Genomic DNA, 144,179 nt, shown 5'->3' on the forward strand with positions numbered 1-144,179 from the left:
TCTGACTTCCCAATTTCCCACTAACATACCACATAAACACTACCTCAGAGATGTTGCAGTGTAAGGAAAGAATAAAAAGGAAGAAGACAGTTGCAATACAAAGATCTAACAAAAGTGTAGCAGAAAGTATAAAGAACAACCAACTTGGACCCTTGGAAAGATAGTTATTGAATCTGGGATATGGCCAATGGACAGCAGTGTCCCAGGCTTACAATGCAGGACAGAAGAATAGCATTCTAGGAAGAAGGAACGAAATAGATCCAGAGATGGCCTCTTTGGAAAAGAAATGTTAAATATGGCTGGCATATAGTATATGGGAGAAAAGATAGATTTAAAACTAGAAAGGTAAAACCAGAAAAACTAAACCTGTTTCTGTGGAGTTGATTCTGTCTCACGGCTACTCCATGTGTTACGGAGTAGAACTGCTCCATCAGGTTTTTTTGGCTGTAATTTTTACGGAAGCAGATTGCCATGAATTTCTTTCGTAGTGCCACTGGGTGGGTTTAAACCACATTACCTTTAGATTCTAGTCAGTTGGCAAAGAAGGTGTTTTCCATATTTCTTGGCATAGATAAGTGAGCACTTCCAGCACTACATCTGTTTGTTGAAACATCTCAATTGATATTCCATCAATTCCTGGAGCCTTGTTTTTCGCCAATGCCTTCAGGGCAGCTTGGAATTTTTCCTTCAGTATCATCGGTCCCTGGTCATATGCTACTTCTTGAAATGGTTGAAAATTAATTCTTTTTGGTCTAATGACTCTGTGTATTCCTTCTATCTTCTTTTGATGCTTCCTGCATCATTTAATATTTTCCCCATGGAATCCTTCACTATTGCAATTTGAGGTTTGAATTTTTCCTCAGTTCTTTCAGCTTGAGAAATGCTGAGCATGTTCTTCCCTTTTGGTGTTCTATCTCCACATCTTTGCACATGTCATTATAATACTTTTTCTTCTGGAGCCGCACTTTGAATATTCTGTTCAGATCTTTTACGTCATCATTTCTTCCCTTTGTTTTAGCTGTTCAACATTCTAGAGCAAGTTTCAGAGTCTTTTCTGACATCTATCTTGTCTTTCCTTCTATCCTGTCTTTTCAATGACCTCTTCCTTTCTTCACGTATGATGCCCTCGATGTCACTCCACAACGCGTCTGGCCTTTGGTCATTAGTGTTCAATGCGTCAAATTCATTCTTGAAGTGATCTCTAAATTCAGGTGGGATATACTCAAGGTTGTATTTTGCCTCTTGTGGGCTTGCTCTGATTTTCTTCAGTTTCAGCTTGAACTTGCATATGAGCAATTGATAGTCTCTTTCACAGTTGGCCCCTGGCCTTGTTCTGACTGATGATATTGAGCTTTTCCATCGCATAGATGTAGTCAATTTGATTTCTTTGTGTTCCATCTGGTGAGGTCCATGTATCTCACCATTTATGTTGGTGAAAAAAGATATTTGCAATGAAAACGTCATTGGTTTTGCAAAATTCTGTCATTCACTCTCAGGCATCGTTTCTATCACCAAGGCCATATTTTCCAACTATCTACCCTTTGTTTCCAATCTTCTCATTCCAATTACCAGTAATTATCAGTGCGTCCTGATTGCATGTTCCATCAATTTCAGACTGCAAAAGGTGATAAAAATTGTCTATTTCTTCATCTTTGGCCTTAATGGTTGGGGCATAAATTTGAATATACGTAAATTTGTAGGCATATGGATATTATCCTATCTTTTGATTTCTTGATGAGTTGCATTGAGCAAATCTGCTATAAAGCACCGCTTTAAAGTGTTGAAAAGCAAAAGTCACGTTGAAGACTAAGGTGCCCCTGACCCAAGCCGTGGCATTTTCAGTTGCATTATATGCATGTGAAAGCTGGACAATGAATAAGAAAGACCGAAGAAGAATTGATGGCTCTGAATTGTGGTGTTGGCGAAGAATATTGAATATTCCATGGACTGCCAAAATAACGAACAAATCTGTCTTGGAAGAAGTACAACCAGAATGCTCCTTAGAAGCAAGGATGGTGAGAATGCGTCTTACATACTTTGGACATGTTGTCAGGAGGGATCAGTCCCTGGAGAAGGACATCATGCTTGGTAAAGTACAGGGTCAGCAGTAAAGAGGAAGACCCTCAATGAGGTAGATTGCACAGTGGCTGCAACAATGGGCTCAAGCATAACAATGACTGTAAAGATGGTGTAGTGTTTCGTTCTGTTGTGCATAGAGTTGCTATGAGTTGGAACCAACTTGAGGGCACATAACAACAACAACCTTTAGATTAGCAGCCGAGCACAAAACATTTGCATCATCCAGGGAACTTATAAATAAATAAGTGACAGATACCATGGTTCTTACAAAAAACCAAACCAAACCCATTGCTGCTGAGTCAATTCCAACTCATAGTGACCCTAAAAGACAGAGCAGAATTGCCCCATATGGTTTCCAATGATAGCCTGGTGGATCTGAATTGCTGACCTTTTGGTTAACAGCCGTAGCTCTTAACCACTATGCCACCATGGTTCTTATAAGCTATATTATAATCACGGATTTTATCATTAGGGTAATGTTGAGTTTTGAGCAACAGAAACTTAATTATATTTATGCTTTGCCTAAATATACCTATGGATGGGGATACAGAAAGTAGAGCCTGCATAGTAATCCACAGAGATTTGATAATATCATAAATTATATAAGATAATTACAGTATATTATAGTAAAATAAAGCATTATAAAAACTAAGGATGCTGCCATTAATTTTTAAGAATTATATCAAATAGTATGGTTAATTTAGTTTTTAAGACAAACTTAAAGCAGTGAGAAACATGACTTCAAGTAGAGGACACGAGTAGAGAAAGCAGTTAGTAAATTAATACAAGTAGATCACTTTGATCTGAATAGTGTTAACACTAAAATCTATCTGATGGAAGTTATATTAATTTTATTTTATGTAGTGTATTTGTGATAATCAGAAGTTTACTTATGTAAGTAGTAGCCATATTCTTATTTTCTTATACTTAGTGAAATAATCAGCTAAATAAAAAGTGGAACAGGGATGCTCATTTGAGTATCTATTAAGAAAGAATATTATAGAGAAGTTATTTGAGGTAATCGATGCTCTCTGTGTACCTCAAAGGAATTAATAAGTGAATCAAATAAATAGTATACTATACGGTTGCTATGAGTCAGAATTGACTCGGTAGCAACAGGTTCGGCTTTTTTAATGTGTGTTGAACAAATGCATTTATACACAGAAGAATATATTAAGAACATGAATATATTAAGAACAAGTATGTATACGTGCTTATACATACATATATATTTAGAGATTCATTATTGTTTCATATTCGCGATATTTTCTCTATTCCTTTATTTTGAATTCTATTTTAAACCTCTCACAAAATGATTTTGTCATGCAATTTATAACCAAGTGCACCTAATTCGCTGGATTTAGGAAAAAATTTTTCTTTCTTACCACTAACCTTCTATCTCTATTCCCTTGATATGTTAACTTTTACCAGCTTCCTAAAGTAGGACATTTGTTTCCCCTAGAGCTTACAAAACAATATAAAATAAATGGAAGGTTAGCATAAAAGAACACCTGTGTAGTAATGAGATAAAAGCAGATAAGCTGAATGAATAAAAAAATAGAACACCTTTCCCACCTGCTTCCTTATATTTTCAGTGAAAATAATATATTAACTGGTGTGGCAAATAACAGTCCTCATAAAAAAAATCCTTTCATTTTTCTCATTCTTTGAGTCTTGTTCTGAAAGGGATTTTGACAGTAGAGGGATAAATAAGATTTTATAGTAGACAGAATGTCTTTCAACCTCTGTTGTAAGTTGTAAATAGCAATTTGCTAAATAAAGGCTATTAAAACCAAAACCAAACCAGTTGCGGCTGAGTCAATTCTGATGCATAACGACCCTATAGGATAGAGTAGAACTGCCTCACAGAGTTTCCAAGGAGCACCTGGCGGATTCAGACTGCCAACCTTTTGGTTAGCAGCTGAGCTCTTAACCACTGTGCCACCAGGGCTCCAAAAGCTATTTAAAAAAAAAAAAAATCCTTTGCCCTGGAGTTGATTGGATTCATAGTGACCCTATAGGACAGAGTAGAACTGCCCATAGAGGTTCCAAGAAGCACCTGGTGGATTCAAACTGCCAACCTTTGGGTTAGCAGCCATAGCAGTTAACCACTATGCCACCAGGGTTTCCCCAGAGGCTATTAGTGACATTAAAATACATTATCAATGTTCTAGTTGAACACTTGGAATTGCACCTAACATTTGTTTTTATACTTTCTTTCTCTAGGTTATATTCTTTTCAATGATGTATTTTGTAAAGAGAGTAAACTTGAGTATCACTAATACTGGACCCAGAAACTCTGGTGGCATCGGGGTTAAGAGCTACAGCTGCTAACCAAAAGGTTGGCAGTTTGAATCCACCAGATGCTCCTTGGAAACTCTATGGGGCAGTTCTACTCTGTCCTATAGGGTCCCTATGAGTCGAAATCAACTCCACAGCAATGAGTAACACTAGACCTTGTTTCTAGAAACTGACATCCGTAATGTTTTGAATCCGTTAAGGTACTTGTTGACGGTCATAGATTTAATGGATTTGACACTCTTTGGAATGAACCAGAGCATAATAAATGCTACTATATTAGACTGGTAAGTTTTGTTGTCCATACAAATTCTTCATTTTTTCATAGTTAAGTAACCTGATTTTGCACACTATGCAATCCAGTCTGAAAGACCCACACTGAGGACATTTGCTCATGGAACTCTGATTCTTTTAACTCAGGTATCCAGTAAGTCTTATTTTTAATGTGATCTACCCATTATAGAAAAAAAAAGAGATGGATTAGATCTTTATAGTTTAAACAAAGTTCTCTATGGAGGGAAAGAAAGAAATATATTCTATCAGACTTATTTTAATTTCAGTGATCTTACATATTTTTCAGCACAGGAAAGTATCTACATGGTATCCCAGAGAGGCTGTCTACAAAGCAATCTATTCATTGCTCTGTACAGAATGGGAAGGAGACTATCGTTGCTATTACGTGTGAATTAAAAAAAAAAAAAAAAGTTCATTGTCTATTGAAACAAAAATTTCTCTAGTGGTATTACCTGATGCAGAGAACTCCTCCCCAAATTTGTGATGTATGAACTACCATTTGCCCCTTATTTGAGCTCAAAGGATTTATTAATCCATGGCCCAGTAAACCCCGATAAGATATTAGGAGCTTCCTCAGCATCACATTGTCACAGTCATTATCAATAAGCTTTAATACTCAACATGAAATCTGTTTTCTGTTATAGAGCTAAACTGAACATCCTGTAAGGAAAGCTTCAGGGTATGCTGGGCCAAGCCACGCTGAACCTAATAAAACACCTTCATTTCTGGACCAAGAAATAGCTATCGGAGCCACTTATTCAGACATAAAACATTGGCAGAGTTAACATCCAGCTGTTTGTGTCTGAATTACACATGAAAATGTCATTATTTAAAACTAAAAACAAGAACAAAAAAATGAGCACAATAAAGAATTTGGAAGTCAGATATCTATAATGTCATTAACTTTTGGTTAATTCATTAAAATCAGTTTATGTTTATAAATTAAGATTATTTTTCTGGGACTTTATCATTGTCCCTGTCATACACATGTAAGCTAGATGGAATAAGCTTGCCCTGTCCTGATATGTAAATAATCTAAAGTGAAGCTTTTTTTTTATCTTTTTATATTTTTGTCAAAATAAAACTAGGTAAAAGTGTTCATTAGAACTGAGAGCATCAAAACAAATTCAAAGGAATAGGAGTTAAGTGCAAAAATGATTTGATTTGGCAAATGCAATCATATATTAAGGGATGTAAGATATCACATATAATACAAGTATCTTATGAGTCACAAAATTCCTTGCATTAAAGAATTTGAAAATGATAGGAAGCTCTTTGAAATTGAAATGGCTTGCAAAAAACATAAAAGGAGCTTTAAATATGAAAGAGACACAAATTAAATCCATAATTAACTGTGCTTATCTACACTGGTGGCTCACTTAAAGAAAAGAATATTCCATTTGATTTTCACATTAAAAGGACAAAACGACCCTAAAGCTGACCCCTCCATGAAAATGTAGCAAACTTACTTGCCAATTTAATGATCTGTAAATGAAGCCAAAAAGTTATAATCTCTCATTAAATGTCGCCTATTGATTTCTTGCCATCGTGATGACAATAAGAGAGCTGAGAGAGGTTAAAGGGCAAAAGTTCTGGTGTAAAGAAAATGAACCTTCAGAAATATCATCCAATATAAGATCCTGAGGAATAAAATCAACACCGAGCAAGTCAATTAATGCTAGGTTTTATTTTCTCCTGTAAAATTAGAAGAATGGATACGTTGATCTGTTCATTGTGCGTTTCGTCTCTAGTCCAGGAAAGCCCATACTTTCCTATTTCTAATATGTTTTACTATATTTTATACTTCCAACATGAGTTAAATTAATATATTCTCTTCGAAGACAACATTCAAAATTCAGGCAATAGTCTCATATGCCTTTTTTTAATTAACTCTTAAGAGATACTCATAATCATTTTCTTAAAAAATCTGCTTGAAGTTCAAATAGTTTTATAACTGAAGAATAATATTTCTCTCATAGCATGCTAAGTTCCTCTAATAATGTGCTATGAATTAAATTGTGCCCCCCCAAAGCTCCGTGGGAAAAAGATGTGGCAGTCTGCTTCCATGAAGATTACAGCCTTGGAAATCCTATGGGGCAGTTCTACTCTGTTTGATAGAGTTGCTGGGTCAGAATAGACTTGATGACAATGGGTTCCACACCTGTGGTTATAATGTCTTTTGGGAGTGGATATTCTTTGTTAAAAGAGCTAAACAGAAGATTTCAAAGGGTGACTTGAGAAGACAAAGTAAAGTATTATGATGACTTGTGCAGAGACCTGGAGATATAAAACCAAAAGGGAAGAACACTCTTAGCATTTTATAAGCTGAAAGAACTGAAGAAAAAATTGAGGCCTCGAGTTGTAATACAGAAGGATCCTATGGGGAAAATACTAAATGACACAGGAAGCATCAAAAGAAGATGGAAGGAATACGCAGAGTCACTATACCAAAAAATAATTGTCAACATTCAGCCATTTCAGGAGATAACATATGATCAGGAACCAATGGTACAGAAGGAAGAATCCAAGCTGCACTGAAGGCATTGGTGAAAAACAAGGCTCCAGGAATAGGCAGAATACCAACTGGGATGTTTCAACAAATAGATGCAGTGCTGGAAATGCTCACTCATATATGCCAAGAAATTTGGAAGAGAGCTACCTGGCAAAGCGACTGGAAGTGGTCCATATTTATGCTTATTCCAAGAAAGATGATCTAACCAAATGCGGAAATTATTGAACAATATCATCAATATCGCATGTAAGCAAAATTTGGCTGAAGATTATTCAAAAGTGGTTGCAGCAGTATATAGACAGGGAACTGCCAGAAATTCAAGGTGGATTTAGAGGAGGACGTGTAACCAGGGATATCATCACTGATGTCAGATGGATCCTGGCTGAAAGCAGAGAATGTCTGAAAGATGTTTACCTGTGTTTTATTGTCAGTGCTAAGGGATTTGACTGTGTAGATCATAACAAATTATGGATAACATTATGGAGAGTGGGAATTCCAGAACACTTAATTGTGTTCATGAGAAAACTGTACATGGATCAAGAGTCAGTCTTTTGAACAGAACAAGGGGTTACTGCGTGGTTTAAAGTCAGGAAAGGTGTGCATCGGGGTTGTATCCTTTCACCATACTTTTTCAATCTGTATGCTGAACAAATAATCCAAGAAACTGGACTACATGAAGAAAAATGGGCCAACAGGATTGGAGGAAGACTTATTAACAACCTGCATTATGTAGATGACACAACCTTGCTTGGTGAAAGTGAAGAGGACTTGAAGCACTTACTGATGAAAATCAAAGACCACAGCCTTCAGTATGGATTACACCTCAACATAAAGAAAACAAAAATTCTCACAATTGGACCAATAAGCAACATCATGATACATGGAGAGGAGATTGAGGTTGTCAAGGATTTTATTTTACTTGTATCCATAAGCAACACCCATGGAAGCAGCAGTCGAGAAATTAAAAGATGCATTGCATCAGGCAAATCTGTTGCAAAAGACCTCTTTAAAGTGTTGAAAAGCAAGGCTGTCACTTTGAGGACTAAGGTGCATCTGACCCAAGCCATGGTATTTTCAATCGCCTCATATGCATGCAAGAGCTGGACAATAAATAAGGAAGGACGTAAAAGAATTGATACTTTTGAATTATGGTGTTGGTGAAGGATATTGAATATACCATGGACTGCCAGAAGAATGAATAAATCTGTCTTGGAAGAAGTACAGGTAGAATTGCTTAGAAGCAAGGGTGGCAAGACTTCGTCTCACATACTTTGGACATGTTTTCAGGAGGGACTAGTCCCTAGAGAAGGACATCATGCTGGTAAAGTAGATGGTCTGTGAAAAAGAGGAAGACCCTCAAAGAGATGGATTGACACAGTCGCTGTAAAAATGAGTTAAAACATAGCAACAATTACGAGGATGGTGCAGCCCTGGGCATTGTTTCCTTCTGTTGTGCATAAGGCCGCTATGAACCCTAATGGACTGGATGGCACCTAACAACAACAATTCTTTGTTATGTTAATGAGGCTCTATCAGTGGAGGTTGTGCCTTAAATCAATCTTTTGAGATATAAAGGAATAGATTAAGCAAGCAAGCAAGCACAAAGGGAGCGGAAGATATAAGCCACTTGATCACAGAGGAGCCCAGGTATAGAAGAAACTGGAAGGAGACAAGGACTTCCCTCAGAAAGGACACAGAGAGAGAGAGAAGACACAGACAGAGAGCCTTCCGCCAGAACCAGCACCCTGAATTTGGACTTCTAGCCTACTAAACTGTAAGAAAGCAGACCTAGTGGCGCATTGGTTAAACGTTCGGCCACTAACTGAAATGTCAGAAATGTGAACCAAACGGTGGCTCTGTGGAAGAAAAGGCCTGGAGATTGCTTCCTTAAAGATTATAGCCAAGGAAACCCTATGAGGTAGTTATACTTTGTTCTGTGGGATTTCTATGAGTCGGAATCAACTCAATGGCACACAACAACAACAATAAACTGTAAGGAAATAAAGCCAACCACTTGTGATATTTCTGCTATAGCAGCAGTAGATGACTAAGGCAACATGATAACAACATCCGAGGTACTATCCTCTAAACGTAAAGTTATCCCACTTTGTTTTGTTTTGTAAGAAAAATAGAGTTTGATTATAGGGTTAGGAAATGCTCCTGGAAATTTTTGAGGCAGGCCACGCTCTATAGTTAATGCATGAGTGCTTGACCAAGCCTCGCCAGCAAAGCAACAAAATTAGCAAAACTTCCTAAGTCAGTTAAACTAGAGAATAACTGTTTCAGTGTTATGCTTAGGAGGCAGCATGAACAATTTTTAAGAGCGTGTGCTTTGGTACATGACACAAATACCTTTTATTAGAGACTAAAACAACTGACTAGCTGTGTGACCTTTGACTATTAGCCACTCTTAACCCGCTTCTTAAAGCAGAAAATTAAGATAAAATATTTTAGTATTAAATGAGTTAATGTAGGTAAAGCATGTACCATGGTGCTTCACACATGGAAGGTGCTGAGTAATGTCAATAGTTACAGTAATTATTATCTGAGCAATACTTTGGTGTGAAATTCAGACTTTGTAAAAATGTAAAGAAAAACTAAATGCACCGCCCTTGCGTGTCAAAGCGTGGATTATGTTTACCATCATCATAACTATCAACAAAATTATTTCCAGAGTGAAGCTGTAAGTTGGGTGGAATAACTTTATGTGGCTTGAGGTGTAACTAAAGACTCCTTTTCATACATATGCAAATCCTGCTTTAGGCCCATTTTTTTTTTTTTTATACTTCCCATATTGAATTGCCTTTGCAAATGTTTTACAAGTTAATTGAGTAGAAGCACCTCCGGGATGTCGCTGGCCCTTAAAACCACCCACTTGTGGTATTTCTGTAGTACCACCACTGTAAAACTAAGACACAAGGCCACCTTTTCTAGGTCTCTAGCCAAAAATCTGGGCTTCTTTCATAGTTTTAGTTGGCTGCAATACACAACTAGGATTCACCCTTGGCACAGGGTCAGGAGGAAAAAAAAATTAAAGGAGAAAATATGTTGGAAAGTCTCCCACAATCTCCAGCTCATAGGACCTCTGTTTTTCTGGTACTCTGTAGCAGAGTTTCTACCAGAAATTGTGCTACTTTTATGGCCTGTAACCACTTTACTAAGGACTTAGCCTTGGTCAATGCTAGAAGGGAAAATAGGGCAGATTCCTCAAGTCACTGATTTTTATATTTTGTTTGAGAGTTTTTATTCAGATAATTAAGCCACAGTGGACTTACTTCATCTGGACCAAGACCAGAATTCCCCTCCATTTATTTTAAATATTTTATTGAACCATTCATGTGTGAATTCATTACTTAAAAACAGTACAAAAAATAATAAATGAGCTAAAGTCTGATGAAAATATTAGAGTTGTTGTTACACACAGTTTATTGGGGGAAGCTACACATTTAAATAAATTATTACACAAAGTGTTCACTTCAAAGACAGGTACAACTATAGGATACTAAGGCAATGCATAAGTGGTTATTATTTATCTTAGTTTATAGTTTTGCTTGGATTTTTTTTCAGAGACTCAGTTTTAGTTTATTCAGTTAATATATTATTTAGATCATTCTTATTTTGATCAATAAATCACTACTCTTAAGTAAAGTAGATTTAATGTTTTTGACTTTTAAAATATGTTTCTTCTGAAAAGGATGATAGATGATGAAGAGGTAGATAGGGAGAGAAGGAGAGAGGCTTTTTTGGTATAGATGGTGCTTGATATTGATATACTTAGGAACACATGAATTTATGGGCTAAATGGCTTAATATCCTATATAATTTTCTAATATTATAAAATATCCACATGGTTATAATATACTCATTTGAAGCAATGTTCATTTTCAGTGAATATAAAACATTATATAAATATAATGAGCTGATTGAATTCTAAATATATTCAAGATAGTTAAGGGCTTCTCGTGTTGTGTTTTATGTAAAACTGATGTCCTTTATCTGGAAAAAATATTATTTTTAACAGTAACTTTTTATAAGTAACTTATATAATGCCATATTATATAATTTCAAACCAATGGGTCCCATCAGTTCCTTTCATCTATTCATTATTCCCTTATACAAAATATTTTGGGGGTACCCATTATGTTTTTAGGAAACCCTGGTGGCATAGTGGTTAAGTGCTACGGCTGCTAACCTAAAGGTCGGCAGTTTAAATCCACCAGGTGGTCCTTGGAAATTCTATGGGACAGTTTTACTCTGTCCTATAGGGTCGCTATGAGTCGGAATTGACTCAACGGGCTTTTTTTTTTTTTATTATGTTTTTAACACTCTTCTATATGCTGTGTGTGAGAAGTTAACACAATATATGATATTAGTCCTGTTTTCAGATGATTATGATCTTGATTAGGAATGCAAGGGAATAAATTAAAATGTTGAATGAGTTTTATAAACAACTATTCAGATTCAATTAACATGTGAATGTGTGATTCCACTAGTTTTTGCTAGATAGGTGACTTAGTAAAGATGTGAAAGAATAAGTAAACAATTTTATGTGTGCATGGGGTGCAGCAGAAAATTTATTGGGGAGCTAGTAACTAAATAGATTTAGAGATGGGATCTACATAAACATATACGACTACCATTGAGATATTGTATAAGTAGATATTTTTGGGATCCCAAATCCATAAGTCTTTTTTTAGCTAAGCATCTTGAATGATACCTATATGCAATGGGGAACTGTCAGTTAATATGAATAGTGTCTTAAAAATATAATGTTTATTTTAACAAAACAAAAATCAGAGTTAATTTAACATTCATTTATTTTTCAATGCATTCAACACTGCCCTAGGATTTTGAGGAAAACAGGTTATTAAATGTTCACTATAAGCCTGGAAGGTAGAAGCTACATTTCATTTCTGGATACAAATAAGAAATCTGATTCTCAGAGAACAGCATGCCACAAAGGTTGAGAGTATGACTTGGATCCAGACGTCTGTGCTAAACAACCAGCCCTGACAATATGTGTGTGCTCTACAGGTTCTGCATTTACCCTGGTGATTGGGGCCTTCGGGAATGGAACAACTAAACCTAAGGTAAACCCAGAGACAGTGTGAGTCCCTGTAGGCTGTGTACCTGCCAGGGTTTTCAGACTTAAGATCATAATAATCACTTGGGACATTTATATAAAGTTTAGATTAGAAGGTCTTTTTCCTGTGACTCTGATAGAGGTGATCTGGATAGAGGCTTAGAAATGTATTTTCAAACAACTTCACCAGTGAGTCTCTAATCAGAAAAATTTAGGCAACTCAGCAGCAGGTCATGGCAAATGTCCTACTCTAAATCTCAAACAGAAACGGTTCCTAATTTACAGGTGCAAATCATGTATTTAGTGTATTTTTTTTCTTATCAGAGATAATGTGGCAAGGGCCATGGAACTGCAGATTCTTTTGAACTGAATATTGTCAGATATTTACTAAGATGAGAAAACATAGTGATGGTCTATGTTCAGAACAAAACATGTGTACTCATCTTTTTGGGGAGAGAGGTTCCTGGAACATTACGCAGTCCAGTGGGTAGTTGCCCACAGTTTCTCAGTCATTACCTATCAGGAAATGAATATGCTTATGAGCACTATTGTTTGAAAGAAAATCAATACCCTCACAGTTAGCCTAAGAGCTATTCCTGATGCAGAAGTTGAAATAAACACACCAGAAAACACTTGCATCACTTTTTGTGATCAGTTTATCAAGTAACTATGGCACTGAACATTGGACACTAAGCCTTGATAATGGTGAACACTGGCTGACCTAACGCAGGGCAGTACCTTGTTGTTAAATAATATGTTTGGTCTGTGCTGCCTTTGTGCCATGTCAGTGAGCATCTATGCTATATTCCTGAGTTAAATGTATCAGTTGTGCACATAATTATAGTAGAAATGAATTAAGTTACTCCTCTTCTGGCAAAACAATGTGTATAAGAAGTACTAGCTTCTTCCTACCAGAGAGTAAATCCTTGAAGGGGCCAGAATAAATATATAATTCTTTAATGATCTGTAACTATAGAACAGTCATTTCAGGGCTTTTATTTTATATATAGGGTGAAATTATATTTTGTTCCTACCATGTAATGTGGTACATTGATACTTTAACCAATGCAGAATTTTTACATTTAAAATCTTTGCTAGGTAATGAGATAGAATGTAGACACATTTCTACAGGTTCTACAAATTCTAAAATTAAAATTAAAATAAAAAACTCTTCACCATCTCAATTCCATATTTGAAACTGTCAATTTTTCCTGGATCTGTTGAGTCTTAAACAACATAAATGAGAATTAATTAAGACGATTTTGTTTGCGTAATCAGAAGATGTATGTGGAGCTTACCTTAGTCTAGTGCTGCTATAACAGAAATACCACAAGTGGATGGCTTTAACAAAGAAAAATTAATTCTCTCACAGTCAAGTAGTCTAGAAGTCTAAATTCAAGGCACCAGCTCCAGGGTAACACTTTCTTTTCTCTGTCGACAATGGAGGAGGGTCCTTGTAATCATTCTTCCTGTGGTCTAGAAGCTTCTCCACACAGGAGCTCTGGGTCCAAAGGATTCACTCTGCTCCTGGAGCTGCTTTCTTGGTCGTATGAGGTCCCCACATCTCTCTGCTAGCTTATCTCTTTTATATCTCAAAAGAGATTGGCATAAGACACTATCTAATCTTGTAGATCGCATCAATATAAGTGCCACTAGCCCATCTTATTAAATCATAGTGATAGGATTTACGACACATAGGAAAATCTCATCAAAAGACAAAATAGTGGACAATCACACAATACTGGGAATCATGTCCTAATCAAGCTGACACATATTCTGGGTAGGACAAAATTCAATCCATGACAGAGCTGTTCTCAGATAAATGACTATTCAGGGAATAATTAATGGGTTATTGACAATTTAACAACTATTTTTACTTTACAACTCATGTACATGCCAGCTTTCAATACTCATAGCTAATAATCATAGGCACTGATTTTTTCTGTGCTAAAAAGGATATTATAATGAGTACTTTTAAGACATTCATAATTGTAAAAAATTGTGTTATAATGCTATAGAATATACTTTAAATGTGTTGGAAGAAGCAAGAACACTTCTCTTATTGGGGTGAAATGATATTTTGCTCCTACCGCGTAACGTAGTGCATCAATGCATTAACCAATGTAGACTTTTTACATTTAAAGTCGTTGGTAGGTAATGAAATGGGATATGGACACATTTCTACAGGTTTGGAGTCTTTTTTTTTTCCCATTCAGAACCAAGCCAAAATCATGCATGAGCATTTTCTGTCACTGTATCACATTCATAATAAATGAAATCATGCAACGATAGGTAAAAATCCCTCTTGAGAGCTTCCTCTCTCAGCCCATTAAGAGATTATTTATGGGAGAAATCTAACACAAGCTGAAGGACAGTTGAGGGACTAAAAGACACAACTTAAGTGGAAAGGAAAGCTGTCCCAATTTACTCTTGACAAACTGGTGAGCAACTGAGGATATGCCAAAATGAGTTGCCTTTTTTTTTTTTTTTCCAAAAAGTAAATCACTCTCCTGGAATTAAAAAAATCTAATATTTATAAAATAATAAATAACATTTTCATAGGAAAACTTAATAATAAAGACATATGACAAGAGAATGCTGATCAGGTTCAGATTTTTCATAATAATCATATTTTAGTAAGTTAATTGAAGCCTAAACATTTCAATACGTGGTTAGAAGATGAAAATATACAGACATGAGGAAATTGGAGTTTTTATGATGAAAAGCATAAATAGAAAGGAGACTGCCAATGCAGCAGTAGTTTTTTTACAAAGTAATAAACTCTAGAGTGGTGATTTTAAGACTTTTGAAACTGACTGACATGTAAATGTTCTAAAATTCATCCTCTTTCCTGTTGAAATAATAGAGCTTTGGGTTATATTCATTTCCTTACAATCATGACAGAGTATAAACTTGTAAAAATCCCACAATAGACTAAAATATATACTGTAAATCAATCATTGATGTTAATGCCTGAAAACATACAACTAAGTTGACCTCTGAATTATGTTTGTCTCTAAAGAAAAATATATTTACATGTGAAGATGAAATTTATTTCTGAAATTGGAAACAATGGAAAAGATGCTTTGAATGGTGTGTAAAATGCTAAAAAGAACAAAGTTGGTCTTAAGAGGGACTCGTACTTGGAGAATGCATGTGCCTGGTCGCTGTTTTTTTTAAGCAAATATTATTCCATTACCCATACAGGAATAAGGCAATACAAATTTAGCAGTTATTTGGTCTAAAGGGTTTGGGGAGTCTCAAATTAAATGACTTTACTTTGATTGATTGGTATCTAAGATTAAAGAAGCTGATTTAAGCATATTGGACATCCACCTAAGAAATCACATGGGGAAAAAAGTACATGAATATTTAAAAAACATCGGAGTGGGAAAATGCAGCTAAAATAGTATTTATTTTCCTGAAGTGTTAAAACAAAAACAAACAAAAAAAAACGAGGGAAAAAAAAAAAAAACCGTTGCTTTCGAGTGGTTTACAACTGATAGCAACCCTATAGGACAGAGTAAAACTGCCCCATATGGTTTCCGAAGAGCTGTTGGTGGAATCAAACTGCTGACCCTTTCGTTAGCAGCCGAGGCCTTAACCAGGGCACCACCAGGACTCAAAAGTGTTAAAAGTGTAAGTTACTGTGATTTGTTCCCAGGTTATTCATATTCAACAAGCAAAAATAGTGTCAAATTCAAAGGTGACCCTTCTGTCAAATTGTCACACAATAATAATGTTGTAGGTATTTCTAACCATTGTTGTTGTTGCTGTTAGGTGCCGTGGAGTCGGTTCATACTCCTAGCGCCTCTACGTACAAGGGAAGGAAACACTTCCCGGTCCCGCGCCATCCTTACAATCACTGCTGGGTTTGAGCCCATTGTGGTAGCCATCACGTTGAGCAACTTCCTTTTTTTCGCTGACACTTTACTTTACCAAGTCCAGGGATTGGTCCATCCTGGTAACATGTCCAAAGTAAGGGAGAAGAAGTCCTGCCATCCTTACTTTTAAGGAGCTTTCTGGCTCTACTTCTTCCAAGACAGATTTGTTCCTTCTTTTGGCAGTCCATCGTATATTCAATACTCTTCTCTTGTAATCATTAGATGACAATACTAGTAGATGGACTGGTTAAAGATGACCAGAGTTATTGAATGAAGAGCTCTTTGTTACAGCAGCACTGATATGTTAAAGGAATGTGCCTGCTTTGCAACTGACATAGTTAAGGAGTCTCAGATTGAATGAGCAACCCTTAAATCTTACAGCTTCAAAAATGTTTGTTGTGTGCATAGTGAAGTTCAGAGCATAGCAGTATCCTTCTAGAGGAAATGTATTCTTTGTGGTATCTGAGCCTTTGAAATAGTATGGTTTATAGATTATGTTTCTCTTAGTAGAAAAGGTAAGGGTCCCTTGTAATCAAAAGTTGTCAAGAGTTAAAGACAAACAGAATCCTTTCAGGAACCATTACACAAATCTCAGCAGCAAGCACTTCCTTTCTAATTTCTGCCTAGTTAGTAAGGGTCAAGATTGGATTTCAGTGTTTCACCTAATCACCCTCTTCCCAACCATGCTGGTTGGTTTCTTGCTGAGTTTTCCAAAAGCAAAAGCAACCATCTCAGTCACAAAGCACTTAAAGAAGTGAATATCCCTTAATCCAGAGACTAAACCTTACAACAGCCATTTCACGTTCATACATCAATGATTACTAGTGGTTTCTTGGTAAAATACCTGTATCTTCTAAACCAACTGTACTATTATTAGGATAAAGAATCCTTGGTGATCTGGTATCTGATACTGGAACAGTCAAGAAAGAGGAGTGAGAGGAGGTATTCTGAGCTGCTGTCCTGGTAGGAGAACATATAAATTGATACTTCTACGTAGGTTTATTCCAACCTGGTTATTATTATTTTTTTTTTTAATGGTGTTCTTTTGCATACCAGTTTTATACTGTCTCTGGTATTAGAAAGTGGCCGTTAAAAACAGCACTTGGCCAATTATCTGTTGGTCTGTCCATGTGAAGTAATTGCTTCTAGCAATTGCTAGGAGGTTAGGAAAGAGCTATGAAGCTTCTTCTTGCTGATCTAGGCTTCCTGCCTCAGAGAACTATTAATGTCATCCAACTTCGATTGATACTGTGCTGGAGGGAGCCAGAAAGGTAGTGCACATCCTAACCACAAGTATCATCCAGTGAGCAAGGGGTTCAAGGATACAATCTCTCTGTCTTTCTGTCTTGTTTTTTAAATATTTTCCTGAGTCAATGCCCTATTATCTTTTTATTGTGTGTGTGTGGTTTTGAAGAATTTTACTCTTTTTAAGGGATAAAAGAAAAGGTTCCATTTTCTGGACCACTACCATCACTCCCCTATTGGCCAATATTACATTCTCCCTTCCCCAAGGATAATCTCCATTGTCAGTTAACCCTTTTAGGTATTTTTCTTTCTACATTTTTTATTATCTATTTATTTATTTATCTATCTATCTCAAATATATACTGTATTTTTATGCAAATAGCATGTGCCTGCTGTGTTTGTTTGCCAATGGCTCCCTTCCCTGAAATGTATTTTCTTAAGTGTGCTATGTTATTTTTTTTTAGAGCAACACATAGAAAAATTATGAAAATATGTCTTGGGGAAGGGAGCAGTTGGCAAACAAACATAGAATGTAGATGTTATTTGTGTAAAACTACAGTAATTTTATATATTTGTATTATTTTTCATAAATAAGATGAAGAAGTATATATTATTCTGAGCATTTCTTATCATGTAACAATATGTCATGGAGTTCATCCCACGTTAGTACATATAATCCTTTCTGATTACTGTATAATATCCCATAAAATGGATATAGCACATTGAGTAACTGTTCCATTGGTGATCGTTAGATTATTTCCAGTTATTTAATGATACACATAACGTTTTAATAAACATTTTCCTATGTCGTCATTGTGTTCCTTCGCACATGCCTCTCTAGAAAGACGATACATAAATAGATTTGCTGAGTTAAAGGATAAATACAATGGATACTACCACAATATCTTTTAAAGAGACTCTACACATTTTTTGCTTCTACCAGATGTAGTACCCTTTCTTCACATTCTCACCAAACCAGAATATGATAGTGAAAACTACTTTTGTCGGTTTAATTTTCCAGATTACTAGCGACATTCAAAACATTTTTATCTGCTTGCTAGACATTTGTAGTTCCTTCTGTTTGAAATGTCTGCTGATAATCTTTGTTTTTTCTTATTAATTAGAACAATTGATTGCATTACTGCAAATATGACTACATTTCCTTTGTGGCTCACATGTATTTGGATAGAAAGAATGTTTTCTGCTTATGATAAGTAGGTCTATCTACATCTGTAATAAACATGTTTTTCTAAATGAACTTTATAGCCTCATTATATCTATTTTTTCATTAAGTTTCAGTGAAGGTAATCTGTAAGAGAACTGTTGATATTAACGCCATAGGGGAGTAGTGAACATTTAGAACACTTGCTGTGGGTAATGATAAAAAAAACACTGGGGGTCTTTATGTGGTTTAAAGCCATGATTTAATAGCCTGATATACCCATACAACTGTGTAATGTTTTCTGTGAATATGTAAAGAATGTGTTTAAAAGAATATGTGTATGTATGTTTTGCTGTGCATATTCTCAACAACAAAAAATGAACAAAATAAAAATAGTAAAAAAAATATAAGCATAGGCATGGGGGAATTCAGCAATATTAGAAATGATTAACATATAGAATGGTAAGAACCCAAACACTGAAAAACTGCAACCCAATGGTTATGATTGGATGGACAGCAAGAGTCACCTCAATGCTGAAACAGTCTGTTCCGAGATAGGGAATTCTCATATACTTCTAGAAAGAGTCAGAGGAAGTGGTGGTTTATTGCAGATTTGAATACTAAGCCTGATATCTTTTTATAATCAGAGAAAAGGATCCGGCAGGTAGAAACTGTCAGGAAAAAGAGGTCTATATGATTAAATAAGCTTATCTATAAAGAGCTTTGAGGTTTTTTTTTTTCTTGTGCATCTTCCTTGAAAAAGGACTGAAATGTTCAAAAGGGACTGTCTCTGAGCAAATGTGAATTTCATAACTCCAGAATAATCAGAATTGCACCCATGCTTCCAGTGAGTGAACACAACTGTGGCTTTATTTAAACGATAATAATATTTTTTTTCTGCAATAAGAAGTTTTGTTCTGTTACGTAAACCACTAAGTAATATACTCTCCTGAGTTTATGACTACGGTCTGCTTGAATTTTCTGAGCATGCTGTGGTAAGAGAGTGAGAAATTTAAACATCTGTATTTATTGCAAATTTAGTACCTTTTTTTTTTTTAATCTAAGGTATTTCTATGGGTTAGATAGAAATACAAGGTGGAGAATGACTGACAAAGCTGGAAAATAAGCCTCAGAAAATGTGGAATAAACATGTTAAAATATTCATGGTAAAATCCAGCGAGTAATTATATTAAAATGTTCATCAAAAGTCAAATTGTTTATTTTATGCGTCAGAGCTCTTTTTTTTCAGGAGTTAAATTTCTGAGTATATTTTTTTCAATGAATCCTTTAAATATTTAAACCTCTGCCAATGAAGAGTGAAAAGTGGCTCTAGTAGTTAATGAATTCTCACAAGAGGCAACAAAGCATCCTTTTACATAAGATTGCATTTGTATCTTTTAAATCTTGGGCTAAATTATAGCTACCATTTCTCTTAAACCTTGTCTTAAAGTAGGATTAAATGGCCTCAGATCTTTTTATCATAAGTACAAAATACACATTTGTGTTTCTCCGAATCTTGCAGAAGATTAGAGGTCAGCTGGAAAAGAAGAAGCACGGATTCAAAGACATTTGAGTAAAATCGCTTATATCGGTCCCTACTTATGGTGCATTGGAATTGAATAAATTTCACCGTTTTGAAAATGTAAATCCCTAGGTAATTATGCAAATAAGTTGTCATGTTCCGGAATGCTATCTTTTCCATTTTTTTTTTTTTTTTTTGAGAATTGTGTTCATCGGTAAAGAGAAAGAATAAATAGTGGGGATTGTTGTCTTCTCTGTCCAAATGTGTGTCTTAAGAGGAGTAAGCAGCTGATATAACCAATTCAGTGTTGGGAACAGCTGTAGTATGCCTTTATGGAACACCATAAATTCAAATTAATTAATCCAAAATGAATTACAAATTATTTTTGTAAACTACATATTGATCCTTAAGGGTTATTTAAACAGCTGAACTTGATGTCATTTGCCCCATCTGCCACAACAGATGCTTTATTTCAACATGAATAGTAAACGAATTTTGAAAGCAATTTCCATAATTGTAAGAAACATTTATAATATGAAGAAAAGATGAGAATCTTCCTGATGATTGGAAATATTTTTTATATTTTATGGTGGAAATGTACTATGAATATAAAGCATGACACCAATCTAAGTTTAACTGCGGAACACAAGGACATAAAGCGCACCTAATAATTTTCCATGTTGCCACTTTCCCGTAGATTACTCGATCACTTAACACTACATATTTGCTGTTCCTTGTAATCTTTCGATTGACTTTACTACCGTCTTAAATGACTCATTCCAAGGTTATTAACCATATGTTACTTTTGGACTCATGTCTGTTGTTGTTTTAAGTTTGACAAGACTGTTGGGAAAAAATCAGATGTAGCAAAGAGCTACTCTATGTTTATTTTCTGTGACAAAATTCTCAAAGTCTAATATAACCCTGGAGGCTTCCATTTATTAATTATAAACCGAGACAATTAAAATATTGTGTGATCAAAAGCTCTAGAATAAAGGGTACAAGTTGCATGCATTAAAGAAATACACATGAAGAATGTCTATGTGAAAACAGATTCCTAAGGACCAAGGAGCAGTGGTAGAACAGGTGCACAGGAGATAAATGTAACGATGTTAACTGTAGCACTGTTTGTGGTGGTCATGTTCTAGGGGGGGTGCTGGTTTTCCAACAATGAAATAACTCTAGATATAATGTGGTTGAGCACTGGAAGTATTATGCAACAGTTAAAAGCAACAAATAGATTCAAAGTAGCAACAGGGATGAATCATCAAAATACAGTGCTTAGTGACAAAAGTAGAAACCAGAATGTCAGTTTCAACTAATTTTTATCCTCAAAATGGGTCATGGGTCATATGTTACTGCTTCTATGTATTCCTGGTGTTTTTGATTGAATACCAGATATTTTTGACTTTTATATTTTTTTAAGGGGTGCACTTTTTTTTTTTATTATTTTGAAACAGTTCTGTCCTTTTTGGTCCTGCCTTTAAGACTCATTAGGCAGGACCAAAGACATGTTAAATCTAGGGCTAATTATTCCCTGTGACTGAAGCAAGATCTGTGTGAGTTTCTTGTGAGTTCTGAGGTTTTCCAGTCTTGCAGGTGGGAAGAGGCATTATTTGAAGCTCCGTGTGAGTGCCAGAGTACTATTACCTTTCATCTTTTCGTTTTTTTTTTGTTTGTTTGTTTGTTTCAAACCTTGCATAGCCCCCTCATGTTAATTTCCTGTCCAGTACTCACTTGAATACTCAAGGGAGGACCCTCTGTAGATCTTTGGGGTTCTTTATTTGTGAAAACTTTACTCTCCCAAATTCTGGCTTGTGAACCATATATAACCATTCTGTTCTGCCTGGATTATCACCTCCATCTCCTCAACTCAGGGAATCAGCAGGTATCCACCTGGGTTCCCCCTCTCTGTGCCACAGCCTGGAAACCCTTTTAAGGCAATAATCTTGGACAATCACTTGATTTTTCTCCCCATCTCTCTGAGATCACTGTGCTTTGTTGCCTGATATTTAGTGTTTGGAAAATTGTTTCAAATATTCTTTTTTTTTTAATTTTTATTTTAATTTTTTAATTGAACTTTAGAGGAAGATTTACAGAACAAACTGGTTTCTCCCCAAACTGTTAGTACATGCATAGTTGTATGACATTGGTTAACAACCTCAAAACATGTCAGCACTCTCCCTTCACAACCCTGGGTATCCTATTATCAGTTTTCCTGTTTCCTCTTGCCTTCCAGTCCCTGCCCCTGGGCTGGTGCACCCCTTTAGTCTTGTTTTGTTCCATGGGCCTGTTCAATCTTTGGCTGAAGGGTGAACCTTAGGAGTGAGCTCATTACTGAGCTGAAAGTGTGTCAGGGGCCATACTCTCAGGTTTTCTCCAGTCTCTGTCAGGCCAGCAAGTCTGGTCTTTCTTTTTGAGTTAGAATTTTGTTGTACATTTTTCTCCAGCTCTGTCCAGGACCCTCTATTGTAATCCCTGTCAGCAGTCAGTGGTGGTAGCCGGGCACCATCTAGTTGTAATGGACTCAGTCTGGTGAAGGCTGTGGTAGATGTCATCCATTAGTCCATCTATTTTTTATGGTTGTTTTAGGTGGGAGATAAATCCAGTCCCTGTTACTAGATATTGGCCGAAAAAACCAAACCCAGTGCTGTCAAGTCGATTCTGACTCATAGCGACCCTGTAGGACAGAGTGGAACTGTCCCATAAAGTTTCCAGGGAGCACCTAGTGAATTCAAACTGCCGACCCCTTTGGTTAGCAGCCATGGCATTTAACCACTATGCCACCAGGGTTTCCAGATATTGGCCAGAAGTGAAAATTCCCTAGCAATGAAGTATACAGCTGTGTACTGTGTCAGACAGTTTGCAGGGCTTCAACAATTTGATAATCTGTTCTCTTACTCCCTCTTCATCATCTAGGCCTAAAGTATTTGTTGAACTTGTAACCCTGTTGAAAAGAACTTCTAAGCAGAATGACTGATTGCTGTTCAGTAATTTAAACTTCATAAATGGGACCAAAGAAAGAAAACACGACTGCTTTTTGAGGCTGTTGAATCTGTTTCATGACAATTTTTAAGATCACCTTTCTTAGGAATCCTTTCGTTTGATCCATACCATAGCTCATTTCAAAGTCACCATTTAACTGAATAAAATTCAATAAGTGCATCAAATTACACATATTTAAAACTACCCAATGCCATATAGTTGATTCTGATTCAAGCCCCCCAACCCTGTAGGACAGAGTAGAACTCCCCATAGGGTTTCCAAGGCTGTAATCTTACAGAAGCAGACTGCCACATCTTTATCCCAAAGAGTGGCTGGTGGGTTTGAACTGCTGACCTTTCTGTTAGCAGCCAAGCACTTTAACCATTGAACCACCAGGACTTCTGTTTTAAACTAGATTATAAAATTTAGAGAAGTTAGAGCCCATGAAAACCTGGCAAATCTTAAACATTAATCTAAACGTTGTGGAGTCCCTGGGTGGCACAAATTGTTAAGAGCTCAGCTACTAGCCAAAAGGCTGGCAGCTTAAACCCACCCAGAGGCGACTTAGAAGACAGTACCTGGAAATTACTTTCTAAAGATCAGAACCTTAAAAATTCCATAGAGTAGTTTTACTGTACACACAGGGGGACACCATGAGTTGGAATTGTCTCAGTAGCAACTAACAACAAGTTGATAAACAAAAATAAACAAAAGCAACGATAAAACAGAAACACCTTTTATTGTAAAAAAAAAAAAAACGATAACACAGGAACACCTTTTATTGTAGCCGTATGTTTATACTGGAAACGTTTTTCAGCATAAAAGATCTTACAGACCACTAGAACACTTAAAAAAATGTGGAGTGATTCTGATATTCTCTCATCTAAATGTATTTTAACCCAGTGTTTTCAATATGTAAACAATTCTCTTTGAGACCTTGACTTGAGTGTACAAACATAAAATTCACTGAAATAGCTTCTTGTAACTCAGTTCTTCTCTGGAAAAGAAATTCAATTGACTTCTTGGCTATTATCAAGATTAATGGTTCAGCTTTGAGCTGCTCTCCCCTGTTTAGATTTTGGTAAATGTAAGGCCGTTCATTTTTTGAACATTTAACTCTAGCAAGTTAAAGGCTGTGCTATTCAGATTAAAGATACATATTACCTGAAAAGTGAAATGTCATGTAGCAATTAGAGGGAAAAGAAACCTTTTGTGTATTGGCAATCTATTTATATTACTGCTTTAGCTATCTGATTTTTCTAAGAAACTGCGAAGAGCAAGATAGAGCATACTTATGCAAAGTGCATATTAATGTTGTACCATGAGTGTTGTAAAATATGTTTAAAGTATGTTCAAATTTATAAATAAGTTCTGTATACATGACATGTTTATAATGTAGATTGAGATTGTGCACAGTTTATTCAATAGACTTTAACCCTTTTTGCCATGATTTTGCTAGAAAACAGTGAATTGAAAGGTAACTAGATATTCAAGTGAGACTTTGACTCCGCAACATCAAGAGAAATTTGAAAAATCAGCATTGAAAAACCCTAATAATATGCTGCATCAAATTATTGACAGAGAAAGCAACAAATATATGTGGAAGTTTTTGAAAGCCTATCCTATGAGGAGCTCAGTGCTGTATCTTTATATCATCTCCTTTAATCCTCACACACTTTAGGTAAGTATTCCAGCCCAAATTTATATATGAGGAACCTGAAGAACTACCTACCACACCCAGTTTCCTTCCCAGAGGTCTATGACACATGAAAGGATAGCTAAGATAATATTCAGTTCTCTGTGTTTTTTCACTGCACAAAACAACCTGCATTCCATGGAGCCTTATAGAGTGCTGACAAGAAATCTTCCATTTCTGTAGTCCTCTGTGGCCAATTTTTTCTCTATTTCTGGGCTTCTTATCCTTTCCGTTCTTTCAGTAAATATGTTTCATGAACTGTATTTCTTTTTTCAGACCTTTATATTCTGATTCTTTTGGTCCTTCTACAACATTCCTCATCCTTTTGTCAGGAAGAAATTTTTGACGTTAATGATTCTCAGTTTGGACAGGAAAAAAAAAAAAAACCTTTTAAAGTTTGTTCCTGCCGTTCTACCATTACTCAATATCAGTGTTCTTTTCTAGTTCACAATGTCATTTTAACATTATGAAGTCTATTATGTTATCATAGACATTATTATTAGTCGATTCCAACTCCTGGTGACCCTATGTGTGTCAGAGTGCAACTGCTCCATAGGGCTTCCAAGGCTGTGACCTTTTGGGAGTAGATTGCCAAACCTGTCTTCTGAGTTATCTTTGGGTAGATTTGAACTACCAACCTTTCTGCTAGTAGTGAGGGCTTAACTACTTACTCTACCCAGGGACTTGTTAAACATATAAATATATATATATATATATGTATATTTTTCTTTTCTGATTATAATATTAATATAATATTTGGAAAATCTATTCTTGTCGGTCAGTTTGTTGTACTGGGGTGGCCTGTGTGTTGCTGTGATGCTGTAAGCTATGCCCCCGTGTTTCAAATACTAGAAGGGTCACCCATTGTGGGCAGGTTATCAGTGGAGCTTCCAGACTAAGACTAGGAAGTCTATTTCTGAAAAAAATTACCCAGTGAAAAACTATGGATAACAGCACAGCACTGTCTGATAAAGTGCTAGAAGATGAGCCCCTGAGGTTGGAAGGCTTTCAAAATACAGCTGAGGAAGAGTGGGTTCCTCAAAGTAAGCCAACCTTAATGATGTAGGTGGAGTCAAACATTTGGAAACTTCATTTGCTGATGTGGCAAAAATCCAAATGAAAAGAAACAGCTGTAAACATCCATTAGTAATTGGAATGTGGAATGTAAAAAGTATGAATCAAGAAAAACTGGAAGTTGTCAAAAAATAAAATGGAATGCTTGAGGATCAATATCCTAGGTGTTAATGAGCTGAAATGGACTGGTATTGGCCATTTTGAATCAGATGATCGTATAGTCTACTATGCTGGGAATGACAAATTGAAGAGGAATGGTGTCACATTCATCATCAAAAAGAACATTTCAAAATCTATCCTGATGTACAACGCTGTCAGTGATAGCATAATATCCGTACTCCTACAAGAAAGACCAATTAATATGATTATTATTCAAATTCACACACCAACTACGAATGCTAGAGATGAAGAAATTAAAGATTTTTACCAGCTTCTGCAGTCTGAAATTGATCAAACATCCAATCAAGATGCTCACTTGTCTGTGCCAAGAAATTTGTAAGACAGCTACCTGGCCAACTAAATGGAAGACATGCACATTTTTGCCAATTCCACAGAAAGGTGATACCACAAAATACGGAAATTATTGAACAACATCACTGATATCAATGCAAGCAAAATGTCCCTGAAGGTAATAAAAAATGGTTGCAGCAGTACATCAACAGGGAACAGCCAGAAATCCAAAATGGATTCAGAAGAGGACAAGAAAAGAGGGATATCATGGCTGATTTCAGATGCATCTTGACTGAAAGTAGAGAATGCCAGAAAGATGGTCACCTGGTTTTAATGACTATGCAATGGCATTTGTGTGGATCATAACAAATTATGGATAACATTGTGAAGAATGAGACTTCCAGAACACTAAATTGTGCTCATGAAGAACATGTACGTAAATCAAGAGGTAGTCATTATAACAGAACAATGGGATACTGTGTGGCTTAAAAGTGGAAAAGGTGTTAGTCAGGGTTGTATCATTTCATCACATGTATTCAATCTGCACGCTGTGCATATAATCTGAGAAGCTGGACTGTATAAAGAAGAACATGGCATCATGATTGGAGGAAGGCTTATTAACAATCTGCAATATGCAGATGCAACAACCCTGTTTGCTCAAAGTGAAGAGGACTTGAATGAAGCACTTACTGCTGAACATCAAAGACCACAGCCTTTGGTATGGATTACACCTCAACATAAAAAAAAATGCAAATCCTCACAACTAGACCAATTAAGGAACATCATGATAAACAAAGAAAATACTGAAGTTGTCAAAAATTTCATTTTACTTGGTTACCCAATCAATGCCCATGGAAGCGGTAGTCAAGAAATCAAATGACATATTGCATTGGGCAAATCTGCTGCAAAAGACCACTTTAAAGTTTTAAAAAGCAAAGGTGTCACATTGAGGACTAAGGTGCACCTGACCAAAGCCATGGTATTTTCAATCATTTCATATGCATATGAAATCTGGACAATTAATAAGGAAGACCAAAGAAAATAATGTGTGAGATTTATGGTATTGATGAAGACTATTGAAAATAGCATGGACTGCCAGAAGAACGAATAAATTTGTCTTGGAAGAAGTACAACCAGAATGCTTTTTAGCAAGGATAGCAAGACTTTGTCTCATTTCCTTTGGACATGTTATCAGGAGAGACCAGTTCCTGGAGAAGGGCATGTGCTTGGTGTGGTAGAGAGTCAGCGAAAAAGAGGAAGACCCTGTAAAAGATGGGTTGACACAGTGGCTGCAATTGTGAGGATGGTGCAGGACAGAGCCATGTTTCATTCTGTAGTATGTAGGGTCGCTCTGAATTGGAACCGACTGGCCGGCGCTTAACAACAATTTGGAAAATAAAATATCTAATGATTTCAATCATTTTTCTTAGCCTTATGTATTTACCAAAATAAAGATCCTACATTTTATGAATTTTTAATCTAATTTTTCTCACTTAACGGTGTGCCTACTCTTCTACATCACTAATTATTGTTTAAATCAGTGTTTTAATAACTGAATAAAATTCCAGCCTTGGGGGTACCATATTTATATAACTATTTTGTCTTGGGCATTCTTTTAGTATGCTTATTTTTTCATTAATTTAAATTTCATTTTTGAAATGGAGATGTTTATACTGATTTTCATAGGTCAAATTCATAGAATAAGAATTATTAGTAGTGAAGATTATTAAAACTCTTTATATATATGGCCAGAGTTTTTTCTAGAAAAATTACAGCTATTAAATTCTCATTGCTTCATATGATTGACTGTTTAACCATACTCTTGCTAGTATTAATTCAAATTTGAACCTTTACAGAGAAATAACTGAATCTACTCTTTTTTAAAGAAACAAATCATATTTTCTTAAGACTTTAGCAATTAAGTAGAATAAATTCTTGCTCATGCTCATATCCTTTTTGTTTGATTGTTTTTGCTTTTTTCAATGGTTCTTAAGTGCAGAAGAATTAATTCATTTAATCATATACCTCAGATGATGACACTGTCATAATTGTTTCAATCACAATATCTTTTATTATTTTATTTTTTCATTCTTTTTAATACTACTCCTTACTGTTATTCCAATTTTCCTTTTTAATCACCATTAGACTGTTTTGGATACATTTTACTTGATGATATCTTCAGAAGTCATAAGTTACCGTTTCTGCATGTACATTTAATTTGCATAAAATGGCATCAAGCTATGCACTTCATTCTTTTTGTTTTTATAGTCTTTATTTTTTAGAGCAGCTTTATATTTACAGAACAATTGCACAGCGAGTTCAGAGAGTGCCCCGTACTCTTTCTACCCCCTGCATGCAGTTTCTCCTATTAATAACTTCCTGCCTTAGTATGGGTGCAGTTGTTACAACTGATGAACCAATACTGACATATTATTATTACCTGAAGTCTATAGTTTACGTTAGTGTTCATTCTTTGCGTTTACGGTTCTATGGCTTTTGACAAATGCATAATGCAATGCATCCACCATTACGGAATCACACAGAATAGGTTTATGGCCTTTAAAATATGTTGTGCCTCACCTATTCCTACCATTTCTTTCCTCATCCCCTGAACCCTTTGTAACCACTGGTATTTTTTTTTATAGTGTTGCCTTTTTTCAGGGTGTCATATGGTCGGAATTATGCAGTATGTAGCTTTTTCATGCTGTCTTCTTTTACTTAGCAAAATGCATTTAAGATTCCTCCATGTCCTTTTGTAACTTGATAGATCATTTCTTATTATTGCTGGCTAATATTCTTTTGTATGGATGTACCACAGTTTGTTTAGCCATTGAGCTATTGAAGATGGTTGCTTTCAAATTTTGAAATTATGAATAAAGGTGCTATAAATATTAATGTGCAGTTTTTTTTTAATAGATATGTTTTCAATTCATTTGGATTATTATCTGGTATTGTGATTGCTGGATCATATGGTAAACCTATGTTTAGCTTTGTAAGACATTGCCAGAGACTGTCTTCCAAAGTGGCTGTACCATTTTTCATTCCCACAAGCAAGGACTAAGGATTCTTGTTGCTCTACATCCCTGCCGGCTTTTGGTGTTATCAGCATTTTTTATTTTAGCCATTTTGATTGATGTGCAGTGGTATCTCATTGTTTGAATTTGCAATTCCCTAATAACATATGATGTTGAATGTATTTTTATATGCTTGTTTGCCCCCTGTGTATCTTCTTTGGTGAGTTGTCTGTTCAGGCCTTTTTCCCACTTTTTAATTGGGTTGTTTGTTTTCTTATCATTGAGTTTAAAGTTTTTTGCAATTTCTTTGTATAGGTCACATATTAGTCCTTTATTCAATACATGTTTTGCAAATATTCTATACCAGTCTGTGATTTGTCTTTTCATTCTCTAAACAGTGTTGCTTGTAGAACAGAAGATTCTAATTTTGTATTGTGCTTTTGGTCTTTTATCTAAAAACTCATCATCAAACCCAAAGTTACCTGGATTTTCTCCTATGTCATCTTACAGAAGTCATATATTTTTGTGTTCAATATTTAGGCCTGTGATCCATTTTCCGTTAATTTTTGTAAAAGGAATTAAGCCTGTATCTGGATTCTTTTTTTTTTTTTTTTTGCATGTTCAAATATTCTGGCACTATTTGTTGAAAAGTCTACCCATTCCTCATTGAATTACCTTTGCTCTTTCACCAAAGATTAGTTGACTATTTTTGTGCACTGTAGTTTTTTTTCTACTTTTATCCTCGTAACACTGTGTCTGTATGTATATTTGTCATTTATTCTCTTGGGCATTTATCTTTTTCTACGTATGTCTATAGCTTTTTTTTTTTTTAAGATATTGACTATTTTAGATGTGATATTAATTAGAAATACTTTATCTAGTTTTTGCTTTTATTATCCTGTAATATTTGGATAAGATAACTGTTGATGACTGATCAGGGCATCAAGAGCATGACTGTTTTCTTAATTAGGATTTATGCTTAACCAGGAGTCATGAATCACACTTCCCTCTTCAGGTCCATGCCCAGTCTCAAGATCTCAGGGACCATATCAAAATTTACTAGGAAATGTTTTCAAATTTGATCACTTCCCCTCAGGATTCAGATATGTGAGGCTATTTTACTGCTTATACATCATAGATGTCGATTTTGTAGAAAAGATTAGGGTCACTGGCCTAAATAGACTTTTCTGACAAAAATGAATAAGAATTAAACAATATTTTCTTCTTTTGGGGGTTTCAATTGTTTCTTTAGCTTGGCCCTTTAAAATGTATGAGCTGAGAACAGCTTGCAGCAGAGACACCTGAGGTGCTCTGGAAAAATTAAACATTATTAGACCATACCAACCCCAGACACAAACTGAATCAGTAGCACTTTGTTAAGATGAAAATATATGTTGATGACAAGTTTTGTACAATCTTCTTATGCATTATAGGCATGTTAAAATTTTATGCTTTAATATTCAAACTGTCAAAAATAAGTAAATGGAAAGAAATCAAACTTTACATAGCTTGAGTTGTTTTTTTCCTCTAAGTAGGTAATAGTCCTAGTAAAATGTATCCCAGACTTATATATTTGCTTCTGTTTTCTCATAATCTGAAAGCAAATATTTTTCCTATTAATTCCTAACATTTCAGAAGTACTAATCAGAAGTACTTGTGAAGGAATAGCAAATGTTTTAAATATCAATTTTTTTATGGTTAGTAATATCATTCCCTTTTATTTGGAAACCATGGTGGTGTAGTGGTTAAGAACTATGGCTGCTAATCAAAAAGTTGGCAGTTTGAATTTACCAGGTGCTCCTCGGAAACTCTATGGGGCAATCCTACTCTGTCCTGTAGGGTCACTATGAGTCAGAATTGACTTGATGGCAACGGGTTTGGTTTCTTCGGTTTTAAATTGTGCTTATAGCATAATATTCAGAAGGGAAATCAAAAAGGCAATTTTTTGAAAACAGAAGGATAGATACAGAGAAAACACTGAATATAATGGATAAAAATTAGTAAAATAAAATCTTAGGTGAACACATACAACACAGAATTATTATTTATAAATAAAGGACAGAGTAGATTTATCTACTGCACATTTTCCTAAAACGAACTTGGAATAATGCTATATAACTTAAGTTGCCAAAGAGCTCCTTTTTCCTAAATTATAATTTTTGATTTATTTTATTTTTCACTGTGTCAATTTTCTGGAGAGTATAAAATTTTGCTCATAAACCAGGTAGCATGAAAAAGATGCAGGCTCTTTATACTGTCTTTTAGTTCAATAGCTTTGCTCTACTTTTGATGGTGTAGCCTGTATGAGCTACAGATTTTGGTTCACATTCTAAACCCATTTTTCTTGTAAATAATGGAAATTCCTTCCAGATGGAGTGCACTGACTGTCAGTCAAAGTTTGGAATGTTGTACTTTTTTATCTTTTGGTAGTTTGTTTGGTATATGGTTTCTTGTCAATTTTTTTGTGGGAAATTGGAAGAAGTTGTACCAGGAAATGAAAGTCAGATGACATTGTATGCTAGAATATCAGTGTCATTCAATATTTGTTTCTTCTATATCCTCAAATGCTCAAAAAACCTTCATGTGAACCCTGCAGTCTTCTAAATAAGGATTATCAAATCGGATGCAGGTCTTTCAGATTATCAGTAAAGTGAGTACTACCAAGAGAATTCAGCAATTGATGTATCTTTTACCCACTAATTTATGTATGTGATAGAAATTCTTTACAAAACTATAATAATAATTGTTTTATAAGTTTATTTAAAATTAACATAGCTAATTAGTTTTTGTAATTAGTGAAAAAGAAATACTGTGTTGGTTAGATGTGTACTTAATTGCATCAAAATTCATATTAATTTTAGCTTATATAAAGTAGAGATTTTCATTTTCTCACATATCAAGACATTTGGGAGTAGGCAGTCCGGGGTTAACATGGCAATTCTGCTATGCCATTAGGTACTCCACCTCCTACATCATTGTTACAGTTCTAGGAAGGGAGAATGGGAAAGTGTGGTGGGTTGATAACTGCCTGTAGGGAGTGAGGTGGGGGGGTAGCTCCTGATTTGTAGCATTCGCTGATTTTTGTGGTGCAAGCCCCTCTAGCATGGCTTCGTTTACACGACCAACTGAACACACAGGTGGGAAGACATAGGCAAAATCTAAGGAGTTTTCTTAGCCTCACCAAGCAACTTCTATTTACATATGATTTTTTGGTACTGCGTTACATAACCATGTCTAGCTACAGAGGAGGCTAGAAAATGCTACTGCTCCAAAATCAGAGAGAATGGCTGAGAAAATGGTATATCTGCTATACTTGTCCATGGCAGTCATATTAGAAATATTTCAGCAAAACAGAAAAATCAGAAAACAAATCATATTATGCAAAGTAGTAGAATCAGGCAACTTTGAAAGAGGGCAACTAGTACATGCCTAAGTCAATGATGAAATTTTTCAAAAGAGAATAATTAAATCTGAGATGTAAATATGTTAAGAATGAAAGAGAAATTGCTATAAAATGCTTGGATCAAAGAGAGTATTCTCAGTGCATGTAGTTTCTTTATGACAAAAGATTGTTTCTAAGAAAGTATTTATAATCTTTGATATAAATTTATTAATATTTAATAATCTTAAAATGTAAATAAGTTAGTTGCAATGCTAGTGAGTAGAATTTGTCAGTGAAAAATGGAAATAATTTTGTTCTCAAAAAAACAATTAGGGAAGAAAATTTATATACATTTCAAGTACAGAAAATTCTGTTTATCCTTTTTCATTAGAATTCTAAGCAACAAGTACATGATAGATATATATTTACTCTGCGAGAGAGTCAGGGGAACTCATAAATACTGTTTTGTCTGGAGCATTTTTTTCATCCTTTCTAAATACACGCATAGTATTATTCATTCATTTACTAAAATCTACTGTGTGTTAGGCACTGTGTCAAGACATCTTATAATCTATTTGGGAAGACAGTCAATACAAAAATCATTTCAAGTTACCAACTAAATGCAAGGTGCTAAGGAGGCTATTGCCCATAAACCTAAACTCAACAGGACATCATTAAAGGCTGAAATCTGACATTATCATTAAATATCTATCTACATTAAAATAGTTTTTCTCCCCAAATATAAAATAATAGAATCAAACAAAGTATGTGTTTCTAACCATATCATTCCTCTCAGAATAAGTGATGACACTCTTTGTATGTTGATAGCCATATCTATCTGTAATGGCTAAAGTTGTAAATGATTCCTCTTCTATGAATTTACCACACTTCCTCAAATTCCCTTAACAATTCTAGTTGTTTTCCATTACTTAAGTTAGATATCATGTCTTTTAATTGTATGGTCCCAATATCTATGACATTTCTGAGATTATAGTAGATGGTTGAAAAATGAATGTTCAATGAATGAATGAAAGACTGTAGAATTGATTGGTGAAGGGTGTGGGTGTTCTGGATTGATAAAGGCAAGTAGCTGACAGCCCAGGAAAAAGCTTTTTAATAACTAATAAAAAGAAAAGACAGTGACTCTAGTATGGTTTTGGACTCATGCCATCCATATTTCTCCTTATACATCCAGTGAACGCTCAATTATTTATGCTAATGGACTTTGTGGGTAATTTAAAATAATTTATTACTAAAGCCATGAAATACATTTTTGTACTTACAAAAGAATACGAAGGACCCGTGTGCTAGGAATTCACAATTCATCAAAATATTGAGATACACTTGACAACCTTACTCCAGAGAAGCTTCAAATATATATATATTTATAACTTCTCTTTCCCCCAGTTGTATAGATAGATTTTTTCTCTTTGTATCCTTTAACTTCAGAGGACATATATTTCTGTGACTGAGTAATAAACAATGTTAAATTGAGCTGTCCTAAATCTTTCAGGATATTTTCAGTCTGAATGTTTTAGGAATGAGTTCCTTAGAGCTACTGGCCCTTTCCTTGTGAATAATGGTGCCATTTAATAGTCTACTGGCATCTCTGTGTGGTGCAAATGGTTAAGCGTTTGACTACTAATCAAAATGTTGGTGTTTTGAACCTACCCAGAAAAGCCTCAGAAGAAAGACCTGGTAATCTGCTTCTGAAAGGTCACAGCCATGAAAACCTTATGAAGTACAATTCTCCTCTGAAACACATGAGGTTGCCATGAGTTGGAATTGACTGGATGGCAACATTTTTTTTTGTCAACAGTCTACTATGTGTTAGGAACTATGTTAGGTACTAGATATTAATGTCCAGAGGATCCTATACTTGCTTTTTTAAAGAGTTCAGGGACTCTAAAAAAGAGACACCTTTACAAACATGCGAGGGCTGTGGAGATTCAGAAGAGCCACCGTGGAGGTATGTAGACAAGCAGAAGAAGAGCCCATGCATTTTAGACTGTGCACCTTCGCTTGGGCTGGGAGATTAAGATGTGGTGAAAGAAAGTAGCATTTTATTTGGCTTTTAAAAATGACAATTTCACCAAACAGATTAATTTTTCAAGAATAGTGTCTTAGATTGAATTGCCTAGAAAGAGGCTCTGAGGAAGAGAGTTGCATGCAGACTGTTTTTTGGAGAATGCTCCTGAAATATATTCTTATAACGAAGTGAGGTATGCAAGATTGGGAAGCTGGAGAAGCTCACTCTTAGTGCTGTTGCAACTTAGGCTCCAACCAGTCTTATGATGAGTGCTGGAGCTTGGATGGCCCTTTACACTTGTCTCTAATTGTATTTTTGCACTAGCTGTTGGACACAGACCTCTCTCTAGTATAGGGTATGATTTTTGTGAGACAGATCCATGTGACTGTGGGCAACTCCTAGTGAGGGAAGTAGTAATATTAATAGCAGAATGGAGATGGGTGTGTTAGCCATGAAGAGGGAATCTAGGTAGAGTGTCATAGTGTCCACTATAGTCTACCTCTTGCACCACTCAGATCCACATACTCTTGTTACAACCTTGTCTCATTAAGCCACCACTTATCTAGGATTCTGAATAGACAGATTCCCCGGAAAATTTTAAAAGAGAAAGACTAGGTTATAACTAATAACTCATAATTATTCTCAAATTCTGCTGTTCTAGTGAAGTGATTAATGCTAATTCCTCCAATTTCCCAAACACATCCATTCTATTTTTTGGTGACATATCACCATATAATATATATGATAAAATTAACTTTTTTGTGGTCATTGTCATTTGCCTTGATTTGGCCCCCAGCTCAAAGCAATTCCATGCACAATGGAACAAAACGCTGCCCGATCATTCCCTTGATTGGTTTCAAATCATATTATTGTGATCCACAGGGTTTTCATTGCCTGATATTTGGAAGTAGATTGCCAGACCTTTCTTCCCAGTTCATCTGAGTCTGGAAGCTCCACTGAAACCTGTTCAGCATCATCGCAAAACATAAGCCTCCATGGACAGACAAGTGGTGGCTATACATAAGGTGCACTGGCTGGGTCTCAAACCTAAGTTTCCCACATGGAAGGCAAGAATTCTAACACTGAATTACCACTGCTCCAAGAATTGATTTAGGATATATGAATTGGGATAGTGAGAAACAGGAAACATTTACTATCTTACCCAAAGCTGGGTAAATTCTCCCTTATTTGAGTATTTATATGCTGTATGTATTTGGACCATTCTGCAGAACATACCACATCTTTGAGTATGACACCTAATTCTTAAAAGGTATCATTCCTAAGCTGGTGCCTCTGCTGTGTTTTCAAAAAGTTGTTCCATCATCTATGAAATTGGCAACTTTTAGATGGACCAATATGTGATAGTAACTGAATTCCATGGTATGTGTTCACTGTCACACTTCCTTTTCTGATACATAGGTCCCTTGGTCATAGGAGCTATTATGCAAGGTTCTGTATTGAGAGACCAAATGCTAAGTAAGCACTTGAATAGTGGTGCTGGTCAGGGCAGTGAAGGCAGGAAAGGCAATCTCATACCTAGGAAGTGTGTCAATTTTAGTTAACATGAATTGCTGTCACTTCCAAGGTAAGACGGATTCATTCCAATAAACTTGCCACCAAGTAGCTGGTAGTATCCTTGAGGAATGGTGCCATACAGGCCACTGAGCACTGGTTTCTGTTGCTGAAAGGGTGGACATTCATCAACAGCAGTAGCTAGATCAGACTCGGTGAGTAGGGGTTTATATTTTGGCTTCATGTATAGCTTTTTACCATTATCACTCCATCATATTCACAAGTACAGAGGTTAGAGCTTCCACATTCCTTTTGGGGGGACACGATTCAACCCAAACAATCAAATTCATGGCACTGCGGTTAGGTCTTCAACATATCTGTAACAAATGCATTCATCATAAGCCTCATTATCTGTCTTCCTCCTTGTTGATGCCCTGACTTTAGTGTAGGAAACCTAGAGGCACTGAGCAAATTCAACCTTCTCTAAAGGTCTGTTACTTTTACTGTCACTTCTGAGCCTGGCTGTTCATTCTGCATGGGCTATGACTACAGCAGATTGAAAAAAAGCGGCCAAGGAATCCCTCTGGCTTTAACACTTTGCCTTGAATTTGTGACTAATTACCCTCAGTCTGTCATTATCCCTTGTTAATGAATTAAGGACACTCAGCAATAGTCACCCAATTCCGTTGCCCTTAGACTTTCCATTCCCTTAATAAATACTGAACATCAAATATGCTGCATCAGCAGGTGTTTTGCTTCCACCAATGAAAGCTTTAACAATTGTACTGCTGCAGTTTGACAAGGGCTATCTGTTGTCTCTCTACAACCAGTGAGGGGCCCTATTGCCACTCAGCAAGTGGGTAGCTCCAAAATCCTTATTAGAAGTCAGCTTCATAGGATAACTTTTGGAATCAATTGTTCATTGAGTTCCGTGGAAATGGATTTCAGTGCCAGAGGGTTGCATGCAAAAGATTTATTTGGAAGTGCTTTTGGGAGAGACACTTGCAAAAAAGTGACAAAAGTAGATTGGGTAGAGGAGAAAGTTAATTGACTCACAGTGTTGTTTCAAGATACGCCTCAGCAGTTCTTATTGAAAGCTCTGGAGCTGAAATGACCCTTCAGAATTGTTCACAACTGAGGCAAAGAGGCTGGCACTTTTTAATCTCTCATTACCCAGTCATTGACTGCAAGCCACCCCTCGAGATGCGGCAACACCTTGGGTGAGGCAGTCTCCTGCAGATGAGAACAATGCCCATTGGAGGCTTGGCCTTGACCAATCACAAGCTGTTCTTCCCAGAAGCTGACAGATGGGTGCCTTACTCAATGACCCACAGGGGATCTGGGTAGAGCACCACTTTATCCAAAACACATAGGAAATGCATTCCGGTTCCCATGTGGTCAGAAGGAGTTAATTAGCAAGAAGAAGAAACATGAATATAATCTCAACAAAGCTAGCCAGTAAAAACACACAAGTAATTTTACATCACCACTGTTGCTAATTACTATTAAATGAATAAAATAGGCAGCATTAGGAACCAATTGAAACATGTATTCCTAGTTTGCTATGCATATCTCTTGTATAGCTCTTGGAAAGCTGTTAATATTTAAACTATGGTGAAATTCTCCCATTTGTCTCCATACCAATTTTGTATTCTTAGTTTAAAATACAGATGTGGTATTGTAGATGAAAATAAGAGTTTTACTTTCCAACTCATTGGACAAAATGAATTCTGAGTAAAAGTCAAAATAAGACAAGTTCGTGCTCTTGCCTTTTTCAACATTAAAGATCCCACATACCTCTACGAAGCTAACCAGATTGGGGCTACCTTCTGGTAAGAAGGAAACAAATGATAAACTAACACATATTGATATTTACAGTTTCTTAAAAATTTATTTTGCTTTAATAATAAGATTACGCTCAAAGAAATAGCTGATTTTGGAATTTCTAATGTAGATAAATTAGAATGGAAGAGATTTATGTGTAGAAAAATCTTAAATACTTCTTAAAATTTAAAAAGTGAGAAAAATTAGAAGAGCCTTCTAAAAAAGAAAAGGAAATACGTTATACAATCTAAAGAGTAAAAATGTGTATTATCTTTAATCTGAACATTAATCTGAACAGCTGCCTTCAAATCAAGTAGATTCTTCCAAGACACCTAGGTGTGTTAGAACCAGCACCTTTTTGTTTGTAGTCAAGCACTTAGCCAATTGCACCTCTCAGGAACTCTGATTTAGATGTTAGATTTGAGATCTTTATAAATACTTTTCTCTGATTTTCACTGTATTTCTATCTTATTATCTTTCCTCCTAGGTTATATTGAATATCATATAAGAAAAATGTTATTAGACCCTTTTGGGGGAGAAAAATGTGTGTCCCCAAGTTGAAAATCAGGCCACAGAACACTTCAAGCAGTTAAAAAAAAAAAAGATATTTTCTAGCTTTATGCTTCACATTTTTTGTGTGTTTTAAAATATAAGAGTAAATACAATTTTAGAAGGAACAAATAACACTCCCTTTTTCTTCAGGCCCCTTATTCTTTCTACCTTTGTCTTCACACTTTAGCTGCCTATGTTAAAAAAAAAAAAAAAAAAAACTGATGTTCTCTGTTCTTATTCTATTAAGAAGTTACCATTAACCATGCACAGCAAAAACATATATGAACAACAGATAAAAGAATAAAACTACAGCTGTTTATAGAAATTTAGCTCACAAGCTATATAGTTATCACATTAATCCACTAAGGGATTCCATTAGACTACAATTTACTATGGCCAATAACGATGATAATAAGTAATTCGGAAAATTAAATTAATTTAACTTTTTTTCACATATCTGTCCAGTGTGTTACATATATAAGAAAGTGCTTTGTGGTAGGAAATAAAACGTTTTCAGTTTTAAGTGCTGTAGTCCCCATTGCAGAAACCCTAGTGGTGTAGTGGTTAAGAGTTCAGCTGCTAACCAAAAGGTTAATAGCTCAAATTCACCAGGTACTCCTTGGAAACCCTATGGGGCAGTTCTACTCTGTCCTATGGGGTTGCTATGAGTCAGAATCAACTCAATGGCAACAGGTTTTAATCTCCATTGTGCAGTGGTTAAGAACTCGGTTGTTAAACAAAATGTCAGCAGTTCGAAACCACCATTTACTCTTTGGAAACCTTGTGGGGAGCTTCTTCTCTGTCCTGTAGGGTCACTATGAGTCGGAATTGACTCCATGGTAATGGGTTTTAATCTCCATTTTTGGACAAATCACTTAATAAAACATATCAGTATCCAGTGATAAAAAATTCTTTAGGTATTTTTCTCTTTCTCTTATCTATGGAAATTTTTCTTTTTAGTAATTAATACAAAATGTATACATGGATATTTAATCATGAACTATATATGTTAATAAAATAATGGATAAATATTTTAAAGTAAAAATATAGTACAGTAAAAAAAAAATCAATGTTTCATACGGCATAATTAAGCACCAGGCCAATTTAGAAAAATTGTTCAACTTTGCATACTAGTCACTGCTGGCTATTTCTTTGTATAGTAATAGCAATCAAATCAGCTTGAAAAAGCAAGTCCTAAGAACAATTTCTCACCTATGTTTTGTATTTAGAAGAAAGGCATGACTGATATAGGCTGAAACATTTTCACCCTTATTCTGGTATCTGCCTTCCAAATCACAAGGCTTCAATAATTGAAACAGGGTAATAAAAAATTACTTCAAAAGGAAATAGGAATTTAGGACTCACCGCGTGATTTACTTGGTGTTTCAAATACCAAATATTGCATTATGGTAATTGTTTTTCCCTTATTTGCATTTTCTTCCCTATTTATATTGAAAGCACAGTTTGAATCATTTTCTCCTCATATATTAACAAGTTTTTTTTCCCTTCCCTATTCTTTCACCATATGAACCTTTATTCACCATATAATCTGTTTAAGCAAACTTCTGCATGAGCGTAATTTGAATATGAAACACTGTAATATTTCTTGAAAATTTACAGCAAGCATTGCGAGTCCCCTTAATTATTTTCCAATAATTATTATGCAAGGACCATGCAAAGTAGATTCATGATACTCCTGTTACATGTGAAAATGCTGAGCTTCTAGAAAAATAAGCAATGATAAATGTCTGCCTCAAAGAATATATGAGTTACTCAGCAAAATTGTATATAGTGTCTCACTTTCAATTGGCTTTTCTTTCTGCAATCACTATTAAAACATGGTGTAATGGAACGAAGATATGCTTTGTGATTACAAAGACCTGAGTTTGAATCTTGGCTCCAACAATTCCTAGCTGAAATGAAGTTCTAAGCTTCCTTAAGCTTTTGGAACATCAGTTAGCTTTTTTCTAAAATATGCAAATAATAATAATGTCTATCATATATTAGGTTTATGCAGCCCTGGTAGTGTAGTGGTTAAAAGCTATGGCTGCTAACCAAAAGGCTGGCAGTTGGGATTCATCAGCTGCTCCCTGGAAACCCTACTGGGCAGTTCTACTCTGTCCTATAGGGTTGCTATGAGTTGGAAACGACACTATGTGTTGGATATTCAGTAAATTTATGTATGCAAGGCACTTAGCACAACGCTTTGTAAAAACTGGATGCATAATGCAGAAATGCTGGGAAGATTGGAATATGCAATGATTAGATTCTCTAAATCCTTTACATAAAGAGAGTTAGACATTTAACAATTAGGCGACTTAGTAAAGCATTGCCTTACTAAGTAACAAAATAAAAAAAAAGACTGATTATTTATTCATATCCTTATCCATGAATATCTATTCATATATATGTATAGCTCTTCATATACATATATATAAGACATATGTATAGGACATATCCGCACATACCATAATGTGCTCAGATCAGAATTTAAAAAAGAAAAGGAAAACATACATAACCCCTACTGTTAGATCATTTTATCAACAGTCTGCTTTCAAGAATTAAAATACTTTTTAAAATCCTCCAATAGCACAATTGTCAGATGTCAAAATTCATGAAATTCTCTCTTCTTCCTCAAGTCCTGAACAGCAAAAGCTAAATATCATTTTAAAACATAACAGAGTCATGACTAACTCTCATTATGTCCTGTCCTCTCCCTTTTTCCAAGGCTATACCTTAGCAGCCTCTAGCCGTGATGTGAAAATGGTAAATTGAGTTTTGCCTTTTTTACGCTGTGGAGCTACCAGGGAGTATCCACTGAGGTGGCTGGATATCACAACATTGTGGGGCTGAAAAAAAACACTGCAAGATCTCTTCAAGCTACCTTATTTATTGGGTTGAAAAGGACTCATAAATGCATAGGCCAAATGAATATTTATTCTATGTTCAGGAACTATTAAATAAAAAGTTAATGTAGTCACAACGCATGAAACTTCAATTATAAATATACATTTCAGTAAGGGTACTCTGTCTATCCCAATGGCTATTTAAAGAAAAAAAAAATCAGACTACAGCTGCTTTCACATAGCTGTCCCATAAAATGATATTGGATATGTAAGGAAAATATATTACCCATGGTGTTTTTCTCTGGATGGAAAATTTTTCCTCTCAGTGGCAGCAATTTCTTTAAGATTTTCTTCCAAAAATTACCTCTAAGGACTTGTACAGATTGCACTGCAGGCGATTAAGCCTCTGGGAACATAAACATGTTTTGAAATATTGCAAAACAAGTAAAACTCTAAACAGCAATAAAACACCACAGAGAGGCACTGACTTACAGTCTTTTGGATTGGAAAGACAGATTGTATACAATACTCCTAAGATTACAAATTTAAATCCTGTTAAGTTTCATGTATCTTAAGTGAAGTGCCAGTTGAAATATCTCTAGATAACATAACCATTTTCATCTAATTAATTGTTAGATATAGACTGTTTTCAGAAACATGCAATTTCTGTATTTTCTAGATTAAAATATGGAAAACAGACAAAGTACTGCAAATTTAAATTCTATATTGCAATAAAAACTGAACTGATTGACATCATAAATGCCTGTGGCTACCAAATCAATAATCATTTTAGGTTACTAGGCCCTATTGGTATCTTAAATGGTACCATTCTTATGGAAAGAAGTGGAGCTATTCAGGTTGGCTACTGACATTCCCAAACACTGAGGTGAAATTTCTTAACCACCTCCCTCTTTTTTTTTTTTATTTTACAAACATATTCTTCTATACCTCTTTCACTGTACAATTGATTGTTCTTAACATTGTACAAGGAGTCGCTGTGTGGTCCAGAGGGTTAACTCACTTGGCTGCTAACTGAAAGGATGGTGACGGCAGTCCACTCAGAGGGGCCTTGGAAGGAAGATCCTGTGATTTACTTCCAAAAAAATCAGCCATTGAAAGCCCTATGAAGTTTTCTATTTCACACACATAGGGTCACCGTGAGTCAGGATGAATTCTACAGCAACTGTTTTTTAATTTTTTTATAGCTAATATTGCACACATTTATGAGATGTACATTTGATATTACTGTTGATTTTCCTTAAAGACAATTTGATGATGAAAAGTACTGATAAAAGAATTTTATTGTATGAATTAGCTTTCTGGATTCCTACCAGGTAGCAATAAAGATGAGTTTTATTGTTAACATTCAAGCCCTTTTAATAATTTTCACTGATATATATAGTGGCAGCTTTGTTAGAGTTTAATCTAATGCTTCTAACCACAGTTTTGTCCATTTCTAAATTTTAAGTCAAAGGACTCTTTCACATACCAAGAGGTTTTCCTGTTTTCAGAATTTTATATATCAGATTCTGAAACCATGAGAAAATAAGTGTTCCAATTTACAGAGATAGTCCATAAAGGCCTCTGGGGACTACCTACTAATCAATAAAAAAATCAGCTATTGATACTAAGAATCACATAAAGCAGGTATATGAGCCAGGTAGAATACACAAAATAAGAAATGAAAACTGATGTAGTAAGCCACTGAGTATGGATTGCACCTCAACATAAAGAAAACAAAAATCCTTACAGTGGGACCAATGAGCAACATCAAGATAAACAGAGAAAAGATTGACATTGTCAAGGATTTCATTTTACTTGGATCCACAATCAACAGCCATGGAAGCAATAGTCAAGAAATCAAAAGACGCATTGCATTAGGTAACTCTGCTGCAGAGGAACTCTTTAAAGTGTTGAAGAGCAAAGATGTCACCTTGAAGACTAAGGTGCACCTTACCCAAGCCATGGTACTTTCAATCGCATCATATGCATGTGAAAGCTGGACAGTGAATAAGGAAGACCGAAGAAGAGTTGATGCCTTTGAATTGTGGCGTTGGCAAAGAATATTGAATATACCATGGACTGCCAAAAGAATGAACAAATCAGTCTTGAGAGAAGTACAACCGGAATGCTCCTTAGAAGCAAGGATGGCGAGAATGCATCTTACATACTTTGGACATGAGGGATGAGTCCCTGGAGAAGGACATCATGCTTGGCAGAGTACAGGGTCAGCGGAGAGAAGGAAGACCCTCAATGAGGTGGATTCACACAGTGGCTGCAACAATGAGCTCACGCGTAACGATTGTAAGGATGGCTCAGAACCGGGCAGTGTTTCGTTCTGTTGTGCGTAGCGTCACTATGAGTCGGAACCAACTCGACAGCACTGAACAAGAACAACAACAGCAAGCCACTGAAGCTTTGTCTCTTATGCAAGTTGAATATTTATAATGTATTAGATCTGAGGGGTGATATCTTAGTAACTTGGAAGCATCTTATTTTTCAACAAGGGAAAGTGAATCTGTCTGTCTCTAAAGCAGCTACTATAGAGTCAATGCCGACTCAACACTGACCCCGTGTAGAACTGGGCTCCATAAGGTTTTCAATGGCTAATTTTTGCAGAAGTAAGTCATCAGGCCTTTCTTCTGAGGCACCGTTTAAGTCTACCAGGCTTCAAATCTTGACTTTTAAATATGTTCATCACACCAAATGGTAAAGTTTTAAAGTATGTCTTGAGGGCCCTTTACTCTACTGTGCTGTCTATGGCCACCATATATTTTTAACAGAATGTTGAGGCATTTGGTCAGAGCGGAGCTGGATCTCTCTGGAAACTCCTTCCCATTTCCACTCTTTTTTTTCTTTCTATTTCTGTTTTTTTCAGAGAAATAAATATCTCTCCTCCTTGGGTACGTGAATAAATTATTAGCTAAACTCTGACCCTATCATCTTCATCTATCCCAGAACTTGCTCTAGCGGTTAATCTTCTCAGCCTTATATTTTCAACCACAGAATACCCTATTTTTACTCATATTTTTTCTATAAGGAAACCCTAGTGGCATAGTGGTTAAGTGTTTGGCTGCTAACCAAAAGGTCGGCAGTTCAAATCCACCAGGGGCTCCTTGGAAACACTTTGGGCCAGTTCTACTGTGTTCTATAGGATTGCTGTGAATTAGAATCGACTCACTGGGTTTTTTTGTTGAGTTTCAACAGCAATTTTTTTTTTTTTTTTTTTTAGTCTATAAACATGCTTCAGGCTTTGCCCTGCTAAGAACAAACAAAAGCAAGAAAAGAAAATAAAAACATTTCTTAACCTGTTCCTGCACCTAGATAATGCTTTAGGAGGCTCATTCTAATCACAGATACATTTCTTGAAATGTCTGTATATACTCGTCTCTTGTCTAGCTCAAATGGCTAAAACACGGCTCTCACATTGAACTTTCTGTTTAAATTCCTTTTGTAAAAATCAACAATGAAATTTCTTTCAGTAGCACATCCATGTCATCACCATGTAGTTTTTACATTGCTACCCATTCAAGCTTTCTGAGAGAAAGTTTTGGAATCCATGATTTGCTTTTTACCTTTCTGAACACTTCTTCTTCCCTTTCACAGACTACTATAATGTGTTTGACTTCAGCCAGCTCTCCTGTTCAGACGTTACTCATTTTTCCCATGAGGGTTGTAAACATCTCAGGACTTATTTCTGAGTTTGAAATTATCATACTAGGATAAACTGCCTGCACAAAGTGAAGTGTGTCTACTTTTTCCTTCTCCTTTGTTATCAGTAAAGTAATTAAAGTCTTCTTGGTTGACAGGGAATATATCAAACAGAATTCAAAATAAATATATAGAAAAAGTTTTAAGGTCGAATTTCAGAAATTTATTTACTATAGCCTTTTCACAACAGCCTCTACTCTCATCCCACTTCAAAGAAAAATAAAAACAAGAGCATAATGTTTAGCTTTAATATCAGATACATTTGCTCAACTAGGTGGCTGATAACTGCTGACTGGAAAACAAACTTAAAAAATACGTATATAATTCAGTGTTTATATAGAGACACATACTTAGCCTTTCAGATTTTATCACTCTGATGAAACCACATGGTACCTGACAGTAAAGGGTTTGGGAAGGAATTAACTTTTAAGGTCAGACACCAGAGAAGACTTGTAGTTTAGGCTTTTTCTAAAATTGCAGAACAAATTGTGCACATGGAATGTGCATCACGAACATAGAGGTATTTTAACAATTTTAAGAGAACTGTCCTATTAAGCTATTTTGTCCTTCCCCTTTCTTCTGAATAATTGGAGCATTTTATTGTAAAATAATTTATTGTAATGTGTAGGAATCTACTGTGCAAATATTTCACTAGTTTATTTCTGATAGTTGCTCAAATAAGGCAATTGCTTCTCCCTCATATATACCGATGCATTTACTGCCTCACTTCCTGAAACTTCTCTCTTTTTAGGATGCTTACCCTACTCTCTTTATATCTGTACTTATAATAACCAAAGGTGAGTTTATCAAGATAAAAGGATGATGGTGTCTGTGCAAATACTATTAAAAAATGTTTAATTTTTACTTTGTTAAAAACAAAATTACGCTTGGGAAACAGCCACTTGGCATCAATACACGGTCATCTGGAATTCTTTAGCTCTCACAGAAACATCTTTAAAACATTTCAGTATCTTGTCACCTTTGTGTTTCCCTAGCAATGTCACTCTTGTATAATGCATGGTGTGCATCAATAAATTTAAAATTTAGATTAAACTACTCAATCCATACAAGCGCTTCTGTTTGCTTGCTCTTTTTAAAATTCAAGATGTCATCATCAGGATTTTCAATGGAACAAATCAATAAAAAAATCCATAACTCACATCCATGGCCTTGCAAAAATATTCCAAATATATTATAAAGTAATGCCCGAGCAATGAATCATTGGATTGTAAATCTATATGCTGAGATTCACTTGGTGGTTTTGTGTACTTCTGAAGTTCTATAGAGAGCTTCTAAACCAGCTACATTCGTCAAATGCACCTCAAAAAATAATGTCATTGGCTGAAAATAAAAGATTGTATATCCTAACATTATATACTAGTAATCCCAGATTCAGTCTGCCATAATGTTTGTAGGGTTTGTTAGGGACTATATTAAATCACTAATTATGTGATACCCTAAACAGAAATCATTCATAATGTACACATATTTGTGGGAGAAAATACTCTGTTTAACCAATTATTTAAAGGAAAAGAAACTAGCTCTATATACTGTCTCTGAATTACCTACCTCCAAAAACTTACATGCCAAGGATCTCAGGCAGATTACAACAAGTAAAATTAAAAAAAAAAAAAAGAAAAACTAAGAATTAAAAGTACATACTTAATCATGTAAGTTGACGGGAGCAATATAGGCAAGAAAATAATAAAAAGAACCATATAATATCACAAAAAATTAAAATTATATAGATTTATAACCAACATTAGATTTGAAATGAAAACCGATTTGAAGATGAAACAAACTCACGGTTAAAATGATGTATACTCTCAATTTAATATGCATCTTTAAAATTTAATTCAGAATTGTATGTCAGTTGTAAAATTTTAAATACACCTACCCCTCATTTATTGACTATCTCATTATCTGACAGTTTGCATTTATGACAAAAGTAGACTCTACTATCCGTCTATTTTATGCATTAACGAGGCAGCGAACATGGTGGCAAAGGCTTCAGAACACTCCCTTTCTCAAGGAGGGTCTCCAGGTGGCCTCTGAGGGGCTGGTCTCCTCCGTGGCCATGGTCTCTGGGCAGACTTGCAGGTAGCACCTAACAGCAATGGCGTGAAGGATGTTTCACCCTTTTAGCTTCTGGTGATTCTCTTTCAAATATACACTTACACTAAGCACGTGCCTCTAGCAATGGGTACAACAATAAAACAATTCTTATGACTCTGGTACAAAGGACTTTGTACCTTTGTGTCTTGAGACCAGACAAGTCAGCACATTGGGTTGTAGGACTATTACTGGAAGCTGTTCCTACACCGATACAAGACACAGTAACTTTAACATAAATAAGAATGACAGTAAATCACATAATATATCCCGCTAAAGCCAATTCAAATATATGCCCCCTCAACTCTCAGCCAGATTCCCAAAATGCCGATAGCCGCTGCTATGCTCACTGACACAAAAAAAGTGTGGCACATGAGAAGTTATAGTGAAAAGAGATAGTTTTCTTAACAATTACCATTAAAATATAGTACTTTTGCAAAATATATGTTTACCTATGCAGTTAGATGTAGATATAGGTATATTATATATTCCTTTAAACACACTGCTAAGATAGGACCATCAGGGACCTTAGAAGCAGCCCTTGTATTACTGGGTGCTGAAGTTTAAAAAAAAAAAAAAAAGATTTTTTTTAAGCTTCATAATAAATTACCCTTATGTACTATACAATGAGTCCAGTCCTAGTTATTCTTTACAAACCTATGATTAAATGTAATTTTCAAAATGGTAAAATCATGACACTTATACAAATACAAAATGAACACATGTCAAAGATTTTATTTATATTATCAATTAAAGCAGAAGACAGCAAGATGATAAATTTGGCTTAAAGGAGAACTTGGAACACATGATATTCTTTATTACACCCAAGTTAGCCAATTTTCCCCCATTCATTATCTGAAGTGGAAGTCTAGGCTGCTTGAATTCAGCTTTTCAAAAATATTACATAAACAAGTCTTTCGAGAATACAAACCATGGGGACATGAAATATCTGTAATTTAAAGAAGAAAGCAGCATCCACAGTTTGCTAACTTTGTAGACAATTTAGATTACTTACTACAACACTTAGCATCTCAGTGCAAAGTCTATGTATTCAAGTCACTAGGGCCTTGATGAAGCTCTTCAGAAAGAGTGAGTAGGTAATGCTTCATTCTCGGGTAATGGACAAGGTCACGTTGGAGAGTCACAAGAAAAAAGACCACTTGCTAATTTACACGCAGTATTTCCAATTTCAGAGAAGTTAAAATCCCACTGGGAACAAATTACACACTGTTTATTATCTATTTTAGTATTATGTTTAAAATTGGCTGCCCATTTCCTTCTCCCATTTCCCTTTGAGATGTTACTGTTTTTATTTTGATGTGAAATAAATCACCATGTCTGTCACTGATATTTTAAGATTTGTTTAATCTAATCAATCATCTATTGTTTTATGCATATACTTTGCTTAGAAAATCTTACTCATTGTTCCTGGGTGGCACAAAGAGTTAAGCACTCAATGGTGGAAAGTTTGGCAGTTTGAACTCACTTGGAGGCTTTCAGAAGACAGGCCTGGTGATCTGCTTCTAAAAGGTCACTGCCTTGAAAATCCAATGGGACAGTTCTACTCTGCACTCATGGGGTTGCCATGAGTTGGAATGGACTTGACAGCAACTAACAACAGAGACCACATTGAAGTTGGAAGGCAGAGCATAGTTTTACTATTGACTACTGTTGTCATTGCTGTTTATTTGCCTATTTTTGAAGGTAGAGTATATAGGCACTCAATAAAATGTCTTGATTGAGTAAATGCAAGATAAACAAATAAACACTTAATATAGAAAATTATCCATAAAAAACTCATGAGGGACAAAGGAATAACATTTCTTAAAATGTTTTGTAAAATTGAAATCCAGTAAAATGGAAACTTTTATTATTAAGTGCAGCAAATTTGATATATGTAGCAAGCCTTTCTTTATTTTAGAATGTGAAACATTTATTCCCCTTATAAGAAATTTTAAAGGTAGTGTCATATGTATTTTAAACCAAAAAGTATTTTTACAGTTGAGACAAAATTCCAAATAAAAGTTTTCAGTGGATCAGGTTACATACGATCTAGAAAAATTATACTATTATATGTTATATTATAATTTTTACATTGCGTGACTCAGAGGCATTTCTGCAGCTTCAGAATCTGAGAAATCACTTTTCCCTTTGGTGACTGAGTATCTTTTAGTATGCTTTCTACCAAATTCCATTTTGTCTCTCCTTTATTTACTCTTTATCACAATAACATCAGTTCTCAGCCATGGCTAAGTGTATTTTTCAAACTCAACAGTGGCTGAAGCCACTATTTTCTCTCTTCACCTAGATGTCAGAAGTTGAAGAATGGCAGTAGATTTTCCCCTTAATTTTCCAGTGCTTCTTTCTACACTGTCGAATCATAATAACAGGGAGCAGCAGACAGCATTCATGCTGCACTGAGGAGGTGAATCATTAATTCAGATCTTTTTCTCTGCTGCCATGGTCTCCAGCAGCAGTAAGAAGTAATTTGTCTTTCTTGCTTAGTGGCTTATAGTGGACCTTTTCTGCATTTGGGAGAAAAAGAAATGATTATATAGAAAAATAGAAATTTGGAAGTACTTTATAAATAAAGTTGTTTTACTAAAATAGTTGCCTGTTTAAGTGATATTCCAAAATCTTAGTCATTTCATTTCTCATTTTAGAGATTTAAAAATGGCCAGACTCTTAAAGAAGGGTTCTCAGAACAGCAACAAGGAAACCTGAGTGAAGCTGTAAAATATGTATGTGAAATTTATTTCTGTATACCTTTCATTTTATACTCCTGTCAGTTTAATTTTTTGAATTTCATTTCAATTTCATGTGATCAGGTTTTACATAAGCATGTATCTACTCAAAATAGAGAAATGTTGCTTTCTGGGAGGAAAAAAAAAATGAGCTTGTAAAGTCTGGCATATTTTACTGCCCATCATATTTTAAACCTGAGTGATACTACTTTTTCTACAATGCTTATAGAATTTCAATTTTATTCATTGAGACAATATTTTTTAAAATGTGACAAAATATGCTTTTTTATAAAATATACAGTTCTTGAAAACTTCTTCTCAGTGTTCCCCTAATAATACAGTATTCGGGGGTATTGCAAAATCTCAAATATATGAAATAGAATTCCACTCACAAGTTAGCTTTAAAATTGAAATTTTATTAAAGAAAATGTGAGAATGATCTATGGAAATGGAAATGACAGTATTTTGCACAACATATTATTAATATGAATTAAAGGATATGTTATATTTTAGGAGCCGTGGTAGCACAGTGGTTAAGAGCTCTGTTGTTCACCAAAAGGTCAGCAGTTCAAATCTACCAGGAGCTCCTTGGAAACCCTATGGGGCAGTTCTACTCTGTCTTATAGGGTCCCTGTGAGTCAGAACTGACTCAAAGGGTTAAGTTTTAAAACTATTACACTCTCCATTTTTCTTACTTGATCTGTAAAGGATGAGTAAAAGGACACCTGCAAAGTGGTAATATTTTCCATCCATAGGAGAAGAGAAAATTTTGATTATAGCATCATCAGATTTTCCTTTTCCTTTGATAGCCAGAAGCAATTTATATTGTCCATCTCATATTTTTCACAGATATTTCTTGGCAACAGTAGTACAGTCTGGAGGAAAGCTTTATTAATGACTCCAAGCTTTTCTTTGTTTTTTTTTTTTTTTTTTCCACTTTCTCTTGAAGGAAGACTTGAAAATCCAAAGATTCTCATAGACTTTAAACAGCTTGTTTCTTGTGAAAGGAAAAACCTTTTCTATTCCCATCTCCAGATTTATATCTATTATTCTAATTTAAAAAAATGGTAAATTTAAACATTTGGGTATCTACAGCTTTGGTGGTTAGAAAAAAAATTAGAAATTACATTAAAAAAAACCAAACTCATTGCCATCGAGTTAACTCCAACTCATTGTTACCCTGTAGGACAAAGTAGAACTGCCCCATGGAGTTTCCAAGGAGAGCCTAGTGGATGTGTACTGCTGTACTTTTGGTTAGTAGCTGTAGCTCTTAACCACACCACCAGTGTTTCCAGAAATTACATTAGAACAAGTGATTTTATATCAATACAAGTTTTACTTTAAGTTAAATAAAAAAAAATCAGCGTTTTCTTCTTTCTGTAATCTATGTACAAAAAAGCCACATTAAAAATCGAACCAAATATTATTATTGTATTTATTTTGCTGTATTCTCTTCCTTTTTATTTAAAACTTGACCACCATCATCTGTTTTGTTTCATCTTCCCTTTTTTTCTTTTTTCATCTATCTTACTGTTCAAAGAAAATACAGTCATACACCGTCTAACGTCTACAATGCATTCTGTGAATTAGGGCTTTATGTGGTTTGGATGTTGTGAGAACACCATTTGTATTATAGGTTACAGGCATTCCCTGGGTTATGAATGCCTGACTTGCATACAACCCATAATTACAAAGCGACCCCCATTACATTAAAAATTTGAGGTACATACGCTGGTTCATAATAACAAATGGACACTCTACTTTGCAACAATCATCGAAATATTATTATTATTATTATTATTATTGCTGTATTATTATGTTAAAGACGTTGCAGTGTATCTGGAAACGTCTCTTCTGTGGGAGAAAGTTGATTTAAGGCCAGATTTAGGAAGGGAATTTGTTAGGAATCCAGAGACTGCCTATATGCATGTACTGTATGGTCGTAATCCTAGCAGCACAACTGCTTTATACACAAAAGATATACATCCCGTTATTTCTGCTGTGTCCCATTCTTTGACTGGCATTTCTGAACTCTATTATAACCTTATAGGACCACGAAAGTATATGCAGTCAGACGTGGCCGGAACGAACCTTATACAGCACATTTCTGTATCTGGAAACATTGAGAATTAAGATATGTTTTACCCCAACACCAAAAAAAAAAAAAAAAAAATCTCAGCAAACATCCTGTGAAGTGGCAAAGTATTGTCTTTGAACTATAAACCACCATCCTACTTCTTACTGCTAGGAGTTCTCACTGCTTAAAGAAATCCTGTTTAATTTGCTGTTAGAGAAAATGCAGGATCAGTATATAAACTATATTTAAGAAAAAATAGGATAGAGAATTGAATCAGCTAACGTATGAGAAAAAAATATTAGTGAGGGGAATAAAATTTACCCAGAAATCATTTTTTTAAAAGGTGTTAATCACAGTACTCTATCCTTGCTGATCTAGGAGCCTAACTTCCTAATGACTGAGTGCCTGGTTAACATGCATGAGGAACCTGCTCTAGCAGAAATAAGCAAAGAAGACGTTAACATTACTCTCAGGAATTCTGCAATAAGTATCACTACCATAAGATTGGATTTCAGTTGAGGGAAGGATGATAGCATCAGCATTTCATTTATAATAACATCCTTTCCATATTGATAAAATAAAATAATAGCCCTACATAAACTACTGTAAATTTCCAGTATTTTATCAAATGGTTTGTTACTCACTTTGTGGATATATCATGCTCTTTTGTTTATTGTTTTGTTGTTGTTGTTTTGTTTGTTTTTGTTTCATCTATCCGTTGTGAATTGGCACTTGGGTAGTGTCCAATATTTTGCTATTACAAATAATGTTTTGATAAATAACCTTGTGTATATGTCAAAAAAATATATGTTATTTCATATGTGTTAAGTTGTACCTTTAAGGTAAATTCCTCAAAATGGGATTGCTGGGAAGAAGACTCAATACCTACATAGTTTTGTTAGACATTGCCAAATATTTCTCCGTGACTACAGATTTTTAATGATCAATGACTCATACACCTTGTATGTATTATAAGAAAACCAGATGTAATTAAATTGTATTGGTACAATTAATAACCAGGGAAAATAAGCCACCAAAAACACATGTAAAGCACCTTTAATATAAAAGAATAATTGTACTCTAAAGTTCCACCTGACTGCTCTGTGTGTGTGTGTGTGTGTGTGTGTGTGTAAAATTGTTTTATAAGAAAGCAGGGGATTCAGGAAACTCAAAGGTAATTTAGATGTTATGAGACACGAGGTTATTATTATTGTTTCCTTTAATGCATACTGCCTTTTGAGAATTAAGCCTTTAAATTTGTGACTGTTAGATAAAAAATGATAAATAGCCTGAAGCTTTAAGAAAGTACAAATACCAAATAATAAGTGAAAGTGCTAGCTTTTTAGAACATTTAGTTAAATTACCATTAAAATCAGAATCCAGCTCTTAAAAACCTACTTATTAATAGTTATGATAGTTGCATTTTACGATAAATTTATAAATTGTGATTATCCATTTTTTGTATAGATAGTCATGCATTATTTAGCTCATGCAGTTGGATGCCTGTGAGTGCAATTAGGTCCTTAATCTTAATTTTGAGGTTATAAATAGCTGTTTCCCGAGTTGAGTTTATTGTGAACCAAGGTATTTTGCTTATATTTGGCATAGTCTGATTAGTGCCTGTATAGAGTTCACACGGGCAAACCATAATTACATAATATAAAATGAATTTATTAAAAAAAATCTGTTTGAATTTTTCTAATAATGTCTTATAAAAACAGCCAGTTGTTTATGTTTTCCAGAATTATGTATATGTAGTTACATATTTGCAGTTTTATTGTATGGCAGAATATAAAATCTTTCAAAAGATATATAGCTTTTGAATTCTAACAGTGTTCAAACTTCAAAAGACAAATTGATGAATAATAATTGTATGTCTGTAGTGCAATTTTCAATTCTAAAAAGAACATTGAAAATATTTCTAGCAATTCAGTTGTAGGTATTCATTGCCAGAGACTACTAATAATGTTTCTTTTATCGTTACAGCAGTTATCTTTTACAAAGTAACTTCTCCAGTATTATTTCATTTATGCTTCTCAAAAAAGCCAATGAGAATATAAAAATTGCCTTCTGATGTTGTGAGTTTTATTTATTAGTAAGTTTGATTTATGAATATATGAACTATATGGATATATTTGTGAATATATATTATCAAAATGCAATATTTGTAATTTTATTCTATTATTTCTCCAAATCTATATTCATCTGAGAAAATTTAAGTTGCATTTGTACTCATGTAACTGCATCTTTTACAAACAGAAGGAGAATTTATTAGCTGAACATCCTTACTGGTGTAGTTCTCTTCCCATTGGGGGGTTTAGTGGGAGAGAGCATCTAATAAATCCTGATTACATTTTGAGATAAACCAAGAAATTACTATTATAAGAAATTGTGAATGAATAAATAATTTCTACCTCTGCTTAATTTGTTGTACTGTGGGGGCTTACATGTTGCTGTGATGCTGGAAGTTATGCCACTGGTATTCAGATATCAACACAGTCACCCATGGAGGACAGGTTTCAGCTGAGCTTCCAGACTAAGACAGACTGGGAAGAAGGACCTGGGAGTCTACTTCTGAAAAGCATTAGCCAGAGAAAACCTTAAGAATAGCAGTAGAACATTGTCTGATATAGTGCTGGAAGATGAGCCTCCCAGGTTGGAAGGCACTCAAAAGATGACTGGGGCATAGAGTCGACTTTAATGACATGGATGGAGTAAAGCTTTCAGGACCTTCATTTGCTGTTGTGGCACGGCTCAATGAGAAGAAAGAGCTGCAAACATCTGTTAATAATCGGAACCTGGAATGTACGAAGTATGAATCTAGAAAAATTTGAAATTGTCAAAAATGAAATGGAACACATAAACATCAATATCCTAGGCATTAGTGAACTGAAATGGACCAGCATTGGCCATTTTGAATCAGACAATCGTATAGTCTGCTATGCTGGGAATGACAACTTGAACAGGAATGGTATTGCATTCATCGTCAAAAAGAACATTTCAAGATCTATCCTGAACTACGATGCTGTCGGTGATAGGATAATATCCATATGCCTACAAGGAAGACCAGTTAATATGACTATTATTCAAATTTACACACCAACCACTAAGGCCAAAGATGAAGAAATAAATTTTTATCAGCTGCTGCAGTCTGAAATTGATTGAACGTGCAATCAGGATGCATTGATAATTACTGGTGATTGGAATGCAAAAGCTGGAAACAAAGAAGGATCAGTAGTTGGAAAATATGGGCTTGGTGATAGAAACAATGCTGGAGATCGAATGATAGAATTTTGTAAGACCAACGACTTCTTCATTGCAAATACCTTCTTTCACCAACATAAATGGTGACCATACACATGGACCTCACCAGATGGAACACACAGGTTTCAAATTAACTACATCTGTAAAAAGAGATGATGGAAAAGCTCAAGATCATCAGTCAGGACAAAGCCAGGGGCCCACTGTGGAACAGACCATCAATTGCTTATATGCAAGTTCAAGCTGAAACCGAAGAAAATCAGAGCAAGTCCACGAAAGCCAAAATATGGCCTTGAGTATATCCCACCTGAATTTAGAGACCATCTCAAGAACAGATTTGATGCGTTGAACAATAATGAGCGAAGACGAGGTGAGCTGTGGAATAACATCAAGTACAGCATACATAAAGAAAGCAAAAGGTCATTGAAAAGACAGGAAAGAAAGAAAAGACTAAGATAATGTCAGGGGAGACTCTGAAACTCGCTCTCGAACGTCAAGCAGCTAAAGCAAAAGGACGAGCTGATGAATTAAAAGAACTGAACAGAAGATTTCAAAGGGTGGCTCAAGAAGACAAAGTAAAGTGTTATACTGACATGTGCAAAAAGCTAGAGATAGAAAACCTAAAGGGAAAACCAAGCTCAGCATTTCTCAATCTTGAGATGTTCAAGAGATGTCACGGTGAGCAAGAGAAACGATTGAGGGCACTGAAGACAGGAGGTAAGCAGAGCCTCAGAGGCTTAGTAATTACTAGGCTTAATAATCACTGCCTCCAATATTTTAATCTGTGGTGGAAACAAATACCACTGAAGCAGAAATGCAAACATTTTCGTAATCAATTTTGACAATGACTAAAAACCTTTTTTCAGAGTTTGGTATAAAATATTCTCTACAAAATCATATTCAGCAAAATGTTCCTTTCTGTTTTCCCCAGACAGAAGTAAATATAACAATATTCTGAGGAAAACTTTCTAAAGAACTATCACGCTGGAGTCTAATTAAATATCCAAAAAATTTATCTGCCATAATTAATGTAGAATTTCTGAGAAAGAAAATACCACTTCAGACTGACTGGGATTATCAGAAATACCTAAAACTCTGACACTAGGAAGTCTTGAAGAAGATGTTGAAATTGGGACAGTAGAGAGAGTGGGGGAAGTTTGTCTGCTGCACAGTGTTTATGTTGGAAAATAGAAGTCACATCTGGAAAGAAAGCCTTGGAGCAAATGACTATGAGTCTGTTCAAAAATACCTTCTAATTTAAAGGGCAGAATTTTGAAGAAAGGGAATTATTTAATACTTACTGATCCAACAATAGTGTATTAAACAAATAAAACACTCAATACCAGGGAACTTTTTTTAAAGACAATTTATATTAGGTGGTAATTATCGAACAATATCCTTAATATGACACACAAGTAAAATTTTGCTGAAGATAATTCAAAAGCACTTGCAGCAGTACATTGATGGGGAACTGCAAGCAAGTCAAGCTCTATTCAGAAGAAGACATGGGACTGGGACATCATTGCTCATGTCAAACAGATCTTGGCTGAAAGCAGAGAATACCAGAAAGATGTTTATCTGTGTTTTATTGACTATGCAAAGGCATTCAACTGTGTGATGATAATGAATTATGGATAACATTGCAAAGAGTGGGAATACCAGAACGCTTAATTGTGCACATGTGGAACTTGTACATAGATGAAGGGGCAGTCCTTCAAATAGAACAAGGGAATACTGCATGATTTAAAATCAGGAAGATGGGCGTCAGTGTTGTAACCTTTCACTATATTTATTCAATCTGTATGCTGTGCAAATAATCCGAGAAGCTAGACTATATGAAGAAGACTGCAGCATCAGGATTGGAGGAAGGCTTAGATGACACCACCTTGCTTGCTGAAAGCAAAGAGGACTTGAAACACCAATGAAGATCAAAGACTACAGCCTTCAGTATGGATTGCACTTCAACATAAAGAAAACAAATATTTTCACAAATGCTTTTGAATTATGGTGTGTGCAAAGAATATTGAATATTCCATGGACTGCCAGTAGAACAAACAAGTCTGTCTTGGAAGAAGTACAGCCAGAGTGCTTCTTGGAAGCGAGGGTGTTGGGATTTTGCCTCCTGTATCTTGAACATGTTATCAGGAGTGACTAGCCCCTGGAAAAGGACATCATGCCTGATAAGGTAGAGGGTCAGTGAAAAAGAGAAAGACCCTTGACAAGATGGATTGACAGAGTTGCTGCAACAATGGGCTCAAAGATTACAATGATTGTGAGGATGTTTGGTTGTACACAGGGTAGCTGAGTCAGAAGGAACTCGACAGCACCTAAAAACAAGAAGTGCATATTTTGGAGGACCGTAGACAAAAAGGGGAGCCCTGGTGGCACAGTGGTTAAAAGCTCAGGCTGCTAACCAAAAGGTCAGCAGTTCAAATCCACTAGCTACTCCTTGGAAACCCTATGAGGCAGTTCTACTCTGTCCTATAGGATCACTATGAGTCGGAATTGAGTGGAGGGCAACAGTTTTGTTTTATTAATAGACAAAAAAAGGAAGCGACACTAATTATCCCACACCCAGCCATTTGACCCAGAAGAAACATTAATGACCAAAGCATTCTTTGCATCCAGATGTTTGTCGTTGATATCAAAGGTGGTGTTCATGACTGGCATGTATCATTGCAAATGTTGTTAATTTTCATTTCCAGGAATAGTTTAAGGAATAGTTTTTAGCCTTTGGGTACAGCTTAAAATTAGGACGAACATGATATGCATACTACAACATTGTATGTAGTTCCTTCCCACTGGTCCCACTCATATTCATCAGAGTAGTGTCTGAATTTCTCTGATTGTTTTCCTCCAAGTTGTTATAGGAGAAGCAGAAGGTATAACTCTCATTGATTTATTTGCTGTAAGAACAAACTACTATAAATATTTGGCTCAAATAATGTATTTTAGGCATGAAAACAAAGCATATAAATACTTCGTTTTAAAACATATTATAATCAGAAATACTTGTAATAATTCTGTTTGACAAAATATTTTTCAAATCAAGATAGCCTACGTCTAAACTAATATATTCATTGTGACTCTCAATTTACCCTCCACAAAAGTCTTCGGAAAACTCCATATACAGGTTGATATTGCCTCTCTTTTTCTTATCTTCCTAGGAGTGTTAGAAATAAAAATAAAATGCTTATTAAATGCCTTTTTCAAGTTATTATATGCCAAGTTAAATTATGTTATCATTAATAGTTTAATAAAATAAACATTTAAAATGGAAGTATGTATATGTTTCTAAAGGAGAAAGTATATAAATGAGAAAACAAAGTCCTAAGGCAACTCATGAGAACCCCAACATTTAGGGGTGGGTAGACATGATGAGAAAAATTAAATTAGGGGTCATAAAGTTAAAAAGAAGAAAACTGGACAAACACTATGGATGTACTGGGGAAAGAGCGTTTGAAGAATAGGTCATCCATAGTGCCCATTCTCATGCAAGAATGAGGACAAAAAAAAAAAAAAGCTTTTATGTCTCTAGTTTTTGAATCATAGAATGAGATTTACAAATGATATTAGAGATTATCTACTCTAGCATCCCTTGCAAAACAGAAACTCTTTCCATAATATCACTTAGAAATGACCACTAAGCTTCCTGGAGATTCTAGTGTTTACTCTTCAAAATATAAGTAATTCCTCTGGAAGTCTCACTTGTTGAGATTTTGTTTTTATAAGTCAGGGCCTCTTGATGGGCCATGGCCTGGGGAGCACAAATGTCAACCTTGAGGATGATCCAAGATAGAAAATCTCTCCATTACAGGAGCCTTTCAAAAAGCGCTGGTTGCACAATGGTTAAGTGCTGGGCTACTCACCAAAAGTTTGGGGGTTTGAACCCACTAGCTGCTCCACAGGAGAAAGATACGACAGTCAGCTTCTGTAACTATTACAGCTTTGGAAATACTACACAACAGTTCTACTCTGTCCTATAGGGTCACTATGAGTTGGAATCAACTGGACAACCAGGGGAGGAGAAATCCTTGGATCGGTTTGAGCTTGAATTCCTATGTCAACAATTTGTCGTTTCATTTGACCCCTGTCAGATACCTTGTTTTGTTTTGTTTTGTATATGGTCAAACCAAAAAAACCAAAACTGTTGCCTTTGATTGGATTCCGACTTATGGCAACCCTGAAGGGCAGAGTAGAACTGCTCCACAGAATTTCCAAGGAGTGCCTGGTAGATTTGAACTGCTGACATGTTAATTAGCAGCCATAGCTCTTAACCACTATGCCACCAGGGTTTCCTTTTTATGGTCATCTACCCCTTAAACTTTTTTTTTTTACCCCTTAAACTGGTGGCATAGTGGTTAAGTGCTACAGCTGTTAACCAAAAGGCCGGCAGTTCAAATCCACCGGGCGCTCCTTGGAAACCCTATGGGACAGTACTATTCTGTCCTATAGGGTCGCTATCAGTCAGAATCGACTCAATGGCAATGGGTTTTTTACCTCTTAAACTACAGTTGATCAATAAAACACAGGACACCTAGTTAAATAGTGCATGGGGTATAAAAAAACCAAACCAAACCCCCTGCAGTGGAGTCCATTCTGATTGAAAGCAACGCTATCTGTAGGACAGAGCAGAGCTTCCCCAAAGGGTTTCCAAGGCTGTAAATCTTTATGTAAGGAGACTGCCACATCTTTCTCCCATCAAGCAGCTGGTGAGTTTGAACCACTGACCTTTCTGATTAGCAACTGAGCACTTTAACTACTGTGCCACCAGGGCTCCTGCATGGGATATATTTAACACCACATAATTTATTTCTGGCTTTTCTGAAATTCAGATATAATTAGATATCATGTATTTTTATGTGGTAACTCTAGCCACTTTAATGTAAACAGAATAGAGCCCAAACTAGACTTCTTCCCCCCTCCACCCCATTTTCTTCCCAGAAGAGACTCTTCTAATTGCCCTTTCTCAGCTTTCTCTATTAGGAAGACTGATGGGGCTTTTGATAGGGGAAAACATCTTTTTCAAATATGTGAAATCTCCTATAATTTTCTGGATATCTGTCTCTTCAGCATGACCTGATTCTCCAACGTTTAATCTTTGCAGGTGCATCTTCTTCCTCTATCCCATTGCATATGAATGCTGTATCTCATTCTCTTCTACTTATTTTATATGCTAGTTGGGGTGCTATGGAGTTAAGAAGGTGAGCATACTGCATAGGGAACCTAGGATCAATTTTCATCTCCCTTCCACAAACTGGCTCTTGTACTTTGGGAAAATTCCTTGTCCTTTCTATGTATTGTTTTCTAATCCAAAGGAGGTAGAGTTGACCAGATTATTAGTAAACTTTATTCAGTAACTAAAGCTATTTATTGACAATTTAAGTTCTATTGGAAATCTGATCCTACCTAAACTGTAGTCCTGTAAAATGGATATTCCTTTTTAACTACAAAAGTTAGATTTGGTGTTTATGACTCAATGATAGATTGGTAATTTTTACTTATGTCGTTGTTAGGTGCCATCACGTCGCTTCCGACTCTTAGCAACCCTATGTATAATGGAACAAAACAGTGCTCAGTACTGTGCCATCCTCACAATCGTTGCTGTTTGAGCCCATTGTTGCAGCCACTGTGTCAATCCATCTCACTAAGGTTCTTCCTCTTTTTCTTTGATCCTCTACTTTACCAAGCATGATGTCCTTCTCCAGGGACTGATCCCTCCTGATAGTATACCCAAAGTATGTGAGATGAAGTCTCTCCACTATCGCTTCTAAGGAGCCAAATGGCTATACTTCTTCCAAGATGAACTTGTTCATTCTGGCAGTCAATGGTATATTCAACATTCTTCATCAACACCATAATTCAAAGGCATCAATTCTTCTTCCATATTCCTTATTCATTATCCAGCTTTCACATGCATATGAGGTGATCGAAAATATCATGGTTTGAGTCAGGCACACCTTGGCCCTTAAAGTGACATTTTTTGCTTTTTAACATTTTACAGAGGTCTTTTGCAGCAGATTTGTGCAATGCAATATCTTGTTAGCATTTCTTGACTGCTGCTTCCATGGCTGTTGATTGTGGATCCAAATAAAATGAAATCCTTGACAACTTCAATATTTTCTCTGTTTATCATGTTATTGCTTATTGGTCCAGTTGTGAGGATTTTTGTTTTCTTTATGTTGAGGTGTAATCCATACTGAAGGCTGTGGTCTTTGATCTTCATTAGTAAGTGCTTCAAGTCCTCTTCACTTTCAGCAAGCAAGGTTGTGTTATCTGCATAGCACAGGTTGTTGATGAATCTTCCTCCAACCCTGATGCCCCGTTCTTCTTCATATAGTTCATGTTCTTAGACTATTTGTTCAGCATACTGATTGAATAGGTATGATGAAAGGATACAACCCTGACACATACCTTTCCTGACTTTAAACTACAGTGTATCCCCTTGTTCTGTTGAAATAACTGCCCCCTGGTCTATGTAGCAGTTCCTCATGAGCATAATTAAGTGTTCTGGAATTCCCATTCTTTGCAATGTTATCCATAATTTGTTACGATTCATGCAGTCAAATGCCTTTGCGTAGTCAATAAAACACAGGTAAAAATCTTTCTGGTATTCTCCGGTTTGAGCCAAGATCCATCTGACATCAGCAATGATGTCCCTCATTCCACGCCATCTTCTGCATCCAGCTTGAATTTCTGGCAGTTTCCTGTCAATGTACTTCAGTAAAATTTTACTTGTGTGTGATATTAATGATATTTTTTGATAGTTTTCACATTTTGTCAGATCACCTTTTTTTAGAATGGGCACAAATATGGATCTGTTCCAATCGGTTGGCCTGGTAACTATGTTCCAAATTTCTTGGCATAGATAAGTGAGCGCTTCTAGTATTGCATCCATTTGTTGAAACATCTCAATTGATAGTCTGTCGATTCCTGGAACCTTGTTTTTTGCCAGTGCCTTCAGTGCAGCTTGGATTTCTTCTTTCAATACTATCAATTCTTGACCATTAGCTACTTCCTGAAATGGCTGAACATCAACTAATTATTTTTGGTTCAGTGACTCCACGTGTTCCTTCAGTTTTCTTTTGATGCTTCCGGTTTCATTCAACATTTCACCCATAGAATTCTTCAATGTTGCACTTTAAGGCTTGATTTTTTTCTTCGAATCTTTCAGCTTGAGAAATGGTAAGCTTGTTCTTCCCATGTTGTGTTCTAATTTATGTCTTTTAACAACTCTATTTTACATAATCTGTGTATGTTGAAATATCAAAATATTGAACAAGAGTTTATCTGTTTCCCCACTCCCTGGTACATGATGTAGGCCCTGTTTATTCAGAAATATCTACTGATAAGCAAAAGATTAGGAATGATACAGCAGAAATTTAAAGAGAAAAAAACAGTCTATTCTCAGTTTTTCAGGTTCAAACAAGACTCAGTGAACACATTACTAAAATATTAGTGTTGAGAGAAAATACTTTGTGAGTATTGATTAGTAAAGTCCTGGCCTAAACAATAAAGTGAAAGAAGGTGCAATCCTCTACCCCTGAAATTTTGTCATCTGGGAAGTCTCTGTGTTCTCTGCAAATGAGCGAGGGAAGGCCAATAAAAGAATGTAGAGGCACTCATGGTTTATAGTACTCTTAGGAGGGGCTCTGATTGCCTCCCCAGGTAGGCAGGAGATCAGGATTAAAATCCCCAGTAAATTTTGGGGTATATTAAAGTTTTTTTTTTTTTTTTTCTTATTAAAGTAGAGGGAAATTAGACCTGTTTCCTAACTGGAGATCCAAGGATGTCCTAAACCATCCATCAGCCAATATTTTCCTGTACCAAATAGAAGCAAGTAAGTTAGCCTGAGAAGGTGTCCCATGGTGTGACAAAGGATCCAGTAGCAAAAAAAAAAAAAAAAAAAAAGAGCTGGAGGGCACACAAGTATAGGACTACTTCGCCAGATGACAGTGTATGGAAATTCTGGGTTCTGTGGACTCCTGATGAACAATAGCTAGAGAATGGGACTGTAGATCTAGGTAGGTGCCAGCATAAGATGGCTGTGGACCAGGTGTTTTCTCAATAACCTAGTGGCCAGGAAACCTTCTGATGACTGAAATGACACTCTGACGTAATTTCCTTGCAAGTGACTAGAATAAGTTAAGAACTAGAAAGTCTGAGAGTGTCAAGAAGAGGTCAAGATTAAAAAGTAGGGTAAACCAAACCTGTTGCCATCGAGTCAATTCCAACTCACAGCATTCCTATAGGAGAGAGTGAAACTGCCCCTTAGAGTTTCCAAGGAGTGCACGGTGGATTCAAACTGCCGACCTCTTGGTTAGCAGCCATACCACTCAACCACTACGCCACCAGGGTTCCCAAAATGTAGGAGAAGTTATTATTTTTGCAAGCATAATTTGTTTGACTGGATTTTTACCTGTTGAACAATTTTTTAAAATAATGTGTGTGTGTTTGTGTTATCTGGGACTGGGATGCATTTTATAACAGTTTTTTTCACACACCCCCCCCCCCCGCCACACACACACAGCAGGGCAAATAAATCTCTACTATAATTATAAAGTTCAGACTAGGTAAAGTTTCAAACTCTCTACATTGCAGGCGATACCTAACTTTTTACAGAAGCTGAACACCTAGAGTTACTTAAATAAACAACAGTGCAAGATGTAAAGATATTGCCTAAGGAGGCTGGTAAATGTCTTTTCCGTGATCAGATAACAGGAGGAGACTGAGGATATCTGCTCCCTTTTGTCAGCAGGAGGATAATGCACACTTGATAGGGTTTGATGGGCTGACTTCAGGTTAGCAGAGGACCAAGATAACCTTGATCTCAGGACAAAACCGACAGTAAAATATTAAGTACATGCTGATCTCTTCTGCTACCTTTCTGCCTTGCTTAGACACTCTCCTTCCAAATGGCAGAGATCATAAAAGCTGTCATCAGTAGTTACCTGAATAATGCATCAGGAGACTAGAAGTTACTAAAAGGAAAGAAAAAATCTCAAACTGCTGAAACGGCAATAATACCTACTATTACTGAGAGCGTCAGTTTATGATAGAGTTTATTGGTAGCTTCTGTTACTTACGTGGGATAGTTCATAATTCATAAGGAAACATTCTTGCTTATTTGTTCCACACAATAAAACAGAACTTGCTCTGGAGCCTGTGGTCAGAGGCTGATAGGGTAGTTGTATGTATCAGGCTCATAATCTCAGCTCATTACTTAGTCATAGTTTTCTCATCTGTAAAATAAAGAAAATGCTAGCTGTTTTTCGGAGTTGTGCTCTTGATATTATAAACTTATTTTTCCTTAATCATTTTAGTATTATTTCTAAACTCTAATACACTATCTCTATTAATTTTGGGTTCAAGGTATTTGGTGAGGTTTGGATATTAGGAAATATGTCCTAAGGGAAGAATTTTTATGGCTGGAGTAGTTTATATTTTGAAATGTTGAGGTCAGTTTCCCAATGATAACTAAGAACTAAATAAATTCTGGAAAATAAGGAGGCCTCGTTTAGGGATAACCTTCAGTGTATTATTTTAAATAAAATGCTTGATTAGGCAGAATACTCAGTAGCATTTGTTAATCAGATTGCAAATATACAATTCTAAGGTAAAAAAGGAGAAAAACAGAAAAGCTGAACAAAGCCATATGGTCACTTGGACAAAATTCAATATGTTCTGTGAAAAAAATATAAATACAACTAATTTCCTTTTCTTCATTTCCAAATTGTTTGGGGACTATTGTATGAAATAGCATAATTTTAAGTTTCCATGTGGTTATTTTTCATTGAACAACCAGGATTTTAATGAATAAAATTATTTCAACCATCAGACTAGGAACAATACTTTCCAAATTTATTCACTGGTATTCTAGTGCGAATAGAATTTTAGCACCATGAGACAGGGGACTTAGGCCTAATTAATAGACTTAAGTAGAATCTATTACTTGACCATCAGATCTCTAGAATACTCATATTTAAGTAAACATTTTTGATTTGTGTTAACAATTAAATTAGAATGGAAGCCAATTAAAGTTCAATTAGCAATTTAAAGACTCAGATTTGTGAAACGCACAGTGAGTTCTAATCATCTTTCAGTGATTGACGTGCATGTTGAGAATATTAAGCTCTTACATGTTCCTAAGAGCATTTTCATTTTCACATGCAGTACACATGCTGAGTTAGCCAATGCCTTCTAATAAGTCCTATTCTAATAAAGCAACCGGGAACTGATGACTGATGTTATTATCAACAAACGAAAGAAATCAATCTAAATGAATCAAACAGTTCACTTTTTTCTTTACTTAATATAATTATGATAAAATATTCTGATGTGCTCCACAAAGCATTTTCACTGCATGTGAGCTGCTTTCTCTATGACTAAAATGAATACTAACAGAATATTTTGTAGAAAGAACAAGATTTTTTTCTTGGGGAAATGTTTTATACAAGAAAGAAAGGCATCAAACAAAAGAATCGACAGAGAGCTATTTCAATATCAATAGAGAGTGAGTGAGCAAAGAAATTGAAAAGTCACTTTAAGTATTATTGTTTATGTGCCAAAAAACATAAGATTTATAAAACACAAATGTTCTCTGGGCAAAATTCTTCTTAATTGTGGGATACTATTTGTTGCCAATATATTTTCAAATCAATCAAACAAATGGACTGATACATGGTCTGGCCGTATACAAAATATTTCTAACCATGACTGCATCAAAATTCAGACTATGTAGTTGTTGCAGGTTAGTGTGCAGCGTTATGTGGTCCATATTATAGAGGCAGAAAAGTGAGTGGCATTGGGGGATTCCGTGCTATGGAACCCAAAATGTCCATCTTGAGGCCAGTGCTGAGATTATGGTGGCTCTCTCTTAGCTATAGGTGGTGAGACCAGTACCTGGCATGTGGGATAACAGTCTTAGGGAGAATCTGGGATTAGAAGCCACAAGTCAGGGCACAAAGCAGTGTCCCACTCAGAATAAAACCCAGACATCAGTGCTGCCTGGGACAAGCAGTTAAACCTTAGCCTCAGGAAATGAGTCAGCATGGCCCTTGGCACCTAACAGATTCAGGCAAAACTTCAGAGCCAGAAAGGAAAAGTGTGTTCTCAGTCTTAGGGAGGTGAGGCAAGGGCAGGAACTGAGACAAAGGGATCTAAGTTATTATTGGCTTGGGGCACTGGAGAAATGGGAAATACAAAGGGGTATCCCTTCTTAACAGATTATTTCTTAACAGTTTTGCAATTATAATAATGTTTGATTAGCCATCAGTATTTCCTGAGACTCTATCATTTTTTTTTATCATTTTGGATAGGCATATCACATAACACAATAGTTAAGATCAGAAGTACAGCCAGAATGCTCCTTAGAATTGAGGATGGTGAGACTTTGTCTCAAAATTTTGGATGTGTTATCAGGAGGGACCAGTCCCTAGAGAAGAACATCATGCTTGATAAAGTAGAAGGTCAGAGAAAAGAGAAAGACCCTCAACAAGACTGATTGACACAGTGGCTGCAACAATGGGTTCAAGTGTAACAACAACCATGGGGATGGCACAGGCCTGGGCAATGTTTCGTTCTATTGTACATAGGGTCACTATGATTAGGAACCGACTCAATGACACCTAAGAACAACAACAAGAGTTAAGATCATGAACTTTGAGAACACACTGCCTGGCCTCAAATCCCATCTCTGTCACTTTCTAGCTGTAAGATCTTATATATGTCATCCCATTGCCTTCTTGACTGCATGGTTTCTGCTGAGTAGTCCGAACTTATTTTTATTGAATCTCCTTTGTAGGTGATTTTTCCTTTATCCTCTGCTGCTTTTAGAATTTTCTCTTTATCTTTGGTTTTGGCAAGTTTGATGATCATATGTCTTGGTGATTTTCTTTTGGGATCTATCCTGTATGGGGTTTGATGAGCATCTGGATAGGTATCTTTTCATCTTTCGCGATGCCAGGGAAATTTTCTGCCAACAGATCTTCAACTATTCTGTCTGTATTTTCTGTTATCCCTCCCTGTTCTGGAGCTCCAATCACACGCAAGTTATTCTTCTTGATAGAGTCCCACATGATTCTTAGGGTTTCTTCATTTTTTTTAATTCTTTTATCTGATTTTTCTTGAACTATATTGGTGTCAATTGCCTTATCCTCCAGCTCCCACACTCTGCATTCCAATTCCTTGATTCTGCTCCTCTGACTTCTTATTGAGTTGTCTAATTCTGTAATTTTATTTTTAGTCTTTTGGATTTCTGAATGGTGTCTCTATGGAATCTTGCAGCTTATTGATTTTTTCACTATGTTCTTGAATAATCTTTTTGATTTCTTCAACTGCTTTATTGGTGTTTCTTTGGCTTTTTCTGTAGATTGCTTTAGTTCATTTCTGAGATCATCCCTGATGTCTTGAAGCTTTCTGTACATTAGTTTTTTATATTCTACATCTGGCAATTCCAGGACTGTATCTACATCTGGGAATGATTTTGATTCTCTGATTTGGGGGTTTGTAGAAGCAATCATGGTCTGCTTCTTTATGTGATTTGATATCAACTGCTGTCTCCAAGCCATCTATTAGATATTATAATTTTTTTTTTAATATTTGCTCACTGAGTCTTATCTTCTTGTTTTGTTTTGTTACGATACACCCAGATGGGCTACTAGACTGTGCTGTATTGATTGCTGTAGCTTTTGAATAACTTATGTGCTGTTACCAGCTGGTCTGAGCTGTTACCAGGTATATAGGCCTATGAATCCATTCACTATTATTGAATAGAATCAGCTCAGGTATCCTGATAGCAGGTCACCTAGTGTGTGGTGTAGGCTCTCACCTATTAACTTAGAGAAGTAGAGGTGATGGTTGTATGTGCCAGTTTCTTATAGTGGCAGGAGGTCACACTCTGAGGAGGGCAGGATGCTGACAGCTTTCCCCCAAGTGTCACTGAGGTAGGAGTGGCTCTATTCTCTGAAGCGATTTGTTGGTTGGTGTCTGTAACTGTATTTTAGGCACCCAATGCTTGTACCTCTATAGATTGTTAGGTGTCACTATCCTCAGGACCCTTTAGCAGGTAGCTAGGTGGTGTGGGTGGAGCCTCAGACCTTAGTTCCCTGGTGTGGACCAGGGAGTACTCTGTTTAATAGGTAGAGAGGTATCTAACCTCCAAAACTTGCCTTTCCACTGCTCAGCTAAAACAACTACAGTCAGGTATTTATCAGAATTTCCTTTGCATTATAATAGCCACCTGGTTACCTGTAGGGATGAAAGCCAAAGACTGTGGGTCTCTTATGCCTGGATGGAGCTGGTTCTGTATTGTTATTTCAGTTTAGGGAAGTCAGGGAAGGAGTTTTCCTTTCATTGTTAAATGCTGCTTTTCTCAGGCCTGGGGAATGGGTTAGAAAAGAAAGAAGCAGCAAAAAAAATAAAAAATAAAAAAGCAGCAGTGCACTTCACTCTCTGGCCCAGGGAATTCCAATGTTAATGTTAATGAAGCCTGCTGCGGCAGGGAAGGGAGTGATCAGATAGAGAGTGGAGAGTAGCAAGGCAAGATAGACAAAGTTACTTGTCTTGTTTGGTGAGGACTGTTTTTTCTGAGATTCCAGAGGGGTGTGTAGCTTGCATGCCCTGGCTGGATCCCCACTGGGACTGCCCCTGAGGGTTAGGGCTGCGTTCTGTGCTTGCACTGTCTCAGGAAGCCACAATCAGCTCCTCCACACTTAGTCCAAAGCCCAGTGCCATGGTTTCCTGTCTGGGACACTGCACTCCAGGCTCCAAAACCAGTAGCTTCTTCCCTGTGGTTTTTCGTTTGCCTGTCAGCCGCATCGGTGTGCAGCCTGCGTGTGCTGGCTGGGTCCCCTCTGAGGCTGGTCCAGAGGGATAGGCCTGCGTCCATGCTTGCCCCATCTCAGTAAGCCAGAATCAGCCCCACCACTCTGGCACCAGAGAACCATGAGGGCCCAAGGCTACAGCGTAGCACACTGGCTCTGCAAGCAGTCACTGCTTCAGCGTGTGGCTTTTCACTCCCCTGTCACTCAGGTCAACTCCTTAGTTTGATGGTCAGCGTTCTTAGATTGTCCTGTATGTAACCGATTCACTTTTTTTTTTGAGCCTTTGTTCCAAGAGGGATAAGCACAAGCTTCTACCTAATCAGCCATCCTAGTCCTGCCTCCTCTTTTTACTTTGATTTGCTATTAAGTCATGACCCCCATATCTGTCGGTTTGTCTTACCATGGAGTCTTGTGTGTTGCTGTGATGCTGGAAGTTATATCACCAGTATTCAAATACAAGCAGGGTTAACCATGGCAGACAGGTTTCAGCTGAGCTTCCAGACTAGGATAGACCAGGAAGAAGGACCTGGTGATCTAGTTCTGAAAAGAATTAGCCAGTGACAACCTTATGAATACCAACAACATTACGTCATGAAACAAGATGTGCAAAAAAAAGGACATACTCAAAAGCTAGCATACATGTGAGTGAAACAGTTCATTTGTGTGGCAAGTATTCCTTAATGAGCCATGGTTAAAGGTCAAGGGTCAATACACCAGTTTTGGAGTCTAACCTGAAGGCTCAATAAGCTAAAAATGGTGGGTACATTGTCTTCCATAACAGCAGGCTGCAGAGGGTCAAGTCAGAATTTAAAGATTCATCCTATTATCACACAGGGAAACTTTTACTTTCCATATATCTGTAGTTTATTTCTTGCTAATTCTTTGGGCTTAGGTACCAGTTGAGTCAACTCTAACTCATAGAGACCTCATGTGTGTCAGAGTAGAACTGGGCTCCATAAACTTTTCAATAGTTGATTTTCCAGGCCTTTCTTCCAAAGTGCCTCTGGGTGTACTTGAACCTCCAAATTTTTGGTTAACAGCCAAGCATTTAACCATGTGTACCACCAGAGACTCCTGGACTAATATACCAGTCTAGAAAATGATTGTAGATCTAACCAGTATTAATATTTTGATTCTTTAAAGCATTGTTTCTATCTGTAATCATAAACATGTGTGCTAAGTTAAAATTTAGAAATATCTATCAACTGATAATATCACATACTTGCTTTTTTAGAGACTTGTAAGACTTCTATGGAAAGGAAGAGAGAGAAGAATTTATTTCTAGTGTTAGAAATTTGATGAGACCTGGTGATGAGAATATAGAAATATGATTTAAGAGAAGAACCTTAAAGATTTCTGATAACTTTCATTTTAAAATACTGTCTGAATAATAAATAAATGACTGAACTTAGTATAAGGTCTGAACTAGATTGTCCATGTGAAAATTTCATATTGTCATTGTTATTGATTTTGACAATTGAAAGTGAATTCATTTTTAAAAAAATGTATAGATAACCACAAATTAAATTATAACTATGAGGCAAACCTATATTTTTAGGGAAAATATTGTTCAAAATTTATAGTGCCAATTTCCACATATCTGGGATTTTAAGAAAATTTTCCAAATTCATTTTTACATCACAAAAGATTTAAAACCATATTTTATAAATATTTATAAAATTAGGAGAGGTTAAATTTTCTACAAAATGTATGGGATTTGATTAAAAGTACAATAAAAAAAATTTTTTTAAACACTTTCAAAATAAAGCCATCATATTTTAAAATACATGATCTAAGAATTAAACCCAGTATTTTTAGCAAAGAGGAATTTTAATAATAATCACAAGCACTTATATAGCACATACTATATGTTAAGCGATTTACATATATTCATAATAATTATTCAGTAGCATAATATTATCTCTAGTTTACAGATTAGGAAACAGTGACAGAGAGATTAAGAAACTTGCCCAAAGTAATATTGAAAAGAGAAAAAGCATTTAAAGAATTTATCTACAAAACAAAGTAGATTGCAATTTGAAAATCCAAGAGGTAATTCTTTGAAAAGAATAACTAAAACTGCAGTAATTACAAATCTAATCAAGAAAGCAAGAAATATAAGGCAAATTAACAAAATAAGAATAAAATAAAATGTAAGTTCATGCACTATTACATAAGTCTATGTTACTAAACTTGAGTTGTATATGCATATATGTGTATTATAAATATGTATGTTTTATATTCACATATTATGTACACTTAAATTTGAAAAAAATGCAAAGATGCCAAAATGTTAACTGTTGAATTTAATGAGAAGAGTATTTGGAAGGTGAAAGAATATCCTTTCAGTTCCTAAATTATAATATTTGTTTAATATGGAAAGGTAAGTGATTAGAACCCACCAGCTGCTCCTTGGAAGAATGATGTGGTAGTAAGCTTCCTGTAGGGTCCCTGTGAGTCAGAATGGACTAGGTGGCCATCGTTTGTTTGTTTGGTTGGTTTATACATGTATATAGAGAGAGAGAGAACGAGAGACAGAGAGCAAACCCTGGTTATGCAATGGTTAAGTGCTTGGCCACTAACCAAAAGATCCATGATTTGAACCCCAAGAGAGTTTCAATGGAAGGAAAGACCTGGTGATCGACTCCATTAAAGATTGCCATTGTCGTCGATGCATGCCATCAAGTCAGTTCTGACTCACAGAGACCCTACAGGACAGAGTAGAACTGCCCCACAGGGTTTCCTGGGCAGGAATCTTTGCTGGAGCAGATCACCAGGCATTTCTCCTGTGGAGCTGATGGATGGGTTTGAACCACCAACTTTTTGGTTAGTAACCAAGCACTTAAACATAGCACCACCAGGACTCCATCCATAGAAATTACAGCCTAGGAAACACTATTAGATAGTTCTATTTTGTCATATAGTGTCCCTATGAGTCAGAACCCACATGACACCGCATAAAAATAACTAACAATATACATTCCTTACCAAGTGTGATATCCTTCTCTAGGGACTGGTCCCTTCTGATAACATGTCCAAAGTATATGAGAGGAAGACTCACCATCCTCACTTCCAAGAAACACTCTGGCTGTTATTCTTTCCAGACAGACTTGTTCATTTCTGGCAGCCCATGGTATATTTAATATTCTTCTCCAATACTACAGTTCAAAGGTCTCAATTTTTCTTTGGTCTTCCTTATTCATTGTCTAGCTTTTGTATACATAGGAGATGATTGAAAATACCATGGCTTCAGTCAGGGGCACCTTACTCTTCAAAGTGACATCTTTGCTTTTCAACACTTTACAGCAGTCTTTTGCAGCAGATTTGCCCAACACAACGCATAGTTTGATTTCCTGACCAGTGCTTTAACAGGTGTTGATAACCTGTTACTGTGGATTCTGACTCCAAATAAAATGAAATCCTTGACAACTTATCATGATGTTGCTTATTCTTCCAGTTGTGAGAATTTATGTTTTCTTTATGTTGTTGTGTTTTTTTTATGTTGAGGTGTAATTCATACTGTTGATCTTCAACAGTAAGTGCTTCACATAGTCTTTCTTTTCAGCAAGCAAGGTTGTGTCATCTGCATATCATAGGATATTAATGTGTCTTCCTTCAATTCTGATGCCCTGTTCTTGTCATATGGTCCAGAATCTCGGATTGTTTGCTCAGCGTATGGATTGTGTAACTATGGTGGAAGGATACAACTCTGACGCACACCTTTCCTGATTTCAAACCACACAATATCCCCTTGTTCTGTTTGAACGACTCTCTTGGTATATATACAGGTTCTACATGAGCACAATTAAGTATCCTGGGATTCTCATTCTTTGAAATGTTATCGATAATTTGTTATGATCCACTCATTTGAAAGCCTTTGCATAATCAATAAAACACAGATAAACATCTTTCTGGTATTCTCTGCTTTTAGCCTAGATCTCTGACATCAGCTGTGATATTCCTCATTCCAAGTCCTCTTCTGAATCCAGCTTGACTTTCTGGCACTTCCCTGTTGATGTACTGCTGCAAATGTTTTTGAATGATCTTCAGCAAAATTTTATTTGCATATGATATTAATGATATTGTTTGATAATTTCCACATTCTGTTGGATCACCTTTCTTTGGAATGAACATAAATATGGATCTCTTCCAATCGGCTGTCTAGGTAGCTCTCTTCCAATTTTCTTGGCATAGATGAGTGAGCACTTCCAGCATTGCATTCATTTGATGACACATCTCAATTAGTATTCTGTCAGTTCCTAGATTCTTGTTTTTCACCAACTCTATGATTGCAGTTTGGACTTATTCCTTCAATTCCATTGGTCCTTGATCATGTGCCACCTCCTGAAATGGCTGAACATTGACCAATTCTTTTTGGTACAGTGACTGTATGCATTCCTTCCATCATCTTTTGATGCTTCCTGCGTTGTGCAGTATTTTGACCAAAGAATTCTTCAGTATTGCATCTCAAGACTTGGATTTTTCCTTCAATTCTTTCAACTTGAGAAATGCTGAGCATGGTCTTTCCTTTTGGTTTTCTAACTCCAGATCTTTGCATGTTTCATTATAATACTTTGCATTGTGTTCTCGAGATACCCTTTGGAATCTTCTGTTCAGCACTTTCACTTCATCCATTCCTGCATTCACTTTAGCTACTGTACATTTAAGAGGAAGTTTCAGAGTGTCTCTGACTTCTATTTTGGTCTTGTCTTTTTTGCTGTCTTTTTAATGATCTTTTGGTTTCTTCACGTAAGATGTCCATAATGTCATCCCACAACATGTCTGGTCTTTGGTCGTTAGTGTTCAGTGTATCAAATCTATTCTTGAGATGGTCTACAAATTCAGGTGCAATATTCTCAAGGTTGTATTTTGGTTCTCCTGGACTTGCTGTAATTTTCTCCAGCTTCAACTTGAACTTGCATATGAGCAATTGATTGTCTGTTCTGTAGTTAGCCCCCGGCCTTGTTCTGACTGATGATATTGAGCTTCTCCATTGTCTCTTTTCACAGATGCAGTCGATTTGATTCCTTTGTTTTCCATCTGGTGAGGTTTAAGTGTATAGTCACTTTTTATGTTGTTGAAAAATAGTATTTGTGATATATAAGTCCTTGGTCTTACAAAATTCTGTCATGCAATCTCTGTAGGCATTTCTATTATTTAAATAATAACGTTAAAATAGGGTCATTCTATTTTTCAATCTGAGAACATTCACAGTGAAAGAATTTATAACTCATTTACTATTTTCAGTTAATCAAGGTGATGACTTCTTTTTCTGTTTATGTCATAATCAAGAAATATGCTCACATGAATGGGTTACAACATTATGCAACATGAAAGAAAACGTTGAAATTCTTTGAAACATTTTATGTTGGCATAAACAGCTGACAGTGTGTTTTTTCATATTATTTACTTGGTCCTTTCTCCAATTTAGTGATTAGAAAACTGAAATTCAAAGCGAATATGTCTTACTCCAGAATATAAAACAAATAATGGAGCTACTTGCAAACTCATTTTTTTTTAAACCCTAAATCAAGTTGCACTCTTCCTCTAGAATTTTTTTTTTTTCTTTCATGGATAAAAACATTTTCTTTTTAAATTTGATATCTAATTTGTATTTAGTTATAACATATATAAAGGAGCAATGGTTCAGAAAATAAACAATCCATACAAACTACTTCACAGAGATGATAGATTTATATGTTGTAAATATAAGATAATAAAACACCAAATGTCTTGCCATCAAGTTAATTCTGATTCATGCCAATCCCATGTGTATATGTAAGGGCCCATACAGTAAATATATGAATGCAGGCATAGTTGTGATAAATAAGCTAGGAAAGATTTTACTTGGCATAAAAGTTATTGTTTAATCTGTAATTATTTGACTTGAGTGCAGGTTGAGATAACCAAGTTTACAGCATGACTGATTGACTATTAGGAGAAAAAAATGAGTTGATATGCAATAATGAAATCTCACAGTTGTATAATATTAGGAAATTACTTAATATTAAGGATATGGCTAATTGTGTGGGAAGACAAAGGACTGATTATAAAAAAGTCTTTGGCTTTATATTTTACAGCTGGCTGAATTTAGTAGCAGTGAAATGTATGAAGTTGTTATATCTTCCCTTTTGCCATCATTCGTGAAGTTTCAGACAGCTGTAATTGTGAATTTTTGGTTTAATAATGCCACCCTGATTGTAACAATGGACTGTGTCACTATGCTAACAAAGACTTTTTACAGGGCTTGAAAGATAAGGCACCCAACAACTCATTAATAATGCATATTTGGCAAGAATTTGGAGAGTAAGTGAAACAGCCTCCAAGCAACACAATGTGGGTATCGTGGGGCTAGGATGTGGGGTGCCATTCTGGTGCACCAACTGTCATAAGACGATGCCATTTCCCGTACAAGTTAATTATTCATATGCCTAAGGCTCTTTCCTAAGGACAATCCTACAAGTCTAAGAAAATATTTTTTTAATGAAAATATCTATAATTTAGACCCAGATATCAGGGTGCATGTTGCCTTCATTAGGAAACATTGTGATTGTTTCTAGATAATAGGAATCAATCCTGTCTGGTTGACTGTCTGTTTAAAGGATAACAAGACTTCTAAGTTGATGAAAATTACTATAGGATTAATAATTTCTGTTTTAAATAATTTATATCACTTAAGGAAATTTGGTTCAAGGAAGACAAGGAAATTGAAAATAAAAATCTGATTTCCAAATATTGTCAGTAAGGAAAAAAAAAAAAAAATCTGCTAAGCAAACAATTACGCCCATACTGGGAAATGTCTGATTCTGAATGAAACGTTCAGAAGTTAGAAAAAGAACATTAACAGAGAAAGAATTATATGGAGTAATCTGAATCCCTAACTACAGCGCAAGAAAGATCCTGGCTTGCGTAAAATGTTAAGAATCAAGAAAACTGTGTTTTGGAAAAGTTTCACCTGTATTTTATTTACAAGTGGAAAAGTAAGACACATGGTTTTTAATAATAGTCAAACAAGACAAACACTATACAATGAAAAAGAAACACAACCATCTCCCTGTTATAGTTCTTCCAGACTACTTTACCCAGAGGTAAAACAAAAAGGTTCATCTTACCTGTCTGAGTGTCCGTCCCTCTTCTGCTCTGGGCTGCAATTTCTCTACCACACTAGGAACCAACCATCTCTGACTCCTTAGTGTTATTCACAGTTTTAAAGTAACTTTCTTGGCTCCATCAGTCTCCTCTGTGTTTCCATTATCTCCTTTGACTTGGGTTTGGGGAAGGAAGCCATCAATATATGATAATTCACCATTTTGTCAGGAAAACCAGAAGTCATTCATTAGATCTATCAATAAATGTAAGGAGAAATTACTGGTTTATAACATTTTTCCTACGTAATGGAGAAGTGGTTATATTTTTCCAGTTATTCAAGTTGTATTTCATTTCCCACACTAAACCAAAGACAACAACAAGCCCACTGCCATGGGGTCCATTCTGATTCACAGCCATGACCCTGTAAGACAGAGCTCAACTGCCCCACTATGGCTTCCGAGGCTAACGCTGACCTTCTGGTTAGCAATCAAGCACTTAACCACCGCACCAGCAATGATCGTAGGTATGTTAAGCGTTAAGATTTCTTTGTGTCTTTGTAGTTTCTTTAGAGGATCACCTGTAATGCATCACGTTTGGGGTTTAATGCTTATTCAATAAAAAATAAATACAAGTAAAAACTTTTCTTCTGTTTTCATGGAGAGGTTTTTCTGCGTTGGAAGTGGATTTTATTTTTAGTAACTCCTTCCTCCAACAAGACCTAGGAATAAAATTGAGTGAGAAGTGTGATACACTTTGTGGGTAGGGGAATTTTTAAGGCTCTAGTGTGGTAAACATTTTGAGGGAAGAAAGAACAGACTTTTGTGCTTTTGGATGTAGTCCTAAGGGATAAGCTGGCTGGTAAGCACTGCTGCAATCATTTTAGGACTATCATGAGGGACATGGAGAACCCCAGAAGGTGGTAGAACAGAAAAATGGAAAGTTTGGATGTACTTGACAATTTTGTTATGCCAAAGAATTAGCCATCTTTGAGGAAGCCCACTTTTTAATTTTGTATCATTTACAATAAAATGAAATCAATTAAAACTTTATTGTTTAAGCCACTTTTAGTCAAGAATTAAGCAATGGCTAAAGTAAGTTGATTACTGCTACAATTATCATTATACTTACCAAGAAATTTCTACGTGCCAGATTTTGTGCTAATGTCTTTATATGGATTATCTCATTTTATTCATCTTCTTAGATAAGATTATCACCTCTCTTCTATATGTGAACAAACTGAGACTTAGAAGGTAAAATAACATGCTCAAGATCACACACCAAGTAAGTTAACAAAGATATCAAATATAAATAAACCTACTCAGATTCTACAGACAATTATATAAATTCCTTCTCTGGGTCTAACTGAGATACCTCAGCTTGTTTGCTCAAGCTACCATATATATCAGTCTGTGAGTGGCAAAAATGGTTAAGCAGTTGACTACTAGCAGAAAGATTGGTGGTTCAAACCCAACCAGAGACACCTCAGAAGACAGGCCTGGAGATTTGCTTCCAATAAGTCACAACTTTGAAAACCCTGTGGAGCAGTTCTACTCTGCACACATGCAGTTGCTGAGTGGGAATGGACTCAATGGCAACTAACAACATCGTATACAGAGCACGTTACCTTTACATTAAGAAATTATTTGGTGGTTTTCTTAGATGTCAGAGGTAAGATAAACACCATTGTTGCATTTTCAAACCTAAGTTTGGTTTAATGATATCTAAATTCCCACATATATAATCCTGGTCTTTGTACTTCATTTAGAAGGATTGTCTAAGGTGTTTAACAATTTTATGTGTTTGAATGTATTAACTTCCTCATGTTTATAGCTACCTTTTATTATTTATGACTGTGCAAGTAGGACCTGCTCAATACTGAATACAAATAACTATGTTCTTAAAGGTTCCTCTACTGTGTTCATTCCCTTATTACTCCAATCCGTTTCCCACATTGCTTCTGGAGATATCTTTCTGAAACACAGTCTGTTTGTCTTATTTCACTCTAAAACTGTTTAGTATTTTTCCATTTACTACAGAATAAAATAAAAATCACCAGCAAAGCTCAGAGGGCTTTTGTAGTATAGCCTCACCAGACATTTCTTACTTTTCCAATTCCATTCCCCACATTCTTTTTCTCTCTCTCTCTCTTTTTTTTTTTTTTTTACTTTACATTCTCTGTGTCTAACCTGTGCCTGGCATATGCTAGGTACTTTGTAATGCTTGTTGAGTAAATTATACTCACACAATAAATATATAAGGTACCCATTAAGATTCAAACATCTTAACCTTACACAGAGAAGGGCATTGATTCACAGCCCCACTTAAGCATCAATAGTGTCAATTGCTGCACTGCTAGAAACTAGTTAAGATCCAATATTTCCATGGAACACGAAAAGGTGCAGAACTGGGACTAAACAACAGACTATGTATAAGAAGCACGAAAAGCTGTTTTTTTATTTTCCCTCTGTGTGACTCTAAAAACTTGGCCTTTAAAAGAGTACAGTGGAAAGATGGAAATCCTGTTGCTGTAGTGGTTAAGAGCTATGGCTGCTAACTAAAAGGCCGGCAGTTCAAATTCACCAGGCACTCCCTGAAAACCGTATGGGGCAGTGCTACTCTGTCCTATGGGGTCGCTATGAGTCGGAATCGACTCCACAGCAAAGGGTTTGTTTTTGTTTTTTTAATGGAAAGATAAAGGTTGTCTTTTGCACAATTTGCAAGAAGTCCGAATCTCTTGGGAGAGAGTTGGGGTGAAGATTCCCTTCATAAAAGGCAACTTTCGTATAAGACTAGGATTATCACTCAACTAGACCTTAGCCATGACATTAACCTTGAACAAGACAGGAATTGAAGGTCTAGCTAGTGACTTAAAATTTCTAATTAAACTTTGAAACTTGCCCTGTGGTATTGTCTTGTACCTGCTTATTGACATTGTTTATTCACAACTTATGGATTGGTGGTCTGACCTGGATTTGATTATTATACCCTGTCGCACGCCTGTTTTCTTGGGTGTAAATAAGCTCTAAGTACCCTGAGCTTTGGAGTCCCTGAAACTGTTATTTCATGCACCTACATGAATGATCTGTGATATTGAGACAAGGCACATGATTCTCGATAGAGAGAGAACCTTGGAAGTTACATCTAGGTGTTTCAAAACTTCCTAAAGTTTGATGCTTTCTTGTTCCTGTTGCTGTGCATCCTTTACCTGTAATAAATCTTCTGGGAAAATACTTGGTTAAAGTCTCTTGAGCCTTTTCAATCTTCCAGCTCAGTGTAACAACCGCAGTCTGAATCTACTATAGTTTCTTTGCAGAAATTTTGCTCCAGAAAATTTTTCTGTAAAGTTGTTGTGTTGTTGCGTGCCTTCAGGTCGATTTTGACTAATAGCGACCTTATTTGAAAGAGCAGAACTGCCCATAGGGTTTCCTTTCAGCTGAAATCTTTATTCAAGATGATCACCAGTTCTTTTCTTCAAAGGAGTAGATGGTGGGTTAGAACCTCTGACCTTTCCATCAGCAGCCAAACGTTTAACCACTGAGCCACCAAAGCTCTGTAATTAAAGTAACAAAACATTAAATTAAACACAGCTATATTATTTAAAATGCCGTCAGGTCAATTCCAACTCATAGAATCTCTATAAGACAGAGTAGAACTGCCCCATAGGGTTTCCAAGCAGTGGCTGGTGGATTTGCATTGCAGACCTTTTGGTTAGCAGTAGAGCTGCTCCACCAGGGCACCATATATGCATATACATACATATAGGACGTGATGAGTCAGAATTGACTCGAAGGCAGTGGGTTTATATATATATATATATATATATATATATATATATATATATATATATAAAACCAAAACCAAACCCATTGTCATCAAGTCAATTCAGGTTCATAGTAACCTTATAGGACAGAGTAGAACTGCCCCATAGGGTTTCCAAGGCTGTAAATCTTTAAAGAAGCTGACTGCCACATCTTTCTCCTGCTGAGCAGCTAGTGGGTTCCAACTACCAACCTTTTGGTTACCATCCAAGTGCTTTAACCACTGCTGCATCAGGGCCTCTCACTCTCTCTCTCTCTATAGATACACACATATATATATACATATATACACATATGTATATATACATATATATATATTTATATTTTTATACATATGTATATATACGTATATATATATAAAAACAAAAACATACAAAATTAATATAAAATTAATATATTATGCAAAGAGAATAAGAGCTGTTGCAGTAACAACGGTACATGCTGAAACTTACCCGGCTTCTCCACTGCTCTCCTAATTCAGTGAAACCTGAGAATCTTTTGAAGCTAACCCTCTGATAACCATTTCTTCATCCCTCAGGCATGCTGGTTTTCTCTTACACTATCAAAATTCTATTGTGATGGTTCTGCATAATTCAGATCACGTATTACCTGGAGTTATAGAGAAGATTCACCTGTTTTTGCAGTCACTCTTATTGGGAACTAAATAAGTATGAAATCACTGCATTTCATTCACACAATGCATTTCTGTTTGTGAAATCATTCAAGCAGGTAGATTTTGGTTTCAAAGCCTTTTTGTTTTTGATTCAATATGGACTCAAATGAAAGGAAACATGCTGAATATGGCCAGTATAATCATCATAGAATCTGGTAATGTTAAAATGAGTCAGGTGTGATTTAGATTTAATATTTAACATTAAAAAAGTCAGAATGTTTTTTTAAGTACATACTTAAAGTGAAAAATTATAGGATTATGATAGAATAAGCAAATTTCTGGAAAATTGCATTCTATAACTTTTGATAAAAACAAGGCCATACTAGAAGAGGTGATTTGGCTAAATCAAAAAGGCTCAAAATGAATATTGCAAACAATTATAATTTAAGCAAATTTCAGGAAACTTGTATAGCTGGAAGTTAAAAATAACTTTATCAGATGAGCATTATTATTCTGAGATATAAGTGGAGATTGGGTGCGTTAGGTAACTATTGCTGCATAATAAACCATGGTAAAACTTAGTTGCTTTAAAACAACAAGAATTTATTCTTTTTCACCTATTTATGAATTGATGGGGGCAGTTCTATTGGTCTGAGCCTGTCTTAGCTGATTTCAGAGGCTCTCTCATGGATCCACAGTCAGCTGGCAGATAACCCTGAGCCAGGGTGGCCTGGAATGGCCACAACCAGGAAAATTTAACTTTCTTTCACGTGCTTATCAGATTCCTCCAGCAAGAAAGCCCAGGTCTGTTCCCATGGTGGTGGTAGAGCTCCAAGAGTGGAAGCAGAAACTGACAGGTGCTTTTTCAAGTTTCTACTATCTAATCCAATACATACTAGTTTCAAATATATTTCCTCTCGAAATACACCTGAAAATTATTCAATGCTTCTATTACTTTTTTTTTTTTTCTATTACTACTCTATAGCATTAATAGGATAAAATGTTCTTTGGATAAACATTCTAATTCTCATGCCAGACACATTGTGGAGGCATTAAAAAGTGCAATGGACCTGCTTTAAAAAGCTCCTTGATAACCTCTGTGAAAGAGAAATCAACCTTGCAATGATTTAGCTAATAATCCAATTATCTGTATGCTATGATTTAACTGTAATGTTTGTGTTGTTGTTGTTAGGTGCTGTCAAGTTGGTTCCAACTCGTAGTGACCCTGCGAGCAACAGAACGAAACACCGCCCGGTCCTGCACCATCCTTACAAGCGTTGTTCTGTAATGTTTATAAGCTGTTTAAATGTGTTATTTGGAATCTTGATATATATATTTGTAAACTGTCAATTTTGTGTTCTTAGTTAATGGTTATAATGATGTTATGGTCTTATTGGACTTTCTTTAAGAAGTTTACTCTCTTACCTTTGAACATCTATTTATTCTACTTAAACCAAAAGCAGATCCCAACAACAGGTGTGACTTTTAACGTCAAGAATACATGTCGATTTTTTTGCTGTATGCTAATCACTGTACTAAAGACTAGACCCCAGAAATAAAACATGCATGTTCTCTGTCCTGAAGGAGCTTAGAGACTACTGAAGAGTGTCGACCGGTTTTTTCTTCTTTCTTCTACTGTGTATCACTCCAGGTCCTGGCCAATATGTGATGAACTTGGTTACTTTGAGGAAAGCTTAAAAAAAAGGCTATATACACAGGTTTGGGCACTGCGGAGGGAGCCAACAAGTAGTAATATTGTAACCCCAGAAAACCACTAACCTGACTGAAGGGTAGGGAGAGAGAGCAGTAACTGGAACCTAGAATCAGAGGTAACCATGTGGAATGGGCAGAGCCTTGGTGGCGAAGTAGTTAAGAACTGGCTGTTAACCAGAAGGTTGGCAATTGGAATCCAGCAGCTGCTCCTTGGAAACCCTATGGGGCAGAGTGTACTCCATCCCGTAGGGTTGCTATGAGTCGGAATCGACTCCACAGCAACGGGTTTGGTTTTTTTGTTTATGTGGAGTGGGTGGCTTGGCTGATGCTGTGCCTTCTTGTGAGGGGACTCAGCTGTGGCCCCACATTTAGGCAGTTGGAGGAACAAATATCCTAACCTCACTTTCCTTTCTCCTTCTCATCTCCTGACTGCTCCCCATTGATTGAAACCAATTAAGAGTCGGAGGGCAAGAAAGTCCATTGATTAATTTACATAGGTATCTTCCTAGGACCCAGAGCAGGGTGGGAAGGGTTGAAAGAGTGTCTATCTGGAGGGGTAAACAGAAGCTATCTGGCACGCACTGTGATGTACTAATGGCTTCAGTGTGCTTCATTAGTAAGAATAGCTCTGTGTGGGCTGCTTCAAAGGTAAGAGGAGCTCCGTGGGTATCTGGAATTCTCCCAGTATCCGGTTTACTTCCCCTTCACTGATCTTCAGCACTTCAGTATGTTCAAAAACAGATTTAGAATTACTGGTTTGATCTAAAATCATTCAATTTCATTTCACTTATTTTTGAAATTGTGATGAAAATTTTATCTGGATTATGTTATTTTAATGTAAGAATTAAATGAGAAAAAATATGTAATATATTCATTGCTTCATTTATCCACACAATTCTGCCATCATAGTGCTAAAGAATACAGCCTAATTTTAGTAAATGACAGCACTGAGAAGAGTTAAGTAATCTACTAGCAAGTATACCAATAGTAGATGACCTTTGGATTAAATAATTCTTCCTTTTTTACCCAAAGGTAATATGCAGCTCACTCAAACACATTTTGTCTGGATGATATATTGATGTATCTTTACTGTCAAGTTTATTTACAGTTATTTTGCTTTAACCAGATATTACTAAATTTTTAGCTGGATCTCATTGAAAACCAATCGATGAATGATATTTTGGTGTTGAGGAAAGAACAATCGATGCGGAAATCTCAAACCTGTGGTAAAAGTCCTGGTTCTGTATTAAATAGCTTCATGATCTCAGGGCAACAGCTCATAATTAGTTTTTATAAAAATACACTTTTTGTTGTTGTTGTTGTTAGGTGCTGTTTAAAGTGTTTAACAATTTTGACGCAGAAGGCCAAAAATGTATTTTTGTGTAATAAAACAAAGGAGCCCTGGTGACGCAGTAAAGTGCTGGGCTGCATGCTAACTGCAAGGTCATTGGTCAGAACCCACCAGCTGCTCCTAGGAAGGAAAGACCTGAGGATCTGCCCCCCTAAAGATTACAGCATAAGAAACCCTGTGGGGCAGTTCTACTTTGTTATATAGGGTAGCTATGAGTTGGGATCTATTCTATGGCACACAACAACAACAATCATAAAACAATATCACTAAAATATTTCTCTGGATTCAATGAAGTCACTCCACTAGAAATTTGTTTTAATGTGAATGTAATGATTTAAAGCTGGCAGTTCTACTCTGTCCTATAGGGTCGATATGAGTCGGAATCGATGTGATGGCAGTGGGTGGGTAGTTTTATGAAATGTAAATACAGGAGAGCCAACACATACACACACAGGATAACAATGTTAGGATTGAGAGATATTAATAATTATTTCCAAATTTATGACAAAATTAGTACAGAATGAAAAGAGGGCAAACATGTTTATTGTTGAAGTATCAATTTGATTTCATTTTCGTTAGGCTTGCAATATAGGAACATTTAAACATCTCCAGAAATAAATACGTAAGATTCCATTTTAATTTTTTTACAACGTATTTGGGTAGCTTAGTACATCAATTACTTGCAAGCAATTTCTCGCAAAGCTTGTATAGGACATTCTTTTTTTCCATAGGCTTTCTCATCTGGTTCTATTATTCATTTTTATTCCTTAAAATATTTGACATTTCTACTGCTGTAACGATAATTTAAAAGAAATCCATTTGTGACAGTAATGTTTGTATTTGAACATGATTTATTACTTAAAAACATTTCCATTTAAAATATATTTTATCCTGCTATCTTTATAATGAAATGTTTTTATGTATCGCTTTTTTTTCTACCAAAAGTAATTCTGATAAACCCAAGCATCTACAATGTCCATTGCTTTGAGTCCAAATCTTTCATTATTCTAATTTCTAAAAGTGTGTTTTTTACATCAGACCAGTTTTCTGGTCTTTTAAAAATATGTGTAAGTTCTTCAGTATTCCTACTTCTCCAGAAAGACGTTATCATTAAGGCTGTCTTTCTTTTTCCCCCTTTCCTTTTGATTAGACTTTAGAAACTACTTTTTAAATGATAAATCACCTACTATCTTTCCCCAAGTAATTTTTTTCATTGACTGAAGAAGTTCCATCATTTCAAATCAGAGACGTTGTGCTACTCAACCCTCTTCTCCCCATGTTTCTCTTGTACAAGTAATGAATCTGTGCTGGAAGATTTTAGTTTTTTTTTTTTTTTAATTTATAACTAATTTCTAGTTCTTGCTTTTCCTCCAATCACTTTGAGATAATTCCAATATCCTCCTTCTTCAATCAATTCCAACCCTTTAAGCATAGCTTTTAATGATATTTTTCAGAAAATATTTTCTGTATTTCTCAAATGCTTAAATAGTTTCTATCTTGAGTATTTGTCCTTTTCTTTGCTGTTTCCAATGTTATGTTTTTATCATAGTTCGTATATTCAGGTTTTTGAAACCTCTCTTTACAGCAAACGTTGCACTTCTCATTTGTTGTTTGTTATTTGTAGACATCTTTACACTCTTTTTTTTTTTCCCTCCCTTCTTCAGTAGCAAATGAATGACTTACTTTCTGACTCAATTGTTTGTGAAATTTGTATCTGCGTGTTTAGAGAAGTTTGATGGAAAACAGTTCAAATAGCGTACAATAAATTTCAAACTGCTTGATCTTGGGTTCAAATGCTAATACCAAAATTTGTCATGTGTTATTATTTTTTATGGTTTTTCTTTGTTTTTTTCCAATACCTTTTGTTAACGCTTTCTGCCTTCAAATTGTCTTATAAGATGTTGCCAATTTTATAATAATGTCATTTTCATTTTTTTTTTTTTAATTCTCATAACTTTATAATTAGATTGACTTTTGCTCCAACTTGTCTGGCTTATATGTACATATATTAAATATTCTCTCCAACATATGTATCTATTATTTACAGGGTGATGTTATTGTTAAAGGAGTACTGGTGGCACAGTGGTTAAAGCTGGACTGGTAACCAAAAGGTCGGCAGTTCAAACCCACCAGCCTCTCCATGGGAGAAAAGTGTGGCAATCTGCTTCCATAAAGATTACAGCCTTGGAAACCCTCTTTCCTGCAGTGTTGCTACTAGTTGGAATCAACTGGATGACAATGAGTTTTGGGTTATTTGAAACTGGTAAGAGGTTCTACTGTTTTAAAAGCTAGAAATAGAAATACCATATGATACAGCAATCCCACTCCTAGGAATATATCCTAGAGACCTAAGAGCCTTCACACAAATAGACATATGCACCCCCATGTTCACTGCAGCATTATTCACAATAGTAAAAGGATGGAAACAACCTAAGTGCCCATCAGCTGATGAATGGATTAAAAAAAAAAAATACGGCAGAGACACAGAATGGAATACTATGCAACAATAAAGAACAATGATAATCTATGAAACATCTCACAACATGGATGAATCTGGAGGGCATTATGCTGAGTGAAATAAGTCAATCACAAAAGGACAAATAGTGTATGAGACCACTATTATAAAAACTTAAGAACAGGTTTACACACAGAAAGAAACAATCTTTGATGGTTACTGGGGGGTGGGGAGACAGGAGGGAAAAACACTAACTATACAATGGATAAGTGATAACTTTGGTGAAGGGTAAGACAGTACACAATTCTGAGGAAGTCAGCACAACTTGACCAAGGCAAGGTCACGGAAGCTTCATAGGCACATTCAGACTCCCTGAAGGACTGAGTTGCTGAGAATGGGGGTTAGGGACCATAGTCTCGGGGGAACATCTAACTCAACTGGCATAACATAGTTTATAAAGAAAATGTTCGACTCCTACTTTGGTGAGTAGTGTCTGGGGTCTTAAAAGCTTGCGAGCGGCCATCTAAGATACTCCACTGGTCCCACCCCCTCTAGAGCAAGGAAGAATGAAGAAAACCAAATACACAAGGGAAAGATTAGTCTAAAGGACTAATGAACCACAACTACCACAGCCTCCACCAGACTGAGTGCCCAGCATAACTAGATGGTGCCCACCTATCACCATCGACTGTTTGACAAGGATCACAATAGAAGGTCCCAGACAGAGCTGGAGAAAAATGTAGAACAAAATTCTAACTCACAAAAAAAGACCAGACTTACTGGTCTGACAGAGACTGGAGAAACCCCGAGAATATGACCACTTGCCACCCTGTGAACTCAGTACTGAAGTCACTCTTGAAGTTTACCCTTCAGCCAAAGATTAGATAAGCCCATTAAACAAAGGAGACTAATTGGGCACACCAGCCCAGGGGCAAAGAAAAGAAGGCATGAGGGATCAGGAAAGCTGGTAATGAGGAGCCCAAAGCAAAGAAGGGGAAAGTGTTGACATGTTGTGGGGTTGGCAACCAATGTCACAAATCAATATGTGTATTGTTTAATGAGAAACTAATCTGCTCTGTAAACTTTCATCTAAAGTACAATAAAAAACTGCTGTTTTAAATGATTTGCATGTTTATTAAGTGTCTGCAAATGAAAAATTGTATAAGATTATTAAGACTTTCCTTTTTATTTCATTTTAACTTCTTTGAACCATTAAGTGTGAGACTATAACTCACATATTTGATCAGCCTAGTTGAAATAACTTATCATTTCATGACATGTAACCAAAAGTGTGCCTTATTTCATCAAAAGATTTATTTTTCTTTACTCATTTTTTTTTTTTTTTAAACAGTCTGCAATGTTTCTTTAGTTCACCAATTAAGGCTAACCTTTCTAGACTTGATAGTTGTGTGTAGTTAGTTAATATGAAGGATTCTTCTTTTTAATGTTATTTATATATTGTTTGATTAATAATATTTACAATTAACATTTTATTATGAGGTGGTTATTCTTCATTTCTCCCCTTCATAAAAAAAATAGGGCTTGAAATTTGCTCAATCCTTGCAAGTGTTCTGTGGAAGAGAGCGGTGAAGGCACTTTATTTTAATGTTTTAATCATGATGTTTACTTCTTTAGTTGTAATGTTTGACTAGGACTGCTCTTTTTCTCTCTCGTTTTATATATTTATGTATTTGCTCTCTACTTGTAATCATCTTTTCACTCTTCCTTTTCTCTTTCTCCAGTACCAAACCCATTACTTACTTTGTCACTCAATTGTTTCTAAAATCCTCATCAGCGTGGTCAGATAGTAGGCTAGTGGAAAACAAATCAAATGGCCTATGATAAAATTGGCACTTAGAACCATTTACTGGGTTCAAATGATAATGACAAAATTTGTCATGTTTTTATTTTATGTTTTTGCTTAGTGTTTTTTATGTATATCCCCTTCATGTTAAAGCTTTCTGTTCCTGTTGTTCTTTTGTTATTGTTGCTGTTAATTGCCTTGGACTAGGCCCCTAACTCATGGCAACCCTATGCATAGTGGAACAAAATGCTGCCCTGTCCTGCGCCATCCCCTTGACTGGTTGCAAATCAGACCGTTGTGATTCTTAGGGTTTTTACTGGCTGATTTTTGGAAATAGGTCATCAGGCCTCTCTTTCTAGTCTGTCTTAACCTGGATGTTCCACTGGAACCTGTTCAGCATCATGGCAACAAGCAAGCCTCCACTGACAGACGGGTGTTATTGTTTCTTAGCTACGACTTATTGGTTAGTGTTATTTTAACTAAGCACCCTAACATGTCTAAAAATAAAGTTAAAACAAAAAATCATATGCGAAATTGAGATTCTTATCACAAGACCACATGAGAGTTTTAGATAATTCCAGGAAGCTGTTTTTTTTTTTCTTTTTTTTTTTTAATTGCAACTATATTCTATCTCCATGACTTTGCCAAGGGAATTATGAAAATATTTATAACTAGATGAATGGTATATCCAAGCATCTAGGTGAAGAATTAAAGAAAAAAAATTATTTTTGTTTATGTATGTATGAAGACAAGGAAAAAACTACCTGCAAGAAGGCTTTCTTTCCTAGAGAGGGAATGTTTTGAATGTTTCTCTTAATTAGGCAAAAGTGAGATGAGAAAATGCCCTACTAGGCTATTAAAAGACTGAAACTTAGTCTTTTGTAATTTCATTAAGTCTGTTATTTCCTATGATCTCTTGAAAGCCAAAGGAAATAGATAAATTTGAATAAAGAAAACAAAGGCCTTCTGGGAGAGAAAGGACTGATCATACAACCCCTGTGTTCTAAGATTTGCAGTTAAAAAAATCAATCAGAAGAAACCTGAGTATTTCTGTTTAAGTTCTTCCAAAAAGAGAATAACCCCAAAGACTCTAAAAGTAACTCATCAGGACGTATTCTGTGCTGGTGACCAAGAGTCAGCACAAGTACCAATGGGTTGATTATGGAAGACTTGTTCTTACATATTGAATGGCTGATCACACTAAGGATATAAATAATGTGGCATTATAACTGGCCTCGGCAAATATAAAACTAAGTGGAGTCTGGATACATATCATCTAATGAAGCTACCAACTGGGGTAGGTTAGGTGATGCTACAGTAGCCAACAATCACAAAATCTCACTAGCTTAAAACAAGTTTACTTATCACTGCATTTTCAAGGCTGGTTGGCCAAGAAATTTGCTTATCTTTACCAGGCTGATAAAAGTTTTTTATCTCAACACATGCTGTATTGATTTCTTTGGTGAGGGAATAAAATGATAGAGAATTATGCACCTATTATATGCTTCCATCCAGAAATGACAAGCTTCAGTTATGTTCATATTTTTTTTACATTGCATTGGCCAAAGCAAGTCACATGGCCATGACTAACTTTAATAGTGCAGAGAAGTGCGACACTGTGTTGTGTCTTGAAGCAGAAAAGTTGTAAATGCTGGTAAACAGCACTCTCGACTTCCTCCATGTTATATAGGAGACCTGGTGGTGCTGTGGTTAAGTGTTATGCTGCTAACCAAAAAGTTCAGCAGATCGAATCCACCAGCCATGCCTTGGAAACCCTATGGGGCAGTTCTACGTTGTACATGGATAGACAAGGCACTATAAATTATGCTTATATTAGATACATAGTTGACTAGACATAATTTAAGATCCATTATGACGTTGTGAATAAATGGCTGTACAGAAGTGATCTTGTAATTTAAAATTTCTACTTCCTTTTTTAAAGTACTTCATTCCCCACAGTTTCTCTTTTGGTACCAAGTTAGATTTCCTGCACACTTAATTCCATATCACATATAACAGAATTATAGTGACTTCAAAAAATGTAACAAAAAAAAGCAAGTAAAATAGTCTTAAACAATGACTCAGTGCTCAAAGTCTGATTTAGCAAAATAATGATAGGCACTGGAAAAATCTTTTTTTTTCAATCAAAGTTGTTAAATTGCTGGCAGTCCCAATATAGATGTATAGATGGTTGATGGAATACATACAGTAGTGACAGGATTAACAGAATACACAGGGAATCATGAAGAGAATCAATATTTGTGTCAATTATCATTGTCATCCCACTGTTAAAAGGCAATTAATTAGCAGAATTCCTCAAATTTTAATCTGCCTTCTGATGTAATTTTCAGCCTCTTTTTTTCTTTTCCTCTTTCATAGTTGATCTTGTCCACCTTCTAGATTGTGTAGAAGGATATATAATCTCTCAATCCTGTCATTCCAGCATGTATTTCGTCTCTACACAACATATGCATGATTGGACTAAATACAGTTTTGCAAAAATTTAGCAGTTTATCAGATATTTTTGATGGAATTTTTATCAACGTTTCATTATAGATTTATGTGTTATTTCAGGAGCCTAAAAAGCCAACTTACTACAATTGTATTTTCTAGAAATGCACTAGAATTTATTTCTAAACAATACTTCAGTTCAAAATAGGTTTGTCTCAAAACATTTTGGATATTGGTTGAAAAATGAAACCAATTATGCTCAATGTGGCGATGCTGTAAGAAAAATGTTCTCTCCTAATAGCTGCTTTACATTTTCTCACGTCCCAATAAGCCACCCACTATTTCCTGTCATAGTCTAAGAGTAGGAAATACCTTAAATAGCATCTTAGTTACCTAGTGCTGCTATAACGGAAATACCAGAAGTAGATGGCTTTAACCAAGAGAAATATATTCTCTCACAGTTTAGTAGGCTAGAAGTTCAAATTCAGGGCACAGGCTCTAGGGCAAGGCCTTCTCTATGTCAACTCTGGCAGGAGGTACTTGTCAGCAATCTTCCCTTGGTCTGGGAGCTTCTCAGCTCAGTGATCCTGAGTCCAAAGGATGCTCTCACTCCTGGCTCTACTTTCTTGGTGGTAGGAGGTCTCCATTCTCTCTGCTGAATTCTCTCTTTATATCTCAAAAAAGATTGACTCAAAATGCAACCTAATCTTGTAGACTGAGTTCTGGCTCATTAACATAACTGCATCTAATTCTGCCTCATTAACATCATGGAGGTAGGATTTACAATACATAGGAAAATCACATCAGATGATAAAATGGTGGACAATCACACAACACTGGGAATAAAGCCTAGCCAAATGAATACACATTTTGGGGGGACACAGTTCAACCTATAACAAATAGATTGGAAGTTGTGGTTTTTAGTTTGGTAAAAATACAGTTAAATCCTCACAATTAGTTGCCTTAGCTTTAGCATAATTGATTCCTTTCCGTTCCTCAAAACCTTTTAATTCTTTGCCAATCATCGTGTCTGCATTCCTCTCTCCTGTTTAGCACAATGCCCAGCCCAATTTAGATGCTTAATAAAGGAAGAAAAAAAAAAAAAAACAAAATGAATAAATAAACAAATGAAAGATAAATGAAGAAATAAATAGATAATAAATAAACACATTTCCATATAGATATTCTTTAACCAGATGGCTTCAAAGCTTTTGCAGAGCTTTTTAATCTGAAATTAAAAGACCATGGGGGGAAAAAGAAGAGTTTTTGTCACATCTGAGGAATAAAATGTTAACTGTTAGCAAAATTTAGTGAAACCACAAAGAAAAACTTGTGAACATCAATATGATTTAGTACTTACACTGTTCTAGGTAAGAATCTACATGACACTTGTTTGGAATTCTATTGACTGACTGGCTTTTTCTTTCTTTTATTTTATTTTTTGCTATTGACCATTGTAAGTCCATTGAAAGCCCGTAAGTTATTGTCAGACACTGATTCTCAGAATACTATTCAACCATGGAGTAAGTCACCTTACAAATATCATAATATAGACAGTATGGACATTACTCTGTAAAATATGCTTCATAATGGGAAAATATTCTCAGTGATGCCCTTACTACAGATCTATGCACTTTGGGAAACATAAAGGTGGCTTAATTTTGTAGATGTTACCTAATACCACTATGGTTGAACTTGTACAGAAGAGAATCCTCTCTAATAAGGGTACTGAATGGACCGCTAAATAAAACAGAATTTTAGCAAAATCAATTGCAGATAATTCAAAATCTCTGCATGGTAATTCAATTTTGCTCTGTAAATTCGGTCTTGTTATTATTTAAAGCTTAACAAATAAGCCCCTATGAAACATTAGAATAATATTTTTATAATATTTTGCAATGATTTAATTTTTACATGGCTTGGTATAGCCATTATGATGAGGAACATTTATCAGTAAACACAAATTTGTTAATTTTGTTTCATTTCACCTTGGCACATTAATTCTATTACACCTTTAGTATAATAATTTCTATTTGAACAGCTTAAGTTAATTTACTTTTTATAAGCATAGATTTTAATTTAAAGGGAAGAATGTTTCTTTATGTTACACTGAAATGCATGCTCTCTGAATAGTGGAATAGAATAAATATTTTAAAATGAGTCCCACTTATGTTGCAGATAAATAATGTTTTACTCTGACCTAAGGATAATGATATATTCTGGGCACAGATAAACTCCAGAATGATCCTTCATTTGATAACAGGATTATATAATTTTATTAATATTTCCCTGAACTATTTTCCTAATTCAACTCCTTTAGCCACTGAAAGAATAGATGTTCTTCATCAAATATTTAATCACACTTTAATTCAAAGTAGACAAAATTACTAGATGTGGGACTTTTTCTAACTCTGACTTCTGTGGAGTAAATCTATATTGGTCATGTGTCAAGATTAGTGAGTGATTTCAGTGTTTTTAATTGGATAGCAAACCTGAACCATTACATAAAATATAGAATCAATCCCTTAATTAACAGCATTTGAAACCCAACGACAACAAAAAAAAAATCAGAATTAGCCTTGGAATAACATCATGAATATGTTTGGTTCTAAAAGCTTCTTTTCTGAAGATAAGAAAATTAAGAATCGTTTGTTTATAATCTGGGTTATACATGACAATTTGAGACTAGAATAGAGTCCTGCTTGCAAATAAAAGGAGAAAAACAACCCTTCCCCATAATTCTGCCAAATGAAGTAAAAAAAAAAAAAAATTACAGCTATATTGTATATTGTGAAACACTTCCTTTTTCGTTAACAATGTCAGTATTTGCCTAGAAATTATTTACATTAAAGTAATTTAATGTAAACATTTGAAATCCTTAAATTTGGCATTATATAATCTCAAATCTAGAAGGAATTTGAAAGGTTTGGCTCCTTAAATTTCTCTGTCACCTATCTCGTTAATGGTCCTATACTTTCTGTTTGATCACCTTCTAGGGGAATGTGTTCTACTTCTAATGTCACCTCTAATTATAATAAACTTCATTAAGCTCAACTACATTTTCTGATAACATCCACTCCTATGACAGAGACACAGTGTTTAGTGAGCACTTTACTCTAGGGCCAACATTTCCTAATACTCTCACATTTTGGTGTGGACATGTGTTGTGATCATCATGAAAAAGTAAAAGGAACTCCTATCCAAGAGTTGTTTTATATTTGATACTGATAATGCCATACAGGTACTAAGATGATGTGAAATGCCTATTACCTACCGACTTAATTGACATCACTGGGAATAGGAGGACAGACCTCTCAAGTATGTCCAAAATGGCTTGAAAGAGAAAGCAAAGGAGACTAGCCTGAGTTTTTATTGTGATTAAGGGGCCAAGCCAGGGTGAGAGTTTCCACATCCAGGCCGAGGTTTGAATTTCCCACTGATGCCAAAAAGGTAGCAACCAGACTTAGTAATTTTCCCAGGGGAAGAGGGAGGAGCGAGGCATAAAAGTTGTCTGTAGCCAAACATCAAAAATGGAGTCAAACTCCTTATTATACCATGTGACTGCCCTGGCTAATGAGCTATCACCAAATTGAACTGGATAATGACTTATACAGAATTGAACCATATCACTTGTGGGCCAATGAGTAGATGAGCCAGTATATAACCCTCCAGCTGTCTGTCCCTCAGCTACGGTGACCAAAAGGTCATGTATTTCAGATGGTGCCTGTACAGAGTAGTAGAGAACACCCATCAGCACAAGTCTCTGAATGACCGTGTGGAACAGTCTTCACAGATACACATTTATAAGTATTATCACCCAAAACTAAATTACTGCTGCGATAAGCTGCTAAGATTTTGAGGTTCTTGCTATTGAGGCGTATCTTAGCTTATCCCGATTATTAAAACTCCCTTGGTTCTAGGATATCTGCTTTATAACCACAGAAATTAAGTCTAATCATTTATACATATGACATCAGTTCAGAGAACTGGGGGCAATGATCTCACCAAGTCTTTTTCTAGACGACCAAGAAAACCAAACCCATTGCCACCGAGTTGATTCTGACTCACAGTGATCCTATCAGATGGGGTAGAACTGCCCCACGGGGTTTTCAAGGCTGTAAATCTTTATGGAAGCAGACTACCACATCTTTCTCCCATGAACAGCTGGTGAGTTCAAACTCTGAATGTTTTGGTTAGCAGCCAAGAGCTTAACCACTGCACCACCAGGGCTTTTTCTAGGTTAAGCAACTTTAAAACATTAGTCAAATTTTGGTAGGTTATAGGTCCATAAGAAAAACTCCCAATTCTCAATACTTAAAACTACTGAGATTTGTTTTTATCATACAACATCAGTTAGCCTGGTTGAAGGGTGATGGTGGCTATGATTCACAGGTCTTCTTCACTGAAGGAACAGACCTATTAGGGACATCACTCTCATGGCTGGAAGAAAGGGATATTGGTGGAACCACAAAATATTAAATCAAATATTAAACTTTCTGCTCAAGGGTAGCACTTGTCACTTGTACCGGCTACTTTTACCTCCAAATGGCCAATGCTGAAGTACGTGGGGGAATTAAAACCTTTCATAAGGAGATGCAGAAAACAATTGGAAACAATAACAAAATATACTGCACTTAGTTTCTTTAATTGTCTCCCTCCATGGTATACCACCTCGCTTTGTACTTGGCAAGTGGTGGTAAACATTTTGGGTCAACGGCTTTTATGTCAACATTCTGCTTACTCAAATGTTATTATTATTTTAAAATATGCCTCTTAGAATTAAAAGTAGTTATTAAGGCATTGTATTTAGGATGTCCTTTTTTTTTTTTTTGCTAGAGAATTGAAGAACAAACCTAAAAACTCACTCCTTTTGGACTATATAATGCCATCTAATATATTTTAAGATTATATTAGCTTTTAAATCACCTAGATCATATTAATGACTCACATGTGATTATAAGTTAAACTAAACAGCTTAATATTTTACATTCTCTTAATATTGCTTTTTTGCATTTTAGTGATCAAGCCTTAGGGACAGAAGTTTATATTTGCCTCTATTTAATTATATCTAGTTAGAGTGAACTCATTTATTTTGACTCCTCAGATTTCATTAAATCTCCCTTAATTTTGCCTCACAGCCTTTCTATCTGAATCCCAATTGATAGGAATACAAAACCAAAGCTTTATGCAAGTGTTCTCTAAAATGGCATCAAATGTTTTCCCAGAATCTTATAGACATGGCTCCCAAAATTTGGCTCCTGTTCTAGATCTGGAACCTAAGTGAGGAAATGACTGAGGGCCTCAGAAATTTGGTTTACCATCAGCATATGTTCCAGCCTGACAGATTTTGTTGTTTGTGTAAAGAGCTTTGGATATGTCTCTTGACTTTTACAAACCCAGCAGAGCAGGGGAAAATGTAGAGAAAGGGATTGTCTTGGTTTCTCAGTGCTGCTATAACAGAAATATAAGTGGGTGGTTTTGCTGGTGGATTTGAACTGCCAGCCTTTTGGTTAGCAGCCGAGCTCTTACCAACTATACCACCAGAGCTCTGATAGGAGGCTAGGAGGCTAGGAGTCTGAATTCAGGGTGCTGGCTGTCTCTGTCAGCTCTGGAGGAAGGTCCTTGTCTCTTTTCAGCTTCTGCTTCTTGGTTCCTTGGTGATCTTCATGTGGCATGTATCTTTGTCTTCATTGGTGCTTGCTTCTCTATGCCTAACCTGCTCTTCCTCTTATAAACACACATACACACACACACACACACACGCACACAAAGGTGATTGGTTTAAGACACACGCTACACTGATAAGTTATCATTAACATAACAAAGATATTCCTATTTCCAAATGGGATAACATCCACAGGTGTAGGGGTTTAGGATGTACACTACAACACATATTTTTTGGGAGACAGGATTCAGTTCATAACAGATGTCATGGAGATAAATTTGCCATTTCAGTAATCTCTTCTCTGTATTTTTGTTTACGGGGTGAATTAAAAATCTAATTTTGAATACACTTATCCAATTATCTTATTGCCACTTATTGAATAATTCATCATTTTCTACTGATTTGTAATGTCATCTTTGTCATGTATTTTTACCACATAAAGAAGCACAATTTTCTGGTCTGTATTTTCTGTTCTCTTAGTCAATTTGTATGTCTTTGCACTCATATACAAAATTACGATTATAACAAAATTATAATCACTATAGATTTTTAAAAAAATAACAACAAATAAAGTATCTTTCTTTCATAATTTAAATAGATCATTAATTTTAGAAACAATTTACAGGTTCTCTGAGGATGAAAACGGTGAAGCCATAGATTAATTAAAATATAATTCTAAAAGGATATAATTTCAAAAAATTCAAATACATGTCAGGGAAGTAGGGAAAAAAGGACAAAAACTGGAAAGTGCCAGTAGAAAAACTGCAATATTTCTCAGCTACTGTTGTTGGGTGGAAACCCCATGTTCTGCTCAGCATGACTCGTTAAAGGCGATAAACAAGAGACTAAGTCGACTCGACAGCACTGGGCTGGGAAGGTGAGAGAAGAAAGGCTTCTTTATTTTGTTGAACAAGGAAAGGAGCGATCCAGGCTGCTGCTTCCATGACTACTCCCAGGCAGCTTGGGGAGGTGGCCTTTTACAGAGAGCAGACATGGAAATTCAAATTCGTCATGAATATTCAGGATTGACCTTCACACAGGAAATCAGGGCTTGGGAATGACTATGCATTTTCTCAAGACAGGGGTCCCTTCAATCCCCTGGGATGAAGACAGAGGTCAGTTTTCTTTCATTAGCATGTTAAATATCCACCCAGAGGCGGGGTGCTTATATGTACTTTTCACTTAATGAGCTGATAGGTCACTTGAAGTGTTAAGATGGTGTAGAAAACCTGGTAAAACTGATTGAGGTCATCTATGGCCCATTCTGTGCTTATCTTGTCAAGGACAACTTCAGAAGAATGTGTAGTTTATTCTGCTTGGTGTAGGATAATAAGCCACAGCAGGTGTCTTTTAGAAGGGTTGGACTCTGAGAATGTCTGCCTCAGTACAATTAAGTGTTTACACTGCTGCGCTCTTTTTATAATTTGACTTGTATTTATTTTAATCCTTGATTACATACAGGTTTGTAATGAAGCTATATGTGAACATGTACTATCTACCCTTGCCGATTGTGGGATTGATGAGTGCAGGTCCATGTCTTCTTGATAGTAACTTTTCCCTGGTGCCCATGAAAATGACTTGATGTAGGCAGAGTTTGTTTGTTTAGCTAATGAGTTTCCAGCATATAGGCATTTTAAGGCTATTGTTAATTAGAAGCTTAGCTGTTTTCTAGTTTCATGGTTGTTGACTAACTTTTTGTTCAATTAATAGACATTAACTCCATGATATTGACCTCTTCTTAATTTGTGTGGTTGTGACCTCACTGCACGAATCTAGCCTGCAGCTTTAGTTGGTTACATTTGTTTTGTAGCTGTCCCTAAATGCTTGTTCAGTAGACATTTTTAAAGTAACTACTATTCAGTGATGAATAAAGTGATGTCCAAGGGGACAATGTCCTTATTCTTTATATGGATTTTTTAAAATCTATAGTTAGGAAAGTTATATAACAGTATTTTCTGTATTTACTTAATTTATCTCTCTACAGACCTACCTAAATCCCCTGCCTAATTTACCTCTCTCCTACCTATGGATATATTTATCCATATATTTGCTAAGTGATCATATCTATCTATGTATTTTAATGGTAGAGTAAAATTAATGAATTGTACTCTCAGAACCGACTCGACGGCACTGGGTTTGGGTTTTCTACCATTAAAATAAAATATAAACAAAATATATTGTAAGAGTTCATTTGTTCTCAATTGAGCTATAACATTATAAACCCATGCCAAAGATTGTAAGAAAGTCCACGGGGTGTGTCAAGGGGATTGAATTGTTTTCCCGAAAAAATTATGTGTTTTATATCCTTACCCTTACCTCTGTTGTAATCGTACTTGGGAATAAGAATTTCTTTGCTGTGTTAAAAAGACAACGTCAGTGTAGAATGTGTCTTAAACTAATCACTTTTTGGAATAGAAAAGAGCAGATCGAGCACAGAAGAAAGCAAGCACTACTGGAGGGAAGCTATGAACCACGTGAAGATCACCAAGGAACCAAAGAAGAGAAGATGAACAGGGTAAAGATGTTTTCCCAGAGTCAACAAAGAAAGCCTTCCCCTAGAACTGGTGCCCTCAATTCAGAATTCTAGCCTCCTAAACAAAGTTTCTTCCATTCTTAAAACAGCCAAATGATAGAGGAAAAAAATAAGAGACAGAGAGGTTCAGAAACTCATCCTATATCACACTGTTAGTAAACAACAAAGTCAATATCTTTATTCAGCTCAGTCAAATTTCAAAGCCTGAGGTCTTTAGCATTAAAGACAGTTAAGTTTTTAAAAGACAATCATTTGGCTGCTTACCATGAGTGTTTTGGGGTCAATTATAACAAATAATGGAAAAGCAATTAAATGGATTATAAAAATACTTCAAGCCAGTTTTCTCCGTGGTTGACGTTGTATACATGAATTAACGTGATTGTCCTTTGCCCATAGCTTTTGACTTGGCTACAGGAAGAAAAAAAAAACATAAAATGTGACTGTGACTAGGAGACAGGAAGTAGTTCTTTCCCTAAGGAATTATACTCTCAATAAAATCATTATGAAATAAATTGGACAAGTACATAAAACTACACATTTAACAGAACTGAAGGTTCAGACTGCAGTACTTGAGTATAAAGCAAAAACCTCCTTTTTCCTGTATTGGGCTCCTAGGAACAGCATACTGCTTAGCAAGAGTCATCTAAACATAATTGTTGAATAAATTGTGGTTTCTTTCTATAATGTAACACTAAAACAATGAGAATTAACAGATTAGCACTACACGCAAATGCATCAATAAATCTTACAAACATAAGGCTAAGGAAGGAAAAAAAAGAAAAAAAAGGAAGAGAGATACAAAAGAGTACATTGTACATGATCCCACTGATAGAAAGTTCAAAATCAGGCAAAAATAATTTTAGATTTTGGAACTCAGTATAGTTTATCCTTGTGGGTAATCAAAAGTGGCCTGTTTGGGATTTTGGTAATATTCTATTTCTTTGTCTCTGTGCTGTTTATACAGGTGTATTCACTGTGTAAAAAAATCCATCAAAATATACACTTCTTATGCTTTGTGTTCTTTTATTCTCTGTGTGTTGTTATTCCATAAAACATTAAGGTGTAAAAATATACCTGAAGGCCCAAATTCTGGGCCTTCTAAGAAGACAGTGTGCCTGGTAATTTTCTCCAATTTTCAGTAACCACTAAAACATGTCCTGAGCTTATTATTTGTCCCTGGCAAGAAAGGAAGACATTGGCCAGAAGATCTAGAATTATAGGGAGAGGCCCAAGTAATGATAAAGGGAGAAATCTTGAAAGAACTGATGGGATCCTGTTCTGATGTGTACAAATTCTTTGCCAGTAAGTATTTTTTTTTTTTTAATCTTGTTAGCAACTTGAAGATCTAAGAGTTATATACCTCTAATTGCTGTTACTATCATGTCCTTAGTTTAGTGTAGATAAAGTGAAGGTGGGTTAGTTCTACCCTTTAAGCTATATTAAAAGAACTTACAATCAACTGGGTCAGTTAGCATTTAGTCACATCACTATCCACCTTTACAACCTCTCACAAGGATGGTTTGAATATACTGCAATGTAATCACAATGTAAACCTCAGAAATTGCATGTATATGTGAATTATAAAATGGGTCTTAAATATGAAATTTCTTAGGGAAACTATTAGCAAAAAAACACCTGACTGCTATAAGTGGCAGCAGACTTAACTCTTTGATTAAAAAATAATGTCTGATAAAGTATTGAAAAAAAAAAAAATATTGCCATTGAGCCGATTCTGACTCATAGCAACCCTGTAGGACAGAGTAGAACTGCCGTATAGGGTTTCCAAGGAGTGCCTGGTGGATTCGAAGTGCCGATCTTTTGGTTAGCAGCCATAGCTCTCAACCACTATGCCACCAGGGTTTACCAATGAAGTATTAAATAAATGTATCTCTAAAAGAGCTCTTAATTCCCTTAATTCTGACTCTATATAAAATGCAGTGATCTCAGTAGCCTCCTTGCATGGAGACAGTGAGGAGGAATACTGACCCTGCGCTGTCCCTGCGGTGGCATTCAAAGTCTAATGTAGAATTTTCTACACATTGGGCCAGACACAGCTGATTAATTCAATTATTAGTCTAAATCAGGTCATTTTTTGTGGTATTAAATTATAATCTGATCGTAGATGAGTCAGAGAAGGATTCTAGTCAGTGGCTGTGGCTAAGGGGAAAGGATTCATTCCTTCTAGTTAGAAGCATTCAAGAGCCCAACCGGCTGTTTAGATTCCAGGAAAAATGGGCATGATTCACACCAAAACGCTCTGAAGAATACTAGGGCTAAGGCCATCGAAGAACAGTGCCAATGGTGGCACTCGAAGAAGAATAAAAAGGAAGGCAACATTTGTGTTATGTAGAGATATCCAGGGTACATCTGGTGTCAGAAGAGTGGCAGGAGAACATTTTGGATACTACTCATTCTTTGAAAAGTTGGCACTCTGGGTAGGATTGGTGCAGTTCCTGGGAAAGGCTAGGGCCGGTCAAGAGGGTTTTATGACTGGATGAGAAGGAATAAAAAAGTCAATGCAAGAGCATATTTACCCCCCGCCTCTCCCCCAACCACACATAAACTATATATTTTTAAAGTTATACAGCCTGTAATGCATTTGCTCATAAAACTGCAATATCCCAGTATGAATTAACCACTTTGTGTTTTATTTAGAGAGTAACATTCCCCAGGGAATCCTTAGTCAAAAGTTTTTTAAGCTCTCTGTCAGTCCTAAAACACTATGCCTCACCCAAAGCAAGATAAATTTGCCTGGTGCGTACCATTGCTGGTCTGTATCTAAAGAGTTAACACATACACAAACATTCTGCCTGCAATTTAGTTGAAAAAATATTTGATTTTAATGAATAAATGTCTTGGTATTTAGGCTCTGAGCAATGATAATGACAATTTGAAAGAAGGACAATCTAAAGAATCTTAAAATTAACCTAAACACAGATAGGCATTACCAGATACCGTTACGAAGAGACACAAACATTGACAAAAAAATTGAGGTGCTTCTCGAAGAAGTCCAGCTGATACATCAGTACTTCAACAGGTTAGATACTAACAGAAAGTGAAAGATGAAAGCCACACGTAGACTCACAAAATGTTCAATAATAACCTCTTCCCTGTTTTCTTTTGGAGTCTTAAGATTCTTGCATATAAAACGGGTGTTCACGGAAATATCCAATGGAAATACACTTCTTGGAGGGGTAGATTTTATTCATATTTAGTATTATTTGCTAAATTAAATTTATCATCCCTTTTTTGCAATTGGCTAAAAAATAACTATTGGTATCCCTTTTATATCTTAACCCACTTTGGTTTGTGCTTTAAAATCTATTGATCCCAGGAAGCTTGTTGCCAAACTAGGAGACTTGAGTCTTCCATTAAATCTTCAACTAATAAACTATTTAAATTCACAAAATTCAATTAACCTCTCTGCCTCTCTGAATTTTCTCATGTATAAATAAACAAGCCTTGAGCTTTTAGAAATAATGGCCCAGTCAAAAACTGTAATATGGGGTACCTACATACATTTGTAGAGGAGCCCAGGTGGCATAGTAGTTAAGCATTCACTTGCTAACAGAAAGGCCAGTAGTTCGAACCTACTAGCTGCTCCTTGGGAGAAAGATGTGGCAGTCTGCTTCCACAAAGATTACAGCTTTGGAAACCCTATGTGGCAGTTCTACTCCATCCTGTATGGTCACTATGAGTTGGAATCAACTCACTGGCAAAGGGTGCATACGTTTATAATGCCTCTGGGTGACGCAAATGGTTTGTGCTTAACTACTAACCTAAAGGTTGGCTGTTTGGACTCACCTAGTGCCACTGTGGAAGAAAGACCTGGCAATCTGCTTCAGTGAGGGTTACAGCAAGGAGGAGCAGTTCTACTCTGTAACACATAGGGTAGCCATGAGTTGGAATCAACTACGACAACTATGGATTTTTACATATATTCCTAATTTTTATTTTGTTTTAAGGGAATTAGAAAAAAGCGATACGTGGCCATAATGATTTAGGCTCCTGCTTCTCCCTTAATTTGTCACATTATAGTTTGTTCAAGCCATAAACGTAGAAAGCAAATCACCACAAAACAAATCAGTTTTATGGACTGTTTTCACCTCAGAATTTCAGGAGAAGCACCTTTAGAGTTTTATTCATCTCCTAAGTTACAGCATAGAATTACTGTCTAAACTTTTTACTCCCTTTGTTTCATTGCCGTTTTACTAGGATAAGTAGACATCTGGAAGGGGAAGAGGGAAGAACATTTAATGTTAAATGGAACCATTCTTCCACCTTTAAAAATTTGTCTTCCAAGAGACTCAGCGTAAAATGATCTGAGACAAGTGAAGTTATTAGGAACCTTACTTACATAGTAGTATTATGACTTTATTTTGCTGACATTTTTGCTTTCTAGAATATGCAAATTATTTATTACTTCAATAAGTATAATTTGTAGTACTTGGACCATGCATAATACTGTTCAAAAAGTGTACCCTAATAAAAAGTTGTCAGACTGCAGTTTTGAAATAAAGATAATTCTATTTTTTAATTGGTCTTTTTCAATAAATGGCTAAAGTCTCTTGAATTCTGTCTTAGTCAGCTAGTGCTGCTATAACAGAAATACCACAAGTGAATAGCTTTAAACAAAGTGAAATGTATTCTCTCACAGTCTAGGAGGCTGAAAAGTCTGAATTCAGGGTGCCACCTCCACGAGAAGCCTTTCTCTCTGCCAGCTCTGGGGGAAGGTCCTTGTCATCAGTCTTCCCAAGGTCTTGGAGCAACTCAGTGTAGGGGCCACGGGTCTAAAGGACTCACTCCCCTCTTCGTTCTTCATTCTTGATTGTAGGAGGTCCCCGTACTCTCTGCTCGATTTTCCCTTTGATATCTCAAAAGAGACTGACTCAAGATACAACCTAATCCTGTAGATCAAGTCCTGCCTCATTAACGTAACTTCCTGTAATCCTGCCTCATTTTCATCATAACCAAAACCAAACCTGTTGCCATTGAGTTGCTCCTGGCTCATAGCAACCTTATAGGACAGAGCAGAACTGCCCCATAGGGTTTTAAAGGAGTGGCAGGTGGATTCAAATTTGCTAACCTTAATCACTATGCCACCAGGGCTCCACTAACATCGTAGAGGTTAGGATTTACAGTGCGTAGGATAATCACAAAAGATAACAAAATGGTGTTTAACCACACAATACTGGGAGTCATGACCTAGCCAAGTTGATACACATTTTGGGGGGACACAATTCAATCCGTATGAGGTGCATATAATTCTAATGATTTTCTAATGCCATGTACTTAGGAAACATTGTAATAAAGCCAAAGTTGTTCTAATGTCACTAAATTATATATGTACAAAATGTTGAGATAGCAAATGTTTTGTTATGCTCTTCAGTCAGTAAAATCTTTAGATTTATGAATTTTAAAATAAGTTTTGTTTCTTCAGCTACAAGGAATAATAAAATTCTCTCATAACCTCACTTTGGACATAATTCTATTAACATTAGTTGTGTACATTGGTCTCCTCAAGCTTTAACCTCGACACATTTATACCTGTGGGATTCAGACATGTCAAATATGGACTCTGCCCATGATGGACTCTAGTTGCTTCACAGCACTGCCCTCTGTACTTAAAGTTTCTCCTTATTAAAAGTTTGGCTCAGTCAACCTGGATTTTGCAGCCTCTTTTTTCAGGATCTGAACAGAACCATTCTGAGGGTGATTCAGGGTTGTTTTACAGCCTTTGATCCTGGCCCCTGCCCTCAGTACTGCCCCAACCACTTGTTCAAAGGGACTGTACAAATACCCAATTCCTATGTTACTTAGAATCACACAGTAGGTGTTCGCAAATTTTTTTGTTGTTGTTAAACAAATGGCTGTTTAATCTTGATCTTTGATCTTTCACAAATTTCCTCATATTATATTCTTTTTCTCCCTTCCTGATATATTATGAACCCAAACACGTGCCACAGCTCATGTTTCCAAACATGGTTTATTTTGTCTGTTTATCCTGTCTCTCCTGAGGACAATTTTAAAGCACACAATAATATAATGGAAGAGTTCAAAATATTTTGAACGGTAATCCCTTCCTAGGTGTTCTATACAGATTTTTAAATAATCGTCTGTAAAATGGTTATAAACGCATATTTGTGATAAGCCAGCAGGGAGCATATGTATGTATTTTTGAATTGTAATGCAATAAGAAGTAGAATGGAAGGATTTAATAGTATTCTTCAAAATGTTTCATGGGCACATTGTCAAAATACTTAGGCAAATGGCTTTTTGTATCTTTTTCTACCGAGTCAATATTAGTAATTTTCATAAAAGCATCTTACACAGACAAGAGAATCATGAAAGCGTTTTTGCCATGAACAGAGTAAGCTTATGTGGAATATTGATTCTTCATGTCAAACACAGCTGGAACGTTTCACCAGTAATTCCATATCTGGCACACAGAGTAGCCTCACTGTTCTCCATACCAATTAAATCAAAATCAGATTGGTTAATAGGTACCTTAATAAGATGCTAACCACAGACTGGGTTCATGCAGCACCAAGGGAGATGAAGACGGTGGTATTAGCCATCTTCTGAAATATTCTTTGGAGGACAGATCAAAGCTGCCTTCATATCCGATCAATGCTTTGCTGTGCAAAATAATCCACTTCTAAAGAGCCAGGTCACTGTTTCTTTCCCTGGGTCCCATTGCAGATGAGTGTAGAACACACCATTTCTCTGTGATGGGATTAGGCATCTGTTGCAAACAGATGGGCTACCCCAAGTAACTCATAACAGGTTATAGCAAAACAGAATGGATATTCCCAATTCTCAGAGTTGATTTAGTTGGATGCTCCTCATACGAACGTATTGCTCATTTTTGTGGGAGTTTACTGCCTTGCAGAGAGTTACCACGCTTCTGAGGACTGTTTAGTGACTCTTAATGTTTTGGGGTGTATCAGCTTTTCTTGACTTCTGGCTTCTATTTTGTTTTCAGGATTATGTTCATGTTTATTTTATACGTTAACCATTAGCTAACTCAAATCTTACAATTCTGTATTCAAGAACCACTTAACTCTTTTTTCAGATTGTGGAAGCTTATTTTTCTTTTAGGCCTATAGATGATATGGAAGTAAGACATGCCTTTACTATGTTCTCAGGAATTTTCTGGGCCTAACCTAGATATTTATATAATTGCTTCTCTTTATAAGTAAAATCCTAACACCACACTTTCCATTATTAAATGAATTGCCAAATTGAGTTCCAAAAGGTATTTATAAATATCCCCAGTATCAATACATCAGGGAATTTAGAACTAACCGTTCAAAGGGACTACAAATTTACAAGTTAGGGAGTTTACATTATTTTTCTGTGCTAATAAAATGTAGAAATGGGTTTGGTATAAAAGCAGAAATATGTGAGTGCTCTACTTTATGTTACCTACAAAAAACACTTCCTAAAGATTTTAAAGTGTTGGAGTTGGATGGGCGGTGAAAACAAATGTATTCTTTTCTCTGGCCTTTAAAGTTTGGGGTCATCTATTACCATTGCTAAAATATGGCATTGTGACTAGAAATGGATTATCCCTATTTCTTCCACATTACCCTGTTTCATTTTTACAAAATATTTACCACACTTTAGAGTCATGTAAAAGATTTTAAGGGAGGAAGGTAAGAAGCACAGCTATTAGACAACGTTTTCTGTTGCTGCCAGATTCTAAATTCCTGATAGTAACTCACAGTTTTTGAGGCAGAATAAAAGAATAGTCATAATCCTGTTACCGGGTGACAAAGTGTCTCTTCATGAGAGATTGAAGGTATTAATTTGAATCCACAATTCCACAGATATTTTATGTATTGACCTTAGAAAAACATATATGGTTTGCCATTTCCATGACATTGTGGATACAAATCTACATCCATCTGAATATATATTGACTTAAGAATTTTGCTTCATAAAAAAGTGGGAAAAAAATAATTGTGACGTGTAGTTACAGAGAAGTTTTCAAATTTCATTAACCTTTACTGCTGAATACTTTGGACTTTGCTAACTCCTAAATGATAAGTATACTGAATTGAGTTAATAAAGAATTTATGATAAGGAATGAAAGTCTATATTTTAAAATTCATCAATAAGTACGTTTTAATGACAGTTACTATGATTTAAATACTATTATTTCGACCTGAACACAAGCAACAATTTGGAGAACAGAGATCAAAGGTAAAAAGGTAGTTTTTCCAAATGTAAGCCATTCTATACAATTTTACATGTATTAACTGAGTTTACCTTCACAACAATCTTATGAGGGAGGTGGGAATGTTATTATTTCCTTTTATAGAGGAGGAAATAAGGCAAATGAGAGTCACTAAGTGACTTTGTCAAGATAACAGAGCAGTTAAGTGGCAAGGCCAAGGTGTGAATTGAAGCAACTGGGTTTCAGAGTTTGCTTTGTGCCATTACACTATTTATTCTTAAAGTTATTGTGTCTTTTATTTGTGAGAAAGTTTTGAAAGATATTGAGTACAATTGTTACACAAGAAACAGGAGTAGAAAATGTGTTGTAGGCAAGAAATAGAAAAGTGCAATCTTCAGAAAGTTGGACTTAAATAAGGATAATTATATATATTAAAATAAATAAATAAATAAATGGTTTTGAAAATACCAAAATAACCTGGACATTAAACAAAACATGTCTAAATAGCTCACGGATAAATGAAAAGATCAACAGATAAATTAGAATTATTTTGAATTGAATGATGATGGTAAGATATCAAAACTTCTGGAATGCATCAAAAGTAGTTGTTAGATTTTAGAGGAAAATAAATAAATTTTTATATTAGAAAAGAAGACTGTACCTTAGGAAGATGGGGGAAAGAAAAAATTTATGCCCAAATTAATATAAAAAACTAAATAATGAAAATAAAAGTGAGAATCAATGAAATAAGGAATAGATAAAAAATAGAGAAAATAAACAAAGCCAAAGATAGTTATTTAAGGCTTAAAAAATTAATAAACCCCTATAAAAATCTATCAAAAAGAAAGAAATCAAATAATAATTACTTTTATCAGAAATCAAAGAAGAGATATCACTACCAATTCTATAAATATCAAAATCATACCAACAGAATATTATGAAAAGTTTTATCTCCCCCCCCAAAATTGGTAATTTATATAAATGGACACCTTCCTTGAAAAGCAGGCTTATCAAAAACTGACAGAGCATGCAATGAATTTCTGAATTGTCCCTATAAACTAAAGAAATTAGATTTACAATAAAAAATTATTTTAAAAAAGTCTCCAAGCTACTTGACTTCACCATTGAATATTAACAAACATTTAAAGAATTTTACACAATTCCTATCAGAAAATACAGGAGAAAAAAGATCTTCCCCAATTTTTTTTTTAATAAGACCATCATAATCCTGATACCAAGCTCTGACATAAGTATTGAAGAAAATTCATAACAATTAATATCTCTCATAAACATGGATACAAAACCCAAAATAAAGTTTTATTATATTGAATTCAGCATTATATAAAAAAGATAATAAATTGTGACCAAGTGGGGCTTATCACATGTAAGAACAGTGGGCTTAAAAAAAAAAAAATAGTTGGCTTAACAAGTGAAAATCAATCAGTGTAATCCACCACATTAACAGAGTAAAGGACAGTTTATAAAATCTCAAAAAAAAAAAAAAAAAATACATTTGACAAAATCTAAAACTGATTAATGGAAAAGCTCTCAGCAAACAAGAATTAAAAGTGAACTTTACCCATCTGCAAGTAGGCCTTTTTGAAAAGCCTATAGCTAACCTTATACTTTACAGTGTAACATCGTTTATTTTTTTTTTTTTCTAAGATCTAGGCAAGGCAAATGTGTCTCTTCTCACCACATTGTACTGGTACTACACTAACAAATGCACCTAAACAAAACAAACAAAAAGCTAAGAGAAATTAGCAAAGATCTAAATAAACAGGCAGATATACCATGATCATGAATCAGAACACTCAGTATTGTTAAGTAGTCTATTATCTCCGAAAATAATTCAACACAATCTCAATTAAAATCTAGCAAGTTATTTTTTTCGTAGTCATTGAGAAGCTAATTTTAAAAGTGGCATAAATCACCTAGAACAGCCAAACCCAAACAGCCAAAGTAACTATAAATTTAAGCAAAGTTGAAGGACTTGATTACTTGATTTTAAGACACTATAGGGTCGCTATGAGTAGGAATCGACTTGATTTCAACTAGTTTGTTTTGATTTATAGGAGCCCTGGTGGTGTAGTATTTAAGTTTGGCAGCTAACCAAAAAATCCACAGTTTGAATCCACCAGCTGCTCCTCGGAAATTTTATGGGGCAGTTCTACTCTGTCCTATTGGGTTGCTATGAGTTGGAATCGACTTGAAGGCAATGGGTCTTTTGTTTTTGTTTCTTTATAAGAGCTACAGTGATCAAGACATTGTTAATGGTGTAAGGAAAAAAATAAGATCAATGGAACAGAATTTCGGGTTCAGAAATAGACATAATACATATACGTGATTTTATCAAATTTGCCAAAGAAATTCAATGGGAAAAGGATCACCATTTGAACAAATATGTCTGGAATACCTGGATATCCGCATGTAAAAGAAAAAGAACCTCATATTCTACTTACTCCAAAGGCAAAAATTTACAGTGGATCATAAACCTATGTACAAATTATAACTACAGACTTGGTAGATAAGAACAGCCAAACATGGCCCAAGAGGTGTGCGGGACCCTGGAATAGACTGACAGCCAATTTACTGAAGATAGTTCCATATTTTGGAGTTTTGTTTAGTAACTCAGTTCAGTGAATCTGTTTACCAACTTGTTTACATGTGTCTTCTCCAAGATTTAAATTTACTGCTGGGGTATAGCAAAGTTTTCAACTACAAAATTTATAGGAAATAAGGAAGTTCTTCAGAATTGGTAAACTAGTCTATAAATATGGCTCTGCAAAACTGAGTGGAACTAGAAGTACACTGATTAAAGGTGTGTTAAAATCACAGATAAATGTAATCTTGTAACTGTGCACAAATATACAAGAATAGAGGCTGCTTCTGTCATTCTTGGAAATGAGAAGACCCAGGCTTCACTGAACTCCAGGCTAACGTCCTAGCGAACACTTGCACCATGGAAGGTTTCCCAACAATGCTGTCTCATATGGCATTTCACCAGATTTTACAATCAGAGAATGAACTTTGCCATGATACCTAAAACACCACGTAGTTGAAGTATCAGAGCTCAGCCTAACCTTCCACACTTCACCATATGCAGGTGGTCACGTTCACACAAAGCTTGTACTAACCAAGGTTGGTCACAAGTGTTCTTGAACTAAAATTTTTTCCTGACTTATGAGTATACATACCAGAGTCCAAATTATGCTTTATCATAAACTAATTCATAAAAGCTATAACAATACTAGTAAAGCCATCTTCTTTCATCTAACTTGTAGCATCCTGAGGCTTAGACTATTATGGTTCAGGAAGAGAGGTTTTACCAAAAACCAAACCAAACCAAACCCACTGACATCGAGTCAATTCTGACTTGTAGCAACCCTATAGGACAGAGTAGAACTGCCTGACAGAGTTTCCAAGGGGCACCTGGTGGATTCAAACTGCTGACCTCTTGGTTAGCAGCCATAGCACTTAACCACTACACCACCGGGGTTTCCAAGGTTTTACCATGACTACTTAATTACCACTGCAAAACCATCTTGTCGGTGAGTTGCACTCCTAAGTCATGTAAAGTTCAAGTGGCCTTATTTACTGCTTTTTTTTTAACTTGTTTTGCAAGCTTATCCTGAAAATAAATTATTTAGATAGCAAGTTATTTTCATGAGATGACCCAGTAGCCTAGAAACTTCAAATGGAACATTTGACACATAGACCAAAAAAAAAAAGAACTGATCAAAAACACTTCTGGTTAATCATTCATTGGTATTAGCTTTTTGAAACATCAAGTTTCAGTATTATTCCACCTTGGGACACCATGAAAAGTTTACCTAATTGTACTTTTCACATGGTGCTTATTTATGTATTAAAAAAAATGTTAATATATAATACTAAGTTGTCAGTGTGTCAATTGTCTTGAAATTTGTGCTTGTAGGCATATGCATGTGTATATATGTATATATCTAGCTATTTATTTATATCTATAGCTATCAAAATATATCTTTATCTGTACATTATTGGGAGTTTTCAGTTTGTGGAAAGTATTTCTGCCTATTAAATTTATTTTCTGAATGGCTAAAAAAATTATCAGACATTTGTGGCGTCTGGGGTCTTAAATGCCAGCAAGTAGCCATCTAAGATGCATCAATTGGTCTCAACCCACCTGGATCAAAGGAGAATGAAGAACACCAAGGACACAAGGTGATTATGAGCCCAAGAGACAGAAAGGCCCACATGAACCAGCGACTACATCATCCTGAGACTAGAAGAACTAGATGGTGCCCAGCTACAATCGATGACTGCCCTGACAGGGAACACAACAGAGAACCCTTGAGGGAGCAGGAGAGCAGTGGGATGTAGACCCCAAATTCTCATAAGACCAGACTTAATGGTCTGATTGAGACTGGAAGGACCCCGGTGGTCATGGCCCCCAGAACTTCTGTTGCCCCAGGACAGGAACCATTCCCGAAGCCAACTCTTCAGACATGGATTGGACTGGACAATGAGTTGGAGAGGAATGCTGGTGAGGAGTGAGCTTCTTGGATCAGGTGGACACTTGAGACTATGTTGGTATCTCCTGCCTGGAGGGGAGATGAAAGGGTGCAGGGGGTTAGGAGCTGGTGAAAAGGACACATTTTGGAGGGACAGAGCAGGCTGTCTCATTAGGGGGAGAGTAATAGGGAGCGTGTAGCAAGGCGTATATGGGTTTTTGTGTGAGAGACTGCCTTGATTTGTAAACTTTCACTTAAAGCACAATAAAAATTATTTAAAAAAATTATCAGACATTCACAAAAGAAGATATACAAATTGTCAACAAACATATGAAAGCATATTTAGTACCGGGTTCATTAGGGAAATGAAAAATAAAAATAGATTGAGAAACCATTTTTCAAACAGTACAATGGTCAACATCAAAAAACCTGGAAATACAAGGATTTGGAGCAGTTATAATACTTACATGTTGCTGGTGGGAGCAGTAAATCTTAAAAACAACTTGGAGAAATTTTTGGTGGTTTCTTATAAAATTAAAAATATGTGTAGCCTGTGATTAAGCAATTCCACTTTTAGATATTTTTTCCAAGAGAAATGAAACCTATGCCAACAAGAATATTTATAGCAGCCTTATTCAAAACAGTACAAAAAAGAGGAAAAAAAAAAAAAAAAAGGCCACTAACAGGAGATTGGATAAATTCATTTTTTGACATATTCGTATACTAATGACATTAAGAAATGAATGACTGATAAATGGCAACAACATGGAATAATCTCCAAATTATGTTTAGCAAAAGAAGTCAAATACAAAATAATGCATTCTATTGAATTCCACTTTTAACTCCACGTGAAGGGGGGTGCTAATCCATGTGGTAAATCATAAAACAATGGCCTCTTGGATTGGAGATATGTGGCAATTGACAGGAAAGAAACATAAGGAAACTTTCCAGATAACAAAAATGGTCTAAATGTTTTACTATTATCGTTATTAGGTGATGTTGAGTCCATAGCAACTCATAGCAACCCATGTAACAGGGTATAACTGCCCCATAGAGTTTTCTTGGGAGCCCTGGTGGAACAATAGTTAAGTACTCTGCTGCTATCGGAAAGGCTGGCAGTTTGAACCCACCCAGGAGCTCCGAGAGAGAAAGACATGGCAATCTGCTCCCAGATTACAGCCTAGAAATCCCATGCGGCAGTTCTTATCCACCACGTGAGTCAGAATGATCAATAGGGCCCCTAACAACAACAATATTTAAAGAAACAGATTGAGGAGCCACTCGGTGGGGTTGACCCTCCAACTTTTCAGTTAGCAGCTCAGCACTTAACTGTTCCATTACTAGGGCTCCTATATATTTCATTGGGTGGTGGTTATAAGAGTGTATAAAACTGTCAAAGCTCATCAAGTAGAGCAGTGTCATTTATTGTATAAAATTATATTTCAGTTAAAAAAGATCAAATAGCAGAGAAAAACTTGTCTTCCATGTTTTTACTTTAAGGCTGTGCTCAAGCCTAGAGCATAATTTAACAGCTCTAGAAAGAAGTGAAAATAATGATTTCTCTGACTCCTTAGCTACAAAGGGATGGCTTTGTTAAGACAGATAAAGTGTAGTGACAGATGTCATTGCTATGCACTTGCCCTGATGAACATCACCTATTTCAAGAGTTTGGATGTTACACTATCACTCTGGAGGCTGTACTTGTCATTTTTTTTCATTCACAAGGCAAACCTAGAGATCCAGTACCAATTCACTGAGTTCATCTGTGCCTGACAACTTGCGTGATTTTACTATTCAGGATTGTATTAATTTTTCAAGTATGCCTAAAATAAATATAAAAAAAATCTGGTTAAACCAAAAAAAAAAAGGGAAAAAATACATGCAATATATAATAATAATATGTATAATTATGCATAATAATATGTAACATGCTCAATTAAGGGGTCAAGGTATATATACGTGTTGATCCCTTAAATGAGTATTTTAATTAGAACAGGAAGAAAACAAGAGCTTATCTTAGTTCTCGAAGAGTCCACAGAGGCATCAAGGAATTTATGCAATTTTTCTGACACTGGTACATTATTTGCCAGGCAGGCTAGAGTCTCAGTAGTGCCAGGAACAGCTCCCAAACGTGACCGGGGAGGCACGTTAGATCTTAAATAAAAATCGTGCCCTGCTGTTGGAATGCCTCCCAAATGTGGCCAGAGGGGCATATTAGATCTTAAATAACAACCATGCCTCTCCATTTAGAGAATAAATCAGTGTTTAAAAGAAACCTGTTCATGCAAGTATACTGTGATTAAAATTAAGTGAAATTAACTGCAGTGTTATTGGATTTTTTTTTTTTTTTTGGCAGTTTATACAAAATAGCAATTGCTAGTGCAACCAGGTTAAACATACTTTCCTGAGACATCAAGCATGCAAGAAATGTTCTGCCCACTACCTACACTAGGGTTTTTAATTCTACAGTACTTGCTGATTCGCACTGAAAATGTTATGCAGGTTGGTTATATTGAATATGACTCATTTGCATATAATTATTGATTGTTTGTTGCTCAATATGATCTGAATGCAGAGATTCTCCAGGACTTCACTCTTTAAATCTATGCATTTATATTGAGCATGTAGTGTTCACAGCAATACCTTCAATTTATATGGACCATTTCTTCTGAGGAGCTCAAACTCACTAACACGCGATCAGCACTATTTTCCCGATTCAAAGGATGGTTGAGCTATAATGAGTACCCGAAAAGCATATTTAAATAATCTCAAATCAATGGGGGTATAATTAGATCACCTTCCAAACAGCTGATATGGGAATGCTACATTGCTTATGTGCAGGAGGTTGCCTATCAGGTCTATACAGCTCCTAAAATAATTGTAATACTAAGCAGGAGCTGGCCCAAGACCCTCCAGAGGTAGTTGTGCCAAAGTTTCCATCTAATCGCTGTGTTTCTAGGAATCTCTGAGGAGTCATGGACTCTACTTACCTAAACCACTATGAAGGTGAACTTGGTTAAAAAAAAGAATAATAAATAGGAGTTGGGGACTATTGGAGACTTCATATTTATCCATACCTTGGTGCTGGGCAATTGATGCTTACCTGAGGACAGAGCCACCACCTCCACCACAGAACTCACCCAGTTAAAACTCAGCCCACTAACAGATAACCCTTACTCCACAAGAAATCTGAAGAGTAGGATTGAAACCCAACATAGATAATTGTGATCTGTGGCATGTGCAAAGCAAGGAATGCATATAGAGAGAACCCCAGAGGGGATGTGGGGTGGCTAGAGGACACTGAGGTGAACCAGCCACCAAAAAATGTGACATTTGATTAGGAAAAGTCAGCTAGTAGCAGAGACATGTGACAAATGTAAGAAAGAAACTTATCTAACTTGCCACATTTGCTAAAACAGGCCTTATTCTACTGGCTTTGAGTTCATTGCCGTGGTCTCCTTTATGGTATGGCATGCTTCTTTCTCTCTCCTGTCTACTACACGTCACAATCCCATTCAGAAGTAGGGCATGTGAAATTCATAAGTAGCCAAGGCGTCTTTCTAAAGATGAGTGTGCATAGTGATCACTTCTAACCTTTTGAGCCCACTAATATCAAAATTTTGAAGCAAGCCATGGTATCTTATTAATCAGTAGGTGAATACGCACAGTGTCAAGTATTATGAAGAGGTAATTAGTGTGATTATTTAAAACTATTGTAAAAATCATTTGATAAAAATTAAATATTTCCTTTTCTTCTAAATGTTTTGACACTTAGAATGTGGGTTTCCTGTATTTAGAGGGACATTTATTTTTAGCACTATTTGACTACATAGATCAAAGGTAACATACAATGGAAAAAAGTAACTATCTTCAAATTTCTGTGATCACACTTTCCTTCTACATATCCCATATGGGTATATTTATATAAATGGTGTGCATATGATATTTAAATGATTTATTATGTATAACATAAAATATACAATACAGAAATTTTAAAATAAGAGAGATTTAAAAAAATCACTGTGGATTTGATTCTGATTCTCGTGTTACAGAGTAGAACTGCTTCATAGGGTTTCTCTTAAGTGCAATCTTTGTAGAAGTTGTTTGCCAGACTGTTGTTATGTGGAGTTAATGGGTGGGTTTGAATAGCCAACCCTTAAGCCTATAGCCAATCACAAATCACTTACACCATCCCGGCTCCTTAGAGATAAAATATAAATTATAAATATATCATTTTCTTTATTTATTGATAAGAAATATTTTTCCTTCATCAAAACAATATAAATGCTATTTTATTACTTATGAGAGTAAAAAAAAATAACACATTGAATATACTTTATTATTTTCAAACATATGCATCTATGTAAAGTTTATTCCAATGTTTGGTTTTAATATTTATTGTGGTTGAAAGGGTATGTCACAAATATAGATGAATTCAATGAGCTCAGTTGGAACACACTGGCTATGCTTTACAAATTAAGATACTTGGTTTTCCCCTCTACTAAGAATACAATGTGTGTGTGTTGTGTGTGCACGTGTGTGTTTCTGCAATAGCTTGCCTATGAATGATTCTGTGTAAAGGGAACCTTGGTGGCACAGTGGTTAAGTGCTTAGCTGCTAACTGAAAATCTGCAGTTTGAACACACCAGCCGCTCTGAGGGAGAAAGAAGTGGCAGTCGGCTTCCATAAAGATTATGACCTTGGAAACCCTATGTTGTTGTTGTTGTTAGGTGCCGTGGAGTTGGTTCCAACTCATAGCAACCCTATAGTGACCCTATAGGACAGAATAGAACTGCCCTACAGGGTTTTCAAGGAGCAGCTGGTGGTTTTGAACTTTTGGATAGCAGCCAAGGTCTTAACCACTATGGGGCAGCTCTTCTCTGTCCTATATGGTCTCCATGAGTCAGAATCTTTATTTTTTAAATTATCTGATAATACAAAATGGAGTAAAATGCTGTTTTATTTGCATATGCTTAATGAGCAGTATATTACTTAGTTTTTGCATTCTGACTTTAGTAAAGAAGTCTTTTTACCAACCAGAAACTCTAAGGCCATCCCTCCTCTACTGCCTGCTGGAGACAAAATTGTGGGTTGCCCTACTGTTATTTCAGCTGGTTATTCTTTCATAAGAAAGAGTAATGAGGTTTAGGTAATTGATTTTTTTTATTATTATTATTCAGCTTCATTTGCCTTAAAATTTTATAATTTGTGTCAAGTTGTGGAAAATTTTAAGAAACATGGCTTTGATGTAGAGGGGGGAGAAAGAAACGTTCTCATGAGAAATCCTGTGGACTGTTTTTAGCTTTTTGTTTGCTTCATTTTCAAAAATAGTACAGGCTCCAGGATATTTAAAGATTCAGGGGAGAAGCCAGTAAGATAGATGAGTCTGAGTGTGAAGGACAGAAAAGTTATTGTTGAGACATTATCTAAGTAGAACATGGGGGTTTAAACATAGGTGGAATTATCTAATCAGCCTTCTCTGTTGTTGTGAGGTGACATTGAGTAGGCTGCTACTCAGAGAGACCCTAAGGATAACAGAACAAAACATTGACCTACCATATAGATCAGACCTACAATATAAGGAGGGGGAAATGCTTTGGAATGTATATGAAATTTAAAAATTTATTTTGAGATTAAATGTTTATATTGCTCTGGGACGGAACTTTTCCAAACCTGAAAGTAAACACTGATGAGATAGGCCAAAGGTACTGTCAGCTAACAAACCAAAGGTACAGAACATATTTGAGGCCTGTGATTCGAGAAAAATAAAGCTGTTGGGCTTGCGACCGGTTGTATACAAAACCTTCTATCTTAAAATGTGCTTGTAGTAGAGGTGGAGGTTTCAAAAGATAGTGTTCCATTCAGTAGTACTAAAGTTTTCTACAATTAAGAAGAAAAGTCAATAAAGAACATAGAGTGTAGAAAGCAGAAGAAAAAGCCACTTATTTTATACCTGTTTCAAATAAAGAGCTAATAGTCGTATTTTTAATTCATTCAAAAATGCTTTGAGGAGGCGGGGCTAAGATGGTGGACTAGGTGGATGCTACCGCGGATCCCTCTTGCAACAAAGACTCGGAAAAACAAGTGAATCGATCACATACATAACAATCTATGAACTCTGAACAACAAGCACAGACTTAGAGACGGAAAACGAACAAATACGGGCAGACAGCGACCGTTTTCAGAACTAGGAGCCAGCGTACCAGGCAGGTGACCTTCAGAGCCCAATCTGGGGCAGAGCCGAGGGGGGCAGACGGCACAGACAAGGGGCCCAGCCCTACCCCCCCAACCCGTCCCGGGAGGGAGTTTAGCTGGTTGGCGTGGGCGGTGTAGCAGCGCAGCTGGAGGGAGAAGCATCCGGGAGGCAGTGACAGATCTTGGAGTGGGGAGAGCAGCGTCCCAGCCAGGGAGCCGTCCCGCCGTGAGTTTGGCGGGAAGCAGGCGGGGCGCGAGCGGGGGGGGGGGTCAGCTATATTTCCCTAAAGCGACCCCGGGGCGGGGCCCACACGTTCGTGCAGGGGAACGCCCACCCAGTTCGTGCGTGTGGCACGGCGCACCGGAGGGAGAAGTCCCCGGGAGGAAGTGACTGGTCTTGGAGCGGGGAGAGCAACGTCCCAGCCGGGGAGCCGAGCCCCTGGGATTTTGGCAAAAGTGGGCGGGACGTGAGCGCGGCGTCCAATTATATTCTCCTGAATAGACCCTGGGGGCGGGCCCACCCGTTCGTGCGGGAGACGCCCACCCAGCTCGCGCGAGCGGTGCCGCGCACCGGAGGGAGAAGTCCCCGGGAAGAAGTGACTGGTCTCGGAGCGGGAAGAGTAGCGTCCCAACCGGGGAGCCGTCCCGCCCGGATTTTGGTGGACAGGGGCGGAGCGTGAATGCGGGGATCAGCTCTATATTCTGTGGTGCTACACTCCTAGCTCTCTGATCCCTCCCCCACCCTCCCGAGGTGGCTCCATTAACATCCGAATACCCGGAATCAGAGGGAGAATTCAGATAGGGAGCTGACTGCATTTTTTTTAGCTGATTACCTGGAAAATCTAGTTTCCCAGTGACGGCTCAGAGACAGCAGTCCATATCAAACCACATAAAGAAACAGACCATGACAGCTTCTCCAACCCCCCAAACAAAAGAATCAAAATCTTTCCCAAATGAAGATACAATGCTGGAATTATCAGATACAGAATATAAAAAACTAATTTACAGAATGCTTAAAGATATCACAAATGAAATTAGGATAAATGCAGAAAAAGCCAAGGAACACACTGATAAAACTGTTGAAGAACTCAAAAAGATTATTCAAGAACATAGTGGAAAAATTAATAAGTTGCAAGAATCCATAGAGAGACAGCATGTAGAAATCCAAAAGATTAACAATAAAATTACCAAATTTGACAACGCAATAGAAAGTCAGAGGAGCAGACTCGAGCAATTAGAATGCAGACTGGGACTTCTGGAGCACCAGGGAATCAACACCAACATAGCTGAAAAAAAATCAGAGAAAAGAATTAAAAAAAATGAAGAAACCCTAAGAATCATGTGGGACTCTATCAAGAAGGATAACTTGCGAGTGATTGGAGTCCCAGAACAGGGAGGGGGGACAGAAAACACAGAGAAAATAGTTGAAGACCTCCTGACAGAAAACTTCCCTGACATCATGAAAGACGAAAGGATATCTATCCAAGATGCTCATCGAACCCCATTTAAGATTGATCCAAAAAGAAAAACACCAAGACATATTATCATCAAACTTGACAAATCCAAAGACAAACAGAAAATTTTAAAAGCAGCCAGGGAGAAAAGAAAGGTTTCCTTCAAGGGAGAATCAATAAGAATAAGTTCAGACTACTGAGCAAAAACCATGCAGGCAAGAAGGGAATGGGACGACGTATACAGAGCACTGAACGAGAAAAACTGCCAACCACGGATCATATATCCAGCAAAACTCACTCTGAAATATGAAGGAGAAATTAAGATATTTACAGATAAACACAAGTTTAGAGAATTTGCAAAAAATAAACCAAGACTGCAAGAAATGCTAAAGGAGATTGTTTGGCCTGATGACCAATAATATCAGGTACCAGCACAATACAAGGTCACAAAACAGAACGTCCTGATATCAACGCAACTTAAACAGGGAAAGCACAAAAACAAACAAATTAACACTAATTCTAAAAAATAAATAAATAAACAAAATAATACACATAACAGGAAATCATGGAAATCAATAGATAAATGATCACAATAATCAAAAAGAGGGACTAAATATAGGAGGCATTGAACTGCCAGATGGAGAGGGATACAAGGCGATATAGAAGGATACAAGTTAGGTTTTTACTTAGAAAAATAGGGGTAAATAATAAGGTAACCACAAAAAAGAATATCAATTCCATAACTCAAGAAAAAAGCCAAGAAAAACGTAACAACTCAACAAACACAAAGTTAAACATTATGAAAATGAGGATCTCACAAGCTACTAAGAAAAACATCTCAGCACAAAAAAGCATGTGGAAAAATGAAATTGTCAACAACACACATAAAAAGGCATCAAAATGACAGCACTAAAAACTTATGTATATATAATTACGCTGAATGTAAATGGACTAAATGCACCAATAAAGAGACAGAGAGTCTCGGACTGGATAAAGAAACACGATCCATCTCTATGCTGCCTACAAGAGACACACCTTAGACTTAGAGACACAAACAAATTAAAACTCAAAGGATGGGAAAAAAATATATCAAGCAAACAATAAGCAAAAAAGAAGAGGAGTAGCAATATTAATTTCTGACAAAATAGACTTTAGACTTAAATCCGCCACAAAGGATAAAGAAGGACACTATATAATGATAAAAGGGACAATTGATCAGGAAGACATAACCATATTAAATATTTATGCACCCAATGACAGGGCTGCAAGATACATAAATCAAATTTTAACAGAATTGAAAAGTGAGATAGACACCTCCACATTTATAGTAGGAGACTTCAACACACCACTTTCGGAGAAGGACAGGACATCCAGTAAGAAGCTCAATAGAGACACGGAAGACCTACTTACAACAATCAACCAACTTGACCTCATTGACTTATACAGAACTCTCCACCCAACTGCTGCAAAATATACTTTTTTTTCTAGTGCACATGGAACATTCTCTAGAATAGACCACATATTAGGTCATAAAACAAATCTTTGCAGAATCCAAAACATCGAAATATTACAAAGCATCTTCTCAGACCACAAGGCAATGAAGCTAGAAATCAATAACAGAAAAACTAGGGAAAAGAAATCAAATACTTGGAAAATGAACAATACCCTCCTGAAAAAAGACTGGGTTATAGAAGACATCAACGAGGGAATAAGGAAATTCATAGAAAGCAACGAGAATGAAAATACTTCCTATCAAAACCTCTGGGACACAGCAAAAGCAGTGCTCAGAGGCCAATTTATATCGATAAATGCACACATACAAAAAGAAGAAAGAGCCAAAATCAGAGAACTGTCCCAACAACTTGAAGAAATAGAAAGTGAGCAAGAAAAGAATCCATCAGGCACCAGAAGAAAACAAATAATAAAAATTAGAGCTGAACTAAATGAATTAGAGAACAGAAAAACAATTGAAAGAATTAACAAAGCCAAAAGCTGGTTCTTTGAAAAAATTAACAAAATTGATAAACCATTGGCTAGACTGACTAAAGAAATACAGGAAAGGAAACAAATAACCCGAATAAGAAATGAGAAGGACCACATCACAACAGAACCAAATGAAATTAAAAGAATCATTTCAGATTATTATGAAAAACTGTACTCTAACAAATTTGAAAACCTAGAAGAAATGGAGGAATTCCTGGAAAAACACTACTTACCTAAACTAACACATTCAGAAGTAGAACAACTAAATAGACCCATAACAAAAAACGAGATTGAAACGGTAATCAAAAAACTCCCCCCCAAAAAAAAGCCCTGGCCCGGACGGCTTCACTGCAGAGTTCTACCAAACTTTCAGAGAAGAGTTAACACCACTACTTCTGAAGGTATTCCAAAGAATAGAAAATGACGGAATACTACCCAACTCATTCTATGAAGCCGCCATCTCCCTGATACCAAAACCAGGTAAAGACATTACAAAAAAAGAAAATTTTAGACCTCTATCCCTCATGAACATAGCTGCAAAAATCCTCAACAAAATTCTAGCCAATAGAATCCAACAACACATCAAAAAAATAATTCACCATGATCAAGTGGGATTTATACCAGGTATGCAAAAAGGTATGCAAGGCTGGTTTAATATCAGAAAAACCATTAATGTAATCCATCACATAAATAAAACAAACGACAAAAACCACATGATCTTATCAATAGATGCAGAAAAGGCATTTGACAAAGTTCAACACCCATTTATGATAAAAACTCTTACCAAAATAGGAATTGAAGGAAAATTCCTCAACGTAATAAAGGGCATCTATAGCCAACAGCCAATATCACTCTAAATGGAGAGAACCTGAAAGCATTTCCCTTGAGAACGGGAACCAGACAAGGATGCCCTTTATCACCGCTCTTATTCAACATCGTGCTGCAAGTCCTAGCCAGGGCAATTAGGCTAGACAAAGAAATAAAGGGTATCCGGATTGGCAAGGAAGAAGTAAACTTATCACTATTTGCAGATGACATGATTATATACACAGAAAACCCTAAGGAATCCTCCAGAAAACTACTGAAACTAATAGAAGAGTTTGGCAGAGTCTCAGGTTATAAAATAAACATACAAAAATCACTTGGATTCCTCTACATCAACAAAAAGAACACCGAAGAGGAAATAATCAAATCAATACCATTCACAGTAGCCCCCAAGAAGATAAAATACTTAGGAATAAATCTTACCAAGGATGTAAAAGACCTATACAAAGAAAACTATAAAACTCTGCTACAAGAAATTCAAAAGGACATACTTAAGTGGAAGAACATACCCTGCTCATGGATAGGAAGACTTAACATAGTAAAAATGTCTATTCTACCAAAAGCCATCTAGACATATAACGCACTTCCAATCCAAATACCAATGCCATATTTTAAGGGGATAGAGAAACAAATCACTAATTTCATATGGAAGGGAAAGAACCCCCGGATAAGCAAAGCATTACTGAAAAAGAAGAAGAAAGTGGGAGGCCTCACTCTACCTGATTTCAGAACCTATTATACAGCTACAGTAGTCAAAACAGCCTGGTACTGGTACAACAACAGGCACATAGACCAATGGAACAGAATTGAGAACCCAGATTTAAATCCATCCACGTATGAGCAGCTGATATTTGACAACGGACCAGTGCCAGTCAATTGGGGAAATGATAATCTTTTTAACAAATGGTGCTGGTATAACTGGATATCCATTTGCAAAAGAATGAAACAGAACCCATACCTCACACCATGCACAAAAACTAACTCCAAGTGGATCAAAGACCTAAACATAAAGACTAAAACGATAAAGATCATGGAAGAAAAAATAGGATCAACCCTAGGAGCCCTAATACAGGGCATAAACAGAATACAAAACATTACCAAAAATGATGAAGAGAAACCAGATAACTGGGAGCTCCTAAAAATCAAACACCTATGCTCATCTAAAAACTTCACCAAAAGAGTAAAAAGACCACCTACAGACTGGGAAAGAATTTTCAGCTATGACATCTCAGACCAGCACCTGATCTCTAAAATCTACATGATTCTGTCAAAACTCAACCACAAAAAGACAAACAACCCAATCAAGAAGTGGGCAAAGGATATGAACACACATTTCACTGAAGAAGATATTCAGGCAGCCAACAGATACATGAGAAAATGCTCCCGATCATTAGCCATTAGAGAAATGCAAATTAAAACTACGATGAGATTCCATCTCACACCAACTAGACTGGCATGAATCCAAAAAACACAAAATAATAAATGTTGGAGAGGCTGCGGAGAGATTGGAATTCTTATATACTGCTGGTGGGATTGTAAAATGGTACAAACACTTTGGAAATCCATCTGGCGTTATCTTAAACAGTTAGAAATAGAACTACCATACAACCCAGAGATTCCACTCCTCGGAATATACCCTAGAGATACAAGAGCCTTCACACAAACAGATATATGCACACCCATGTTTATTGCAGCTCTGTTTACAATAGCAAAAAGCTGGAAGCAACCAAGGTGTCCATCAACGGATGAATGGGTAAATAAATTGTGGTATATTCACGCAATGGAATACTACGCATCGATAAAGAACAGTGACGAATCTCTGAAACATTTCATAACATAGAGGAATCTGGAAGGCATTATGCTGAGCGAAATGAGTCAGTTGCAAAAGGACAAATATTGTATAAGACCACTATTATAAGATCTTGAGAAATAGAGAAAATGGAGAAGAACACATACTTTTGTGGTTACAAAGGGGGGAGGGAGGGAGAGGGTTTTTTATTGATCAATCAGTAAATAAGAACTGCTTTGGGTGAAGGGAAAGACAACACTCAATACAAGGAAGGTCAGCCTAATTGGACTGGACTAAAAGCAAAGAGGCTTCCGGGATAAAATGAAAGCTTCAAAGGTCAGCGGAGCAGGGGCTGGGGTCTGGGGAACTTCGTTTGAGGGGACTTCTAAGTCAACGAGCAAAATAATTCTATTATGAAAACATTCTGCATCCCACTTTGAATTGTGGCGTCTGGTGTCCTAAATGCCAACAAGCGGCCATCTAAGATACATCAATTGGTCTCAACCCACCTGGAGCAAAGGCAAAGGAAGAACACCAAGGTCACACAACAACTAAGAACCCAAGAGACAGAAAGGGCCACATGAACCAGAGACCTACATTATCCTGAGACCAGAAGAACTAGTTGGTGCCCGGCCACAATCGATGTCTGCCCTGTCAGGGAGCACAACAGACAACTCCTGAGGGAGCAGGAGACCAATGGGATACAGACCCCAAATTCTCATAAAAAGACCATACCTAATGGTATGACTGCGACTAGAGGAATCCCAGAGACAATGCTCCCCAGAACTTCTGATGGCACAGGACAGGAACCATCCCCGAAGACAAATCATCAGGCATGAAAAGGACCGGTCAGTGGGGGGGAGAGAGATGCTGATGAAGAGTGAGCTAATTAAATCAGGTGGACATGTTGGCAACTCTTGACTGGAGGGGGGATGGGAAGATAGAGAGAGAGGGAAGATGGCAAAATTGGCACGAAACGAGAGACTGAAAGGGCTGACTCAATAGGGGGAGAAGGGAGTAAGATGTATGTAAACCTACATGTGACACACTGATTGGAATGGTAAATGTTCACTTGAAGCTTAATAAAAATTAATTAAAAAAATGCTTTGAATATTCATTAAAGGAAGACTGCAATTAATCTCATCGATAGGTAAAACAAATATAAAACAAAAACGCAAAACCAATTGCTGTCGAGTGGATTCCAACTCATGGCAACCCCAGGTGTTGCAGAATAGATGTGTGTTTCATAGAGTTTTCAATGGCTGTAGTCTTTCTAAAGTAGATTGCCAGATGCTGGGTAGATTCAAACCACCAGTCTTTCAGTTAGTAGCCAAGTGCTTAACAGTTTGTGCCATCTAAGGACCCATAAAACAAATATGCTCATTGCTGTTGAGCTGATTCCAACGCGTCGTGATCCTATGGGACACAGTAGAACTTCCCCATAGGGTTTCCAAGGCTGTAATCTTTTTGGGAGCAGACTGCCCTATCTTCCCTCCAAGAAGTAAGAAGTGTGTTTGAACCACCTACCTTTCAGTTAGCAGCTGAGTGCTTAACCGCTGTACCACCAGGGCTCCTCCAAAAAACAAATATACTTGGTTTTATTTTTTCTGTGTACTACCATAAGAAGAATAGAGACCGTATGCTAGATATTCTATGAGAGAAGTAGAGAAGGCCTTCCAATAGTTCTACATTTCAAATTTAAGAATGAAAAAGAGAAATTATGCAGGAAGGAGAAACTAAACCAGATAAGCGTGCTTTGGAAAATATAGTCCCCAAAAGCAAAATGCAATAAATGTTGATACGAGAGGACCCAAGGAAACAATACATGCTGAGAATTACACAGAAGGAAAGAGAACAATGGCAATCAAGGCTCTGTGGAAAACAATTTTATTAGCAGGAAGTACTTCCATCAAATGCTGCAGAGGACCTAGAATAGGTATACGAATGTGTGCTACGTTTGCTGCTGCCCTTTGTGGCCATCTCACTCTGATACATTTCTTTATACTCACCTAATAAAATTGAGGAAACTGTGGTGGCATAGTGGTTCAGAGCTACAGCTGCTAACCAAAAGGTCAGTGGTTTGAATCCGCCAGGCACTCCTTGCAAACTCTGTGGGACAGTTCTACTCCGTCCTATAGGGTAGCTATGAGTCAGAATTGACTCGATGGCAATGAGTTGGTTGGTTTGGTAATAAAATTGGGAGTTTAACCTAACTTTCAATTGATAATATATGAGGTCTCTTCTTGCCAGTCCTCTTCCCAAGAAAAACCGTACATAACATTCCAGCTTTCTTCCTGAAGGAGTCCTGAGGAAAGCCAGAACAAGAAGCCATGAAGAGTAATCTCACCTTGATACGCTCCAGACATCCCCACAGGTGTGACTCTTTTTCATGTTATTTTTGTCCTTTTTGTTTAGACAGTTGAATTTTACTATAGACTTAGGAAACCAAAGAGAAACATTAGCCTAAACGGTCCAGGTAGAGATGAAGTGACTTGGAGGCCAGGACCAGCACTGATACCATGTCCACCCCAGGCTGCCCCTGAATGCTTCAGACATAAATTAAGCACCAGAACTGCATTTTAAATCCTCAGGCACAACCTCGTTGAGGGCTCCTCTAAGTCCACCTAAAAGACAAGGGCTGAGGTGAGAGCCCTGTGCTCCCTGAAGGCCTTCTGATGAGTCAGAGCCTTTGGATAACTTTGTAAATATGTACACCATACATCATGTTTTGGGGTTCAGGAGAAACTTGTATTTGTGACCACTTCCAGCTAGAAATATATTCTGAATTGTGGTAAGACCAGTTTTGGGTTAGTGGGATCCCCTGATATTAAAATATGAGAATACAAGGGAAAGAAGGACTGTCATTCTACATATCTAAATAACTTAGGTATTATTACTTAATACCTGAAACTCAGAATTACTGGGTCTTTTGTGTATCAAGCTGGTTCTTTGAAGTCTTAGAAGAAACGTAGCCTACAGTTTAATTTTTTTTTTCTTTTCCTCCAAATTTTAAAGGACTATTTGCAAATGTTTAAAGTCTTGGCTACTAACCAAAAGATAGGCAGTTCAAAGCTACCCAGAGGTGCACTGGAAGAAAGGCCTGGCTATCTACTACTGATAGATCAAAAAAAAAAGTTGCCGTCAAGTCAATTCCCACTCGTAGTAATTCTACAGGACAGAGTAGAACTGCCCCATAAGGTTTCCAAGGAGCAGCTGGTGAATTCAAACTGCCGAGCTTTTGGTTAGCAGCCACAGCTCTGAACCAGTTGCTGAAAACCCTATAGAGCACTGTTCTATTCTAAAACATATGGGGTCACCATGAATCAGAATTGACTTGAGGGCAACTAATTCTACTGGTTCAACACACCTCCCTAAACAATGGTTTTCTTCACAATATTTTATGTACAATATTCTTTCCCTAATCGTCCTCACTTAGATCTTGCCATGTGACATTTTTCTGTTCTTCTTATTTTTTAAAAGTCCCCCATACGTTAATAGTTTTTTAGCCAATTGTTCCTACATGGAAAGAAAACATTTATCCTAGAACTACTTCAGCAAAATGAAGTAAAATTGAAGAGTAAACAATTTAAAGAAGTCCTTAGAAAACAAAAAATAATAAGCAAATTAATAACATTTTAAAACAAAATTAAATAAGATTTGTGATAATAAATTAAAATCAAGAACACAATGTTTTGTTCTTTATCCCATATGAGTTTTAGAGTGTTTCACATAACATTATAGAAAAATTATTTAAAGTAGGCTCATGTAAATAAATTTTGATGTTATTGCATGTAGGTGTCTATAAGCAGAAACAAATTTTATGACCCTATATCTAGTTGGAAACCCTGGTCACTTAGTGGTTAAGTGTAACGGCTGTTAACCAAAAGGTCGGCAGTTCGAATTCACCAGGTGCTCCTTGGAAACTCTACTGGGCACTTCTACTCTGTCCTACAGGGTCACTATGAGTCGAAATCGACTCGACGGCAACGGGTATATCTAGTTATTTACGGCGTTTTATTAGCACGAGTTGTGCATTCATCTCATCTTAAAAAAATCTATTGTTAGTCGCACAGTAATAAGTAAGAATTCCTTTTAAATCAACAATTTATCAGCAATGTCTGATTTAGACAAACATTTTTGTGCCTTTCTTTATTATTGTCTTTGCTTAATCATTTGTATCAGTATAAATGAAACAGGTGAATACATAAAGGGATATCAAAACTCCATTTAAAATATCAGCAATTTTTATGGATCAGAGGCTTTTTGATACAGAATATTTTGTACTTACTTATTCTATAATCTTCATCTGCAACTTAAATATTTTTCCACATATCTAAACCCTTTTTCTTATCCTTATCAACTCCTCACCACAAACTTAGATTTAAAATTCATTAAAAAATGAGATTGGAGTTTTGAGATCTTAGGACCAAATGTAGTATCTATAACAGGGTGGATTCTAAAATGTATACATTTTTTATTTGACTCGCTTGGTATGAGCAGACATTGCAACACACATTTCCATAGTTCTTTGCTGCGGTTTAAAATAAATCTGACTTTTAAAACATATAGCATTGTGTGCCTATGACTGTAAATGTGAAAAAGGAACTAAAAGATAATGAGAGAATTATGAGAATAATTTGACTAAACTATTTTTATCTTAATATGATTTTCTCCTGTATTTGATTTAACAATAAAGTTATTGTGCAAAATAAGGAGACAAACACCATTTACAATGTACTGTCACATTAATTCTTTTTATGGACTTAATTATTTGTATATGTCTTTCAACAGCTTAACCAAAACCAAACGCACTGCCATCAAGTAGACTCTGACTTATAGCAACACTGTAGGACAGAGTAGAACTGCCCTACAGGACTTCCGAGGCTGGAAATCTTTATGGAAGCAGACTGCCACATCCTTCCCCTGCTAAGCCGCTGGTGGGCTCAAACTCAGACCTTGTGGTTAGCACCCAAGCACTAAACTACTGCGCCAACAGGGCTCCTTTAAACAGCATGAAATAGTGTAGAATAGAACACCGTTAAGTTTGAATAATTCAAGAAAAGAAGTAATCCAACTTAGTTTAATCATTCCAAAAGAAAAGCAAACCAAATCCATTGCCGTCAAGTCGATTCCAACTCACAGCGGCCCTGTAGGGCAGAGTAGAACTGCCTCATAATGTTTCCAAGGAGGGCCTGTGGATTCAAACTGCTGATCTTTTGGTTAGCAGCCAAATTCTTATCTACTACACCACCAGGATTTCCATTTAATCATTGAAAAAAAAATTCATTAGCTGTTATTAATTAGTAGAATTTGAATATTAATCTTTCTAGTGTTTTAAAGGAAAGATATGTACTCAGAGCTGACCTACTCAGTGGTAACCCCAAAAGGTAGATTATGGGAAATTTAGCACCCTATAGTTTCCATCAGGAATACAGAAATTAAAAATGGTGGTTTTTTCTACATAATTTTTTGTTTTTAATATATAAGCTCCTAAATCCACCCTTCCTATGAGACCAATCTTTAGACTTCATAATCCTTGCTCAACGACAGATAAATGTTTGCTGTTTAAGTTATACTTTGCCTTCTCTGGGAAATTACTTTAAAAATTCAGTCTCTGTATCATCAACTTTTTCCCTCTCTACTGGGATATTCCTATCAGTTTAGGAGAGTGGAGTTATTGCTGCCATCTTTAAAAAAACCAAAACAAAAACATTTCTTTTGACTGACTAATTTTTCTGTCTGCTTTATAGAAAATTTCTTCAAAAGAGTTGTCCAAGCCAAATGTCTTCTTTCCCTTCCTCATATTCCCTATTGAACTCCAGTCAGGCTTTCACTCCTACCTTTCCACTTGCCCTTATCAGGTCAGCAATGCCCACAACATAGTAGTTGAGGAAGTAGTCCTCAGGCTTATTCTTCCGATGAGCTAACAGGCTGAGAGAGTTCTCTCCTAGGCTGCCTCCCTGCTAAGCAGAGGAAAGAAATAAGCCTCCAACTCTGTGGCAGATGCTTTTGGTGCTCTGCTAGCAAATCCCCTTAGTCCACCTCTCATGACGCTTCAATCTTTAGCCTGTCAAATACGTCTCCTCCCTGCTCTTCAAATGATAAGAAATGAAGGCAGTGGGTACGTGGCCCTACCTCTTGTTCTTTGAATGGGCATCTGGGGTAAGCTGACTGTTCACATTCCAAAAGTATCTGTGGAGTTAAGCCTCTCGTTAATAGAAGCAGCCTCAATAAACTACCCTTTATTTACTTTTTCTTCTCCCATGTCACACTCTCTTTATTCTGTTACTCCTTTTTAGGATCACCTCACAAATACATTACCTGCACCAAAACTTATCTCAGCCACTGCTTTTAGGGGAACCAAAAGTGTCATCTATATGTGTCTTTCCTCACATGACTAAATCTTTAACTAGTGTATTTTGTCTAATTCAACCTCCTCTCCCTCAGAAAGAATTTAATCTCCAATGTTGTTGTTGATGTTAGATGTGGTTGAGTTGGTTCTGACTCATAGCAACCGTATGTACAACAGAATGAAGCAGAAACACTACCTGTGCCATTCTCACACTTGTTATGCTTCAGTCCATTGTCACAGCCATTGTGTCAGTCCATCTCATTGAGGGTCTTCCTTTTTTTGCTTGACTCTCTACTTTACCAAACATGATGCCCTTCTCCGGGGACTGGTCCCTCCTAATAACATGTGCAAAGTACATGAGATGAAGTCTCGCCATCCTCGCTTCTAAGGAGTACTCTGGCTATACTTTTCCAAGACAGACTTGTTAGTTCTTTTGGCAGTCCATGGGATATTCAATATTCTTTGCCAACACCATAATTCAAAGGAGTCAGTTCTTCTGTCTTCTTTATTCATTGTTCAGCTTTTGCATGTGCATATGAGGCTATTGAAAATACCCTGGTCAGGTAAACCTTAATTTTGGTGATGCTTAGCATATAAAACAAAAAAAAACGTTCCTGTCGAGTCGATTCCAACTCACAGAGACCCTATAGGACAGTGTAGAACTGCCCTATAGAGTTTCCAAGGAGCCCCTGGTGGATTTGAACTGCTGACCTTTTGGTTAGCAGCCGTAGCATTTAACCACTATGCCACCAGGGTTTCTGCTTGGCATATAGTAGGCTCTAATCTGTTAAAATAATGGATGAAAGTAAAACAGACATCGATATGCCCAAGATAGGCATTATGTTTTTCCCTAAAGCAATATCTATGGTACTATGCAGAATACTAAGGTTTTTAGCAATAGATTAAGTAATCTATAATAGAATAATGAATGTCGTTGATGCCTTTCACATTCTAGAAAAAAAAAACGATTTCTGTTTTCCATTAAGTAATCCAGTATTACTTTTCATCTTTTAATAATTGTAATTGTGTTCCAATTTAACAGTGTCTTGTTCTACAAGACTAAAATTTATATAGGCCAAAAGTTCTATAATATTTCCATGATCCTTTTCTCCTACTTGTAATTATTTTGCCAAATAATTACAATTTTTTACAGAATAAAGTGCACTTTGATATTGTACCTACTTAAGATCACAAATTCGTGTAGCAGTACATTTTTATAAATACCCAAATAATTTAAAACTCTTGGAGCCACATATGATATAATTTGGATTTATCACACTTATTTCATGAATACCATATTGGTAGCTATTTAAATTATGTTTGCATTTTTCATCTGCAAATAATGTTACCAATGCACCCTACTACGCTTTGCGCATTCTTAGCACTTAAATTATTGGTTTAAAAAAAAAAAAAACATTGCTGGGGTGAAAGAATTTGGACATTTAAATTTTGATACTCACATTAAAATTGCCCTTTGAAAATATCACACCCATTTGTTACTCTATAAACTGTGGATGACTAAGTTTTTCCCCCAACACTATCAACAATATTGGCTATAAAGATTTTTTAAATTTTATTTTCTGCCAAAGTAATAGTAAAACCAAAGCAAATATTCTTCTAGTATTTTAACTTATATCACATTGATCCCTATCAATAAATCTGTGCATTTTTAATATTCTGTTTTCTATTAATTGATTTTTAGTAGAGCTGCAGCTGACTTTGATAGGGGGCTTGTTACTTACTAGGAGCTATAAAGTTTACATAAATGATTTCAATTCTCTCAACCACCCTATGAGGTAGTTTGTATTATTATCTCCACTTCACTCGCTGGGAAACTGCCCTATAATTTTGACTCTGGGCCTTCACACAAATTGCTTTTCTGTGTCACCTTCCCTGTTTCTCATGCAATTTTCTTTTTTATATCTTGTCAGACATTTCTAGACACAAATGACATATCACTTAATTAGAAGCTTTCTCTGATCACTCTTCTGTTTATACCAGACTAGTGATTACTCTTTTGATATGAGTCTTTCCAACTACAGTTAAGTTCATCATAGAATTTTCAGCTCCTAGCACAATGCCTTGAACATGGTAGGAGTCAACCAATATTTTGGAATTAGTGAATATTTTAGAATAAATTAACAAACACTAATTAGTTAATTAGTCCTTATCTCAGTGAGTGGCCTGTAGTAGGTCCTCAATTCAATACTCACTTCCTGCACTTTTATCTATCTTGAATCTCTAGATGTTTTTACTCCTTATAATCTGGCCAGCAAGTGTAATGAAAGGACAGTTACAGCCCAATATTCTCCCAATTCTCTATCCTACACAAAGGAAAGGCATAAGCCATTTAGATAGAAAACTCAGAGAAACAGATGTACTTATTTACTCTTGTAGTACCTTTATGTAAATCTGAAGATGAGACTGTTCACCATTAAGATGCAATCTATAATATGGAATACCAATTGATTTGTTTCAACAAACAGATGTAGTGCTGGAGGTGCTCACTGGTCTATACCAAGAAATTTGGAAGACAGCTACCTGGCCAACTGAATGGAAGAAATGAATATTTGTGTCCATTTCAAAGAAAAGTGACCTAACAGAATGCAGATATTATCAAACAGTATCATTAATGCCACACACAAGTAAAATTTTGCTCAAGATCATTCAAAACCTATTCTAGCAGTACATCAACAGGGAACTGCCAGAAATTTAAGCTGGATTCAGAAGAGAACATGAAAGAAGGGATATCAATGCTGATGTCAGACAGGTCTTGGCTGGAAGGAGAGAATGTCAGGAGAGGTTTACTGACATTCAATAAAACACAGAGTGTTTTATTCACTGTGCAAAAGCATTCAACTGTGTGGATTATAACAAATTATGGATAATATCACAAAGAATGGGAAATCCACAACACTTAATTGTGGCTCATGAAGAAGCTGTGCAAAAACCAAGAAGCAGTCATTCAAACAGAACAAGCGGATACTGAGTGGTTTAAAGTTAGGAAAGGTGTGTGTCAGGATTGTACCCTTTCACCTACTTATTCAATCTCTGCTGAAAAAATAATCCAAGAAGCTGGGTGATATAAAGAAGAACATGGCATCAGGATTGATGGAAGACTCATTAACAAACTGTGACATGCAGATGACACAATCTTGCTTGCTGAAAGCAAAGAGGACTTGAAACACTGAAGAAGATCAAAGACTACAGCCTTCAGTATGGATTACACCTCAATATAAAGAAAACAAAACTCCTCACAATTGGACCAATAAGCAACATCACGACAAAAGGAGAAAATATTGTAGTTGTCAAGGATGTCATTTTACTTGGATCCACTATCAACACCCATGGAAAGCAGCAGTTAAGAAATCAAATGACATATTGCACTGGGCAAATCTACTGCAAGGGACCTCATTGTTCTTATTGTTGTTAGCTGCTGTCAAGTGTGTTCCGACTCATAGCGACTCTATGCACAACAGAATGAAATACTGCCTGGTCCTCAGCCATCCTCACAATCCTTGTTATGCTTGAGCTCATTGTTGCGGCCACTGTGTCAATTCACCTCTTTGAGGGTCTTCCTCTTTTCTGCTGACCCTGTACTCTGCCAAGCGTAAGTCCTTCTCCAGGGACTGATCCCTCCTAACAACATGTCCAAAGTATGTAAGACGCAGTCTTGCCATCCTTGCTTCTAAGAAGCACTCTGGTTGTACCTCTTCTAAGACAGATTTCTTTGTTCTTTTGGCAGTCCGTGGGATATTCCATATTCTTTGTCAACACCACAATTCAAAGGTGTCGCTTCTTCTTTGGTCTTCCTTATTCGCTGTCTAGCTTTCACACGCATATGATGTGATTGAAAATACCATGGCTTGGGTCAGGCGCACCTTGGTCTTCAAGGTGAAATCTTTGCTCTTGAACACTTTAAAGAGGCTCTTTGCAGCAGATTTACCCAATGTAATGAGTCTTTTGATTTCTTGACTGCTACTTGCATGGCTATTGATTGTGGATCCAAGTAAAATGAAATCCTTGACAACTCCAATCTTTTCTCCGTTTATCATGATGTTGCTCATTGGCCCAGTTGTGAGGATTTTTGTTTCCGTTATGTTAAGTTGCAATCCATACTGAAGGCTGTGGTCTTTGATCTTCATTAGTAAGTGCTTCAAGTTCTCTTCACTTTCAGCAAGCAAGGTTTTGTCATCTGCATGTTGTTAATGAGTCTTCCTCCAATCCTGATGCCCTGTTCTTCTTCATATAGTCCAGGTTCTTGGATTATCTGCTCAGCATACAGATTGAATAGGTATGGTGAAAGAATACAACCCTGGTGCACAACTTTCCTGACTTTAAACCAATCAGTATCCCTTTGTTCTGTCCGAACAACTGCCTCTTGGTCTATATAAAGTTTCCTCATGAGCACAATTAAGTGTTCTGGAATTCTCATTCTTTGCAATGTTATCCATAATTTGTTATGATCCACACAGTCAAATGCCTTTGCATAGTCAATAAAACAGAGGTAAACATCTTTCTGGTATTCTCTGCTTTCAGCCAGGATCCATCTGACATCAGCAATGATTTCCCTGGTTCCACATCCTCTTCTGAAACCGGCCTGAATTTCTGGCAGTTCCCTGTCGATACACCGCTGCAGCCATTTTTGAGTGATCTTCAGCAAAATTTTGCTTGCTTGTGATATTAATGATATTGTTTTAAAATTTCCACATTCAGTTGGATCACCTTTCTTGGGAATAGGCATAAATATGGCTCTCTTCCAGCCAGTTCGCCAGGAAGCTGTCTTCCATATTTCTTGGCATAGAAGAGTGAGCACCTCCAGGAATGCATATGTTTGTTGAAACATCTCAATTGATATTCCATCAATTCCTGGAGCCTTGCTTTTTTGCCAATGTCTTCAGGGTAGCTTCGGCTTCTTCCTTCAGTACCATCGGTTCCTGGTCATATGCCAGCTCTTGAAATGGTTGAACATTGACTAATTCTTTTTGGTATAATGACTCTGTGTATTCTTTCCACCTTCTTTTGTTGCCTCCTGTGTCATTTAATATTTTCCCCATAGAATCGTTCACTATTGCAACTCGAGGCTTAAATTTTTTCTTCAGTTCTTTCAGCTTGAGAAATGCTGAGTGTGTTCTTCCCTTTTGGTTTTCCATCTCCAGCTCTTTGCACATGTCATTATAACACTTTACTTTGTCTTCTCGAGATGCCCTTTGAAATCTTCTGTTCAGTTCTTTTACTTCATCAATTTTTCCTTTTGCTTTAGCTGCTTGACATTCGAGAGCAAGTTACAGAGTCTCCTCTGACATCTGCCTTGGTCTTTTGTTTCTTTCCTGTCTTTTCAATGACCTCTTGCTTTCTTTGTGTATGATCTCCTTGATGTCATTCCACAACTGGTCTGGTCTTCGGCCACTAGCATTTAATGTGTCAAATCTATTCTTGAGATGGTCTCTAAATTCTCCTGGGATATACTCAAGGTTGTATTTTGGCTCTCATGGACTTGCTCTGATTTTCTTCAGTTTCAGCTTGAACTTGTATATGAGCAATTGATGGTCGGTTCCCCAGTCGGCCCCTGGCCTCGTTCTGAATGATGATATTGAGCTTTTCCATCATCTCTTTCCACAGATGTAGTCAATTCAATTTCCGACCTCATTAAAGTGTTGAAAAGCAAAGATGTCACTTTGAAGACTAAAGTGCACATGACCCAAGGTATGATATTTTCAATTGCTTCATATGCATGCAAAAGCTGGGCAATGAATAAGAGAGACCGAAGAAGAATTGTTGCCTTTGAATTATCATGTTGGCGAACAATATTGAATGTCCCATGGACTGTCAGAAGAATGCACAAGTTCGTCTTGGAAAAAGTACAGCCAGAATGCTCCTTGGAAGCGAGGATGGCGAGACTTTGTCTCGAGTACTTTGGACGTGTTATCAGGAGGGACAAGTCCTTGCAGAAGGACATCATGCTTAGTAAGGAAGAGGGTCAGTGAAAAAGAAGAAAACCCTCGAGGAGATGGATTGACACTGTGGCTGCAACAATGGGCTCAAACAAAGCAACAAATATGAGGATGGTGCAGGATGGGACAGTGTTTCATTCTGTTGTATGTTGGTTGCTATGAGTCTGAACCAACTCCATTGCACGCTAACAGCAACAACTATAATATGGGAGTAGGGTAACAGAGCAATGGACTATGCAACGGCAAATACAGAAAACTTACTAGAAGGGTTTTTCTGACTTGACCTCATTGTTTGATTTGAATTTTAGTTATTTTCAGAGTATGTGATACAGGTGTCCTCTAAGTTAGATGTATGTGTATTTTCATCTGTTTTACATTATACACCCTACTGTTCCTCTCCATTAACATAGATAGTTGAAAACTGACAGACATATTTAAAGAGTTTTCTTAAAGCACTTTGAAGTCTAACGATGAGATTAAACTACTTAGAAAATGTGTTTATCTAATAAGTTGTTAAAAGAGTCCTACCATGACCTTTCTTTCTGGCTTTCATGTCATCAAACAAAAACTAGCATATTTTATGCTGTCTAGTTACCAGAGGAGTGCTAATTCACAAGAGAAAAAAACTTAAAATTTACAGAGAATTAGAATTCTTTTGTTGTGCTAAATGGAGTGCATCATTAATTCCAATGAACCTTAAAAGGAAATGAAGCTGAATGGAGATTGAGTAATGAAGAAAGCAAGAGAGTAAGGCTTCCATCCTGAATAATTAATCAACAAAAGACTAGTGCCAGGTTTAAGAACTACATGGAATGAAACAAATGGTTTGTGATTAATTTTAGCTTGTTTGCCTCTTGTGTGTGTGTTTATGTTAATTTTACTGACTTTTAGTTAAAATCTTTCCAAAATTAACAATAAAATCTCTCTTTAGTGGTTATATTTTTTGCATTCCAGTCTTTTTCCACAGTGTATTCACGGGTAGACAAACACTTTAAAAAATGTATATAAAAGGAAGAAAGATAACTCTATGCTATCAATTACAAGAAAAATTTACAGGGATCGTAAGTCGTTGTAACCACCATCTAGACACTTTTAAGAAAAGGAAATAAAGATAAAATAGGTCATTTACCCAGTGCTCAGGATAATTGCTGGCATATAGTAGGTACTGAATACATAAATACTGAATGACTGAATTATAGAAGTAAAAATAATAATATTTTGATAAAAAACTAAAGTAATAGAAGCTAATGAGTCAAATTTGTCAGAAAATCTGCCCTGATAATTAGAAGTCTTGAGAACAATATTTATTCTGTATTGGTTATTTGTTATAGTAAATTTAGAATATTTAACTGATATTGCCTGATCAAAAATTAGATTCTGTACTCTTAATTTTTTCCCTTCTGCATAGGCAGTTAGGAAAGTAGATAGCTATTCAAGGGCAGACGGATCTCATTTTGAGCCCTGCTTTCAGCTCTTCTATTTGTGAACGTGGGCAGATCTTTTAACTTTTTAAAATCTCAATCTCAATGTCGCTCAACAAAGTACCTTCCTTATAAAATCTTCCTTTAAAAAAAAAGCAAGATTTTTGTTCCAAAAGATACAAGTCTGAATCACAGCTATTTTTCTAGCTAGTCCTGACCTTGTGTATTTTTAATAGATTTATTGATATATAATTCACATGCCATTAAAATTCACTCTTTTACAATGCAAAATTCAATGGGTTTTAATATATTCAGAGTTGCCCAGACATCAACACTACTTAGTTTGAGAACAATTCCACACCCCAATAAGATATCCTGTACCTATGAGCAGTGACTACCCATTCTCCTCCCTGTCAGACACTGGCAAACACAGATTTACTTTTGGCTTCTATGGTTTTGCCTATTTTGAACATTTTTTTGATGGATTTCTTATGATTTTCTATATACAGGGTAATACCATTTGCAAATACAAATAATTTTAATTCTCCTTTTCATTATGTATGTCCTTTATTTCATTTTTTTTTTTTGCCTAATTTCGCCAGATAGAATCTCCAATACAATGTTCAGTAGAAGTGGCAAGAACAGACATCCTTGCCTTGTTCCTGACTATAGGTAGAAAGGTTTACTTCTTTCAGTATTAAGTAATGTAATTTAACATTTTTCTTGGCTTTGCTCATTTCTATTTCATTTATTTCCAATGATATATCCAGTCTGACCTCTCTTGTTGATGTAACATCTAAATTTGAAACTGCCTGCTCTATATCTGTATATGGATTATTTTTGATGTTTCTGAAAATGTTACTTGTACTCACCCTAATTTTTCCAATCTCAGGGCCGTAGTGCATACTGTTGCTTCTACCTGGAATGATTTTCTCCTGGTTTCTTATGGATGTGTAAGTTGCATCTTTCAAGTCTCTCCCTTTAAATGACAATACCGATTGAAAAAAAATTTTTTTTTCATTTTATCTAAGCATTTTTTCCCTATTGCATTCTTTTGTAGCTCTCTTTCTGCTTTGATTAATATTTTTCATTTTATAATACATTTATATGTTTACAGTTACTCCACCCCCTACATATACTCTTCAGCCAGAATATAAGCTCCATGAAAACGCATTGCCTTCAAGTAGATTCCGACTCCTAGGACAGAGTAGAACTGCCCCATAGGGTTTCCAAGGAACAGCTAGTAGATTCAAACTGCCGACCTTTGTGTCAGCAGCCAAGCTCTTAAGCTACTGCACCACCAGGGTGGCCTGAAGGCATTGACTAAATTTGTTTTGCTGACCATTAGACAACACTGGCTACCACAGTAGCTAAAATAATTGCTTAATAAATAGTTTCTGGTTCAGTAAATAATTTTTTAAAAAGTGAACTTAGAATAAAGAGGCCAAGGTCTTGCTGACCATAAATGAGGCTTTGTTTACCTTATTTACTAATTTAGATCCTGATACCTAGCTAGCCCCCCATGTGTCTGTCAGTTTGTCGTACTGTGGGGGCTTGTGTGTTGCTGTGATGCTGGAAGCTATGCCACCGGTATTCAGATACCAGCAGGGTTACCATGGAGGACAGGTTTCAGCTGAGCTTCTAGACTAAGACAGACTAGGAAGAAGGACCTGGCAGTCTACTTCTGAAAAGCATTAGCCAGTGAAAACCTTATGAATAGCAGCAGAACATTGTCTGATATAGTGCTGGAAGATGAGTCCCCCAGGTTGGAAGGCACTCAGATGACTGGGGAAGAGCTGCCTCCTCAAAGTAGAGTCGACCTTAATGATGTGGATGGAGTAAAGCTTTTGGGACCTTCATTTGCTGATGTGGCACAACTCAGAATGAGAAGAAACAGCTGCAGACATCCATTAATAATTGGAACCTGGAATGTATGAAGTATGAATCTAGGAAAATTGGAAAACATCAAAAATGAAATGGAACGCATAAACATCTATATCCTAGGCATTAGTGAGCTGAAATGGACAGGTATTGGCCATTTTGAATTGGGCAATCATATAGTCTACTATGCTGGGAATGGCAACTCGAAAGAGGAATGGTGTTGCATTCATCATCAAAAAGAACATTTCAAGATCTATCCTGAAATACAATACTGTCAGTGATAGGATAATATCCATACACCTACAAAGAAAACCAGTTAATACGACTATTATTCAAATTTACGCACCAACCACTAGGGCCAAAGATGAAGAAATAGAAGATTTTTATCAGCTGCTGCAGTCTGAAATTGATCGAACATGCAATCAAGATGCATTGATAATTATTGGTGATTGGAATGTGAAAGTTGGAAACAAAGAAGAAGGATCAGTAGTTGGAAAATATGGCCTTGGTGATAAAAACAATGCCGGAGATCAAATGACAGAATTTTGCAAGACCAATGACTTCTTCATTGCAAATACCTTCTTTCACCAACATAAATGGCGACTATACACATGGACCTCGCCAGATGGAACACACAGGAATCAAATTGACTACATCTGTAGAGAGAGACAATGGAAAAGCTCAATATCATCAGTCAGAACAAGGCCGGGGCCAACTGTGGAACAGACCATCAATTGCTCATATGCAAGTTCAAGCTGCAACTGAAGAAAATCAGAGCAAGTCCATGAGAGCCAAAATATGACCTTGAGTATATCCCACCTGAATTTAGAGAACATTTCAAGAATAGATTTGACACATTGAACACTAGAGACCGAAGACTAGGAGAGTTGTGGAATGACATCAAGGACATCATCCATGAAGAAAGCAAGAGGTCACTGAAAAGACAGGAAAGAAAGAAAAGACCAAGGTGGATGTCAGAGGAGACTCTATAACTTGCTCTTGAGCATCGAGCAGCTAAAGCAAAAGGAAGAATTCATGAAGTAAAAGAACTGAAGAAAAGATTTCAAAAGGCATCTCAAGAAGACAAAGTAAAGTATCATAATGACATGTGCAAAGAGCTGGAGATGGAAAATCAAAAGGGAAGAACACGCTCAGCATTTCTCAAGCTGAAAGAACTGAAGAAAAAAATTAAGCCTCGAGTTGCAATAGTGAAGGATTCTATGGGGAAAATATTAAATGACACAGGAAGCAACAAAAGAAGATGGAAAGAATACACAGAGTCATTATACCAAAAAGAATTAGTCAATGTTCAACCTTTTCAAGAGCTGGCATATGATCAAGAACCGATGGTACTGAAGGAAGAAGCCCAAGCTGCCCTGAAGGCATTGGCGAAAAGCAAGGCTCCAGGAATTGATGGAATATCAATTGAGATGTTTCAACAAACATATGCATTCCTGAAGGAGCTTACTCGTCTATGCCAAGAAACATGGAAGACAGCTTCCTGGCCAACTGATTGGAAGAGAGCCATATTTATGCCTATTCCCAAGAAAGGTGATCCAACCAAATGTGGAAATTATGGAACAATATCATTAATATCACAAGCAAGCAAAATTCTTTTGAAGATCATTCAAAAATGGCTGCAGCAGTATATCAACAGGGAACTGCCAGAAATTCAGGCCAGTTTAGAAGAGGATGTGGAACCAGGGATATCATTGCTGATATCAGATCTATCCTGACTGAAAACAGAGAATACCAGAAGAATGTTTACCTGTGTTTTATTGATTATGCAAAGGCATTTGACTGTGTGGATCATAACAAACTATGCATAACACTGTGAAGAATGGGAATTTCAGAACACTTAATTGTGCTCATGAGGAACCTTTACATAGATCAAGAGGCAGTTGTTCAGACAGAACAAGGACATACTGATTGGTTTAAAGTCAGGAAAGGTGTGAGTCAGGGTTGTATTCTTCACCGTACCTATTTAATCTGTATGCTGAACAAATAATACGAGAAGCTGGACCATATGAAGAAGAACTGGACATTAGGATTGAAGGAAGACTCATTAACAACCTGCGTTATGCAGATGACACAACCTTGCTTACTGAAAGTGAAGAGGACTTGAAGCACTTACTAATGAATACCAAAACCACAGCCTTCAGTATGGACTGCACTTCAACATAAAGAAAACAAAAATCCTCACAACTGGACCCCAATGAGCAACATCATGATAAACGGAGAAAAAATTGAAGTTGTCAAGGATTTCATTTTACTTGGATCCACAATCAACAGCCATGGAAGCAGCAGTCAAGAAATCAAAAGACTCATTACATTGGGCAAATCTGCTGCAAAGGAGCTCTTCAAAGTGTTGGAGAGCAAAGAAGTCATCCTGAAGACTAAGGTGCGCCTGACCCAAGCCATGGTATTTTCAATCGCATCATATGCATGTGAAAACTGGACAATGAATAAGGAAGACTGAGGAAGAGTTGATGTCTTTGAATTGTGGTGTTGGCGAAGAATATAGAATATACCATGGACTGCCAAAATAACGAACAAATCTGTCTTGGAAGAAGTACAACCAGAATACTGCTTAGAAGCAAGGATGGCAAGACCGCATCTTATATACTTTGGACATGTTGTCAGGAGGGATGAGTCCCTGGAGAAGGACATCATGCTTGGCAGAGTACAGAATCAGTGGAAATGAGGAAGACCCTCAACGAGGTGGATTGACACAGTGGCTGCAACAGTAAGCTCAAGCATAACAACGATTTTGATGATGGTGCAGGACCGGGCAGTGTTTCGTTCTGTTGTGCATAGGGTCGCCAAAAAACTCGACAGCACCTAACAACAACAACCTAGCTAGCTAGGTGGGCGGGTGGGTGGATGGATGGATGGGTGGATGGATGGATGGATGGACACACAGGTAATGGAAAGATAAAGAATCATATCTTCAAAAGTTAAGTGCTCTTTTTTACCTATCTTACTTCATGTATTATGAGTAGTTTGAAGTGAAGAAGGGCTTTTTCACCATTTTACTCTCCCTTCTTGTGAGATCTTGGTGGTTGCAGAAAGTTTATTTTCAGATTAATACTTGTGAATAATTGAATCAGGTTTCAACTCCTTTTCCAAAAAGAATGCCAATAATGAAAACATTTGCGTGTGAGATCCAAGTGTATGGCCCTTAATCAAAGGGAATGGAGCAATGACAAGCAGAATGAATTAAATGTGAAAAGACAAAGCATGCAATAACCTCACAATCCAACTCCTCCATCCTTTGTGTTAGAAGTTGTAGTTCCCTTTCTGTCACTTTATATGACTCTGAGTTCAACCAAATAATGGTGTATTTTCCCCTTGCTTTAAAAAGTTTTTTTTTTCTTTTGTCAGTGGCGGTGATCCTTCCTGAATCAGTTTATATTTTTAGTTGACATTGTAAATTACTTTGGATATTTTAAGCAGAAATGAAATATATGAAAGGGCAATTGTTAGCTTAGAGCTTATACATTCAGGAACTTCGCTCATATTTCTGATCTAGCAAAGATTTGCTGCCACTTAGAACCTCTGTTTCTCCTGAACCTGATGTCTTTGTAAAACATTCTTCCATGTGGCCAGAATAAATCACAGTATTCTCTATTCTTCACTTCACGGGCTTCTAAATCAAATTCTTAAGTGAGTTCATATGATGGCTTTGCTCCAGCTTTAAGGGAGGCTGTAAAAGTAAGTTTGTGGCTCCCTTCATTAAAAGGTGGTTGTTGTTACGTGCCTTCCAGGGAGTTCCAACTCATAGCAACCCTATAGGACAAGGAAGAACTGCTCAATAGGGTTTCCAAGAAGCAGCTAGTGGATTCCATCAGCCAACTTTTTGGTTAACAGCTGTAGCTCTTAACCATTGTGCCACCAGGACTCCTTATTAAGAAGCAGGGTTCGTAAAATTAAATATCCTACAAATATGAGAAGAATTATATATATATGAGAAGAATTATATATATAAAAGCTGGCAGTTCAAATCCACCAGCTGCTCCCTGGAAACCTTCTGGGGCAGTTCTACTCTGTCCTGTGGGGTTGCTATGCGTCAGAACCAACTCGATGGCACATAACAACAACTATATATATACACGCACACACATATTTAATGTCTATGTGTCTCCTACAAAAAATAACACTAGTTGAAACAGCTGCCATGTATTGACACTACTTTATATCCACACTAACCCTTTCAAATGACCCCCATTTTGTAGTAGAGGCATCAGGTTCTAAGAGGTTTGGCCGAATGGTGTAGTTCCAAAGGGATAAAGTATGATCTCCCTGGCTCTTACAGACTTACACTTTCTCTAATACCATTTTTCTTGTTCAAAGGGGAGAATTAGGCACAACTTTTCAATTCTATAATACCATTTTAAAGGAAGCATGTTGTGAGAATTGTTATTTTTAAAAAGGAATCCATAGAGAAGCTTTCAGTATCACTTCTTAGAGGTTTCTATTACATAAAAATGAATCAGTACTCTTATTACCCAGTTGAATCTTACTGGAATAATTGTATTTCTGTGGAGCCCAGGGCTAGCTGATTTTCACAGTACTACCATTCCTTAGGGACTAAATAATTATTACCTAATTGATCGTAAGTTTCTTTCTTGACCTAACTTTCTACAATTGACACAATAGGCAGCCCAGGTTTTTAAATTCGTAAGAACAGCTTCTCCTTGGAGAAGCAAAATATGAAGGAAAAGATCACACACAGACTGACATTGATCACAGTGCATTGTTATGTTTGCGAGTGAGTAAAGCAAGGCTTTTCTGAGAAAGTTCAGAAGCTGAAGCAGATAACCTCCAGGGGTTTGTCTATTGCAATAGAAATTATTTCTATATCCAAAAACAGAAAAAAAGCAATAAAAAAGCACCTCCTTGGTACCACTTAGAAACTTTTACAGGGTTCACTACTAATGTGTATTTATTTTTTACCTAAAATTAGTCTTATGTAATTTTTATAGAC

The sequence above is a fragment of the Elephas maximus genome, chromosome 15 (assembly GCF_024166365.1).
Source record: "Elephas maximus indicus isolate mEleMax1 chromosome 15, mEleMax1 primary haplotype, whole genome shotgun sequence".
In the NCBI taxonomy this organism is placed as follows: Eukaryota; Metazoa; Chordata; class Mammalia; order Proboscidea; family Elephantidae; genus Elephas; species Elephas maximus.